The 143516-nt window shown below is 44.4% G+C and overlaps 4 protein-coding genes across 4 annotated transcripts; 3 read left to right on the forward strand and 1 right to left on the reverse strand.

Moving 5' to 3' along the window:
- Positions 1 to 28353: 28353 nt before the first annotated feature.
- TMEM220 (transmembrane protein 220) lies at positions 28354 to 45260 on the forward strand. Its single transcript, XM_058559704.1, has 6 exons — positions 28354 to 28797; positions 29526 to 29555; positions 33654 to 33714; positions 35611 to 35734; positions 37070 to 37129; positions 43987 to 45260. The coding sequence occupies exons 1-6, from the start codon at positions 28492 to 28494 to the stop codon at positions 44120 to 44122; spliced, it is 717 nt and encodes a 238-aa protein (XP_058415687.1). The 5' UTR covers positions 28354 to 28491; the 3' UTR covers positions 44123 to 45260.
- Positions 45261 to 47097: 1837 nt separating this feature from the next.
- On the reverse strand, positions 47098 to 59848 carry ADPRM (ADP-ribose/CDP-alcohol diphosphatase, manganese dependent). The gene is made up of 4 exons (XM_058559705.1): positions 59779 to 59848; positions 51807 to 52433; positions 50808 to 50924; positions 47098 to 47795 (listed from the first exon to the last, which is right to left on the reverse strand). Exons 2-4 carry the CDS (start codon positions 52405 to 52407, stop codon positions 47485 to 47487), a joined length of 1029 nt encoding a protein of 342 aa, XP_058415688.1. The 5' UTR covers positions 52408 to 52433; positions 59779 to 59848; the 3' UTR covers positions 47098 to 47484.
- A 76-nt stretch (positions 59849 to 59924) lies between these two features.
- On the forward strand, positions 59925 to 76013 carry LOC131416911 (protein SCO1 homolog, mitochondrial). Its single transcript, XM_058559706.1, has 6 exons — positions 59925 to 60224; positions 61265 to 61355; positions 64256 to 64453; positions 65251 to 65343; positions 69254 to 69369; positions 74145 to 76013. Exons 1-6 carry the CDS (start codon positions 59940 to 59942, stop codon positions 74277 to 74279), a joined length of 918 nt encoding a protein of 305 aa, XP_058415689.1. The 5' UTR covers positions 59925 to 59939; the 3' UTR covers positions 74280 to 76013.
- A 20289-nt stretch (positions 76014 to 96302) lies between these two features.
- LOC131416912 (myosin-3) lies at positions 96303 to 116435 on the forward strand. Its single transcript, XM_058559707.1, has 39 exons — positions 96303 to 96506; positions 98269 to 98412; positions 98881 to 99037; positions 99552 to 99579; positions 99942 to 100050; positions 100658 to 100750; positions 101488 to 101551; positions 101634 to 101732; positions 102586 to 102689; positions 102775 to 102913; positions 103340 to 103458; positions 103545 to 103694; positions 104428 to 104598; positions 104700 to 105006; positions 105113 to 105183; positions 105744 to 105831; positions 105916 to 106033; positions 106433 to 106556; positions 106646 to 106782; positions 106868 to 107123; positions 107293 to 107535; positions 107625 to 107801; positions 107910 to 108055; positions 108133 to 108223; positions 108647 to 109036; positions 109138 to 109264; positions 110331 to 110449; positions 110623 to 110819; positions 111199 to 111382; positions 112062 to 112227; positions 112516 to 112640; positions 113152 to 113460; positions 113577 to 113780; positions 113855 to 113980; positions 114866 to 115036; positions 115131 to 115235; positions 115405 to 115500; positions 115604 to 115741; positions 116293 to 116435. The coding sequence occupies exons 1-39, from the start codon at positions 96303 to 96305 to the stop codon at positions 116317 to 116319; spliced, it is 5823 nt and encodes a 1940-aa protein (XP_058415690.1). The 3' UTR covers positions 116320 to 116435.
- Positions 116436 to 143516: the final 27081 nt, after the last annotated feature.

A 143516-nucleotide genomic window follows, 5' to 3' on the forward strand; every position in this document is an offset into this window, starting at 1 on the left:
GAATGCATTCCAGGGGCCGGCCCGGTGGCGTAGGGGCTAAGCTCCCGCTTCCGCGGCCTGGGGTTTGCAGGTTCAGATCCCCGGCATGGACCGACGCACCGCTTCTCAAGCCATGCTGTGGTGGCGTCCCATATAAAGTAGAGGAAGTGGGCACAGATGTTAGCCCAGGGCCAGTCTTCCTCAGCAAAACGGGGAGGATTGGCAACAGATGTTAGCTCAGGGCTAATCTTCCTCACAAAAAAAAAAAAATTTTAAAAAAAGAATGCATTCCAGAGCTAAAACAGTCAGTAAAAATTGTAGAATGGCATCATGGCAGAAAGGGCACAGGTTTGGAGGTCAGACAGATTTAGTTATAGTCCTAGTTCTGCCACTAAACTAGCTGTGTGATCTTAGCAAGACACTTGATCCCTCTGTGCCTTGGTTTCCTCATCTGTAAAATTAGAATAATAATGGTTACTATCTTACCATTACTGCTATGAGAATTGATATAATACATGTGAAGTGCACAGAGCTTGGCACATAATAAGCAACAATGAAGGTTAGCTATTATTATTGTTTAAGGAGAGGCAAAAGTGTTCACAGATGCACTGAACAAAGAAGATCATATACAGTATACATATACAGTATAATCATATACATGTCAATGTGTAACTGATCTTGTGTGAGAGAATTATGTCATGTGCTGCATAATGACATTTCAGTCAACGACAGACCTCATATACAATGTTGGTCTCATAAAATTAGCACCATATAGCCTAGGTGTGTAGTAGGCTATATCATCTAGGTTTGTGTAAGTACACTCTAAGATGTTCACTCAGCGATGAAATCGCCTAACACATTTCTCAGAACATATCCCCATTGTTAAGCCATGCATGACTGCATAAATGCTAGCACTGCTGTTTGCTGGGAGGTAGAATTATACGTGGTTTTACGTTATAACATTTTGCTTCCTCTCCCAGAAAGTGTTTTTATATAAGACCCTACATCTCTTTATGTGTAGGAATGGTCATCGGATATTGACTCACATTCCTTTTTATAATGTTCCGACAGTCCAGAAGAGCTAGACTTCACCTTTAGCCTATTTGAGAGGTAGGATTTATATCACCTTCAGCATTCATCTCATCTACTAATGCTGGACATTTAGGGGATGATATATAGGTGTCAAGGTTTGGGGACCATTAAATCCAACCGAGAATTGTCTCATGGGAGCTGATGGAAGGATGCTGTATATCACAGGATGCCAGCATCTCATATGCCCCGAGGACGAGTATCTCTGAAATGGGGCAGGGATGAGAGTGCTGATGTGCCGGCCGTTTCTCCCGTCTCTTTTGATATAAATGCTGCTGCTTATTATGGGATGTCCTTGATATTACGATAGGAGAGGGCAGAACAGCAAAGGGATTTTATAATGGAGAAAGGGCATGGCTTATATAAAACTATCTCAGATTTATCTTTACGAACTGTGCTTGAGGCCATGTTATCTGGCAGCTATCAAGAGGGCAATGAAATGTCCTAAGAATCTTCAAATCAGTCTGACCCCTGTCCTCTCCACCCCAGGAACACCACAGCTATTGATGGGAGTGTTCATGCATGGTTTTGCGAGGGATTAGGGAGTTAAAAGGGTCTAGGACAAAGTGTCCAGGTCTATTGCAGAGCTCTCCAGTAGAACTCTCTGGGAGGGTGGACATGTTCTTTATCTGTGCTGTTCAATATGGTAGCCACTAGCCACATGTAGGTGGTGAACGTTTGAAATGTGGCTCACGGGATGTCGTGGATTTTAATGTTATTTAATATCAACTAATTTATATTTAAATAGCCATGTGTAGCTCGTGGCTACCTTATTGGACAGCTCAGCATAGTGGTTAAGAGCACAGAGTCTGGATTCAGATTGCCTGGCTTTGAATTGTAGCTACTTTCACAGTGACTTCGGACAAGCTATTTAACTTCACTTTACTTATCTGTAAAATGACGTGATGTTGGTACCTGAGCTTCTTCAGAGAACTACATGAGTTGCTATATGTGCTCATAACAGCTCATAGGGAGTGTTCTATAAGCTACTGTGCTGGTTTTCTCTATCTGCCCTTCCTGATCCACTCTCTACTCTTTTCTGCCCCACTCTGTCCTCCAGGAGGTTGGCTTTTATGGACCACATCAATGGCTCCCTTGCCCTCTGGCTTCCAGTTGGGTTCAGTCAACGAGAAGTGCTGACAGGAAGCCAGAGGGCGGAAGGAGAGTCAGTTCAGGGTATTTATCACCATCCTTACCCCACCTCGCCTCCCAGTGTGGTCACTACGTTGTGACCCTCCACTGAAGGCCACGCTCTCATCAGGCAGCAGCCCTCTCCCATAACTACCTTCTCCAGTTCTAGTGTTAGCTCCATCTCCTTGCCCCTCAGGCCTACACAGGTGGAAGGGATTTGCTCACGGCTGTTGTCAATCCCGGTGCTTCACCAACTCTCAACTGGTTTCTGTTAATGCTGCTCACACCTTGGTCAACAGTTCCTTTAATAAGCTCTCCTCAATTGCTCCATTTGATGGGTGCTTTCCATTTCCTGCCAGACCCTGACAGGTAGAGTTGTTGTTATTCCCATTGCTTTCATTTCACCATCCCCCATCATTACCATCACCCCAAGAGCATGGCGGTTTGCAGGTGTCTTCTAAGTTTCACCTGGCTGAATTGGCTTTCTCTTTTTGATGGGCCCATAAGTCTTATTTATTGATCTCAGCTGGTTGGCTTGAGGCCTTTAGAAGTGGGAAGACGATCATCAGTGAAGAGAAAATGTGTTTTCTCCACAAGAATCCCTGCCCACAGAGGAAAATCGGATACACTTGTTAGCAAGCTAAAGCCGGAGAACATTCTAATTGCTCCTTTTCTGTGCTTTGCATGGGAATAGTGAAAGCCTGAATCCATTATCCCTGTTCCGGAGGGAGCAATACTCTCCCCACCCCCACCAGCCTGCCTGCTTGTCACACTTTTAACCGCAGCCATCACTGAGGACAGATGGGGATTAACTCTGTCTCCTTAAGGAAGAAACACGAGCTATGTCTCTGCCAACATCAGGCCTCATTGGCTGGAAAGATGGCCAAGGTCAAGGGTTGGCGGTTGGGTGCTCAGAGTAGGGACCAAGGGTGGACTTGAAAGAGAGAAAGGTGAAAGCTGGAATGACAGCTTCGAGTTTTGGAATGATTGACCCATTGTATCAGCAAACATTTACTATTTGCAAGGTGCTAGTGTGTCTGTGAGGGTTTATACTTGCAAGTGGCAAGAGAAGTCAACTCCAGTGAATTTAAGAAGTCATTAACTGAGAGGACAATGTGTGGGTGCCAGGAGGGCCACAAACAGTGGAGAGCCACATTCTGAAAATGGGCAGCTAAAAGGGAGGCTAAGCCAAAATCATGTCAAAGAGCTATTCACGTGGCTTCTGCCATGCAAATACTGGGTTCTCCTGCTCGCTCCGCTGCACTGTTGCCTGAGGGAACTGGATCTTGCAGGCGCCACCACCCAAATGCATGCTCCCCTGTTCCTGCTTCTTTGGGTCACGAGCTCCTGATTCAAGGACCCAGGCAGGTGAGACTGGCTGAGATTAAGTCACATGCCCATGTCCCCTAAGCCAGGGGCCTGGGAGGGCAGTACCTAGACCTTTCAGCTTCTGTGGGGAAGTGGGTTTTGTCTCCCATCAAGACAATATGGCAGGGAATCTCCCAAACATAGGAAGGGGGTGAGATGCCAGACAGCCATTACCAGAGGGTGTGTATGAATGACTGTAGCTTGGAGGAAGACAGTCTCCAGACCAGTATGTGTCAAACATTAATGTTAATGTGCATAAGAATCAACTGTTGAGTAGTTGAGTAGTTAAGTACTTAAGTAAAAATGCAGATTCCCCGAAACACCTTTAAAGACTCTGACTCAATTGGCCTATGATGGGGTCTGGGAATATTCATGACTCTGAGGCAGGTGGCCCCACACTGGCTTAGACACCTAAGCAGATGCCAGTGCTACGCCCAAGGTGTTCCGAGGGCACCAGGAGGCTCTCACTTAACCCACGGGGATGAGCTGGGTCTCAGGGAATGAGGTGAGGAGGGGGGCAAAGAAGGAGAGGAGGACAGTTGGGGCAGAGGGAGTGGGGTGAGCTATAGCATCAGTGAGGCCAGCATGGGCTGTATAACAACTCAAAGAAGCAGAGACTGACAAGAACTAGAGCAGGGCAAGGGGAAAAGGGGAGGCTTGAGGCATGGGCAGGGCTGGGTTACCAAGGAGCCTTCTATGCCATTCCAAGGGAGCTCCACTTTTCCCTTTCAGCCGATGTTTTTCAAACAGATCATGACTCACTAGTGGATCATGAAATCAGTGTAGTGGGTCCTAATCAGAAGTTTTAAAAAGTGATATTGAATAGAAACTCAGGTAAGTATCAATTCTTGGAAATTTTGCTTCAGTTACATGAATAAGCGTATTGTAAAGTCAATCACAATGCAAAATAAATTTCTTACTGTGGGTCAAGATCACAGAAGTTTGGAAGCCATGGCTGTAGTCAGAAAGGCTCTGTCTGAAGCCTTTTAAGGAGAGGAATGGTATGATCAGATCTGCAATGTACAAAGATCCCTCTGCTGCTGGTTGGATGTGGGCAAGACTGGAGGAGGACACTTCAGGAGAAGGCTGTAGCCATCCAGAGGGAAGATGCTGAGGGCCTGAGCTTCCACAGTGCTCACAGGATGGAGACGAGAGGTCAAGTTGGCACAAATCAGCTAGAGACTTGGAGGAGAAGAGAAGGCTCCCCTCTTCCCACTGTGGGTGACTAGGAGGATGATGGTGCCTGTTACCTGAACCGGGGAACAGGGAGAGATGCGGATTTGGCTGTTGGGGGAAGCAGAACAGGTAGAGAGAATGGGCTGAGGGCTGGACATTGTGAATCAGCGATGCCAGTGGAACCTCAAGGGGGCCTTTGTCCAGCAGGTAGCCTGAGATGGGGGGCACCTGCCCTAAACTAAGCCCATCAGACACTGCCCCTGGGATTGGAGCCTTGAGCAGAGGGACACAGGACTACTCATTCTGTAGGAGTGTCCTGGAAAGAGTGATGTTCCTGCTCCGGCAGATCCTTTCAGAGAATTGGTCCTTAAGTATTTCACTAAATCTGTGAGCTCCCCTATGCCCTTCCTATATCTGTCCTTTTTGATTGAATTAGCCAAAGCCATTTTCTGTTGTTTGCCACTGTCGGGAGAGAGGGAGAATCTCCCTCTGCCCTTTTCCTTAAGGTTCTTATGGCTGGCCAAATAATTAACAAGACAGGTTAGCAGGAGAAAATAATACCAAGTTTAATAATATGTATACATGGGAGAAAGCAGGGACACTGCACTTCTCAACACAATAGCAGAATTCTCGTCTTAAATACCATGTTCAGCCAATGACAAAGGAGGATGTTGGGGGTGGGGGGAGTCAGTTACAGGAGATCACCACTAAAGCACAGTAAACAAGAGTAAGGTTATCATGCAGATTTAAGGCCTCAGCTTCCACATTGATAAGTTTCTATAAATGAGGTCATCCCCCCTCTTCCCAATACAGAGAGGGAGATACCTTTACAAATGGAGATTTCCCTTATAAATGTAAATGTCTGTCTGGCAACTCCTTGTAGGGCCATCCAGAGAATGTGGCCAGAGACAGAACTTCTGATAAGATGGGCTTGTTGGTGCCTTTTCTATTCTAACATCTATTTTACATTATATTACAGCCATCAGATAGAAAATCTGTTCCAGGAAGGAGTTACTATGTCAAATACTTTAGGCAGTTAGTGGAGGAGGTCAAATGTCCTCAGAGAAAACAACCAAGGTAAAGAGATAGATTTCAGGGTGGCCAAATCTTTATCTCCCACACTACCAAAAAGCTCTGACTGATAAATAACACCCTCTCTGCTGACCTCACAACATCTGTGGGGATTAACGAGGTCAAGTTTCAAAGTGTGCTGCAAACTGTTAAGTGCGGGGCCAGCCCCGTGGCTTAGTGGTTAAGTGCACGCGCTCTGCTGCTGGCGGCCCGGGTTCAATCCCAGGCGCGCACCGACGCACCGCTTCTCTGGCCATGCTGAGGCCGCGTCCCACATACAGCAACTAGAAGGATATGCAGCTATGACATACAACTATCTACTGGGGCTTTGGGGGAAAAAATAAATAAATAAATAAATAAAAACTTAAGTGCGGATAGATGTAAAGAACCAGAACTGGACAATACCATCTCCCTTAGCCCTTCGTATCCATTAGCGTTAGGATGCCGTTCATTCCTCTGCTTCTGAAACTCTTGCTGAGAATGTCAGGCGAGGCACGGTGCTAGAGGAGGCTGTAGAGAGTACAGAGACAAATGTGCATGGTCTTGAAACCACCCGCACACAGAACAACTACCCAGAACAACCCATAGTCTTCACTATCTACCACCACCCTTTACAGATGAAGGAGCATCTGTGATGGCCTGGAAAAACTGAGGTGGGATTTGGATCGAGAAGGGCCAGCAGAAAGGAGGAGAGCGACCAGGTGGATGGATCGGCATGAGCAATGTCACGACCTCATCTCTGCTGGCCTACTCAGTTGCTGCAGCAGCCTGGTGTTCTCATGGTTTGTGCAAGAGACCAGGGAGAGGGCCGAGGCCCTCCCTGTGGGGCAGAGGGCTCTGCTCAAGGGAGTACAAAGATCAGGGCACAGATTTGAACTGATTAATAGCCAGAGCACTTAGGAAGGGATCTGGGTGGGTTTAAAAGCTGTCCTGTTACAGGTAGGGGGACAGAGCAGATTCATGGCTCACAAACAGGTACCGGCGTCTTTTCTTGGACCCTCTCTGACCCCGCCCCAGGACTAGGTTAGGTGCCTCTGCTATGTTCTCATCACCCCTGTGCTTCCCCAGGGTAATCATCCCTTCCTTGATTGTCTCCCCAAAACCTGTCAAACTCAAGAGGGCAATGACAGTACGTTCACAGTGCCCTTCCTATGGTGACTAGCACTCAGCAGGGGCTCCACAAATGGCAAGTGAATGAATGAATGAGGGGTCTTTCCTCCTGCCAAGCGGCCCCAATGCCCCTCTTCCCACTGAAGTATCAGACCTGAAGGCTGTGTACACCTCCGCCTTGGCCTGTCGACCCCAGAGTCTGCCATCTTGGTTCCTTCCCTCGGGCTGTGTGCAGAGCTCTTGTTTACCCTAGTTGATAAGCACAGGCCAAGTCTGGTCAAAGGGAGGTGAGCCAAGGTTGGTCATGACCCAGGCAGCAGTGGAAAATCCCCAGCCCGCCCAGCCTCAATGCCTGGCTGGCAGGTGCAGGAAACCCTGGAAGTGGGAGCTCAGTGAGGGAGTCCTCTCCTATCCAGCTGCAGCCTGGGGGACCAGCATGGCAGGCAGTGTTTGCCCAGAAGCCGCTCTTTGCCTCCCATAGTTCCCCTTTAATATTTGGTTGTTGGGGGGAGGGCATAGGCCTGGGTACTTCTACCTCATCATAGTCCCCCAGACCTCTTCAGGGTCTGAACAGGGGTGCGCAACCTCTTTCTGCAAAGGGAGAGATAGTAAATGATTTAGACTTTGCAAACCAGACGGCCTCGGTCACAACTATTCAATTCTGCTATTATAGCAAGAAAGCAGCATGCACAATGCGTCGGTAAACAGGTGGAGCTGAGTTCCAATAAACCCTTATTTATAAAACCAGGTGGTGGGCTAGAAAGTAGGGGAAGTGGACTTGCCAAGCCCCCGGAAGAATCCACCCAACCCTCACTCCCCAGGACAAAGAGTTCTAGAGCAGTGGTTCTCAACCAGGGTGGTGTGCCCCCAGGGGACAGGAGACAATTTTGGTAGCCACAACTGGGGGAGGCATTTGGTGAGTAGAGCCCAGTGATGCTGTTAAACATCCTCCAATGCACAGGACAGCCTTCCCTGTCCTCTAATCCCAACAACAAAGAATTATCCAGCCCAAAATGACAATAGCACTCAGGTTGAGAAACTCTGCTCTAAAGCAGCGGTTCTCAAAGTGTGCTCTTTATCTCCTGGGAAATTATTAGACTTGCCAATTTTCAGCACCCCACCCCCCCTTCACTGAATCCGAAACTGGGGAAGGGACCCTGTGATCTACATTTCAACAAGCCTTCCATTTTCCCCACACCCTCACCAATGCTTGTTTTCTTTTCTCTTTCTGGTGACAGCTATTCTAACATGTGTGGGCTGACATCTCATTGTGGTTTGGATATACGTTTCTCTAATGATCACTGAAGTTGCGCACCTTCTCATATACCTGTCGGCCATTTATGTGTCTTCTTTCAAGAAATGTCTATTCAGATCCTTGGCCCATTTCTTAATCAAGTTTTTTGGGCTTTTTTGTTATTGAGTTGTATGAGCTCCTTACATATTTTGGATATTAACCCCTTATAAATTCTGAAGATCTAATGTACAATAATGTGGCTATAGTTAACAATATTGTATTTCATAGTACTTGAAATTTGCTACCAGGGTAGATCATAAGCATTCTCATCACAAGAAAAAAAACAAAAGAAAATGGTAACTATCGTGAGGTGATGGATCTGTTCATTAGCTTGATTGTGGGGATTATTTCACAATGTAGATGTATATCAAACCAAGCTGTATATCTTAAATACGTAAAATTTTTAATGATCAATTATACCTCATTAACGCTGGGAAAAAACCAACAACAAAAAACAAGCCTTCCGGATGATTCTGACGCACACTAAAGCTTGAGAACCACTGGGGGAAAGAGATCAAGAGGGGCTGGAGAGAGCCAGCCCTGATGGCCTAGCGGTTCAAGTTCGGCACATTCCACTTAAGCGGACCAGGTTTGGTTCCCAGGCGCAGAACCACACCACTTGTCTGTCAGTAACCATGCTGCGGTGGCGGCTCACAGAGAAGAACTAGAAGCACTTACAACTAGGATATACAACCATGCACTGGGGCTTTGGTGAGGAAAAAAAGAGAGAGAGAAGAAGATTAGCAACAGATATTAGGTCAGGGTGAATCTTTCCCAGCAAAAAAAGAAATAAAAAAAAAATGGGGCTGGAGAAAGGGAGGGAAGCAGCATGGGCAGAGCCAGAAGCAGACAGATGCAGAATCTGAGCTAGGGAGGCCACAAATACAGTAAGACCTCGGTCATCACGACCCACAGAGATATGCGGCAAGATGGGCGCCATGGGTGATGAGGGAGGGCATTGACAGTGCCAATCCCAGACAGAGGGTTCAGGAAAGGCTCCTGGGAAGGGACAGGGCTCCAGAGGGAGGCGTAGATGGTGCCCTGAGAATTCTGGGTAGCGAGAACAGGGTGTGCAGAAGCAGAGACCCAAGAGAGGTGCTCCCTCTGGGAAATTGTGAGGTGTCCAGCTCACCTCTAAGAGTAGGGGGAGCTGGGGGAGGTGGTGAAGCTGGATAGGTGACAATAACCAGAACAGAAGGACACTCTTGCTAGCCCAGCACCCCACAGTGGTTCTCAACCTGGATGCAACCCAAGAATCGACTGGGGAGCTTTTAAAAACAGGAATGCCCAGGTCTTATTCAAGACCCACTGAGTTGAAAAGGCTGGGGGATACCCGCAGAGCATCACTCGGTTTTTAAAGCTCCCAGATGATTCTGATGGACAGCCAGGGTTGAGAGAACCTGAGTTAGTGTTGTGACTGGAGGGAAGTGGGAAGATCTTAAAAGGAAGCAATTTACACTCATTATTTCATGTGATTCCCCACCACCCCATTTCACAGATAAGAACATCAAGGCTCAGAGAAACTGAGAGACTTGTGTAAAGTCACAGAGCTAGTTGGTGAAAAGACCCAGATCTCAGAGACTAGGGAGATAAGGCCTCAGGGGCTGGCAGGCAGAGGCCAACGGTGCCCCAGTATCCAGCTGCCCAGGAGCTCAGCGATGTTTCAGCCTTGTCCTGCGGGATGGCGGAGAAAGGAGCAAGAAGGTCCTGGCTTATCTCCAGCCAGGGAGTGGACAGCCAGCTGGGAGAGGGCTGGACTCGATGAGTGCCATCCGGGAGTCCTCTCCCAAGCAGCTGAAAACTGGGCCCTGCCTCCATCCCTTCCCTGTGCCCTCGGGTCTCTGCAGCCTGGACCTGCCCGCTCCCTCTTTTGCTGAGGTTGCTTCAGTTTTGCTCTGACAAATGATGCCCTGAGGGATCACGCCTAAGGGGTGGGTGAAGCCCTTTACAGTTTACACGTGATATCACTCAGCATGAAGGCGACCTCCCATGTGCAGGTTCTGTGCTCAGACCAGGTTGGATGGTGTCAGCCTTCCAGTATGAGAAACAGGAATGACATAAAAACAGCACTGAGAGCCAAGAATGCACCGAGGTGTAACCAACAGGCACAGATAGATCAAGGAGAGGAGCCATCAAGTGTGCACCCAGTCTCAGGAAGCTGCTAGGAGGAAGGGCAGGGCCCCTAGGTGGAAGAGGAGGAGGAAGGAGAAGAAAGGTATCTTGGACAGCCTAACTTACTCCTCACAGCAAGCCTGAAAGGTAGGGTTGACTATCATCTTTGTTTTATGGATGAGGAAACTGAGGCTCAGAGAGGTTAGGTAACTTACCCAAGGTCACACAGCAAGGCAAAGCTGAGGCCCAGCCCTTGGCTGGCAGCATGGAAGTGACTAGAAATCTAGAGGGGGTGAGAAGCCTGACTTTCACCACAAGGGCCTGCAGAAGAAGAGTTGACAGCATCCATTTATGGCAGCAACTATATCTCCAGCATCACACTCTGTTTGGTAGCTTCCTCACCCCCTCCCCAGCTTAATTCCTATAATTTCTCCTTTAGAGCAAGATCAGCCAACTCAGACAAACAATTATTCCAAGTTTCAAATAAACGTAACCCCGGGAGGTAAGAATTCTCTTCTAAGTCCTTTCTCTGAGAGTCTTCTCTTAGCAGGGGAGGCAAAGAAAACCGCTCCTATATTTCTCCCCCACCCCTTCTGTCCTGGCTGGAATTGTAAACTACGAAATACCTCTTACTCGGATATTCTCCTTGGGTAAATTTTCCTCCCTGACATACTTTCTGCTGGATTCCAAGAGTGAACCAGAGATTTTTACGGTTGCGATTTAATTAAAATGTGTTTGCTCAATGGTTAAGAAAGACAAGCTTCACCACTGTTCATACCTCTTCAAATGCCATTTTCCAGCATTTTGAAGGATCTCCTCACTGCCCATGGCTGCCCCACCCAAGCGGGGAGGGGGAGGGGGAACGTGTGCCTTTCCAGAAAGGCAGCTGCCAGAGCCCCCACTGCCTGAATAATGTCAATACAACCTTCCCCCCTTGTTGGGGCCCAAATGAACCGGAAAGGAGGACGGCCTGGGTGCATTAGAAGGGCAAACCGTGCAAATACCATTTGCTCTCTGGGTGGAAAGGCATTGCCGAAGCAGTGGATGGTTTCCTTAATGGGTGGCTTTGAGCTCCCGGGAGAAATCAGTGGAAAGGGTGAGCAGCGACTGTCTCCAAGGCGGCCCTTCCTGGCCAGCCCCTTGGGAGAAAAGCACAGACTCCTGGAAACAGCCGGAGATCAAGAAGACGTATGGTTGCCTATTGCCTAGAACAGAGAGTCAGCAAGGAGGTTACCAGTCAGTGACCGAAAACAGCTCGTTCCTGGATTACTTTCTTTATCCAGAGTGACTCACATACCCTCACCCCGCTGCACCCAGCCCCACCTAGCCACAGACCAGCCAGTCCCTCACTCAGGTGCTTCCCAGGGTGCAGGTGAGATACAGCACATCAAATGGGCTGAACCGTCAGGCCCAAGGCCTAAGTCCTCCCTTCAGACCTGGCACTTAGGAGAGCAAATTGTCTAGAGAAGTGGAGGGGAGATTTCGAGGAGGTGCTGAGGCTGGCCATTCAGACCTGGGTCTGAGAGCATTTGGAGGCAGCCAATAGGGCTGTAACAGAAAAGGGGGACAAATCCTCGACTCGTCAAAGCCCTCTTTGCCTTCCACAGTGGAAATATACGTGGACGCATTCTCCGCTTGTCTGAGCTCCACTTCCCCCATCTGTAAAGCAGGATAGTGACAGTTCTTCACAGGACTGCATGCGTGCTAAGGGTCTCCACACAGGAGCTGGCAATAAAGGTTGCCCCCCTCCACCCTCCTCCATCACAGACTGCCTGGTAATTTCTCCTGCGTGCTTACATTTTATGAGATATTCATATCGTTCTTTAGCTTTCCTATGGTTTTCCCAACCAAAAAAAAAACTCCTGGAGGTCAAGGTCCGTGTTTTAAACGCCATGCTGTGGCACAGCCTATTAGACTCGTGTCTTAACCAACTTGGTATTTCCAGAGACACACACATACTAGCGGCTAGATAAATATAAATAGTAGAGATACAAAATAGTTATTGAATAAGTGAATGAATGAATGAATGAATGAATGAATGAATTTAGCCTCCATGTAGCTCTTCCTGGAGGGCAGACCCAGGACATCTCCTCCCCAGGGTCTTTTCTCAGGGCCCTTGCAGCCCAGAGCTCTGAGTAACGGCCCCACTGGGGAGGGCAGAGACCAGTCTGCTGTCCCTCAGCAAGGAGAGCCCACAGTGGGGCCAGGAGCTCCCTGGGCAAATATTTACACAATGCCCCACAATGAGCTCCCAAGACCCTTTGTTTCCTCTGCCCTTTGTCCACACCCAGTGCTCTCCCAGGGCTGCCACGGGCCTGTGCCGTTGCTAGGAAACCATCTCACTGAGTTTCCAGGGGAAGGAGGACCTGCGGTCAAGGGTGAGAAGCCCGTGCCGGCTCCCAGCTCCAGGTACTCGTGATGGGGCCAGATTAGGCCTCCCCTGGACCAGCACCTATACTGAGAATTTTTTCCTGGACCTGGTCAGGTTATGCATGGGAAAGTTAGATGCCCAGGTCCTCCTGGAAAGGCCTCACTCACCCCTGTGGGGAGTGTTGGAGCTGAGCTGGCCCTCTGGAGTTGTCCTCTGGCGCTGTCCCCGTTGGGTAGATGGAGCCAGGGCTGTATACCTCGGCTCTCATCAGTCACTGATCACAGGTGTCCCCCTGAAGGAGGCATGACCCCAGGTGAGGTGCTTTTTTTTCAGGTGAGGCAAACCTGGGCTGACAACTGAGAGCCACCTCTGGCAGCATTCTGCAGCTGGAGGAATAAGTCCTTCATTCCTGAAGAGGAGTCTGGGGGTGTGTCACAGTGTCCACCCTAGTCACCTCACTCCATAAGGACAGAGCTGGAATTGTGCCCCATATCCCTTTCCCTCACCATCAAGTCTCTATCTGCACACCCTGATTGACGTGGGGGCTGAGGGGCCCAGGAAAAGGACTCCAGTGGCCTCCCTGTTGGAGTTCTAACACATCCTGGAGCCCCAGAGAACCGCAGCGGGGAAGTGGACAGGAGAAGCCTAGTTGAAGGGCTGGGGTGGGGAGGTGCAGCTGCAGGGCCCGGAAAGGAAGAGAACTCGCTCCGGGGCGCAGCATGGACCACACTTTACACCCTCACACCCCATGGCCCTACGTGGCCTCACTTCACTCTCTCGCCCTGCAATTCCTGCTCACCCACGGGCCCCGCCCCACCCCTGCAGGGCCCAGAACCTAGAATGTGAGTAACTCACCTGGGGACACAAAGCACTGGCGGTGGAGGTGGGACTAGAACCCAGGTCTCCCTGGGTCCCTGTTCCTGGTGTCAGGCGCCACGCCACTCTGCTGTGGGCGGGGAGACAGCCCTGCTTTGTCTCCGCTTTGCTCTCCACGTCCAGCCTCCAGGACTTCTCAAACGGCACCCTTCTTTCCTCTGCCTGCAAGGCTCTGCCTCCTCTTTCCCGGTAGCTTCCGTTCATTTGTCAGATCTCCCCTTCCCCAGGAAGCTTTTCCAGACCCCGCAGGCTAGGTCAGTTCCCACCTCACTCCCCTTGCACTCTCTCGTGGGACCCCGTACTCACCCATCACACATTACTACTGGAGTTAAGTAAACCTCTGTGCAACTGCTTATTTGACGTCTGTCTCAACAGAATATAAGCTCCATGACAGTGGGGACCAGAGCACCCCCCAACACCCAGAAGGAATAAACGAATGAGAGTACGTTTAGTGGTGTACTATTCTCCAGTTCTTTCATTCTTAGCACAGTTGTCCTGACTTCTCGGACAAATGCCAAATGCCTCAGGGGCACTTAATGAGGCTTAAGAAGCATCCATCCCCTCCCCCACTCCCACCTCCGGGCACCTAGTCCAGAGCCAAGCACAAGAGTGGACAGTCAACAGCAGTTTGCTGATTGATTGATGCCCACTTGCTGCCTGGGCCTCCAGAACACCCCCGCCAGAAAAAAGAGTGAAGGATTCCTGTGCTTCCCCGAGCCTGAAGGGCAGGTGCCCACACAGCTCTGGACTGGGCCCCCAGGCAGCCAGGAGGGAATTAGCTCAAATCACATTAACATGGTTCTCAGGAAACGCTGCTGAATTAGAGGTTACAGCTACAGCAGCTGCCTCTTTTTAATAGGACACTAATGCTCATTCTGAGCAATTACTCGATTTACAATGGTTTCTTAATGTTCAGCTTCTGGAGCCCTGAGAGGAAAGGGCCTTGTGTTTCCAGTAACCAGCTCTCCAGGGCAAGGCAGAAGAATGAGCTGGGGAAATGCCCTTCCCGGCCGGACCAGGGTGCCCATGCAGCAGACAGCCTGCGGAAGGGGCCGGGGCTGGTTTCCCTGACCAGCTCACACTCCCAGGGCCTTGCAAAGGGTTTACACAGGCAGAGACAGGAGGGTCTCCGTGCTCCAGAGAGCCTCACCAAGCCCTCTCTACTGCTCCCTGTGCAGTCACGCGGCTGCCTCAAGCAGGTCCCTGCTAAGTGCTCCTAAGAGCATCCGGGACCTGTCCCAGCATAACACTTACCATTTGGATTATAATAGCATTTCCCCTCTTGATTATTAGAGTAATTAAAGTTCATTGCAAAATTAAAGCAAAGTGTAGCAGAAGGAAACAGATCTCATGGCACGGCACCCAGATCATAGCTCTCTAACATATTTTTTTCTGTGCATAGGCACACAGAAAGATCTGTAAATACCATTTTTAAAAATGGGGCCCATCATACCATCCACCCTGTTTTTTAACAATAGGATGACCACACTTTATCGTCATTTCCAATGTAATTGTTGCCTTTCCCAATAAGTTTTACCCTGTGTAGGCAGCACCTGACTCCACCATGTGCACAGGTGCCCATTGGGCAAAGAATCCAGCACGTGGCATCACTCCAGAAATGGTGGCTGGAGAGACAGCCTCCCAGTCAGGATTCTTTGGGTTGCAAGTAACCCAATTAAAGCACTCAATTAAATACACAATTAAAACTGGCTAAAGCAAAAAAGGAATGTATTAGCTAAAAAACCTTGGATGTTCAGAAATAGTTCTAGCTTCAAATGAGACTTGATCCAGTAACTCAAACCATGTCACCTAGGACCTAATCAATCTCTGTCCCTACGTCTCTCTTGCTCTCCTGTCTTACGTGGTGTTAGTGTCATCCTTAGGCTCTTTGTGGTGGTCCAGATCCTCCAAGTAGACAAGACCTTATATCCTCACACCACATGGTCCAGGAGAAGAGATAAGGCGCTTCCCATATGTTCTTGGGGATAAGGGTGGGGTGGCGAGGAGGGGATCACTCTCTCATTAGCCTATATTGGGGCTCATGCCTTTCTCTGATCCCATCCCTGTGGCCAAGGGGATGGCTAGAGCTGGGGGTGGGGTCAATCCCACCCAGGACCCATGAGTGAGAATAGAGAATAGATGAATTCAACAAAGGAAAATAGGGGTTGTGTTGAAAGGGAAGGGAAAGGAAAACACAAACACCCAGTAGGAAGGAATGATGGCTAGAGGGACGGACACACGGGCAGACGGAAGAATGAATTCGCTGTTGAAGAAAGCACTGAGGTTCTCGCTCAGAGAGGGTTGTGAGGCAGGCAGAGTTTGTGAGGAGGGCAGGGTCCTATTCCACTTTGTGAAGACGGTAGCGCAGAGCTAGGCCATCATGTCCAGAGGAGGCGCAGCTGCTTCCCAGTCACGGAGCACCTTAGCAGGGCACTGCCTCCCCTTAGGCCCGGGTTTCTCCCTTTGTAGACCAAGCTGGGGGGTGGGAGCTGGCTAGATGATGTCTCTTTCAGTTTTAAAATCCTATAGTTGAATCGTTTCAGACACTATAGTGAAAAAGTTAACTGGCATCAGGGCCCCAGCCCCGCCCACCCTCAGGTCAGCTAACCACTGTGCAAGAGTCAGGGCCAGGGAATGGAAGCTATCACTCCTCCCAGGACCCTGCCCATCACTGGATCACTGGAAACCCGGGTGGTGTAAAAGGAACTTCTAGATGCACCAGTAGTGTGCTTGGGGCCGTACCCCGGAATCCGCTGGAACTTTGGTGGTTTGTGTCTGAAATTAAGGACTTTGGCTTGACTCTGAGTGTGATGAGAAGCCTCTGGAGGGTTTTAGGCAAAGGACTGCAGTGATCTGACTCCTATTTTAAGAGCCCTCCTGCTGCCATGCTGAGAACAGAGGAGGAAGCACCTTGTACTCCAGCACTCTCCTCCTCCTCCTCTCCTAACCCAGCGAGGGGCCCAGAGTTCTGATCTCTCACCGGGGAGTCTAACCATGAGGATGTGAGAGTCGGAACCGGTTCCTCTTCTGGCTTGAGAGCTTGGGAAATATGGGATGTTTTGTTTGTTTGTTTTCCACCAGGGTGAAGAATAAATTAGACTTCACGTCCAAGAGATGATGAAGCAGATTACCTAAAATAAGCGAAACCTTCTCAGTCTGGATTATTGCAATCGCATCTCATCTGTCTCCCTGTATCCATCCTTGCCTAGCTCCCAGTGGGACGGGACGGTCTAGTCTCAACACAGCAGCCAAGTGACTCTTAAAATGGAAGTCACACCATGTCAGTCCCTTTGCCCCAAACCCTCCAACAGTTTCCAGTCAGAGTCAAGCCCAAGTCCTTGCGCTGAGGTCCAGGGCCCTAGTGACCTTCACACACAGATTACTTCTCTGTTTCTCCTTCCACTTTCCCTCTCCCAGGCTGTGCTCCAGCCCCCTGGCCTCCTTGTTTTTCTGAAACACCAGGGGCGTCTGGCGGCTGGGTTTTGCTTGGAAAGCTTTTCCCCTAGACATCCCATGGCTTGCATTCCCCCTCACTCCAGGTCTTGAGTCAAAATATTACCTCTCAAGACACCTTATTTTGTATCTAAAATCGTACCCCCTTCCCACACTCACTCCTCTGCCACTCTCCTACTTTTTCTTCATATCATTTGTCACTAACATACCATCTGTTTTTCTTATTCATCCAGTTTATTGTGTACCTTCCCTTTAGAGTGTGGCCCCCATGAGGGCAGGGTCTTGTCTCTGTTTTCTGCACTACTCTACCCCGTGCCTCACACGCAGGAGATGCTCACAACTGCTTGTCACCACCTGTTGAAGGTAGTCCTCCTCTCCTCCCCTTATTTTGGAGTGAGGGGCAGGTGATGGAGCTTCTGAGGGTTAGCTACAGTCTGAGTCTTGTATTTCCAAGGAGGAAGCAGGAGAAGGCAGAGAGAAGGCAAAGAGGAAACGCAAGAAGCTACAAAATACTTGCCCATCAGATCAACTTTTGGTGACCTAGTTATTTATGGAATTAATTTCTGCAATTTCGTTTACTGTGGGGTCAAATAAACCCCTGTTTGTTTGTTTTTTGCTTTTTGGGTTTTTTTTTTTTCATTCTTTTTCATACTACCCAAACTGAAACATTCAGGAGTAAATAGAAAAAAAATTCTGGTGGTGCTAAATAATTGGGAATTCCTTTTCCTCGGAGATTTGTCTTGGATAACTGGTTTCCTCTATGTCAGGAAAGGAACTGGTGCTCTGCCTCACTGTGCCACGAGAGGTCTGGGTTTGCAAAACTCACCCTCAGGGCTTTTTATTTTCTCCAAAGCACGTGGCTAAAATGAAGTAATGAGGTTGCCCGGTGCCGTAGTCGCAGCAAGAGATTCAAACAGGAGTGATGAACCTGTCCCAGAGGGAGCCCGGCAGGCTTTGCTTGCTTGGTTATGCCGAGTACTAAAGGCAGCTCTGCATCAGGCAGGCCAGTCTCCAGGCCCGCCCTGCTGGGGGCCTAAGGACAAGTGCCCCACCCACAGTCCTGCTGATGGGGTAGCCCTACGGGTGCAAGTTGGGCTCCAGATGACCTCCCACTCCCACCACCACACACTCCCCCAACATCCCAGCTCCGCCAAATTGATTGCACAAGGGTGGTCCAGTGACTCCCGCGCAGCCAATCCTAGGCTGGCAAGCTACCTATGGTGTGACCTGGTATGGTAAGAGGAGCTGGACCAAGCAAATGTTCTCTCTCAGGCACTTGATCGGGATGATGATGCTGTCAACTATGGGAGCAGAGCAGAAAAGGTGGAGAGAATCTATGGGGCTGAGGGATCGGCAGAATGACACAGAAGAGAAGAAACACAGAGCAGTGGGATGAGGAAGCCATCTAGGGGCGTGAGATGAGTGAAGGTTGAAGTAGCTGAGTCATGTTAATGATAGGCCCTTACTGCAAAAACCCAGTTCCTGCTTCTGCTGACCCAGAAGCAGATGTGGATCCCAGATCGATGTTCCATCTCCAGGCTCTGGAAATCACACCATACTGGATCCTGGGTTCAGGAACCCACCCTGTTCCTGTTCTGAGATTTTGTGCGTGTGTGTGAGGAAGATCAGCCCTGAGCTAACATCCATGCTAATCCTCCTCTTTTTGCTGAGGAAGACCGGCTCTGAGCTAACATCTATTGCCAATCCTCCTCCTTTTTTTTTTTCCCCAGAGCCCAGTAGATAGTTGTATGTCATAGTTGCACATCCTTCTAGTTGCTGTACGTGGGACGCGGCCTCAGCATGGCCGGAGAAGCGCTGCGTCGGTGCGCGCCCGGGATCCGAACCCGGGCCGCCAGCAGCGGAGCACGAGCACTTAACTGCTAAGCCACGGTGCCGGCCCCATGTTCTGAGATTTTTGTCTTCTCTTTGCCTGTAGCATTCTTACAATAACCACTCCACTCCTCATCCTATTTTACTTGTTTCTTGAGCTAACCAGTGTTTTGTCTTTCTTCCAACCAAAGGGGCCAACTAAATAAAACGTCTCTATTAATTTGACCAAGCATCAATATTAAAGACTGAAGTTGTTGGGCTGTTAGAACTAGTCATTAAAGAGAATTTTGATTCTTTGCTTGATTAGCAATTAGCAAGAGCTGCTTCATCTAACCTGGGTTTCCCACCTCAGAGTTAAGAGCAGCTACCATTTATTGAGTGTCTACCACAGGATGTGCCATTTCTAAATGCTTTACTTATTTCCATTCATTTAATACTCTCAACACTATGAGGTACTACAGTTTTCATATAGCCATGTTACACAAAAGAAATAAAAATAGTATGAGGTATAGCTTGGATTTGAACTCTTGTGGTCCATCTCCAGAATCTGTGTTCTTAGTTACTACATTTTTCAGTCTTTCAGTGCGGACTGTCCTTTCTAATGTATCCTAAATCTGTAGTCCTTTCAAGCTTCCTTTTTCAGTTAACATATTACACAGATCCACAATATAGGAAACAAACCTGAGTATAGCTGCTCTGATTGAAGATGAGGTGAGTTCCCCCATGTTGCAACCACCTGATCCCCTTCTGTCTCTTTGCAGTGGCCCCTGGGAATCACCAGTCCCATCCTCCCAACAGGGAGCATTGTCTGAAAATCTCCAGTGTATGTGTGGGAATGTGCAGGGGGAGGGAAGCTGAGCTGACTGTAGGCTTCCAGGGGAACTCTGCCCCCAACTCACTCTGATCCAACAAGTCACATCACCTCTCAGATTTTGGGGTAACCACCCGTAACTCGCAAGGGAACCAAGATATCTCTGCCTGTCGTGGGATGCTGCTTGGTAGTTGGGCCAGGATGCTGCCAAAGCCTCCCTGGCAAATTATCTTCTGCCCAGATGGGTTAGAAGCTAATAAAGGAAAATAAAAAGAAGAGAGGAGCAAGCCTTACTCTGCCCATAGCTCCCAGCTCACCAACTAGGTGCAGAAGCAAAATACAGTGACACCCACACCAGTCATCAGCTTGAATCCTTGGGATTACTCTTCCTCCAGTGTGAAGGGTTATTCTCTCTCTCTCTCAATCTCTCTCTCTCTCTCTCTCTCTGCATGAATGTGCATTTCTCAATCTCCTTCCCTGTCTTGCTGCTTTCTATCAGGTATTTGAACTTTATCAAACACAGTTACTATATTATCAACCAAGTAGGCACTCAATATTTGTTGTGGCACTATAGAACTTAAAGTCTCCTTTCTGATAAATGAGTCCTGCTTCTTTCCATAGACTATGATGTCTTAAAACACACACAGAACATGATTATTTTTGAAAGAGCTGTAAAGCCGGTCTCCTCCGGAGATCAAAGGCCCTCTTCCTGCAAGTGGAACAAAGGGCTGTATCTGTTTGTCTGCAGAGACGAGAAGGCCAAAATCTAAGCTGAACTAATTTCAGAGCATGCCCAGCTCACTTCTGATAAACGTCTTTTAACCAATTCTATTGAAATGGGTGATAGCCACCGGAAAGCTCTATGCTCTGGGGTGTTATCACCAGGTGTTGGTAGGTCAGGACCATTTCAAAGAAATGCTCGCCAGGCAGAAATAGGTAATCAGGAGCCTAATGAGGAAGGGTTTTAGGCAGGAGGACAGAACTATTTACCAGGAAGTAGGGGCAGTTAATTTCTGGGTCCTGTGACACTCTAGCTTCCAGATAGCAAAGCAAACTCTGACCATACCCACTAGGAAACTACCCAAGGGATTAAAGTTTTTTCCACCCAGGTCACAACTTTGGGACCAGAATTGGGCTCAGCTCCCCCACCAGTTCTGTTCTTTTTCTCCATAAAGGACTGTCAACAAAAATATCTGGAATACAAGAATTTAGTTAGAAAAGCTTTATTGCTCACACAGTTTGCAAACCGGGGAGGTGACCTTTGGCGGCAAACCTAAAGTATGCTCTGGGAGAACAAAGAAAGAGGGCTGCCTTTCTAGAAGAAGTTCCTGCCCAGGTTCCCACTCGGTCTGCTTATGCAAATGAGGGATGCAAGCCAGGTCAGTCCTGATTGGTTGGCGCAGGTCACAGTTTTATTGGTTAGGTCCAGGTGACTGTTAGGGGCTTTTGTAAAATCAGGAACTTTGGCAGAGTCAAGGCTGAAGAGCGCATTCGGTGCTTTTTCCAAGAACAGGGTATGTGACTGCATCCGGTCCCATCATGGCTGCTTGACTCCATCTTGTCTTTAGGTCCTGGTTAGCCACACAGAGTCCATCTGGTTCTCAGGGGTCTTTTTGATGTCATTTTATCCGGCAGGACCGTCATTATGGTAATGACAATCATTTGTGCGTGCATTTTCTAGGCTAGCACAGAGCTAGGTGTTTGTTTGTTCATTCATCCTACCAGTCTTTATTGGCAAGCTACCATGTGCCAATCAACGTGTGACTAGGAAGATGAGGATCTATTAAAGGAGGCTGAGAAAGAGTAGCCAGGGAGATTAGGAGCAACCTAAGAGAGAGGGGAGCAAGTATTTCAAGGAGGAGGGCCTGATCAGCCGTGTCAAAAGCTGCTGGTAAATGGAGCAACTGGAAACTGAGGCTCGACGTTGGATTTGACGTCAGACGTGGGTGGAGGTGACGGCTGACCTTGATAAGGTCACGGTCCATAATCCTGATATCAACATTGTCAGCCAAATATTATTGCCTCCATTTTACAGATAAGGAAACTCAGGCCAGGAGAGGTTCAGTGACCTACCCAGGGTCACGTACCTAGTGAGTGGCAGAGACAGCGCCGTTCTGCCATTAAAGTTGTCACACCCTGTCCACCCAGGTTCCTCACTCCCTCGGCCCCTGAGAACGCAGGCTTGAATTTACTCCCAAGTGGGTAATGTCAGCATGCATCCTTCTAGAAAAGTAGCTTAATCCAGTTCAAAACATAAGCCTGCCACTTTGTTTTCACTGTTTTTATTCCTAAAACTTACTAGGTTTTCTCTCAACTTAGCTCTTAAGAAAAATGTCATCGTTTCTAACTGGGCCATAGGTTTGAGAGCCAAAACTGGGCCAAGCTTCGAGAGCTAATTCTTCCACGCTTCACATGTAAGGGAGGAGGTGGCTGCCATCTAGGACTCAGTCCCAAATTCTACAACCCTCTAGCCGGAAGAGAAGCCCACCAGATGTCTCCTAGGTCCTGTCAAGATTTACTTTCACCTGGTTCCAACTTTCCTGGCCCCTTCTCTGCATCCTCCTTACCCATCATCCCCTTGAAACTAATGCAAAACACAATGAGTATGTTTCTATTCCCACGTCTTAGGATCGTCTTATTGATCACAAGTAACGTTAACTACTTTTGAAATACTTTTTTCAGCTTACATTTTATTTTTTCAACATTTTTTTATGAAAATTTTCATAGAGCAAAGTTGAAAGTATTGTGCAGTAAACACCCACATATCACCGCCTAGAGTCTACATTTAACATGTTACTGTACTTCCTTTATCACACGTCGATCTGTCTATTCACCCTTCTGTCTGCCATCAATCCATCTTATTTTTTGATGCATTTTGAAGTAAGTTGCAGATGCTAGTACACTTCACCTCTAAACACTTCAGGGTGTATATTATTAAATTAGAGTTCAATATTTGCTTAAGCTTTCTTTTTATGAGAAAAAGTTTGCAAACAGAGAAATTAACAAGTCCCATATGTACATATGCTGAGTTTGGACAAGCACATACACACCAGGGTAACTGAAACCTCTATCAAGATATGAACACTGTCGTCACCCCAGAAAGTTCTCTCTGTCCCACCCCAGTCAGTTCCCACCCCCACCCCAGAGGCGACTGCTGATCTGATGTTTTTCACCATAGCTGGTTTTGCCTGTTCTAGAGTTTCACATAAATAGAATCCTACAGCACGTACTCTGCTGTGTCTGGCTTGTGTCGCTCAGCATGTTTATGCAATCCATCGATGCAACAGCATGTTATTGGTGGTCTGTTTCCCTCTTTTGCTAGTAGTATGCCACTCTGTGACTATATCACAGATTGTTTACCCATTCTCCTGTTGACTGCAATCATTATTTTAATAAAGGAAATTATTCTTTAATGAATTTCTAGTTAGGATGCTTCTGCCTTTCTGTTAGGAATTCTCTCATCATCTAAGGCAAACGGAGTCAGAGGCAGGACTCTTAAGAGCCTAATCTTTGAAATTAGAGAGGTCTGGAGTCCTATTTCACTTCCAGCTGTTACCAACTGGGTGACCTCACTGCACCTTGCTTTTCACATCTGTAAACTGGGAGTAAAAATCTCTTAACAGATGTGAGATGCTTATTAGGATCAGAGTTGTCCTTCATTCCTTTGCTTGTTCACGTAACAATAGTTAACACGCGCCTGCTTTGTTCCCATGTGCTAAGCGCTGGGGAAGCCACGGGAAACAAAACAGGCATAGGCCTCATGGGGCTTTCAGGCTGATGGGCTACATGGAGACCAAACAACTAATTGCACAATTCATTATTTAATCGCCATTGTTATCAGTGCTGCAAAGGAGATGGGACAGCTGCTAAGAGCATGTAACAGGGCTGCTCAGGGAGGCTGAGCATGGAAAGATGAGCTAGAGTTAAGTAGGCAAAGGGGGAGCCTTCCCAGCAGAAGGAGCCTCAGCGCTCCAAAGCCCCCCGGAGGGCAGGAGCGCTGCCCGTGGGAAGAACTGAAGAAGGCTGTGTAACCGAAGGGGGGGTGTCGTGTATGTGAAGTCCTGGGGAAGGAAGGCAAGCAGGGAATAAGCGGAAGCTGACGAGGCTGGGCAGTGCTCGACCATCAAGGCTTTGTAGACCATGTTCAAAATGTGGGTCTTTAACCTCAGAGCCATAGACAGCCAGGGCGCCTGGACTGCAAGCTTCACACGAGACTGTCAGGTGGGCATTGTCTCTTTTATTCCCTGCCGTATCCCTAGTACTCAGACAGTGCCTAGGCCAACCTGTGGAAGGAAGGGAAGGAGAGAGGGTTGATTTTAAGCAGAGGTTTGAGATCTGTGTCTACCACAGATCTGCAATGTGGAGACTGAGTGGGAGGAAGCTCGGAGGGTGTATTACTCTGCTCTGGCCGCCGTAACAAAAGATCACAGGCTGGGTGGCTGAAACAACAGACATTTATTTTCTCACAGTTCTCACATCAGGGCTAGTTTCTGGTGAGATCTCTCTTCCTGGCTTGTAGTTGGCCAACTTTTCGTTGTGTCCTCACATGGCCTTTTCACTGTGTGTGCACGGAGAGATATCTCCAGTATCTCTTCCACTTCTTATAAGGACACCGGTCCTATTAGATTAGGGCCCCACCCTTATGATTTCATTTAACCTTAATTATCTCCCTAAAGGCTCTATCTCCCAATGCAGTCACATTGGGGGTTAGAGTTTCAATATACGCATCGGGGTGGGGCAAGGGCCACAATTCAGTCCCTACCAGAATGGATGCAGGGAAACCAGTTAGGAGGTTAGGGAAGAGGTGCTGGTGGCTTAGATGAGGTGATGGCAGTGAAGATAGAGGGACACTGAGCAGAAAGTCTACCAGAATCAGTGGTGGACTTCATGAGGAAGGAGGAGGAAGGAAGAGGTGTCAAGGACAACTCTTAGGTTTCCACAATAAGTGTAGTGGAGTGAATGGTGGCCCCGAACAGATATGTCCATGTCCTAACCCCTGGAACCTGTGGATGTGAGCTTATTTAGAAAAAGGGTCTTTGCAGATGTTATTAAGTTGAGGATCTCGAGATGAGATCATCCTGGGTTATCTGGGTGGGCCCTAAATCCAATGACAAGTCTCTTTATAAGAGACAGAGGGGAGAAGACACAGACACAAAGAAGGCGATGTGAAGGGACAGAGATTGGAGTGATGTGGTCACAAGGAGCCACCAAAAGCTGGAAGAGGCAAGAAAGGAGTGTCCCCCAGAGCCTTCAGCAGGGAGTGCATCCCTGCTGATACCTTGATTTTGGACTTTTGGTCTCCAGAACTGTGAGAGAATAAATTTCTGCGGTTTTAAGTCACCAATTTTGTGATAATTTGCTAAGGCAGCCCTAGGCAACTAATCCAAAGAGTAACTGAATAGGTGATAGTGCCATTCATGGAGGGAGGAGAACCTGGGGGGTCCAGGTCTCGTGGGAAGGGAGGAAGAGTATGAGTTTAGATTGAGAAATGTAGAATTTGTCGTGACTTGAAGATGTCAAGGAGATGAAAGGGCAGCAGCCGAGCTCACAGTAAATACTCAATAATTGATGGCCATTATCATTATTATTTACTTTTGGAATGTTCCGATATTAGAAGATGCGATTGCTTCTCTTAAGCGTACCTGATTTTCCTGCAGTCTTGGGACAGCAAACAGTTTGAAGTCCTGCCAGCACCACAGCAAAGCTCAACTCTTTTCCTGCAACACCCCTGTTTGGACACAAATATTTCCTGGTACAAAGTTCTGTTTGTACCTCTTCACGTCATGCTAGTGCCAACTCATACCCACCCAGACAGTCTACATCACAGTTTTTCAGGGGGAACCCAGGGAAGCACAGCCAGCCCACTTTTCCCTCCTTCCCTTCTTCCTCCCAAGAGCAACTAAGGGCGCTGACTCCATTGGTAGCAGAAGTCCGCCATCTTGTGGACACCCACAATTCCAACAGCCTAGTCCCAAATCAGAAAGGATTAGAGAGAAAATGGCTTCAAAGTCACTTAACTTGCTTTCCTATCTCCAAATACAGCTCTACCTAATCAGGCTCTGAAATTCAAGGGCACAGGTGGAAAATCTTTCCGGTCTTTAAAATAGCTAAGAGGTGAGTAAAACGGCATCAAAGCAGGCCCTGCAGGACTGCCCGTTCAGCCTCTGGTCTGCAGATGACCCTTAAGCCCTCTCCAGTTTACAGGAGGACAGCAGCTATTTAGCGAAATGCTTCACTCTCGTGGGAGACATAGCTTTGGGCCCGCTCCACCGACTGCTTCATAAACAACATTTCAGTATATCCCCATTCCCTATTGGATACCACTGGAATCCAGGTATGCCAGGTACTGTGGGAGAGAAATAAAAATACCTCCTGCAATTTGCAGGATAGTCCAGGAGCAAGGACAACAAATGTACCCACGTAACAATCAGCGCAAGATAAAAACTAAGAAGTGCTATAAAAGCAACAAAAGCAAAGTGTAAGCAGAAGAGAAGAAGAGGACCCCCGTTCCCATGGGGGAGATAAGAGAAGTCCAACTGAAGCCAAGTCAACTTCTGACAAGCCTTGACCCTCCGGGGAAGCTGTAGGGAGCACAGGCTATGTGGGAGAGGGGTCCCATCGTGGGCAGGGGCCAAGAGGCCTAACCACTTCCTTGATGAGCTCACAAAACTGAAAGGTGGAGAGGTGCCTCCCAGCTTCAGGCGTGGCTCTATCCAGAGGCTCAAGTGATGTCATCAGGTACCTGCCTTCTTTATCTCTGAGCTCTGCTTCCTCTACACTGAGTTCCCCCTCAGGAAGGCTTTCTCCTGGCAGCTCCAGCTTACATGCTACCAGCTCAACACACTCAGCAAAAAGAAAGCTTCCTTTAACAGTCCAGCTAGGGTTACCAGATTTAGCAAATATTTGGGACATACACTAAAAAATTACTCCCTGTTGATCTGAAATTCAAATGTAACTAAGCATCCTGTATTTTATCTGGCAACCCTCAGCCTAGCACAGGTCCTAAGACTGAATCGGGGCAGTCTGGACCACATACCATCCCAGACCCAGGCACTGTGGTCAGGAGAATGGGCTATGCCAGCTGGCAGGCCAGGGTCACCAGCCCGTCCCTGGAGAGAGGGGAACACGGCCAGCCCCCTAGTAGATATGCCCCAACAGTGGGAGATGGGGTCCCTTCCCCCAATAATTGGGATGCTGACCCTAGAAGAGGGGAATGAACCCTGGGCAGGCAAAAAGAACAGATGTCCACACAGTGACCTGGGAAGGTGCCAGACAACAGTGACAATTATGAAACTCCATTTGGTCGTGTGGCACACAATCGTTCACAAAGCATTTTCCCACCTCTCTTTCCTTGCCACCATGCCTCTGTTTGGCTGGCAGAGCAGGTGTTATAATCGCTCCCTGTGTTACTTTGTGAGGACTGCCATCACAAAGTACCCCAGACTGGGGCTTAAACAACAGACATCTGTTTTCTGACTATAATTCTGGAGGCTAGGAGTCCACGGTCAAGGTGTCAGCAGGGTTGGTCTCTCTGATGCCTCTCTCCGTGGCTTGTAGATGGCTGCCTTCTCGCTGTGTCCTCACATGGCCTTCCCTCTGTGTGTGTGTGTGTGTGTGTCCTAATCTCCTCTTCTTATTAGGACAGCAGTCATATTGGATTAGGGCCCACCCTAATGACCTTGTTTTAACTTAATCACCTCTTTAAAGACCTTATCTCCAAATACAGGCCCATTCTGAGGTACTGGAGATTAGGGCTGCAATGTATGAATTGGGGGGTGGGGGGTGGGAGGACATAATCAGCCCATAACACTCTACCCTTTCCTTTTTTTTTCCAGATAAGGAACAGGACAGTGAGGGTGGTGACAACTTGTCCCCACTCCCAAGGCTGATCTAGTGGTGGAACTCAGTGAGGAGCCTTGTCCAACTCTAAGCAGTGGCAACCCCTCTGCCCCGCCTTTATCCCAGTGTGGCCACTGTTTATATGTAGCTCCCTTCCTGAAGAGCACACAGCAAATCCACCTCCGTGGTCCCCGCACCAAGAGTGGAGACAGGCACCCAGCAGACAACGTTCTTGAAATAAGCATTCCTTGAAAGGAATGAAACTGGAAGAAAATTCCTACAGAGTTTTCAGAGATCTAGCTAAAAGAAGAGGACAGGCGCTCATGATTTGAGGTGATAAAGACTCTTTAGAACAGCGAAAATGATGAGGCCTGTGGATGTGTAAATGAGCCTGGGGAAGAACTAATCAGAAGGGCAAATTACAAAACAGCAAAAGACTATAAAACAAGCCAGGGAAGAACAGTGAATATTTCAGTCTTTAGTTCATAAGAAATTCATGAGCAACCCGTGTGGAAATTTTGTTGGTTTTGGTGGTGGGAAAGAATTGTAAATATGTATAATATGTAAATACCTTTTATAAGAAAAGCCCATGAAGATAAATGAGGCTGTCTGCAGAAAAGCTGTGAGCTGTTATAAGATGCTAATATAACCGTCGTCACTCTAAGAAATTACCATAATGCTTACTGGGCTTGGAAAGTTCCTGAGCTTTGGAAAGAAATGCATAAATACTAACCAGAAACCATTCGCGCGCGCACACGCACGTCTCTCTTTTTCCCCTTCTTTCCTCCCTAGCTCCCTTCCTTCCTTCCCTTTAATTGCCTTTTTTTTTTTTTTAAACGTGAGGAAGGGAGCCTTAGTGAAAACAGGCATTGGAGTTGGACCTATAGGGGTTCAAATGCGACTTCTTTCCACCGCCGTCGGGCTGTGCGATCTTGGGCAAGTCACCCGGTGGCTCTGGGACTCACTTTCCCCGTCTGTGAAATGGGGATACTGACACCTACACCTGGCCACGTTTTGGGGAGGAGCCACTGGGAGAACCTAGCGAGGCTCAAGCCAGCCGCTTCCCTGCCTGGCGCGCCCCGGCCACCCGATGACGAGGCCCGGCGGGGGCAGGAGGCCGGGGCGGGGCGGGAGGAAGGAAGAGCCGGCCCGGTGGACTCTCGCCCCGCTCCGCCCCGCGCTGCGGCCGAGCCGATGGCGCCTGCGGCGGGGCGCTGGGCGCCGGCCCTGTGGAGGGCCTGCAACTGGCTCATGGCCGCCTTCTTCGCGCTGGCCGCCGCGGTGCAGGTCAGCGCCCCGGCCCCGGCCCGGGCGGCGGGAGAGGGGCCTGCGGGGCGCCGGGCTCCGAGCTCCGCCCCCAGGCCTGGGGTGCGGGGTGGACTGACGAGCCGGCTGGGTCACAGAGGCAGGCAATTTAGCTGGAGGACGGCAATTGGGGTTTATGCTTTGGGAGCCCCCACCCCCTACCCGCCTAAGACACAGCTATGTTCGTGTGATCGCGCCGCACACCTCTCTTTTGCTCAAATGCTGGAAGGAGCTGGTTCAGCGCGTGTCACTTTGAAAGGGACCTGAGCAGAAGCAGCCCTGGCACCTTAAGTGCAGCCTGTGGATGAGGCGACACAATTCAGGGACTGGGAAGGGCAAGCAGAACAAAAACCCTATACAGCGTGATTATCCTTTCAAGTCCGCTCTGGGGCCCCCTTCATAATAGCTTTCCTCATTCCTTGAGACGGGGGGCCCTTAAAATACCCATTCTAGGTTTAACTCACCCTTTTCAGAGTTCCTGTGCAGACTTTACAAACACGTGTGGCTATATGTTCAAACCGTCTACTGTGGTGGCCAGAAGCCCCTTCACCGTCGTGATCCGCTAGACGATGTCTTATTCCTATTTTGTCTCCTCGCTGCCTGTTGCAGCATCTGGCACTTAAACGACTGAAAGGAATAAAAAGCAGACCAAACATAGGAAGGGAACGTGCCAGCACCTCTGCTAACGCCTTGATGTCTTGGCATTCCAGGTAAATGATCCAGATGCAGAAGTCTGGATGGTGAGTATGAGCTGCTTTCCTCCATTTGAAAGAATTGTGGAACTGCATGTAATATACAATTTTATGTTTGCCCCTCCTCCCTGCTTTGTGTACTTGAAAACTTAGAAATCAAATCCTTTGTAAGTTCTTTTCCCTAAAATATTAGGGGAAAGGGATCAGAGTGATAATGTAATGTGTTTGCCTGTGTGTGTGTGTATGTGTGTGTGCAAATTCAGAATTTTCCAGAGACATAGGGGCCTTTCAGCAGTATTTCGTTTGAATAAAATGGTCCAACTGAAGACACTCATCTGAAGACAGAGTGCAACTCTCAAGGTCAACTCACTTCTCAGGGGTTTCTACCCAGAAACTCCAATGAACCTTTGACCAGAAAATGGCAGGCTTAAGGTTTGTGGTTCTGCTAATTCAGTGAGTTATATTTACAGAAAGTAATTAAAGCCCATAAAACCTACAATATACACGGAACCAACATTCTGATTGAACCATTTGGAGGAGGGGGAGATCGTTCCACACATTTTCGGAAATATCTGATTTTGCCCAGTTTCTTTCAATACAGATGCACAAGACTGTACAGTATCACCAATTAGATTATTTTAGGCTTTGGAATAATGTTGACCATGTACAGATTATCAACAAGTGAAATCATTTGGAATTATGATGTGAAATTCTAGTCAGATTTTTTAGTGTAGTAGAACTGCATTCTGATACTGCTTATTGTCCAAATTCACCTGCCCCCGCATCAAATCAAACTGCCTCTTCCTCAGCACTCTGGTCCATATCCTGAGTTCCAAATACTGTGTCCCTGCAGACAAGTCTCAAATATCCAACTTAATGTGGACTTTCCAAAAGACTGCTAGATCTGTCCATCTGTACATCACACTGGCTCCACAGATATGCCCAAGGTCCCAGCAGCATCTTTCCCTCTGAAACCCACTCCTCCTCTCATTTCTGTTATCAGCAGAATCACTCTTGAGTCATCCTTGCTCAAAACCTCAGTCACCTCTAACATCTCTCTGTTCCTTACCACTGTCTTAGAGATCCCCTCAAAAAACAAAATAAAGAACAAAGCAATCTAACAAAAAACAGTCTAGGTCTAATTGCTTATCTGTACAGTACCTGTACATTTTACTTTTCACTTCATGCTTATACGACATAATATGCATAATGATAAACACCAGGGCCCCACAGATTTCCTCCCTCATCCCCAGTTTAGCCTTCCATTACCTCCCACGTGGACCCTTGTAATAGCTTCCTAAATCTTCTAGCTGCCTCTAATGTCTTCCACTCCTAGAACACTTCTTATATATCTTCCTGCTTCAGAAACTTGTCATTTTCAAAGATGCCTAAGTTGAAACTCTCCAACTTGGAATTCAAGGCCCACCATAGTATGGCTCCAACCCACCTTCCCAGCTTGGTCTTGGAAGCCCAGTCCATCTATAATAGTCACTGTGCCTTGTCCCTAGAAGTCCTGTGTCATAGTCTACTCAAGCTTCAAGGTCTATCTCAAATGCTATCTCATCCAAAAAAATCTCTCTGCCTCTTTCCCATAGGTTCCAACCATCCTTCCTTTGAACATTTATTGTAGCACTAACGCATTCTGCTTTGCATTAGAGTTGGCTCTGTACATGCCAGCTCAGGGGTCAGGGACCAGTTCTTCCTTCTTCTTGGTGGTCCTCAGGCAACCTAACATGGAGCCTTCCTATGGCAGTCCTTTCCATATTGACTGTTGAATGAATGAAAGAATGAATGGATGCACAGATGAACAAGTTTTAGGTTACTGGGTTTTGGGGGCTCATACTCCACCTGATTCATTTCCATGTTCCCTACTTCATCTTGCTCTTGGAGGATACTTCTATCAGGATGCATACAGGAGCAAGTAATAGAAAATCTGAGTAGCATTAGGTTATAAAAATAGAGTACCTCACTTAACAAGAAGTCCAAAGGCAGCTGTTTAATGGTCAACAGCAATCAAGGACCTGGGCTTTCTGTCTTTCTTCTCTGCCATTCTCAATGTGTGGGTGAAATATCCTCATGTTTACAGAATGGCTGCTGCAGCTCCAAGCATCATCCCCAGCCAAGAGCATCCCACGTATGAAGAAACAAGGCAGTTGCAAAATGAGTTTTCCTCTCTTTTATCAAGGAGGAAATGTTTCCCAGGAAGCCCCTCAGACAGGCTGCTATTCAGTTTGTACACACTAGTATGGCTTATGGCCTGGGATCCATTTTGCTTGGTCAGCACCCATGCATGTTGGTTGTTAAATGCTTTGAGTCAGCCTTGCCCCTACAAGACTTCTTACATCTCACTGCTGGAGCATGGTCACCCCTAGCTGCGGAAGAGGCCGGGAAAACAAGTAGGCTTTTTCAGCTTTTATGGCAGCAAGTGGGCAAGGCAGAGTGGTATTAGGAATGACTGCCATGGCACTCAAGGGCTAAATGTTGAATTAAACTAAATATTGTAAATAAGTATTATGATACCCTTCGTTTTTAAAAAAATCCACTAGCAAAAAGATAAAAGACCATTGTAAGCGGGTTCTACTGAGTTCATTATTGCGTATTTGTACTGTGTGCAGTTTTAACTTGTGTACTAGAAACAATTATTTTCAGTCTCTTTGCCCTTAAAACAAATTTTTTTTATCTCATTCAAGACAGAGAAAAACATTTAAATAAGGATTAACAAGCACAATTGCCATGGGAAACCATCACTTAGTTTAAAGTGTTGTTTTGTTCATACGTTTACAATACACTAAAATAAGAAGGCTTTAGACCCCTTCATCTATTAATGACAGATAGCTGATACGTTGGAGTGCACATTTTAATAATCTCTGCCAAACATTTCTTATGGAGAGCGCAGTTAAATATTGTATGTGTGTTTGTGTATGTTCAACTTCTCTTTCTCTTTCTCTTCCTCCCCCACCCCACCACCCTCTCTCTCAGTAGCTAAGTCGTGTAGTTCTTCACAGGGGGAAAGCTAACCCCTTACCCCTCTAAGTGTGGTCCTTGGAACAACAGCAGCAGCAGCCCCTGGGAGCTTGTTAGAGAAGCAGGACCTTGGGCCCTACCCCAGACCTCTAGAATTAAATCTGCATTTAAACAAGATCTCCAGGTGCTTTGCATGCTCATTAAAGTTTGGGAAGCACTGGTCTAACCCTCCGTAGCTTGACTGTCCACCTGTGAGAGATGACCAGACTTGCAAATGCCAATATCAGCTAATATTCCAGTAATCATTTGGGATGGAGTAGGAAAGATGAACACAGAGTATGTAATCCAGATGCTTTCTCTCCCTAGGGTCAAAATAGACGTGTTCTTATAGTGAAAACAAATCACTTAAAATGTACAGCTCTGACAGCTTCCAAATAAACTAAAGCTTTTAAACTAAGCATCAAAATTGACGTGGTTGAGCAGCTACATCCCTGGGAAAGCCCCCATGCTTCTTATAAACCTACCATCCCTTACTTGCTCTCTGTCTGCAACATACACGCTATAGCAAGTTTGGCTAGAGTCTGCTTGCTATGAATGAGGTTTGAAAATAGGGCTTCTTTAGGGCCAGTCTTCCAAACTCCAAAGCAACTTATCAAGTTTCCGAAATGAAGAGCCGATCTTATTGGGCACGTGGGATCTATACATTGTTAGTAAACTTTCTGTGATCTCACTTGCAGAGATGGAATGTTGGGCTGGATGGTCCATGGGCCAGACCCAGCAGGGCCATCTAGCTAATTATGGCTGTTCCTGCCTTACTTTTCAAAGAACATTTTCTTCCATGCAAGTGGGGAATGGCCATTTGAGCATAGATGTTGCTTGGGAGAGACTGGGGGGTCAGCGTGCCTTGAGACCCAAACCTGGTCAATGCTGGAGCTCAAAGATGAATGAACCTTTCCTGGAATAGCCTACAGTTTAGGAGGAAAGCAGATAAAATTACAAACTGACATGGTAAGTGCCATAAAAGCAGGGGTTACCTCTTCCTCAACTTGACTGAAACCTAGAGGTAAATTATGGAACATGACAGCCACTGATGTCATCTTTTTTTACTTCCTAGATACCTCTGAACATCTCCTATACCTGGCATACTTCTTAACCCACATAATTTCCTCTCTTTGCTGACAGGTGGTGTATATGATACCTGCGGTACTGACTCTGCTTGTTGGACTTAACCCCCTTGTCACAGGTAGGAACCTTGGATTCTGAATCGTGATACAGCAAATCAGATTTCCTTATAATAGTGAGAGTCTATCTGCCCAACTCCCAGGAGAAAAGCGGGGCTCTCCAGATCTTTCTTCTCATTTCTGATAATAAGAGGGGGCTAATTCTAATCTAGGTCATCCTCACCCATCTTCAGGAAAACTTCACGAGGACTTGCCACACTTAGAGTCTGTATCAGTTTGGATCCCAAGGTCTCTTATACTATTGTGGAAGGAGTTATGCAGTTCAGCCCACGAGAGAGAAGGGCCGCAGGCACTGCACTGATTTCTTCAGCCACCGAGCTAACGGAAAATCAGCAACTATCAAAGTGCCAGCTTTGTGTCCCCATACTCGCTGGCAATCAATGTCTTATATATTTACTCTTTACAAATTCTTCTCAGACCAATACCACTCCCATTAATGATTTTCTCATCTTGAATTCATTCAACATCTATGTATATGGAACTGCTACGTATCTAGAGAAACTGTTTATAAAGTCTATAGCAAATCTCCAAATTTTTCATTAATACATGTTGCTCTCCCTCATCTCCCTATGTACTGTCATAGTACGTACGGCAATTTATTGCATGCTTTTCTGTATGTTTCCCCTGCTAGGCTGTAAGCCTCTTAAAAGCAGGATCACATCTAAGCCATCTTTGCCCAACCTAACTCAAATATGGCCAGGAGTATGGTTGGTACCTAATGCTTTTGTTGAGTGAATGGATGGCTGTAAAACGGAGGCTTTACCAGGTACTTATTTGTAACCTGCTCCTTGGACTCCTTACATATATATCCCAGCTGAGTATACGTGTCAAACGGTTTCACTTAAAATAGCTGATTTGTGCTGCCCACAGGCTGCCAACCTCAATGCTGGACAAAAGGTAGCTGCTTCGCCTTTTATGGCCCTAAAAACTCAACAAACCTTGAGTTGGACAGTTTTATACTATAAAAGTGTCTTATGACAGAAAAAAATACATTTTACATTGTTTACTAACATTTTCTTATTAATGGGGATGACTAGTCCTGAGAGGTTATTCTTTACTTCCTTTAGAATAGCTTTTGCTAGTGGGGCTTGGAAGTTCTCAAGGCCTTAGAATAAAGACTAATGATCCCTCCTGGGGAGGAAGACTCTCATCCTCCAGATGCACAGACTCCTCGTTTAGGCCTCTAGAACTCTGTCTGCTTCTTTAAGGTGTATCGGTTAGGGCTCCATTAGTTGCAAGCAAGGAAAACCCTCAACTCAAATGGGCTATAAGCTGCAAAGATGTACTGGGATACTTGACTGAAAGGCTGGGGTGGTGCAGGCTTCAGGCACTGGTGGCGGCTCAGAACGGAAACTTCTCTGCACTCTCAGTTCCAACACCCACTGCACTGACTTCGGTCTGGGCTCCACGTGGTCCCCCTGCAGCTCAAAGGTCACCTCTTCCTGATGCTAAGTCCAGCAGAATACAGCCTCCGCTCCCCTGATAGCTCCACTAGGCTCAGAATTGAGTTGTTGGCCCTGATTCATCATCTGTTCATCCTGAGCCACATCACTGAGCGGCTAAGGGGCTGAAGTGTATTGATTGACCTAGCTAAGGTCCAGTTGTCTGGGACACGTGGACTGGGGGTGTGGGAAGGGTGGATCCCCAAAGAAAATAAGGATAGTTGTCATAGAAGAGGGAGATGCTGGACAACCAGAACAATCAATGTCCACTTAAATTTATAATTTCTGCTTCGACCCCTATGATGTCCTTCAAAACAAAACTAAACTAAAAAAAAAAAAAAAAAAAAAAAACCCAGCTTTTTCTGAATGCTTTACCTGAAAGCAGACTATGGCAAAGAGATCATTTTTCTCTGGGATGTGAGCCACAATTAACAGCATCAGGATATCTCTTTTTAGGGAACTTTATTTGGAAGACTGTCTCTACAATGCACATATTCTTCTGTATCTCGTGGGCTGTCGGCTTGGCGTACTACCTCATGCTTCATACACAACAGAACATCATACATGAGGAAGAAGGCAGGTGAGCAGTGACTTTTGCTCTTTGGAAGGAGTAGGGTAAAACTGAGAAATCTTCTGTTCCTTTCCAACACCTTATCTGCACAATGATGACGTAATTCCCCCCAACTACACCATGAGGAGCAGGAAGGGTATTATCTCCTTCATAAGCTAAAGAAACTGAGGAAATGATGGAGCCAGGATTCAAACCTAGCAGCATCTACCACGCTCCATGATCACTACTACGGTAGTCATTATGTATTAGGTTACCAACAGGCAGTTGGACCTTGACCTCCATATAATGAGCAAGGACACTATACAGTAACAGTCCAGTATAATGAGGTGAAAACTCCATCGGCATTCTGATTCAGTTCTGGTTCAAGGCAAAATCTTATCTACAAGCGTGATCAGCCACCTACCTCAGAGGTCAACCTCTGTCAGCCTTGGCCTGGTATGTCTCATGTCATCTTCCTTTGTCACAACCATTCGTTCTTAATTTATCAAGTCTTCTTTTGCTTCCTCCAACCCTTGACTCCCTGGCCTCACTAATAGACCCTTTCCTTTCTTTTCTATCCCATTGCTAACACCTGCTAACAACAAGCTTTAAAGACCCGTAAGTTAAGCATCGCAGGCGAGGTGCTGCTAAATTATAGGCCCTAGTCCTTAGAAAACTGGATCAGGTTGTGTCAGTCGATGAGAATATAAATCAAATGAGTTGAATCACCTCCACCAACTTGAAACCCATGAGTTATGAACTCCACGTGGGGCTTCCAGTGGTACAATGGCCAAATATGATTGTGTTCCACTCTATGTAAAAGATACGTGTTTTTAACACATATTTCTAGAAGCATATACCTACCCCAGAATCATTAGTCTGACTAATACTACAAATCATTCCTCTCCACTAACATGGGATCCAATCTTCTGAATATGTGCTCAAATTATTTATTGATTTGAGCTCAACCTGCCTAACACTGAACCCTCTAGAACAACGTAAAAAGAATCCCTGATCAAATCTGAGATTGTTTTCTTGGTTGTACTATTCCTCCCAGTGACCTGAAGTAAGTGATTTATCTGTGTTTTTGTTTTGTTGTTTTTTTGTTCATTTATAAGTTTGGGAACAGTGATGGAGTTCATCTCTGCCTCATAGAATGAAAATTATTTTCATATAAGGCTTTAAACTGTCTGAAAAAAGTAATTTATGACTCATGGCCAGACTTGAGAATATTCTGTAGATGCTATATATCTTGGGGGAGAGTCATCCAATGATCAGGAGAATCCAGTGGTCATAGAAAGAATGGGATGATATGCCTCTCATTTGTAGCTACTTCAAAAATATGAAATGTATCCTATTTTATAGGGAGCTGTTTGGTCTGGTGATTATTACAGCATGGATGAGCCTATGCCACAGTTCATCAAAGTAAGTTTTCAACTCATTAGTTAAAATCAGACATCTTCAAAGTTGGTCAGATCAGGTAGGTAAAGTGAAAATATTGACACAAATGAAAACAGGAATCTTTTGAAAGAAATCTTTCCTTTTCCTAAAGAAAGCTAATAATAGTTGATTCGGAGTTCCATGATCACTCACTTTCATGAATACCATAGTTTCCTATGTGGTCCTGTGTGATCATAGAGTTGCCAGCCTAAAGGGTGTTCTTCAAGAAGGAAAATGATCTCAGAAGGAAACTTAGAGATTTAGGAAAGAATGAAGAGCAAAGAAAACATGAGTGTAGGTACATATAAATGAATATTAACTTTATAAAACAATAATAATGATGTTTTGTGGGGCTAAAACACATAAAAAATAAAAATACATGACAACAGTAGCATATAAGTTGGAAGGAGATAAATGGAGTTAAAGTGTTCTAAGGTCCTTTAACTGTCTGGGAAGAGGTAAAAGTACTAATTTATATTAGACTTTAATAAGTTGAGGATTCATGTGGTAATCCTTAGGGTAACCACTAAAAGAACAGAAAGTGATTACAGAAGGTGGGAAAAGAGAGGGGAAAAGACAGAACAGAAGGGAAAAAGAGGAAGCAGATGTTAAGATAGAGATTTAAACCCAAATGTATGAGAAATTCTATTAAATATAAATGTTCCAAATATTCCAATTAGGAGTCAAAGATTTTCAAAGTGGATAAAAAGATTAAAAACCCAACTAAACACTGCTTACAAAAGACAACCCTTAAATATACAGATACAGAAAGATTGAAAGTCAAAAGATGGAAAAAATATATTGTACAAATACCAACCAAATGAAAGCCAGTGTAGCAATTTTAATTTTAAAAAGTAGACTTTAAGGCCAGAGAAAAAAGGAGGGCTTTTTTTTAGAGAAAAGTGATTATTTTTTGGTGATTATTTAAAATTTTTTTTTAATTTTCTATTTTGAAAAATTTCAAACATATACAAAAGCAGAGAGATGAATATAATGAATCAGATGTACCTATCACTCAGCTTCAACAATTATCATTCTATGTCCAACCTTGTTTCATTTATATCACTGTCCTCTTCATACCTACAGATTATTTTGAAATAAATCTCAGACATCACATTGTTTTACCTGTAAATATTTCAGTATGTATCTCTAAAGGATAAGCGCTTAGAAAATAACCACTCTACCATCATCACACTTAAAAAATAAGAACAACAATCATTCAGTATTATGAGTTTTCCAGTTAATGTTTACATTTCCCAAGTGCCTTATAAATGCTTATCGCTCTGTGTCCTATATTTCTGATAAGTTGGTGGTTAGATCTAGAGGCTTGGTTAGATTCTAGTATTATTATTATTTATTTTTATTTTTATTATTATTACTAGGCAAGACTACTCCATGGGTGGTGTTATGTACTTCCATCATAATATACATAAGACCTAGCTATTTCTCTGTGATGTTAATGTAAGAGTCTTTGATGGTTATTGCCTAAACCCATTAATTCATTTGAGTTGCAAAATGGTGATATTCCAATTATATCATTATTTGTTTACTAGCTGGAAAAATTCTATCAAGAGAAATTTCCATATATCAATTCTTTGACTGCTCTGAGGTACAGATCCTAAGAGGAAAAGGAAAAGAAAAGGAGTTGATTCTCTCTCTTAATTTACCAGTTTTCAAAATGAGGAGTTGTTTCTTGCCTGGGCATCTTCCAAAAGTAACAAATGAGTTTTGTTTATTTGTTGTTTTAGTAGTACCATTATAAAGTCATGGATTTCAACATATTTTATGTTTGTCAGTCCATGGCAGTTATTATCTTTATTGATGCTCAAATTGTCCCATTTTTTTTTTGACCAGTGGCACTTATTCATGTTGGCTCCTGAATTCTTTTCAACGTAACCCTAGTCATCTTTGATTGCTTCCTTGCTTTCTGTTACGACAAGACGTTCCAAGCTAATGTTGTACATTTTATGCCCCAGACCTAGAATCAACCATTTTCCCAAAAAGCCCTGGTTACTCTTGTTCGGCAATGGTATTTTTGTGTGTGTATGAGGAGGACTAGCCCTGAGCCAACATCCGATGCCAATCCTCCCCTTTTTTCTTGAGGAAGAGTGGCTCTGAGCTAATATCAGTGCCCATCTTCCTCTGTTTTTTATATGGGAGGCCATCACAGCATGGCTTACCAAGCAGTGCATCGGTGCGCACCCGGGATCCGAACCTGCGAACCCCAGGCCACCAAAGCGGAGCGCGTGCACTTAACCGCTTGCGCCACCGGGCCGGCCCTGGGTAATGGTATTTAGAGGTCACAGTCTGGGCACGAGCAGCGCACACTGCTACTGGGTTGGTCATTTGTTCTTTCTAGTGCACAAAGCTAGGAAATTCACATATGTGCATATGTATGTGTATGTATGTATGTGTGTGTGCCATAATATATATGCATATATAAATATATGTGTATGTACATATATAAATATATATTACATATATATTTAAAGATAAAATACCTTATGAGTTCAGACTGATCCTAGCAATTCAAATTCAGGAACACGGGTTTTCGTTTAACCTTATCAGCGATCTTAAATCTACATCTCCTTTTAATCATGTAAAAAACTCTTTAGTCTCAGGGACCTCAACATAGTAACTCATTTGACTTATGCCACAATACAAAGACAATCTCAGAATAACAATATAATTATTGAAAACAGGTTTTTGTTTGTTTGTTGTCGTTGTTAGGGAATATCACACTAAGGGATGTACATTCAAATTGCCTGGAATAGTTCTCTGTGTGCTAATGCCACCAAGTGAATACAAAGTTAAGTTCATTTACTACATTTTACTTTCAATTTCTAGGGATAACTTTATTTAAAATATATTAATTTTATAATTATAAAAAATATCTACATGGTTCCAGTCAAATCTACAAAAAAACGTATTTCGAACAAGTCTGTCTTCTCTGTCCCCGACCCTATATGTTCCCTTTCTCTATAAGTGAAACTTTTTTCAATTTTATGGGTCATCCTTCCATGGTTTCTTAACGGAGCAAATACAGTCATGTATCACTTAACAACGGGGATACATTCTGAGAATTGAGTCGTTAGGTAATTTTGTCATTATGTGAACATCATAGAGTGTACTTACACAAATCTAGATGGTATAGACTACTACACATCTAGGCTATATGGTGCTCATCTTATGGGACCACCATCATACATGTGGTCCATCGTTGACCAAAACGTCATTATGTGGCACATGACTGTATGTGCATTTATTTGTATTCCTGCTTGTCCTAGATAAGTGGTAGCACATTATACACAATTGTATTCCCCTTGATTTTTCCCTTATTACATCCTAGAGATCATTCTGTAATATATAAAGATTTTCCTTATTCTGTTGACAGATCCATAGTTTATTCATCCATTCTTCTACTATTTAGATTGTATCCAATCTTTTCCTATTAAAAATAGTGCCAACAGAATCTCTATCAAAATTTTGAATTTTTACTAATTAGATAGTTGAGAAATGGATATTTTTAATTTGTCTATCTCTTATTAGGAGCAAAGGTGAGCATATTTTCATATGGTTAAGAGGCATTTGCATTTCTTTTTTAATAAAATGTTGGTTCATCACAGAGATATAGCTTCAACCTTTTTCTCTCTAATGTTATTGGTCTTCTCAATTTTGAGAAGCTCTTTATATACTATGGCTATTAACACTTTGTGATAGAAGCTGAAAATTTTTTTTGCAGTTTCTTATTTTCCTTTGCTTATGCAAAGTATACTTTGCCAGGAAAAAGCTTTGTGGTTTTTTTTTTAATGTAACCAAATTTATCGATCCTTTTCCTTATTCCTTCTGGATTTGGAGTCATAGTTAGGAAAACTTTCCTTCCTCTTAGGTTGTAAAGTAACTTACCTAAGTTTTCTTCTAATACATGTATAGTTTCATTTTTACATTTAAATCTTTGATCTATTTAGAATTCATCCTAGTGTAATGTTATACAGAATGGGTCCAATATTATCTCTTCCACTTGGCTATCTGGTTATCTCAACACCACTTATTAAAAAGTGGATTTCAAAAACAGTGTGAAAGACAGACACTTTTTAATGACAAAAGGTTCATTAAGTCAAGAAGATATACTATATAATTCATTAAATCAAGAACATACAATAAATCATTATATCAGAAAGATATAACAATTCTAAATCTGCATATAACTAATAACATAGTCTCAAAATAGATAAAACAAAAATTCACAGAACTAAAAAGAAAACTTGAAAACTCCACAATCATCTTGGGAGACTTGAATACACTTCTCTCAATCACTAATAGAATAAGACAAAAACAGAAATCAATAAAGATATAAAAGATTTGAACCACACAATAAGGAACTTGACCTAGGGGAGAAGAATTCAAGAACCAAGAGTGGCAGAATTCACACTCTTTTCAAGCAGACACTGAATATTTACAAAAAGACTATATATTGGGCCATGAAATAAGTTCCAACAAATTTCAAAGAACTGAAATTCTATGGCATATGTTCTTTGAACACAGTGCAGTTAAACTAGAAATCATTAACAAAAAAGATAGACAATCACTGTATGTTTGGAAATTAGGAAATATGCTTCCAAATAACATTTGGGTAAGAGGAGAAATCACAATGGAAATTAGAAAATATTTTGAACTGAATGATGAGAACACTACATATTAAAATTTGTGGGATGCAGCTAGAAATCATGTTTAGAGGGAAATTATAGCCTTAAATACATATATTTGAAAAACAAAACAAGAAAGGCTGAAAATCGATGAGCTAAGCTTCCAAGAAGTTAGGAATTTTTCCAGGTCAAGAAGTTAGGAAAAGAACAGCAAATTAAACCCAAAGAAATAAGAAGAAAATAAACATAAAAGGAGAAACAAATGAAGTGAAAAATCAACATAAAAAATAGAGGATTAAGAAGGCCAAATATTGATTCTCTAAATCATAACATTGATAAGCCCTGGCAAGACTAAAACAGGAAAATAATAAGAGTGAGAACAAGGAAGAGGAGGCACAAATAACCAATATCAGGAATGAAAAAGAGAACATTACTACATATTAATAGATACTGCAAAAATCATAAGAGGATATTATGAATAACTTTTTGCCCATAAATTTGAAAATGTAGACAAAATGGACAAATTCCTTGAAAAGTACAATTTATTAAAACTGACATAAGAAGAAATACTCAGAACAGTCTGATAACTACTAAAGAAATTGAGTCCATAATTTCAATTTTTCCTAGAAGAAAACTCTAGACCAAATGGCATAACTGGAGAAGTCTACCTAACATTTAAGGAAGAAATAATGGCAACCCTCAACAAACTCTTCCAGAGAACAGAAAAAGAAGAAACACTTTCCAATTCATTTTATGAGGCAGAATAACCCTGACACCAAAACTTGACAAGAACGCTAGAAAAAAAAAAAAGGAAATGACACAGCAATCTCACTCTGTCTACAGATGGAAAAATCCTAAACAAAACATTAGCAAATCAAATCCTACAATATATTACCTAACTGCCAAGTTGGGTTTATTCTAGGAATAGTTAGTTTAACACTCAAAAACCAACCAATGTTTTCCACCACATTAACAGAATAAAAGAAGAAAATAAACTACTCAATCTATACAAAAGAGCATTTGATAAAATTCAACATCCATTCATGATAGAAGCTCTTAGAAAATAGATATAGATGTAGAAGATGATACAGGGTATCTACACCTACACCAAAGCATGATCCTTATGGTGAATGGTTGAAAACTTTTTCTCTGAGATCAGGAATGAGATGAGGTTAGCCACTACTGCCACTTGTACTCCACGTTGTTCTAGCTATAGTCCTAGCCAGTACAATAAGGCAAGAAAAAGAAATAAAAGGCCAAAGGATTGGAAAGGAAAAATTAAATTTTAATGTTTCATGGGCGACATGATTGCATATGTAGAAAATCAAAAAGAATCTAAAAAGTTATTAGAATAAGTGAGTTTAGCATGATTGCTGGATACTAGGTCAATATACTAAAATCAACTGCATTTTTATCAGCAAGTAACAGAAAATGATAAAAACAAAAACTTACCATTGATAATAACATCAAAAAACCAAATCTCTAGGTATAAATCTAGCAGAGATATGCAAAATCTCTATACACAAAAACTGTAAAACACTATGGGAGAAATTAAAGACAATCTGAATAATTGGAGAGAGAAACCAATGCTGGCCAAAAGATGAACAAATGAAACAGAGTAGAAGGTAGAAAGAGATCCATACATATGTAGACCCCTGACTCACGACAGAGGTGGCACTGCAAAGTAACAAAGAAAGGCACTTTTCAATAAATAATGCTGGATCAACTGAATATCCATGTGGAAAAAAGTGAAACAACCCTTACTCACAGCTTTCATAAAAACCAATTCCAGGTGGATTATACATCTAATGTGAAAAGCAAAATGATAAAACTTTTAGAGAAGAAAATATCATCAAGACCTTGGGGAGGGAAAGTTTTCTTGAACAGAACACAAAAATCAATAGGAAAAGATCAATTTTAACACTACTTAATCAATCAGTGACTGCAGTTCCTCAAAAGACATCATTAAGTGACTGGGAGAAGCTATGTGCAACACGTATAAACAAGGATTTGCATTTAGAATAAATAAAGAACTCCTACAAATCAATGAGTTCTATTTCAATTAAAAAAATTAAGGAAAAAAATACAAAAATATAATAATGTGTTTTACCAAATTCAATCATTGTACTTGTTTCCAAAGCAAGGCATAATTTTTACTGGATTTTTATTTATAATAATTTTTGTGTGTCTTTGTAGGAATCCAGTTGGTGGACGAGTTCAGTTGGCTATTGCCGTTGTGATTGCTCTTTTCCCACTTATCTCCTGGATCTACATATATGTACACAAGGAGATGCGATCCTCCTGGCCAACTCACTGCAAGACAGTAATTTAAATGAAGTCAAGAATCCTGTTCTTAAAATGAGTATTTTCAATTTTTTATAAACATGGTTGTAACAAGCCAGTTTCCTAGGAGTTAATTTCAGGTAATTTGAGCTAATACTAGAGATTTTTTTTTTTTAATCCTAAGAACTTTTTAAGGCTGCCTACAATACAACGTAGGATTGGACGAGACTAGTAAGAGACAGGTCTGACATTCTCTTGTGTCAGAGTGTAGTAGAAAAGAACAAAAGTTAAGAAATAGGAATTCCAAATCAGCATATTGCTATCTACGTGACTTGGGCAAATATATAAATCTCCTGGTGGATATTTATTTATCCATAAAATAGAATTAATACCAGATCTCCTACTTACTTATACTGTTGCAAGGATTAAACTAGATAATATGAGAGCACTCCGAAAATATAATGTGCTTACAAAGGGCTGCACGTGATTAAAATAGAGGGAAGCAGGGTCTGGGTAACACGTTAGAAACAGAGGTTCAAGAGCGGGCTGGACCCCTGAACTAATCTCATTATATGGAGCTGGTACAGAGCCAGGAACTGAGGACTCCAGATGAACCAAAGGAGCAAGCATGTCTTGGAAAGGAAAGATGGATAGAATAAAGGAATTTGGGACCAAAAATAATAGGGAATATTAATTATATTGTAAATGAAAAATAAGACCAAAATCTATACATTTTTAAAAATGAATAGCAAAAGTAACCTTGAGGAGGAAACTATTTTAGAGCTGTACTCTCTGAGCTCTAGCTCTAGCTCTAGCCACTAGTCACATGGTGCACTGAGCACTTGAAATGCGGCTAGACTGACAGACGAAGTAGTTTTTTCATTTTTAATTTAAAAACTGATAAACCTTAGAACCTTATTAGAAACTTGTGTTTAGAACACTTGTTTTAAGTGTGTTTTTGTAACAGCTTGGGTATGTGAATCTTCTTCAACTGCAAATTTTATTGTATCTAAATACAGATCAAGTATTTCCAATGAAAAGTTAGTGTCCAAATGAATGGGCTATGAGGATAAAATACACACTAGATTTTGAGGACATAGCATAAAAAGAAAGAATGTAAAAAAATATTTTTATATTGATTACATGTTGAAATAATATTTTACAGATATTAGGTTAAATAAAATATATTAAAATTAATTTTATGTCTCTACTTTTTTAAATGTGACTTGTAGGATATTTTAAATTGCTTACGTAGCTCACATTATATTTCTGTTGGTCAGTGCTGTTTTGAGCATCTGGATGGCAGCTTTTTTACAGATGCTAGCATCAAACTCCATAATTAAGCCACTGTTTCATGAGATTTAGGAAACATTTCATTGGAAAACAATTAGTACCTACCATATGTCAGGAGAGTGAAAAGCTAGTAGTTTGTCTTTTTATTTTTATAGCCTTTAATATGATATTAAGTATTCTATAAATATTTGTTAAAGGAAGGATGCATGTTTTTCGTTTGTTGCATACAACTGCCACTGGACAAATTCTCTATCAAGATGTGGATGAAGGAAAAGGAAAAAAAATCTAGTCGATATTAAAGCAAATAAAGTGAAATTTAATTTAAGGGCCAATAAAATGCAAGGAAAGGATTTGAGTGTTCCAGGTACATTTAGCTTACATATTTATGGCTTTATACCTCTTTTAGTATAACTATTTAAGTCACACAAGAATAAATGGACTTATTTGCAAATTCTATATAGACCTACCCATCCTCCAAGTAATGCTTAATTCTATGCTTAAAAGACAATAATGTCCCAATTTTTTAAAAAGACAGTAATGTTCAAGATATATTTTCATCATATCTCCCTCTCCCTATTAGGGACTATTATCAAAATTTCTGCCTTCCCGCCCCCTTAATCTTTTTTCTTCCCATTGTCACTCTTCTACATCAGCCTCTCATTATCCACTGCCTGGAATGAAACATGAATCTAATCATATATTCCCCAGCTCAGAAACCTGAGGATTCCTCACTGTCTGACAAGTTAAATTCTAACTCCGGGCTCATCATTTAAGGCTCTCCACCACCTTGCCCTAGCCTATCCTCTTCCTGCTTTATTTCTTGCCATACCCCCAAGCACCTTTTAGTGAATTCTCATAGCCATTACTTGCCACTCCCAAACTCAGCATAGCCTGCAGTGCCTCTGCTTATGCTATCCTGTCTGCTTGAAATGCTCTTCCTTAAACCATTTTTCTTCTTCTTCAAGTCATCCCTAATCCCATCAAACAAAATTAAATTGCTCCCCCACATTCCCACAGTCCTTCTGAAATACTTGTACCTATGGATCTGTCTCTCTCACTCATGGTAAGGTCAGTGAATGCAGGGAGCACATTAATGGTCACCTCTGTGGAAGGCTGAACGTGTTACCAAACCAGGTCCGTTTTGCCTGCTGCCCAGAAAGCCAAACACCGAGATGGCGAGATTGCAGCAGAGAGAGGGTTTTTTAATCACAAGGCAGCCAAGTGAGGAAATGGGAGAACGAGTCTCAAATCCACTTCCTCAAAAATAGGGACTCAGGGATATTTATGGAGTAGGGAGCAAGGTGGTCTGAAACGTGGAGATAGATGATTGGAGGTGAGGAGAGGTGAGGTAACTGATGATCTGCGCAAGCGTAGTCAGACTTCATGCCTCTTCATAAGATGCATGTTCACAAAATGGCAGTGTTAGCATGACCCGAGGGTGGAGTTTTTAGTGTCTTGACGTCAAAAGGTCACTTACTGGACATCTGCGCAGGCCCAGGTGATGGGTGGACAAAGGGTTCTAATCTCTTCTTACAGCCTCATGTGGGAGACCATACGTTCACCTATGGGAATGGGAGCGCCATTCATTCACCTGTGAAATAACTGTTGGTATTTTTTGCTTACAAAAGAGGAATACAAGCCTATAAAAGTACAAATATGATGAGTATTCTGAGCAAAAAATGTCCAAAGCTCATTCACATAGAAGAATAATTGGAAAAAGTTTACCTGAGCTTATTTTCTTTCTTTTTTATTATGAATTTTAAGTTACATAGTTAATACATAAATACATTCTCCTTGTAAAAGTAAAGGAATTTCAGGTAAGGCTAAACAATAAAGTCCATTTTGAGGACTATATGTCCCCCCCCCCGCCCACCACCAGTCTCCTCCCTGGTTTATTCATGCCACTTTCATTCATTTTGTTTCTAATTTTCAGCACTGGATATATTATCCAAAAATGCCATTTCAGAATATCTGAGGAGCTACCACACACTGAAGCCATACACACATTTTGTTACGCAAATAACTACTAAACAATGAGACTGAGGATTTGGGGGCCAGGAGGGGAACAAAAACACAAAGCTAAGTCACTCTCTGTCTATAAAGGTAAACAAAATCAAACTACAAATGGAAAGTTCTTTCCTTCTCGTAATTTATAATTCTGTCTGGAACTCTGCCTCTCCCTTTCAACATCATTTTGTCAGGATAGACGTGAACTGTGCCAAAAGCCTGGCTGTCCGGAGCTGTTTCAATAACCCCTTCCAGGTTGACGTGGTGCACACCAAAAGGATCCTTAGAGTAGCCACCATCGTGAGTGTGACCAGCGAAGAAACACACCACACACTGGTGAGACCAAATGATCCCCAGGGCATCTCTGTAATTCCAGGCCAGGCACACACGGTCAGAGGCCTCAGGGTAAATGGGAAGATGGCCTGTTAGTTAAAGAGAAGAAGAGTTATGAATCAATTAAAAAATATCTCTTTCACCAAAATAAATGGCTAAAAACTAGCACTCAGAAAAAAAAAAGTGTATTACTACCTCATTATGGACTGAGATCAGAGAGAATCCACATACATGAAGAACTAGGTAATCTATAGCCACATCTCTGGAGCATAAAGAAGTTGAGACAGTTCACATATAAAGGGAGAGAGGCCACTGCAGAGGCAGAAACCCTAAGGTCCCTACTGCCTACGGAGTTTTAAGATGTGCAAACAGAGGGAGACCAGGGGCATCTGTGCAGGGCGGTCTGCAAAGGCAGCCAGGAATCGAGCAGATGCTGTGCGGAACCCAGTCTCTTCGATTTCCTTTTATGAGTGTTATATACTCAGAAAGATGTACTCCTAAATAGAAGAACAGTCTAGGGATGGGCCATGGATTCTATGTCATTTATATAAACACTCAATGCTGTAGAACTGATTCGTGCCATTTAAACGCCTCCATGAGATCAAGGCAACCATAGCCATCTTATAGATTAGAAAATTGAGTTAAAGCAGGGAATAGTCATGCTAGGACCCACAGGAGATATGTGGATGTAGAGCCAGGAGAATTTCGAACTCCTGATGCCAAGACATATATGAAGCCACGTCATGTATCAGGCCAGTTTCACAGTGAAGTAGAGGAACAACAGTTCACTGGTCTTTGCTTTTTCCTATTAAATCACTTTCCTTTTTTCTCTCTGTTAGTGTTCATTTTTATTTTTATTCTGAATATTTTTATTCTGCTTAATATCTATTAGTTTGCAATACAAATTAAAAGGGGGGGATTAACGACCCCTAAAGCAGGAAAGGCGTCAGAAGAGCTTATGGGTGCGTGTGTGCACACGTGCGCACGCACACACTGATGACCACCCTTCAAGCTGTGATAAAGGCTAAGAGTCCAAAGAGGCTGTGTGCCTTTCCAGATCCAGATGCCACCATGGACTCACCTGTCAAGCCCCTGTGGCATCTGACACAATTAGTCGCTCCCTTCTCCTTGAAATACTTGGCTGCCAGGACACCGCTAGTCATCCTAGTTTTCCTCCAACCTCAGTGGCCGCTGTCACTCTCCTTCGCTGGCTCCTCATTTCCCCATTGTCTTATTAGGACTGCCTGAATGCTTGGTCCTTGGGCTTCACTCATCTACAACTAATGGCTTGGTGATCTCGTAGTAATTTACAGTTTAAATGTCACCTATATTCTTTCAACTTCCACATTTATATATCTAGCCCAAACTTCTATTCTGAATTTCAGACTCACATATCCAAACTGCTTATCAACATCTCCACTGATGTCTAATAGGCATCTGATATCTAACAGGCACCTGAAACTTAATATTTTCAAACTTGAACTCCTGAACTCTCCACCCAAAACCCCCTCCTACTGCAGTGTTCCATGTCTCTGCTAATAGCAATTCTATCCTTCCAACTGCAGGCCAAACTCAAGAAGCAGGCAAAATGACCTCTGAGTAGCCAAAATAAAAGTGAAAAAGCAAACAAAAACAAAAGAAAACTTATTAGTCATTTTAAACTTTGCTAAAGAAAACCTAAGGCACTAAGTCATTAAAGGTTTGTTCACCCAGTTTCTAAGCTTACAGCAAAGTGGAAGACCTTTGAGACTGCTCATGCAGATACGCGCACTGACGTAAGTAAAGAGAAACGGGAAGAATAAAGGACAACATGGGAAAGGAGCCTGGGGTATAAAACGTGGCCTCTGGTCTCTGTCCTGTCAGTAGCTATATGATTTAAGCTATGTAGTTTAATCTCGTTTGGTTCAGCTTCCTTGTGTTTAAAATTAAATGGTCTGGCTATATAATCTCCAGGTCCCTTTTAGCTCCAGTATTCTCTCAAGTAACAGGTACAGCCTGGCAGTGGAAAACTAAAAAGCAGAGACAAGTCAGCAAGTATCCCAGTTTCTGAGACCACTTATTGTAGAGCCAGACAGTGTCACATCATGCCAGTAATCCGAGGGCACCTTATATTTTCCAAGCCTTGAATGACATTTAATATTCCAATGGTAGCAAAAACACCCCTACTCCCTCTACACGTTTTTACATCAGTGAAAGATTAATAAGTAAAAACTACTTTTATAGAAATATAATTTTTATATTATCAACCATCTGAATAGCCTGTCATTTTCAAAGGGTTTTCATGTTCAAAATTTCATTGATACAATATTGAGAAAACTGCAGTTTGTAGGTTCAAGATTTGTCCAGAGTCACACAGCTCATAGAAACAAGAGCCAGAGTGCCATCCCATTCTTGTGATCCTAAGCCCAGTCTTCTCATCCATTGTGCCACATTCATTTTAACCAAGGGATCTAATCTCAGCCCCCAAACCAAGTACACCAGCCATACTGCAAATCCAAAGTCAGTTCTTTGTGTGTGTGTGCGAGCACACACGTGCACACATCTACATCTGAGAGTACTTCAAGCACCTCCAGATTCCTATACGCTCTGATGGCAGGACTTCTGTAAAAAAGTATTTCCTTGCAATTGCATGGTAAACACAGTTACAGAACTGAAGTGCTCACTGCCAGCTGGGTCTCTAACCCCGTCCCCTGCTGATCAGCTTTGCTCTCACCCAGGCAGCAGAGGCCTTGTTCGGTGGCCACTGCACTGATGGGTAGGTCTCCTGAGGCTGAGATTTGGTATGAGGCCTGGACTAAATTTTTCACTTAAATATTACTATACAAATTGATCCCATTTGGGGAAATTCTACTTTGAAACCCAAAAGGCCAACTCACAAGCTCTAATATATGGCAAGATTTTTTTGTTATTTTACAATTCTTTCCTGACTCAACCTTAAATGTTAATCTTATATTCAGATTGTTTCTCAATAAAAAATTTTAAACTAAGCATTCACTTTATAGAAAGAGGATATCGTAACACAAATATTGTTAGCATGCTTTAAAACCTAACTTTTCCTATTCTCTAAAATGCTAGTGTAATCAAATAATTTAAATACTTACTCACAATCACCACTTTTTCTTGGTTTGTGTCAGAGAATGTAAGAACTTCATTCAACCAGTTCAGCTGTTCTTGGCTGAATCCTCCATTAAACTGGACAAACTGGGGCTCAGAAAGTCCTGAAATGATCAGTCAGACCCATCAAATGTCATTTTTTTCCTCATTTGGGCATTTGAACTTAGCTAATATGGGGACACCTGTACTCTTCTTTAGGAATATTTGGCAGCAATTAACTTAAAACGGGAAACCACAAGCTTTCAGAGCAACATACAACTAAACCACACTGTATCTCACTCCTCGTCTTGCCACGCCTCTGCTTACTTCACTAGCTTCCCATTACATTCAAGATAAAACAGAGACTCCTTACTATGTCCGCTGAGCCACAATAAAATCATCTTGCACCCTACTGGCCCTTTCCTGCATTCTTCAGTACCGTCAGGTCCTCTGCTCGGCGCCTCTGCATTTTTCTCTCTCTCTTGAACACTCTGCCCCACCTTGCCCTTCCCAAGAATGACTCCTTCCTGTCATTCAGGTTCAGCTTCGACGTTTTTCTCCTTGGAGAGGCTATCTCTGACCACCTAAACTAAAACAGTACCCCTAGTCCTTTTCTATAATATTATATCTTATTTTTTTGGCGGCATTTATTGCTGTGGAAATAATCTTGTTTGTGTTTCATTTATTTTCTGTCTGCCCAGCTACTTCTCTTGTTCCCTCCACTCCATCCATAAAACAACTGATAATGTCAGTATTGCTTACAGTTCTGAATAACTAGCCCTAAAAAAAGTGCCCAGCCCAGAACAGGCATTCAGAGAGCTGTTAAATAAACGAATCTTAAACCAACTGCAAACAATCCATGTGCCATGAGGCCTGTGAGAAATCCTGACCCTGAACAACAGCGACAATATACTTTTACCTTAATCATCCATCTTCCTGCTGAATAAAAGGTAGCTGAAGAATTTAAAGACAATGTATTAGACTCTCAGTTCAAAGGAATAATTCACCTTGAGGACTATTCAATTCCGTGTTTGGATTGTGCTCCCTCAGTATCTTCAGACACTGCTGGTATTTTGGAGAAGACTGATCCACGCCCAAGACACTCAAGTCATAAGCATCGAGTAAAATGAACCGGAATTTAGGGAATGGCACAAAATGGTAAGCATAGTAATCCTCTGAAGGCATAGTCTCAGGATGATGTACAATTTGGTCTTCTAGAAACTTGGTGTTAAGTTTAGAGCTTGTTAAATAGTCTCTGCTGAAGTTATAGAATTCATGATTTCCCCATGTATGATGAACTGGGACTTTAAGCATTTGGAATGTGTTCATAACAACTTCTAGAGACTTTTCTGATGCTTTACATTGCGCATTATATCCATCGATGATATCTCCAAGCTGAAGTACACAACAGGGTGGGCTGCTTTCTTTATTCCAGTGTTCAATAGCACCCTGTAGGTGAAGAAGACTGTGTCTGTAGTACCTCCGTCTGCTTCCACTGAAATTATAGCCATCTTCTAAGTCAGCATATTGAATATCTGTGATAACTCCAAAGGAGAAGAGAAGTTCTGAACTCTCACTTAGGGTTCCAGGATTGGGCTGATCATCCATAACCTCCAAACAGGTTTCTAAATAAACTAAATAAAGGAAAAAGGATAACTAAGTTATAAACATCCTAACTTTCTAAATAGACTGAAGAAAAAGGTAAAATGAATGTTAAACTTAATAGTTAATCCACTAGGTAGCTTGGTATAGACAAAAGTGCATGGGCTTTAGTCTGATGGTCTTATGTCCAAAGTACCAAGTCCTCAAAATGCTTCACTATTCCCATCTGTAAAATGGAGGATAACCTCTATTCTTTAGAAGAGTACCAATTTATAAAGGGGTATTATCCTATTAATGAATAGGCATTCTAATTCTAGTCAAGTCAAATTCAAATCAGGTATAATTTGCAATTTTTAAGAAATATACACTAGTTTTAAACACACATGCACACACACACACACCTTAATCCACAAACACCAAAATAATTCTATCAAAAGTTCAGGATTTTTTTGGGAGGGAAGTTGTATATTACACTCATTCATTGTACTTTTTACGTTAGATGCCTGCTATGGGTATTTCATGTCTTTTCTCTTTGGTGGTAGTCACCTGAAATAAGTTCCTCATATTTTGTATCATAGAATAACAGAGAGAGGTAATAAAGCTATGAGAGAATTAATTTTAAACAAACAAAAAAATCTGGCACAAAAACTGTGACATTGATGTGACTATTTTCATTTCTGTGAGTAGTGGTTCCTGGCTCTTCAATAGCTGAATTCTAATTTGAACCAGGTTTTTAAAACCTAAATATTAATTCCCCTTCCCTACAGTCAAAACAGGAAATATGTAATCTTTTTTTCTTACACGATTTCTGCCCTGCCTCAGTGGCCAAGAAGTGCAAGAAATTTAGACTTGAAAAAGCTATTATTTTATTAGATTGTTTATAATCTAAATTTATAATCTCTTAAAACAGCCAAGAACTCTAAGGATTAAAATAAAAATCAAAGGCCAAGATCCTAAATTATCAACTATTCTTGTTATAAAGGCTACAGGAGTAAATTGGGCTGTGGTGTCTACGTTTATTAAAACCTAGTTGTTTCTAAAAATTCATTTGGAATTTCTAAAATTACTGTCAGACTCTTGGTCTCCAGTCATTTGCCCCAAGTACCCACTGAGTTCTTTTTAATCCTCTACAGACGTGAAATCCTAACTGTCGGAGTGTTCCTATCAGAGGGGGTGGCAGCAACTCCACAACTGGCAATAAGGGCCAGACTTCAATTTGATTTATTTGAGAATTAGGGGCCTCTGTTCATTCTAAAACTGCTGTCACTAATAGTACACTTTCTATCTGATCCACTCAGTACGAGCTTCAGCTACTTTCCTTTCTTCCTTAATCCAGCTGGGTATAATTGGCTCTAAAACAGGTAAAACAGCACCAGAAAAAGAGATGGAAATCCTGAAAAATGGCTTGTTCTTACACTATTTTTTTTTTTTCATTTGCTCATTTGGTCCTGCAGACCCCACCAGATACCAAGTCAGTTAATATGTATGGGGGTTGGAACAGATGACATATCTGATTTGAAAGGTGAACTCAGATATAATTACAATAAATACAAAACTCATCTAAGTCAGCTGAAAACCTCTAGTCTTATTAGGTTTCAATATTTGCAATTCAAGCACAGATTAATCAAACCAGAAGATAATTTAGCAAATGTATCACTGGAACGTTATTACCGAAGCTTAAGAGAAAACTTTCTGGGAATGCTTTTATCTCCGGCCAAACAAGCTTGTTTGTTTTTATCTTTAAACTCAGAGACATTGGGGTGATAATATGTACTGCGGATCTCCTGGAGGGCATTTAGTCCCAATACATTTGATCTTCTCCAGCAGACAGCTGTTATTTTTGTCTACCCAGCATTCGTTTCCTGTTCTGGTAACAGCACCCCAAAGTCTCTTTAGCCGTCTACCCAATGCCTCATTTTCAGTTTGACCTCTACCCCCTGGCTGAGGAAGGGGAGGGGTAGACACACGACCCAGACCTGGCCTATAAAAGCCTAGTTTCCCTCTGGTCAGTTAGGGGTAGGCATATAAATAAGCTGAGTCAATAAGCATCAGCCCTGGGCTTTTTGCTGGAACTACCAGCAAAACTACTGGAATTACTTCTGCTAAGCTGAGACCTGAGACTGGAGTTGCTGGGGAAAAGTTAACTGAAAAGAAACCCAATCTAGAAGGAAGCAAATCTGAAAGATGGAAAGAAGTCAAGTCTGGAAACATCAGTTGACCACCTGGATCCACCTGTCCCTTCTAGGACTTCTCTTGGTCATTTAGGTATACCAGCCAATAAATCCTGCTTTGAGTAAAGCCAAATTGAATTGGCTTTAAGATTTCTGTCATGTAGCTAATTTTTGACAAAGGTGCTAAGAACATGCAATGGAGAAAGGAAAGTCTCTTCAATAAATGGTGTTGGGGAAACTGGACAGCCACATGCAAAAGAATGAAAGTGGACCATGTGCTATCGCCATTCACAAAAATTAACTCAAAATGGATCAAAGACCTGAAGGTGAGACCTGAAACTATAAAACTCATAGAAGAAAATATAGGCAACACACTATTTGACATTGGTTTTAAAGGAATCTTTTCAGATGACATGCCTACCCAGACTAGGGAAACTAAAGAAAAAATAAACAAGTGGGACTTTATCAGATTAAAGAGCTTTTATAAGACAAGTGAAACCAGAATCAAGATGAACAGACAACCAACCAGCTGGGAGAGAATATTTGCAAAACATACATCTGACAAGGGGTTGATCTCCATAATATATAAAGAACTCACACAACTGAACAACAAAAAAACAAACAACCCGATCAAAAAATGGGCAGAGGAAATGAACAGACACTTCTCCAAGGAAGATATACAGATGGCCAATAGGCACATGAAAAGATGCTCAACATCACTAATCATCAGGGAAATGCAAATCAAAACAACACTAAGATACCACCTCACGCCCCGTTAGAATGGCTATAATCACCAAGACAAAAAACAACAAGTGTTGGAGAGGATGTGGAGAAACAGGAACCCTCATACACAGCTGGTGGGAATGCAAATTGGTGCAGCCTCTATGGAAAACAGTATGGAGATTCCTCAAAGAATTAAAAATAGAGATGCCCTATGATCCAGCCATCCACTACTGGGAATCTATCCAATGCACCTGAAATCAACAATCCAAAGAGGCTTATGCACCCCTATGTTCATTGCAGCATTATTCACCATAGCCAAGAAGTGGAAGCAACCTAAGTGTCCCTCGACTGACGATTGGATTAAGAAAATGTGGTATATATATACAATGGAATACTACTCAGCCATAAAAAAAGACAAAATCGTCCCATTTGCAACAACATGGATGGGCCTGGAGTGTATTATGTTAAGTGAAATAAGCCAGAAAGAGAAAGGCAGACACCATGTGATCTCACTCATATGTGAAATATAAACCAACACATGGACAGAGAAAACTGGACTGTGGTTACCAGGGGCAGTGGGGGTGGGGGGTGGGGGGTGGGCACAAGGGGTGAAGGGAGTCATATATATGGTGATGGACAAACAAAAATGTACAACCCCAAATTTCACAATGTTAGAAACCATTAAAACATCAATTAAAAAAAAAAAAAAGATTTCTGTCATGTGATATGAAAAGTCCTGTCAGATACACCGTCCACTGGAACACAGTTCAGTTTAGGAAAGCTCAAGGGTATACTAAGAAAACAGTAATGTGTTCTGTGGTAGAAAAGACATCCAAAATGCTGAATACACACAGCTTTTAAAAATAAGGTAAGGATAAGGAACATTCAATTTTATTAAATAAAGAAATTATTTTGAAACACAAATTTAATTCATACTGTGATCTGTTAAGGGAAAGATAAGAGGCAAGAGAGGAGGACAAGGCCACATTCAAGGAAAGACAGGATCAGAAGTGAGCAAGGCAGGGCAAAATTAACCAAGTGGACAGGGGATGGACTCTCCTGACTAGTTCCGAGTCTCTTATTGTATGGTTCAGGGAGATGCCAGGGAGCTCAGAGAGGTTGGTCCTGGTGGACAGAGAGAAGAAACACCCAAAGACACCTCCACTGGGGAGACTTAGAATTAATAAACATTTCAATGCCGTAGAACTTTTTTGAAATAGTCGCCATCCTCCACCAAATACACACAAAAAAGTAGATGAGTAGAGGATAATTGTTGAAGCTAGTAATGGGTACCTGAGGTTTATTCTCTCTACTTTTATGCATGTTTTTAAATGTCTACAATATAAAGTTTTAAAAAAGCATTCTAAAGTTTAGAGAAAATAAAAGTCTGGAAGAATTAGAAGACCTAAGGAAATAATCTGCTTTTGAAAAGAAAGGAAAATAGCAAGTTTTTAGCAAACTGTGTTCCGCAAGTTTTGCCTGCACCATTTATAATATACTAAGTTATCTAAGTTTTAGTTAAGAGGTATCATGATGAACTGCTGAAAGCTTTGAAATTGAAGACCTGAAACTGAATTGTAGTCCCAGTTTTTCCTAGAGCAAAATAACCCTCACCAGCTGCTGTGAGATTCAGCTAAGTTATAATGCACAGTAATCTACTTTATAAATCATAAAGCACTATATGCATGTTAAGAAAATTAGATTTTAATTGTATATCTGAAACTACATCTGCCTAGTGAAGCTCAAGATAACTAAAACTACTGCAATTTTTTATAGAACAGAATAATGTAGAAAACTTTACAAGATTTTCTCCCAAAATTCCTACAAAAAGTCATGGTGCAGGATAAGCAGCCAGCTTTTGTGAAAACCACCTTTCATCAATGATTTTTAAGAATAGGAAGACATACCCAGGGATGCTCACTTGCTGAAAACTTGCTACAAGGTGATACTAATAAAACTTCTGTAATAATTAAGACTGGCAGAAGGCTGAAGCTCCTTTCACACTATTGTCAAAGGGAAAAAAAAAGGGGGTGGGAGGAGTGACAAGTCCGGACATTAGTAAGGGGAGACCGTATAAGGGGAACTACTGCAACAGAGAGGCGCTCAAAGCCTCCGCCAGGAGTGTCTTGGGGAAGCGGTGGGTGAGCAAAGTTTTTATATGCAGAGCCCATGGGATAGGTGGCTGTGGAAAGATGAAGAAGACCTTGAAACTTAACTCTGCTAAATACTGCACTAACAGGAGAGGTGAGGCAGGACATGTTTGTGACTCGGCACATGGGGAGGGAGTCTAGACTTGATATGAAGCAAACAAGCAGTGCCGGAGAGGTCACACAAAGTTAGGCCTAGCTGTCCTAGTCAAAACAGCCTCAAGTTATGTCAAGCACAAAATGTGATCAGCCTTGTCACTACTGAGAGAACAAATATTAGATATTATCTATGTCCTGTCTCTTTCAAGAAAAGTATCTAAAGCAAAAGAAAAAAAAACCACATTTGGTGATCTTGGTGGTTTACTAGTAGTAATAAAAGTGATAACGTTTACACTAGATAATGTTTCAGGTATCATTTAACACTAAAGTTTCTTGGGTCCATGAAATCAGGCTCAGAGGTGTTATTAGCAATTCATCCAACGTATAGTTATAAAACCCCTACTTTGAGTCAGGAACTGTTTTAGAAACTAGTATTTTATTTAGTATTATAAATTTAATGAAAAAGTTGTATAAATGCTTTGGTAAACAAATAAATAAAGGGTGAAGCTATTAAAAGAATTACTTTGGCAAATAAAATTTAACAGAACACCTGAAAACAACACTAAGTTCGATTTTAATTTGTATGACATGTGTTTGATCAGTTAACCCACAATTGAGCAAAGAGATGAACAATAATTTTATATGCTCATTGCCTGAATAAGCAAAGTACTTTGGTGCCTTTTTGTCAATTTGAGGAATAACTTCTCCCTGGGCAAACAAATACAGAGAAATAAGAGAGTAAAAAAATCTTACCGACAGGCAACTTAAGACAGAAACATTAGTTTGGATAAGAACGATTTGAAGTGCTGTGGGCAAATACACAGAAATAAGAGACTAAAGAAATCTTAGCCACAGGCAACTTACAACGGAAACAACAGTTTGATTAAGAACAATCTGATGTGCTGAGCAAACATTTACTTTGAGCAAATACTCCAGAAAACTCCAGCTCAACTTCCAATCAAGAAACATGGGGGGCCAGCCCCGTGGCTTAGCGGTTGGGTGTGCACGCTCCGCTACTGGCGGCCCGTGTTCGGATCCCGGGCGCGCACGGATGCACCGCTTCTCCGGCCATGCTGAGGCTGCGTCCCACATACAGCAACTAGAAGGATGTGCAGCTATGACATACAACTATCCACTGGGGCTTTGGGGAAGAAAAAAAGGAGGAGGATTGGCAATAGATGTTAGCTCAGGGCAGGTCTTCCTCAGCAAAAAGAGGAGGATTAGCACGGATGTTAGCTCAGGGCTGATCTCCCTCACCAAAAAAAAAAAAAGAAACGTGGGTAACACTAGACTACAACTTTCCTGTCTTAGAGATCAGCAGCTTGGCTAATGATGCCGGCTCACAGAAAATACCACGCTCTGTTCTCACAATCACAATCATTTCCTTTTTCTGTATTTTGCGAATCCACCACGGAGGTGGGGAGGGTTAAAATTGCAGACATTGAGACAAAAACAAAGGCAAGACAAGTGAATGTGAGTTTAACTTTCACAAGGCATGAAAAATAAACCTACAAATACTCTTAGCCTCACAAATATTGTACGGCTGTATCCAAACAAGATAAGCAGTCCCAGAGGAGGAACTCATCAACAAACTTGACATGACGAAACTCCACGGGGCAGTGGAGTCAGCGGGAGCATTTTAAGAAACTGGAGCCCAGGGAGACGAAGACAAGGGATGGGGTGTGACACCGCATATACTACTTCGTACCGTTATTTATAATTAGATTACATTCTAACCTGGGAACAACTAGAAGCGCCAGGCACTTCAGTCATACTTGTCTAGCCACCCTAATCACTCAAATTATCCTTACTAGCAATTTTTTTAAAAGTCCAAGACTGTATCAAGTGCAATGGATCCGCTTCTATCTTAGGGATACAAAGGTATCAACAACCTTGCACTTCCAGCTGACCGGCCTCCAGACTGGGCTGGACGAGGGCGACAAGGGTGGGGACGGAGGCTGCCCGGCCCCGCCGGGCGGTGCTGTCTCTTTCCCGAGGCTGGGGGTGCCCGGAGGAGCGAGGAGCCGGCTTCGGGCGCCCTAGCCCCGAGCCTCCGAGCAGCGCGGGGCGCCCCCAGCGCTCAGGACCACCGGCCGGGCCGCGCAGCCCGGACCCGGAGGCAGCCCCACCCCCAGGCCCTGCTGTCCACTCCTGCCCGCCCGGCCGGGCAGCTCCCCCCCCCCCCCGCCCGACCCAGTCCGGGCCGGACACGCCTCCAACAGCGGGGAAACACCTACCGCGCGCCGGCTCCTCGGTTAAGGACTCCCTGACTAGCGGCCAGGCAACCGCGCCACCATCGAGTGGAGCGACAAGAGCGGCTCCTTTCGACTTCCGGAGGAAGCGGAAACGGCGCCGGAAGTCGGGGGGCGGGTCAAAGTAGGAGCGGTTCCCTAAGCTCATGGCGGCCCTGTTTGTAGGGCGCGGCTGGATCCTACAGCCTCCGGGCGGCCAAGTGTGGCGTCTCTGGCCCCGCGGACTCGGGGTTTGGGCCCCGGCGGAGGGGACCGCGGGGGGCTTGCTTAGGCAGCTCTGCGCGCGGCCAAGGGAGGCATGGCGGGCCTCGGGGCTCCCTGGCAGCTGCCTGGGAAGCCGGCCCTTCAGCACGGCGAGGCCGCCGCCTCCGGGGTCGTCGGGGCCGGAGCCGGAGGGCCGCAGAGACCCCACGCGCCCCTCGCAACCCGGGGTGAGTGCACACCTGGATCCCTTCCACTGCTCGTGGCCTTCCCGTGCCACTTACTCATAACCTCAGAAACTTCTCGGCCTGGCCGGAAATTGTCCCCAACTCCGCCGGCTTGCCTGGGTCACAGCATCTCTTCCTGTCTCCCTTGGTTTGCCGGTCGTCCCAGCTGTAAATAGATACCCCAGCTTGGATTTTAGTTGGCTGTTGCGCCAAAAAATTAAGTTTCAGGTTTTCTTAGGGGGTCTAAACCTAAAGTTTACCATGACTGAGGAGTCACGGCATCTTTATAATTTCTGAGAATTTCCTTTGAGAGGTTTGGTTTGTATGTTGAAATTGAGCAAAAGGTGGGTCGGAGTTGCGTGGTGGGTGTAGGTTTTTCTTTGGTTTCTCTTGGGTACTAGTTCTGACCCAGAAAGAACTTAAGAGCCACTCCCTTCTAGTGATAGGTGAGAGAAGTGGTTTTTGGAGCTGGGGGAAGGTTAATGAGTTAGGCCTAGGTAGTCGACGTCTTACCTTGGGACGTGAAAAAGAGTACAAAGAAATAACTTGATACAGTTTGCAAGAAGCTCCCCTTTTAGATCTTTTCTACTTTGGCTTTGTTACTTCCAGAAGCCAGAGTTAGGTTAACCTCCCAAATTTTATTTGGTTTATTTATATTCTCAATATCAGCACAAGCAGGTAATTAACTGGTTTTTAAATCAGCAGTTAATTAACTGGTTTTTAAATCAGCAGTTGGGATCAGGGTCACCCCTAGTAACACATAGTAACTTGAGCTTTGGGTCATTTTTTCACCTGAAAAGAAATTGACTTAGGGAACTCTCCCTTGGAAATAAGTGCCTTTGTAGTTGTGTTAGGAGCCCAGATGCATCTGCATCCACAGAAACTTTCAGTATTTTCTCATCCCAAAGTGACATGAAACATTCTGCACAGTTAGCAAGATCAAGGCCTGTGTGTGTATATTAAAAACTACTGTAATAAATTTAGTGTGATTAAATGTTTGCATCTTACTAGAATTTTTATTTTTGAAATCTCTGCACCAGTAGCCTGTTTCCTGGAAATCTTTAGCAGTCACATTTGCTATTGGAGGAGCTTTATTGGCTGGAATGAAGTACTTCAAGAAAGAAAAGACAGAGAGTAAGTGGATATCATCTGATCAGCTTAGAATAAAATTATTCCTGGCTGTGGACTACCATCTTTTTTTGTATGTTTGTTTCTAAGGTTTTTATCTTGAGATAATTTTAGATTTACAGAAGAGTTGTAAAGAGGGCGTAGAGAATTCCCGTATACTTTTCACCTAGCTTCCTCTAATGTTAACATTTTATATAACCATGGCTCATTTGTCAAAACTAAGAAATTAAAATTGTTACTATACTGTTCAGTAAACTGCAAACTTTATTTGGATTTCACCTGTTTTTCCATTGTCTTTTATCTGTTCCAGGATACAATCCAGGATACCACTGTCTAACAGTATGAAAAGGCTTATTGTGGGCAGAGTAGAATGTGGGTAGTATGAAGTCCAGAGAGTACGAAGATGACTAAGATTTAGTCCAGCCACTGAGGTGCACGTGGCAGGGAAACAGACACAGAAGTCAAGGATTTCACTAGATGAGTTTCTGCCAAGCCGGAGAGAAGTTCAGGGTGCTCTGAGGGCCAAAGGCAGGCTCAACCCTTACTGCAAACTACTGACTATCAGCAGAGGGAAAGGCTGGAGGCTGACCATGGATGATGGAGAGGGAGAGCGAGAACCTGGTCGGGAAATGCCAGGAACTGCTCTGGATTAGCACTTGAAGTGTTTAGAAATTGTTTACAAAAACTTTATATTTTAGCGAATATTCCAGGACTTTTAAGATTTGGTTTAGAAGTTTCCAGTAAGTCTTTAAAGTATCACTTAAATCTGTTTTGATTCTTTACTTTAGAGTCTCTTTTGATGCCATTATACGAAAGATAATATTTAAATCTGGGAGTGAGAATTCATAGGCTTTAGAACTTGAGCAATATAAGATCCATATTCATATATGGACATATTTTTTTTTTTTGGTGAGGAAGATCAGCCCTGAGCTAACATCTATTGCCAGTCTTCCTCTATTTTGTGTATGGGATGCCACCAAAGCATGGCTTGGTGAGTGGTGCTTAGGTCTGTGCCCGGGGTCCAAACCTGTGAACCTGAGCCACCAAAGCAGAGCAAACGAACTTAACCACTATGCCACTGGGCCGGCCCTAGACATATTTCTTTTGTATAACAAGTAGTGTTTTATTGATACGATTTTCATATTCTAATAAGCAGTTCCTTTAGTTTCACAATGAAGTAAAACTGGGAGGCTAGCAAAGTAGTGGTGGAGACAGTTCTAGAAAATGCAAGCTTCTTTTGACTTTAGTCTGGAATTTCACCTGCAATTAATAACATTTTGTCTTATGAAAAATGTATTACGAAACAAAAGTGTTTCTAAATCATTTGAGAGTATTTGCTGACATGATGCCTCATCATCTCCAAATTCTTTATTGTGTATTTCTTACGAACAAGGATATTCTCCAACATAACAATACAACCATCAAAATAAGAAAATTACATTGATATGTTTCTACCGTTCATCTTCAGACCTCATTCAAGTCTTTCGACTTGATGCCCTTTATAGCAAAAGGATCCAATTCAGAGCCGCACCTCATACCCAGTTGTCTTTCTAGTCTCCTTCAATCTGTAACAGTTTTCTAGTCTTTACCTGACTTGCATGACCTTGACAACTTTGAATATTATAGGCCAGTTATTTTGTAGAATGTCCCTCCGTTCGGATTTGTCTGATGTTTCCTCATGACTCGATTCAGGTCATGTTCTTTTGGCAGGAATGTTGCCAAAGTGCTGCTGTGTTCTCCTTGCATCTACTCCAGTGCCACGTGATCTCAGTTTGTCCCATTACTGATAATGTTCAGTTTGATCATTTGATTAAGGTGGTTCCTGTCAGGCTTCTCTACCGAAAATGGAGTTAATATCTAGTTTTTGATGTATATTTACATATGTAAATATTTTGTTCCACATCAAACTCTCTATTCTTTTATTTATATCAGTATGGACTCGTGATTTGCTATATATTCAGTGAATTGTAATGCCTTGTTCTCTTTATTTTGATGCTCAAATTGTCCCACGTTGGTCAATGGGAGCCTGTTTGAACAGGCTGCTGTTTCTTTTTGACACGTCTCTGATATTCCTTGAGTTCTGCCTTCATTCTGGCACTACAAGATGTTCCAGGCTCATCTTGTACTTTCTTTGCCCCAACCCTGAAATCAGCCATTTCTCTAAAAAGCCCTGTTTCCTTTTAGTTGGAGGATAATATTTAGAAGTCAGGATGTGAGCTCTTTGCTGTTGGGGAGTGTCTGTCCCTGGGTCCTCTCAGTGGACAGAGCTAGGAAAGAGATGTATGCATTTATTTGTATATCTGTATATATTAACACTATAAGTAAACAGTGCACCTCTAGTTTCTTTCCAACATTGCAAGGTTTATTCTAGTTTTCTCTCTTTCCATCATTCTAACTCCTTTTCTATTTTTAACTCTCTTTATCTTTAATATATTTACTTATTTGATCAATCCCCTGTGTGTAACTAAGGTCTCATCACTGCTGTCCCCTCCCCTGCAGCTGCCCTCCTCAGCACTCTCAGGCCCAGACTCCCAATGCCAGGCCACTCACCCGCCCACTTGGCGTCAGACATTCTGCTCTGCTATGCCCCTTCCCCCACCGCCATCATGGTGACACCTGATGGCCTAGGACTGAATTGTTCTGGAAGAGGAAGAAATATCTTTACCACTTTCTTTTCTTATAGTCCTTAGTACATACCATACCATTTAATTTGGAATTGTTCTGTTGGTTTATGCTTATTTTTAAAAGATTTTTTGAACTTCTTGGAAACTGAGACTACTTCATCCACATTTTGTGCCCTCACAGTCGTTAGTATAGTACAGACCATACGTCAGGCATTTGAGTACCTGTCGTGGTTAGATTGACCTTTTTTATTTTTCTTTTTTTGGTATGTGTGTCTGTTTAAGAGCTGAAGAAGGAACGACAGCGAAGCCTCGGAAAGCCTTTACTTGGGGGCCCATTTTCCCTCACAACTCATACTGGAGAGCCCAAAACTGATAAGGACTACCTGGGTCAGTGGGTATTGATTTATTTTGGGTTCACTCATTGCCCTGATGTCTGTCCAGAAGAACTAGAAAAAATGATTCAAGTTGTGGATGAAATAGGTAAGAGCCATCACTTGACTATAAAAAGTATGTGTTTGTTTAATGTCCTTAATGTTACTATGCTTTTCACATCCTTATATTACTGGTAGGTGGAGAGTTGTAATTATTTGTTTTGTGAGAACGTAAAATTTCAGCATTAGGCTTGTTTGCTGCTTTGATGCCCATGACCTTATTCCCCACCAAAGGAAGCTTGTTTTGATGCTGAATGTTAGATTGCTTCAAAACATTGGTGTGGTCTGGGTTTTCCCTTAACTCTGTTGGTGTCCCTTCCTTTATTGTGGCCTCCCGTCACTGACACTGCCATTGCCTTTTCCCCAGTGATTGGTGGTTAGACGGGGAAATCTGTGGTGTGGTCTATGATGTGCGTGCGGTCAGTGGCGTGTGTTAGTACCAATGAGAAGGCAGGCTACATCCTTCTTAAAATGGGTTCTTCCAGGATATTCAGTCCTTCTTAATAGTTTACCTTGCCCTTGAGATATGGTGGGGGAAAACCTACAAACATTGGATTGGTTTGGAGACATGTGGTGTGATCTGGAAAACAACATGTGTGTGCTGGTGCAGGTGTTCAGTAGGACATACATCTGATTCCACCACATGTAATATATAGATCTGCTCCTCCTGGAGGCCATCCCATCCTCTTCCGTCTCCTCTCCACTGGAATGTTAGATGTCCCCCTGTGTTTCCTTAACACCTTGCTGTAGCACTTACTGCACTCTACTGTAATTGCTGGTTGTCTTTGTCTTTTCCCTTCGAGTCTGAATACTGACTAATGAGATAGTATTCTTTCTTTCTTTCAGATAGTATTCCAACTCTGCCAAATATAACTCCACTTTTCATCACTATTGACCCAGAGAGGGACACAACAGAAGCCATCGCAAATTATGTGAAAGGTGTGTTTTACTAATAATACTTTGTGTCAGTTTAGCTCTTAGAGTTTTTGAAAGATCAGCTCATTTGAACCCTACAATGCCTTATGAAATATCAAGGACAAATGGTATTATCGCCAGTTTTACAGGTGAATAAAAAGATGAGGCTCAGAGTTGTGACTGTGGCTAATAAGTAAATATTTTAAATAAGAAACAAGTTTCTCAGTGCAGGACTCGTACTATTTTGGCACAGGAAGGATTGAACTTGACCTTCCTATATCGACAGAGTTAACGGAGCCTTGAATTGAAAGTGAGGACACGTTCCTTCTAATTCCAGCTCTACATCCTTCTCTCCTTGGTAAAATTAGGACAGACGTACGTTCTGATAGTATTTATATTGGGAGCTTAAAGATGAGTTACTTAATGTAAACACATTTTGAATTTGTAGTACGTATTTTATAAACCCAAAACATTTATTATGACAACCACAGTTATGACTTTTGATAGAAGAATTTCAATTCAAAGATCTCAACATGCTGGCTAAAATTATAAAAAAGTACTTGTAAAGACTAAATTATGGTAAAATTAAGGGTGAGTACTTAGGTTCTTATAAGCTTAGGCAAGTTGAATTCAAGTGTCTTCAGCTGAAAAATGTGATAAGAATAAAAATTGATCAGACAAGTTTTGTTATTATACTACTGCCTGGTACGTGAGTGCTTAAAAACCAGGAATTTAATTTTTAATTATAGTGAAATTGATTTTAAGCTACTGTTCAGAAGGACTAATGAATAGTTTTATATTTATTTTTATTATATGACACATTCTAATGCATATCCTCTAAAACTTTGATGTTATTTAAAAATGTGTTTTGTAAAGGACCTGCTATGTATTTTATTATTTAACAGATTTATTGAGATATAACTGACATACAATGAAGTGTACATATTTAAAAGTGTACAATTTGTTACCTTTTGACGTACATATGCACTTGTGAAGCCATCACAAGCCAGTCAGAAAGTGAACACATCCATCCTCCCTAGCAGCAGTTTCCTCGTGCCTCCCTCCCCTTTGCCCACCTCCTATGTCCAGGCAGCCCCTGATCTGCTTTCTGTCAATGTAGATTAGTTTGCATTTTCTAGAAGTCTGTGTAAATAGAAGTATACACTATGTACTCTTTTTTTTTTTTTTTTTTTTTTCCCTGAGGAAGATTTACCAGAGCTAACATCTGTTATCAATCTTCCTCTTTTCATATATGAGCAGCCACCACAGCATGGCCACTGGGGTGTAGATCTGCACCTGGGAACTGAACCCAGGCTGCCAAAGTGGAGTGCACCAAACTTAACCACCAGGCCGCCGGGGCTGGCCCTGTGCTCTTTTTTTGAGCGTCTTCTTTCAGCGTAGTTATTTTGAGATTCATCCATGTTGTAGCATTATCAGTAGTTCATTCCTTTTTATTGCTGAGTGGTGTTCCATTGATGGACATTGGAATTATTTCCAGGTTGGGGCTATTACAAATAAAGCTGGTAAAAGCATTCATATACAAGTCTTTGTATAGGCACATGCTTTCATTTCCCTTGACCTAGGAGTGGAGTAGCTGGATCATGTGGTAGGTGCATGTTTAACTTGTTAAAGAACTCACAAACTGTTTTCCAAAGTGGTTGTACTTTTTTATATTCCCACTAGCAGTGTATGCGAGTTCCAGCTGCTCCCCATCCTCACCACACTTGTTATGGTCAGTCGTTCTAGTTGTAACCACTTCAGTAGGTGTTTAGTGGTATCTCATGGTGGTTTTGACATGCATTTCTCTAAAAACTGTTGATGTGGGCCGGCCCCATGGCTTAGCGGTTAAGTACACGCACTCCGCTGCTGGCGGCCCGGGTTCGGATCCCGGGCGCACACCGACGCACCGCTTCTCCGGCCATGCTGAGGCCGCGTCCCACATACAGCAACTAGAACGATGTGCAGCTATGACCTACAACTATCTACTGGGGCTTTGGGGGAAAAAATAAATAAATAAATAAAATTATTTTTAAAAAAAATGTTGATGTTAAGCATCTTTTCATGCTCTTATTCGCCATCTGTATGTCGTCTTTGGTGAGGTGTCTCTTCACATCTTTTGCCCATTTTGTGGGGCTGTTTATTTTTATTTATTTGTTTATTGTTTATATTCCTGATATAAGTCTTTTATCAGGTGTATGATTTGCAAATATTTTCCCCCAGTCTATGGCTTGTCATTTCAGTCTCTTAACAATGTGTTTTGTAGATAATTCTTTTGGTTTCATATGTAAGAAATCTTTGGCTAACTCAAAGTTATAAAAGTTTATGTTTTCTCCTTGGAGTTTTAGAATTTTTATTATGTGTTTAAGAAGAATTTATGTCCACGGTTTGCAGCTTTGGGAGAAATGTAAATAGCATAGTTATTTCCTAAAGCAGTAAAAAGCAGGTATAACTCATTGGGTGATAAACGATCTCCAATTTAAATGTGGGTTATATTGGCAGTTACTTTTTACCACATATTAACCAAGTCATAAATATCCCCAAATGACTGGACATCTGAATTCCTGTACCTAACTGAAATACCAAATCCTTATGCTAATATTCCTCAACAGCACATATGTTAGAGTGATTGGTGATGAGATCATTACTAGTTACATTTGGGGGGAATTTAAAAATATTTAAGTTGGTATTTAGAAAATTATTGCAGTTTCAAAAATTTAAATAAAAGATTTGGATGTGCAACTAATTCAGGCTTCATTTCACCTTTCGCTTCATTTATTCATACAGTGGAAAAGAAAGACAAGCCATCTTGCTTTTTCAGTATCTGAATAATTTTTCAGTTTAGAATGAATTAGTCCAAGGAATAAAAATAGGCTTTCTCTACCTTTGGAAGAATGTATTGCTGTTAAACGTTGGACTCTCATCTCAGTAGTCTGATGAATCCAGGTGTTTTAAGTGACTTCCACCAGCTCACTTACATAAATTACAAAAACTTAACAGCAAATATGTGCTTTGAGATTATTTGCTGGAAAATGAGATACAGATGTTTTGACCTGGTATGAATTAATTGTGAAGCAAACTTGTTTCTCGTATGATACAATGGAAAACTGTAGTGCTTGATTCATGATAATAACTTTAAATTTCAGTATGTCTCAGAACCTCTAAGTATTTAAAAACAACTAAATCAATAAAAAATATGATTGAAATAATTAGAATATATTCTCTCCACATCTTTATTAGATATCATGTGAGGATTTTACTTTTATATTACAAAGAACGAGCTTTTGGTTTCGTTGATTTTTCTGTAATAATTTTTTGTTTTCAAGTTCATTGATTTCTGCTCAAATTCTTTTCTTCTGCCCACTGTGGATTTAATTTGCTCTTTTTTTCTAGTTTCCTAAGGGAGAAACTTAGATTATTGATTTTAGATCTTTCTTTTCTATTATAGGCATTCAGTTCTTCAAATTTCCCTCTAAGTACTGCTTTCACTGCATCCCACAAATTTTGATAAGTTGTATTTTCATTTTTATCTAGTTCAAAATATTTTTTAACCTCTCTTGAGAGTTCTTCTTTAATGTTGTTTAGTCTCCATGTGTTTGGGTATTTTCCAGATGTCTTTCTGTTATTGATTTCTAGTTTAATTTCATTGTGGTCTGAGAGTGTACATTGTATGATTTCTATTCTTTTAAATTTGTTAAGGTGTGTATTATGGCCCAGAATGTGGTCTGTCTTGGTGAATGTGACTTATATATTACAAAAGAGAGTTTTCATTTGTTTTGTGTGAATTTCTTTTCCTTTGAACCATGAGGAATTGTTTAGGAACTCACAGGAAGAAACTGGCCACAGGGCTGCTTTATAACTGATACTGGTTTTTGAAGTAGGGATGGTGGTGTTGCTTGCTTCTCATTTTTCACTGTATTTCTCATTTTTTATTTAGAATTTTCTCCCAAACTGATTGGTTTGACTGGCACAAAAGAAGAGATCGATCAAGTGGCCAGGGCATACCGAGTATATTACAGCCCTGGTCCCAAGGATGAAGATGAGGACTACATAGTAAGTAGATGCTCGGGTTTCAGCCCATGGGCCTGTTCCCAGGTCCCAGACGTTCAGATAGCTTTAAGTGACTGCTGGCTTCAGAGAAGAAAGAAAACCTGAGGTTATTGAAAATTTCTTAGGTATTAGGAATGTTTGAAAGGATAGTAGAAGTATAATTTTTTTTAAGGATGCTTGTTTAATTTATATTCACTGTTCTCATAATTTAATTGCCCGTTTTTCTTTTCTAGTGGTACATAAAATTATGGGGCAATATAAAATGAGTGGTATCTTAGACTCGGTAGAGTGTAACACTTGGATACCTTGATGGAAATAAAGATACACGTTGGGGCCAAATAAATTATGTCCCCAGTGAAGAGGTGGGGACATAATACTCCTTTTGAGAAGCAGTATTAGGCCATGAGGTATAGCATGTTTGGGGTGAATGAATAAGAATTCATTCCCTGCTGTAACCAGTTCCCAGTAGCGATGTGCAGGGGGGACATCTCACTGTGGTGCTTTGTCTCTACGGCCCACTGTGATTTCTCCATCACCTTCGAACTTGGAACGCATTATGTGCCCTGTAGCCTACGGCCTAAATTAAAGGCAGGTTTCTGGTCCCTTTGCTTTAAGCCCACACAGTAATCTTATTTTCCAGTTCTGGTGCCTCAGAGACTTAGGGAAACTTGGATTCATGGGAGAAAAAGATGAGAAAAATCAGCATTTTTCCTTAAGCCCTAAGTTTAAGGAAAGTAGGGGGACCCTACTGTGGTTTCCCCTTGTTGCACCAGCAGCGTGAGAAGAAGGAGAGTAGAGAGAGGAGAGGAATGGCCGAGAGAGGAAGCCATGGAAAAAGAAGCACTTTTCAAACTTCTTTACTCTTTCTATAAGAGAGAGTTATATTAACTGGTTTTGAGTTTAACTTATGATAATAGGAGCAGGTGAGCTAATTAGTCTATGACTTCTCGTGTTAAATGAGTTTTGGTAAATTGTATATACGATTATAATCTAGGTAACACTCCTTAGTCTTGTGCTTATAGCTCATAATTCTAAAGTCAAAAAGAAATTTTACAAATAAAACCAAACAATCTATAAAACTCAAGTAAAACATTCAGTTAGTGTAACGTGAAATACTTTGCTGAAACCAAAGCCCTACTCACCACAAGAATGTGGTTTGGGTGGGACTGCTCTCAGATACCCAACTGTACCATCATGTGTACAGCCCCTTGTGTTTTTTTATTTAAAATGTTCTGAAACCTTTGATTGTGTAGTCTACCTTGACTAGTTGGTCTTCATTCAGCAAGCATGTATCGTTTTCTTGTTGTCTGCCTATAACCAATAGTTTACAGCTAGGTGCCAATGAGCTCGTAAACATAAACACAGGTTTGGGCACTGAGATTTGTACTGTTATAAGGTAGTCATGCAGATAATCCAGAATATAGATATTAGTTTCTTTAATCTTAAAAATTAAAATGCAAATATTTAAGTCTTATGAAGACTTCTTGGACCCTCTAGAATACATCCTAGACCGTATTTTGAGAAATACTGGTCTACTGCCATAAGAATTTGATAAGAATCAGTGAGGACTTCATTGCTACATGTTTGCTAAATTAGCCAATAGGGGGAGACACTCCCCAGCTTCTTGGGTTTTCCATTAGTATGACTTCTGTCCCTTGAGGTCACAGATTTCCATCCACAAGATGGTATGGGAAACTTCTGTTAAGATTTAAGGACCTGCAAGGGGTGAGGGAGTGCCTTAAAGGTTGAGATGTAATGGAATGGTTTTCTTAATCTCAAACAACGGCAACAAAAGGTAGGCTTTTGGTTTTTGAGTGCAAGTAGAACCCTCAGACTGATAGTATATGTAAGCTGGGCATGCCAAACCTGGAGGACTCCATTGAAAGCTAAATGTGCACGTCATTGCGATATATATATAATATTACATTATTCTGTAAGTGTTAATTAGAAAACACTTTTAAAAAAGAATGCAAATGGCTTTCAAACCTAAGAAAACTATACTTGTTTTCTCATTTAACAATATATTGGATATTGTTGTTCAGTTTCACTCATAATAAGTGTGAATTATATAACGTGATGTCATTTTTCACCTGTTAGATCAGCAAAGGTCAAAAGTTTGAAATATATTGTCAAAATGTAATTTGGGAAAAGAGGAAATACACTGTTGGAATGAACTGGAACACCGGGCGTGTTCATGCATTGTTGATAGGAGCTAAACTGATACACCCTCTTCAGAGGGCAGATTGTCAGTATCTTATCAACACTTAAAGTGGAATACTTTTTAGATTAGAGACTCCACGTTTTGGAATTTGTCCTATAGATATACCCTATGGCATTGTTTGTAAAAAGACTGAAAACCAAGCAGTTTTTAAGGCATTACTGTATATGTACTGATACAGCACGAGATCCAATCGATTGTTAAATGAGAAAACAAGTACAGTATATGTTACTTTTGTATAAAAGAAATAGGTGGTAGGGGCCGGCCTGGTGGCGCAAGCGGTTAAGTGCGCGCGCTCCGCTGCGGCGGCCCGGGGTTCGCTGGTTCGGATCCCGGGCGCGCACCGAAGTACTGCTTGGTAAGCCATGCTGTGGCGGCGTCCCATATAAAGTGGAGGAAGATGGGCACCGATGTTAGCCCAGGGCCGTCTTCCTCAGCAAAAAAAGAGGAGGATTGGCGGATGTTAGCTCAGGGCTGATCTCCTCACAAAAAAAAAAAAAAAAAAAAAAAAAAAAAAAAAAGAAATAGGTGGTAGGTGGTAAAGGAAATGGGTAGATATACACACATACTGATAAATGCAGAGAGTTTCTCTGGAAGAATACAGAAGGAACTGGTGGCAGTGGGTCCCTCTGAGGGACTCTGGGAGTCTGGAAGGAGAGGAGGACTTTGACTGTATGAGTTTACTGCATATTCTTTTGTTCTTTTTTTTGTGTGCATTTATTACCATTTCAAAAAATAATTTTATATATATATGTCTGTATGTACATATATATAAACTTGTGCATTGGAAAAACGGTTGTTCTCCAGTAGAATTCCAATAGAGATGATGGCAACGTGGTGATATGTCAAGATTGTGGACTTTGAAGTTGGACAGATCTAGGTTCTAAGCTTAGGTTGATACTTCCTGATTCTGTAAGTCACCTCTGTGTAACTCAGCCTGTTTAGTCATTTGTGGAGGAGTGTGATACCCATCTCCCGGGCTAAGGGGACGCGTGGAAGAGCTTGTCAGTAAATGCTAGTGTTCCTTTTCCATACTGGAAGCTACGAGAACCGTAAAGCACTCTGTGTTAGAAACAGATGGCGGTTTGCTCGGCCCGCAACCCAAGTGAACATTGAGACGTGACCACTGACAAGTTTGACAGATATGGATAGAACAATAGTTTAGTATGTATTAGGAAGTAATTTATATTAAGAACACTCATAAAGTAAGTCCAACACTGGGATTCTGTTTTTTAAGGGAGAGATAGAATAGAGAAGAGAAAGAATCAAAAAAAGGAAGAAATAGGGAGGGAGAAAGAGAGGTATAAGCTACAGGGTATGGTTTGAAGAGCCAGCTGGAGACCTGATTCTGACTTGTGTATCAAATGTGTAGAGAGACATAGATCTCCTGTCCAACTCCTGCAGTAAATTACACCAAGATGCGCGAAATCACCAGCTGTTTGAGCTCTCTTGGTGTACATTCTTTCCTTATGTGAGTAGGCAAGTGTCTCTTTCCACTTGCTATCTCTTTATGAATGTGTGTATATAAAGAAATAACCTCACAGACATATAATGTGTGTTTGGGTATATTTAGGGGGTGTCTCCTGTTAGGTATGTGTGATCACATTCGTGTCTTTTTGTCTTGTCAAATAGCAATTAAGTCTGCAATAAATTCTAAGAACTCTAAGTGCTAAGTCTTCTGCTCATTCAAAATTGGATTTTTGGAAGCATATAACTGAAAAAATTTGATGACTAAACTTAAGTTAGAGCTAGGAGTGCTTTAAGATCTTTCCCAGGAAAATGGATAATGGATTTAAGATTAGTCCTGGGAGGTGTAGCATTTATGACCCCTGAGGAGTTTCCAGGTGATTTCCTTCAGGTAGTATTGTTCAGTGTAGTGTAAAAATTTCCTAGGGGAGAAAAACACTTGTATTCTTTTGTGTTTCTGTTTGAATCACTAATATCGGGAGTAAATACTGTGGTAAAATTTATAAATTATATATTTAGTGGTTAGTTTTCTGATTTCTTCTCATAAAACATAGTAAGCAGAATTTAGGCAGTAATGAATGATAACGGGTTCTTCCTAAAACACAAAGGAATACACCCAAGAATTTATTAAAGTAATTTCTCACCAACATTTTTAATTCCATGTGACATCTCTCTATAATATGGTTGAGGTTAGATGAAATATTTTGCTCATAAACGTAAGCTCTTGCCAAGCAAACATTGTTGTTCCACAAGCACTGACTGTTTCATGGAGGCCGGCAGCAGCCATTCCTTAGAAGTGGCTTCTTTTCTCAGAGATTGTGTAGATGAGTGTGTTAAGGAGTGAACCAAAAGAATTCCAAGCTCTAGCTGATGTGTCAAGCAATAGTCAGTGCAAATTCCTGGAACACAAAAGATTTTAGATGATTTGTCACTGTGAATTACAGGCTTAGGCCTGTTCCATAAATAACAGATGCCACAAAGGTTATTTAACCATTGATGTGACGTTCTCTTGTTCTGCAGCATTTATTCAGTAAAAGAAGCAGCTTATTTTGATAATCTTTTGTCATCTCCACCCCACCCCTCTTCTCTGCAGGTGGATCACACAATAATAATGTACTTGATTGGACCAGATGGTGAGTTTCTAGATTATTTTGGCCAGAACAAGAAGAATGCGGAAATAGCTGGTTCAATTGCTGCACACATGAGGGAACACAGGAAAAAGAGCTAGCCAAGGCAGCCTTGCCGGCTGCGGTATTCTCCTGCTGAAGAGCAAGGAAGCTTTGTCTCCCACAGTAACTGATATATATATGTATATATAAATGTGTAACCTGCAGAATGGCCTTCATACATGAGAACATCTATATTTTGGACATGTTACTCTTGGCTTGACCCAAGATAGATTCTTGGAACTGTAAAGATTACAATCAAAATTCTTCTGAATGGTTGTCTTGAGACCAGTGGACCAAGTCAATCTGAAGCCAGTGGAGTGGACCTCAGGGAAGGACACAGCCGGGAGAGGCCAGTGCATTTCCACACATGAACAGCACCCTCTGATGAGTGTTGCTGCCTCTGCAGGGTGTTGGACCCTTGTTCATACAGGTTGTGGGACTGAATTTCCAGGAAGAGTGTAATTTCCGTAGTGCCTTTGCTTTCCTCTTCGAGTTCTTGGTAGCTGATTACAGTCACATTAGGCTCTCTGGCATTCGTAGTTAATCTTTATACTTGAAAGCATAGGTATAGTCTTCCTTGTTAGTGACTATCGCTGTCAGGTTTGCATGGTGTGCCCCTGTCAGCAGGTGCAGATCTTACTAATGAAGAGGAAATCTATTGTTTGGGGAAAACCATTAGATCAGTTTCTCTGGGATCTTTTATGTGATTTTTATCTAAATTATGTGCCAGGTTTTCAGTGACATACCAAATGGATATAAGAGGATATTGGTCATGAGTGTGATGCAGAGTACTTTTCTGCCTCTGCTAGACTGCACTGTGTGTGAAATAAAGATGTATGCAGTTTCGCAACTTGGGCAATCATGATCCTTCTCGTGGGTGAAGAGTGGGTGCATGGATGGCAGCACACAGCTCTCAGAGCAAGACCCACAGACTCCAGGGGGCAAGTAGGTGGGTGCTTGTTGAAGTGCAGGTTCCCGGGCCCAGAGCTGGATTCACTGAGTCTGAGGTAGGATGCAGAGACCTGCATTCATAGCAGACGTCCCAGGTGCCTCAGATGCTGGTGTCCTGAGGACATGCCTTGAGAAACTGTTTTGTAGGGAAACAAAGTTTTGATCTGGATGAGTGAAGACTTGACCCATCTTTTGGTGCGTCAGTTAACAAAGTGCTGTGCACATAGTGAGGCCTTCAGGAAAACGATTGTCGAGTGATGGAGTGAATCTTGGCTTTTGTTCCTGAAGTTCACTTCCCTCTGTTCCTGGGCTTGACTTACCTTTTCCACCTGAAGCTGCTGCTGAGGGCAGAGTTCTCTAAAAGTTTGCCGGTAGAGCCTAACGCACAGGTGTAGTGCCTAGGGAGACAGCAGATTCTCTGCACATCAGTTATGTTTTACATGCACAAGTTATAGGCCTCTTTTGATTTTTAAATTCTCTTCCCAATACTTAGGTTAAACCTACTATAAATACTTATGTCAAAGTATGTGAAAAAGAAAAATCATAAACTATAGCGGTTATGGGCTGAATCAGGTCTCCCGAAGTTCTTATGTTGAAGTCCTAACCCCTGATACCTAAAAATGTGACTGTATATGGAGATAGGGTCTTTAAAGAGGTAATTAAGGTAAAATGACGCCATGAGAGTGGGCTGTAATCCCAATATGACTAGTGTTCTTAGAAGAGGAGGAGATTGGGACACAGACACAGAGAAGACAGCGTGAAGACATGGAGAGAGGCCTCCAGAAGAAACCAACCCTGCTGACCCTTGCTGTGAGAAAATAAATGTCTGTTGTTTTAAGCCATCCAGTCTGTAGTATTTTGTTACAGCCGCCCCAGCAAATTGATACAGTAGCCATGCTCCTTTCTTAGGGTAGGTTCTTTAATAAACAACTACAAGGTTTAGTGTATATAAAACTTCAACTCAAGACATAGTTGGTTTGGAATGACCTTCCTAGGAACCTTGCCAAGAGGGTGAGGAATTTACTAAAAGACTAATCTCTTATAACAAAGAAGATACTAAGTATCTAAAATGGCAGACATTAAAAAACATGGTCTGTTTTAAGCCACAGAACATTTGTGTGGATCACTTTGCCGTAAGCTGGCTCTGGATAAAATTTAGCCTTCATTCTCAGCTGTTGCAGGTTAAAGCTGTGTAATAATCCAGAAAGGGAACAGCAGCTTTTGAAGAAACTTTTTATTTGCTCTTCATTCCAGTGTCAAGTTTAAAGGCTTAGGATCAGGATGTTAGAAGCAGGGAAAGGGGCCTCAGAGATGACGTCGAAATCTCTTTTTAAGCGTGAGGAGAGAATCCCAGAAATTAAGATGTCCTTACTTCTGAATCTAGAATTTAGGTCCCAACTTCTAGTCAAGCCTCTGCTTGTGGGGGACTTATGGTGACCTTGTGAGTCCAACCAAAATTGGGGCTGCTGCTTTCCGGTGGGGCAACCTTTCAGTTGTGAATCTTGGGAAATCAAAATCAGGGCTGCCTTTCAACATAGTATCACTTGTAGACGTTTAGCTGGTAAGTTCCAGTGTTTTTGCTGGACTCTTCAATGGAATTAATATTTTAAGAAATGCCATTTATTTGAAAATAATAAGAATCCTGCCTGTGCAGTAGGCATGGAAGTACTTAATGCGTCCGGTTGTCCATGAGGCAGCCTGCACCCTAGTTGTAAGAGCTGAGATTCACTGGATACCAGTAAAACACCCATCTGAACCCAGTAAAGTGATTTGAAATTGTAAATGTATCTGCATAAGATATTTTAAAATATCTTTCATTGTTTTTCATTATAAGGGTAAAAGAAATGAAATTTTTCAAATCACCTATAATACCCCCAAATAACTTTTCTTTTTCTCCATACAGCACAGTTTGAGTGTGTTACCTTTAAAAGAGCAGTCACCCACGCAAGGATTTTTCATCCATTTAGCTTATATTTTTTACTCGTAGTTCCGAGTTACTCTAACTATATGGGTGGTTATTCCTGTTTATTAATGAGGTGCAATTAATAACCTTCTGCCATGTGTTCCTTAATAATACCTTAAGAACTTAGGAGATAGTTATTTTCTATTAATTTTAAAAATGTATTTTAAAGTTTATTGGGTCTTCCATAATTATATCATATCTTTAGTAGAGAAAATTTGGAGTATACAGAAAAGTCAAAGGAAGAAATTCTAAAATCACCATTGTTCCACTACCAGGAAGCAATATTTGGATGTATTTCCTTTCAATCTTCAACATTTAAAAATTTTTTGTTATACCAGAAATTCACAAATGTATTTCTTTAAAAAAATTAGAAATGACAGATCAAGCCCAGTTGTCTTTTGCCACCACCTCCCCACCATCCTCATGGTGCTGTGTTTCCAGCTCAAGTTAGGAATAGTAAGTTTAAAGTGTCATTACCATGACTAGCACAGATACTGCTCAGTTTTTATGCGACTGTTATTTTTGTTATATTTTTGCATATTTGTTATATTGTTGAATTTGGTAAATATTGAAGGTAGCCCAGAACAGCTCCCCCTTCTCCCTTGCCAGGGTTTGGTAGTGGAGTAACTAGAGAACAAGTCAGTTTGCAGGGTAGACTTCAGTTGTCTCCTCACCCTCACCACACACGCACGCACACCCCTGTTACTGAATGACGGCGTCGTTTGGAGCATGTTGGATAAACATGCTTCTCTGAGAAGGGCGATATGGAGCCGAGCCACACGGTAATCCTCAGGGTTGGCAGGACATGGCTTCTCCCCGGCAGATGTTGGTCGGTGTGCAGCTGGCACACGGCCTGCGCTCTCAACCAGGGTGCTGTTGTCCTCAGGAATTCATTGCACTGAGACCAGCATGGTTGAATCCTGACCATGCTGCCTAAGTTAACCTCTCAAAGCCTCAGTTTTCTTACCCGTAACCTAGGAATCCTAGTAGTACTGTTGTCACAGGTCAGTTTGATGTGAGGGTTGAATGAAGTCATGTAGAAGAAGAACAGCACGTGCTCAGGAAGTGATGGCTGCCATTATTTTTGGTCCCGGTGAGGGTGATGACTTGGGGCTTGCTCGAGAGAGGCTGTGGGAACAAGTGGGTTTGGTTATCAGTGTTTTCTACCCTCCCTCCATCACCGTTCCACTTCAGCCTACCTTGAAGTATGCTGACTTCTGATGTCTCCCACATTTTCTGCATCCCCACCCCGTTATACATGTCTAAGCCCGGAACTGATGGCCATCTTGCCTTAATGAACTGTTCAAACCTTTAAGATTTAGAGAAGAGTTCTCTTGAAAAAATGTAAAGTTCAAACCAGAAACTTGGGGCTTTTGGTCTCAACACAAGAACACCAGAGGAAGATTCTATGGTAAGAGCAGGCAGCTTGACGGGATTCTTCTCAGGAGCCTGGTAGGCACAGGGGCCTCAAAGCTGGTTGGTTTTCAAGCGACTTAAGTCTTGAGGAGGAGGGTAATCCTCCAAGTCCTGGAATGTAATGCTCAGGACAGCAGATTGGAGGGCTGTTGCTCTATCCGATCGTGATCATTTCTGTCAAGGATTTCTGGCTTTAACCGTGAAGCTTCTCTCCCACTTTAACATAAGGGACCAGTGGCGTCTCTTTCTGCTCAGATTTCTGTGGGGCCTCATTTCTGCTGCTCTGGACATGGTTGGTTTCATTCTGTAGCCACTTCTGCCTGTACTCGTTGGCTCACAAGGAACAGGTCATGAGCACGAGTTTTTCCTCCCTGGTCCCCAGGTCAGCCAGCCTGGAGACCAGCTTTGCTCTGCAGCCTACATGTCTGTTCATTCAACGAGTGTTTCTTGCATATCTGCTGTGTGTTTGGGGATACAGGAGTGAACTGAACATAGTCCCTGCCCTCATGGAGCTTACCGTCAGTGAGGTAGACAGACTATAACCGGATAAATGTGTTTGGTGTCAGCTAGTACTAAGTGCTATGAAGAGTAACAGAAGGAGAGGGTTTGGAGCGTGACGGGGAGGATGGGCATTAGTGTGACTGGTCGTGGGAGGACTCCTTCAGGAGGTGACCCTTTGAAAGTTGGGAAGGAGCCACGTGAGTACTGGGGGGAGCTTTCCAGCACCGGGCCCTGGCCCTGGAATGTGCTTGGGATGCTCAAGAACGGGAAGGAGCCCAGCAGGACAGCAGTTCGGTGAGGCAGGTAGGACGGTAGGGAGAGAGGCCAGGGAAGGCCAAGAGCCACATTCCGTTCAGAGCAGGGACTCGGCCTCTGTTGTGAGTGTCCTCAGCCCTGCGAAGGCCGAGAGCAAGAACCTGACCTGATCCATCCGCCTGGAGCGCCCACTGTGATCGTTGCTTTGATTTACATAGGAGTAAGCATGCTAATGTTGCCCCTCCTAGGGGGTCAGAAATTACTCACCCTGTGTACTATTTCAGGAGAACATCTCCATGGATATTTAACTGAAAGAAAACTTGAGTTTTCTTTTTTCTTTTTATTGTGGAAATTTTAAGGCATATTCAAAGAGTAGAATATTTTAATGAACTTGATATGCCCGTCACCAAGCTTCGATAACTATCAACATATAGCTGATCTGGTTTCATCTACACCTCTGCCCACTCCCACCCCCCGGGTCCTGCATGTGTATGTATCTCTAAAAGAAACCAATTCTATCTTTTAAAAACATAACCACAATCCCGTTATCACAGCAGAAAAATTTATTTTTTGCTTAATATCATCAAATATCCAGTCAGTGAAAAATCAAGTTTATAAGTGGGTCTTGCGCTTTCAAGAAGTCACGACACCGTTCATTGTGGAGGTGTGTGCTGTCCACATCGCACCTGTGACTCCGTGTCCACGTTTGCCCCAGTTCAAGGAGGACGTGTGGCGTGTAGAGGGAGACAGCCCCTGCACGCCTCCCCACCATTCCCGCTCACAGACGCACAGGTTGAACCAGGTTAGAAAGACCAACCCACTGGTCTTGGTTTCTTATTTGTAAAACAGTGGTAACTGTGAGGATGAAATGAGATGCTGTGAGAACAGAAAACAATCTATGGCCACTGTCAGAATAGCGCTTCCCTCTGGCGGGAGTTAGGTGGTCATTAATTGAAAAGCTCAAGGGAACTTCCGGAGCCGTGGAAATGTACTACAACTTGATCTGGGTGATGACTTAGCTATCTAAAAATGTATCGAGCTATAAACTTAAGATTTATGCATTTTATTGTATGTCGTCTATAACTCAAAAAAAGGGAGGAAGAGAAGAAGAGTTCCTGGGAAAGGCAGGGTGAAAGGACACAGCGTGTGCTGTGGGGAAGACATCAGGCCATCACTCAGTAGCTCACACCGGCTGGACAGGCGACACAAGCTGATAGCTAACGTTCTCATCGCCGTTCAGACGTGCGGGGAATAAGGAGCTCCGATGACCCCCAGAGTTGGCAGAGAGGCAGAGAAGTTTGCTCAGAGGCTTTTGGAGGCTTTCTGGGACCCAGGACACTGAGCAGAGAACCAACTGTAGGAGACAGTAGGCACGTTCCTCGCTGGCTGCTGCAGTGAGCAGCAGCTGGGCGTTCTCAGTCAAGCTATGGGGCCGCTCTGATGATTCTTGTGCTGGTTGAGTCCCTTTTTATGGGGTAAGCAGGGACACTGCCCTTACCCTTGAGCCATCTGAAGTATTCTTGGGCGGGTCCACAGTTGGCAGCCCATTATCCAATTTTCATTCAAGATGATGCAAAGGTGTGGGGCCAAGCTGAGCTTTGTAGATGTGGGTGAGAGCCTCCAGTCTCAAGAGGTCGCCCTAAGAGCCTTGGGCTCTGCATCTGCTGCATCTCTGTGATGGCCTTGAGCTGTTTTTCTATCACAGTATCAGATGTGACAGAGGCCATCTAGTATGTCCTCATGATGTAGGAGAGGAAGGGCCTACCCAGGTGCTTGTCTGAAAGTTTGTATCAAAGCTGATACTAGACCTCCCTCTACAGCCTTGCTACCCAAGTGTGGTCCCTGGACCAGCAGTGTCATGTCACCTGGGAGCTTACTAGACATGCGGAATCTCAGGCTCCACTCCAGATCTCCTGAATCAGAATTTGTGTAACAAGATCTCCAAGTGAGTCATAGGCACGTGAAGGTTTGAGAACCACTGCTCTACAGCACATTGACCTTTGCCCCCTCTATACCACAGGGCCTACTAATTTTTCCACAACAGGGAAGGGGAAAATAAAAGAATAATAAAGTAATTCATCTTTCCCCACCAGGAAGCTCTTTAATTAATTGTGCTTCCATGAAACACATAATTCGAAAGAGTTTCTCAAGTAAACAAATTCCATTTCTGATAATCATTTGAACACCTTATTTCTAAAATTTTAATCAAAGACATAAGCATTTCCTGCCAGAACTTCTGTTCAGCATATGATACCAAGGATTTCTCCATTGAGTTGATACAATTTCAGCAAAAATCAAGGAGATCCGCTATTTGGTTAGCCAATGAGGCCTGGCCAGGGCTAAATGCAGTGTTTCCATTTGGGCATTTTGAAATTTGAATGGAAACCGGATGGAGGACCATGTGACCTCCAGTTGGCCCTAGTGCAGTCAGGTGATGAGGACGGCTGGGGTAACTAAGGGAAACCGGGGAGGCTGAATCTGCCTGTCTCCTGGGCAGCTCAGGCTCTGGTAAGGCTCTTAGCTACGGACAAAAGTGGGGCCTTGGAGCTCCGCAAGGATCAGCCTTTACTCCACAGGGACAGGCCTTTGGATGGGATGCTTTTCCCCTGCGCTTTTCTCTCTGCCGCCTCAGGTGGGTCTCCCCTGACCCCTGGGCCCTGCCCCTGCAAGCGCAGAAGGCACCACCCCGCAGCCATGCGGGAAGCCCTGGAACAGGAGGGATCGCAGCACTAGGGCAGCCATTCATTGATGCGTTGATTAATCCCACGTCTTCTGAACACCGAAGTACAAGGGACAGATATATAGAGATATAGACAGAGATAGAGACGCAATCCTTGGAGGGTGCTTCTGGGATGCAAATACCCCCACAAGAGATAAACAAAGAATAGGACAGTTTTAGGTCATTCTGCCCCAACCAGTTTGCCAACCAGTACGTCTAAAATTGTACCCCTTTGAGTGTTTTATGTATCTAATCACTGTCCAGTTATTTATAAATATGCAACAATCAATAAATTTACTCTGTATCATAATAGCCATAGAGGAAATATAATGAAAAGATTATTAAATTCACAATAATCACACAATTTGTAATAAACAGAATAAATGCAATAATGATTCAGGATCCATAAGAGGAAAATTATAAAATTTTGGAAAACAATTTTGAAATATTAATGAATAAAGAGGCACAGTTTGCCCCTTGATCAGAAGACTCTGTGATGTACATATGTGCATTTTTTCCTCCTCAAATCTTGAACATGGTTTCGGTAACATTACAAAGGCCAGTGGTCGCGGAGGCCCGAGGGAACTGTGGGGGGTGATGGAAAAGCTCACCGTCTTGATAGGAGTGGTGGCTGCACAACTGCACACATTTGTCAAAACGCATCCAACTGCATTCTTAAAAAGGGTAAATTTTGGGGCCGGCCCTGTGGCACAAGCGGTTAAGTGCACATGCTCTGCTGCGGCGGCCCAGGGTTTGCCAGTTCAGATCCCAGGCATGCACCAACGCACTGCTTGTCAAGCCATGCAGCGGCAGCTTCCCATATAAAGTAGAGGAAGATGGGCATGGATGTTAACCCAGGGCCAGTCTTCCTCAGCAAAAAAAAAGAGGAGGATTGGCAGATATTAGCTCAGGGCCCATCTTCCTCACACACACACAAAAAAGGTGAATTTTGATGTATAGACTTCAATAAACCTTATTTTAAAAGTCACAACGGCATTTTTCAGGAGCTCAACAAAAAGATTCTGAAATTAATCTGGAAAAATAAATGTGAAAAACAGTTACAGGAAAATAAAAGAAGGTAGTGAAATAAAAGCAAGGAGGAAGGAATTGCCTTCCCAATATTAAAATATATTACTAAACCATAACAGATTTTTTTAAGTGTAGTGCTTACACAGCATTTAACAGATCAAATCAGAAATAAAAGTACGGAAATATCCATGTTAACTTTACTGTATAACAGTATTGGTGTATTGGTGAAGATTACTAAAAATTAGTACTGGAACAATGATTAATGAAACGAAAAAAGTTAGATTCTTATTCTATATCCTCTAGTAAAATAAATTTAGATAGATTAAGAATTTAAGTATAAAAAATAACAATAAAAGCACGCAGGAAATACAGGTGCCCAGTTACCCTATTTGCGGTAGGTTTCCCCGAGGCGAGGCCTCACGGTGCACGCCCCGCCCACGTGTCTAAGCGCTGCTCCCTCACGCCCACCGCTGACCGGCAGTGGTGGTCTGCTGTACCACGTGATCGCACCTCCGCAGCCGGAGCTGGCCAGTTCATAGGCTGGACCAATCCGATCCTCTCTCTGGAATATGAACAGGGGAAGGCTGTGCTGATCAGCAATGGGAGTGGAAGAAGACGGTCATGATGAAGAGGGGCGAGAGCCAGGCCAGAGGTGGCCGCCACGAGCCACGTGCCAACTGAGACGATGAGCGCAAATCAGCAAGCAGAGAAAGCCTGTGGGTAGAGAGGGAGCAGGTAGACGGAGGTAAGCTTCCTGCAATACAGCGCTAAGGAGAATTATGAAGCTGTGACCGGGCGCAGATGGTGTGTGCTATGATCCACTAGTAATGTCTGCAGGGATCATGGGAAGAGGTAATAGCTTCCTTGATCTAGAATTCTTCAGCTGTGACACAGAAATGCTGGAGTTTCTGTGCCTTGTGCTTTCAACTGGGGAGAGACATGGCTAGACTCAAGCTCCTGGTTCCAGCCTGGGGAAGTCTAGGAAGGAGATGCTCTTGGTACCACACTGTCATGGACATTCACCCTGCACTCCATACATGGACCAAGACAAGCCAGCTGCCTCCTGCACCCTTCGTATGTGCTTTGAGGATAAAAGCAGTGCTTTCATCCAAGTGGCTCTCTCTTGTGCCTGAAATCAGAGAATCAGAAGACAGTAGAGCTGAAGAGGATGTAGGAGATCATTTGGTTCAACTCCATTCTCTTACAGAAGAGAAAACTGAGGCTCAAATATTTAAGACATTTTAATTTGTATAGGGGAAAAGTTATTTCCCCCATAATCCTAAAGGATGCCATGAGGGCCCTGTTGGAGCAGTGGGACAGCTTGATGCAGCACACTCAGAGCAAGGAAACCAAGGTCTTGGCACGGCCCTCTTACCATCGGCCAACATTCCTCACTGAGTCATAGTCTCTACTTAATTAAGTGGAGATAATTCCACCTGCTCTGCGCCCCCCCCCCCCCCGATTGTTGTGAGGCTCAAATGAGATAAGGAACAAATGGAGAAAACATTTGCAATATACACAAGAGATTACTAAAATCTTTGATATATGAAAGTTCTTAAAATAGAAAACTATTAACATCTCAGGAGAAGAAGGACAAAGGATACAGAGACTCTTCATAGAAGATCCACAAATGACCAGCAGCATATACGATGAGGTTCAACCTCACTCATAATAGAAGAAAAGTAAATTAAAGTTATCTTGTTGACCTTTAAAACTGTTAAATTAGAGCGATGATACCCAGAGTTGGCAAAGATGTGGGCAAATAAACCCTTACACAGCAGGGGCAGGAGGACTGTAAATGGATACATCTTTCAGGCAACTGATATGGTTACATGTACCAAAGGCACTAGACTTAGTGTTCCTACATCTAGAAATGTATCCTTAGGAAACAATTGGATAAATGCTCAAAGAGACAAGGATGCTCTTCGCTATGTTTGTGTTTTGTTTTTTTTTTTTTTTGGTGAGGAAGATTGTCCCTGAGCTAACATCTGTGCCCATCTTCCTCTATTTTGTATGTAGGATGCCACCACAGCATGGCTTGTGGAGCAGTGTGTAGGTCCACGCCTGGGATCCAAACCCGTGAACCCCAGGCCACTGAAGCAGAGTGAGGGAACTTAACGACTATGCCACTGGGCTGGCCCTGCATAAAAATTGATATTTTTAAAAGTGGGATTTATTAAATTAAGTACGGTACATAATGGAATTATGTGGTGCCATTAAAAATGATGGTGTAAAGTTAAAGTCGCTGACATGGAAGGATATCCACAATACATCAAGTAAGAACAAAGTTGGTTACAAATACATTTTTGCATGATATGATTTTATTTTTACAGTGAGCATGTGTTGCCTTAATAAAAAGTATGTAGGGGCCAGCCTGGTGGCGTAGTGGTTAAGTTCATGAGCTCTCTTCAGTGGCCCAGGGTTAGCAGGTTCGGATCCCAGGTGCGGACTTACACACCACTTATCAAGCCATGCTGTGGCAGGTGTCCCATATATAGTAGAGGAAGATGGGCACAGACGTTAGCCCAGGGCCAATCTTCCTCCACAAAAAGAGGAGGATTGGCAACAGATGTTAGCTCAGGGGCTAATCTTCCTCACCAAAAAAAAAAGTAAATATCTCCCCTTTTTATTTTGAAAAGACAAACACGAATAGCATATAAAAACATTTAGAAGTAATATATTAGTGGTTGTTAGCTCTGAGTGAGGAGATTATGCTTTACCTTCATTATCTTATATTTTCCTATAATTTAAATTTTATATGAAGATTAATTTGATGATCAGAAACACCTTGGGAAAGGGAACATTTTCCCACAAATTCTGGTTGCTAAATCATTTTTGAACTGACTTTTCAGTGACTGTCATTCCCAGTTTTCTGAAGAACCCATAATTTGCTTTTCTAGAAATGACTATTCTGCTGGAGGGATGATCCCTGACCTGGACTCACGTTTTTGGCCAGAGCCTCCCTCCCCAGCCCATCCCAGTGTTGGGAAAAGCCATGGTGCTGTCACGGTGGGAAGAGGAATGCAGTAGTGGAGTGAGAGGGACGTTGTACTCCACCTGAGCACAAGAAATGGTAACTGTGGGCTTTCTATGTTAGGGGAATGTGAAGTCAGTGTGTAGGAACCAGCGAGGTCACTGACAAACCAACAAATGATATGGTGGTGGGAGGGTCATGGCAGGCGAGAGGTGACATCATACAGGCCCCTTAGTGCCATTTGCTGCCAGACGGCAGGGTCGTGGCCCTGACAGTTCTGCCTAGAGTGTAAGGGACAGGTTGGGCAGGGAGGCGAGAGTGCGGAAAAGGAGAGAATGCTATTGTGGGAGGCGTCTGGTGTGAGGCTGTCTCAGTTTCCTTGTGAGGAAACACCTCACTAACCCTACCTGGGTTAGAATCTAGGCCCTGGGGTGGGCTTGCATCCAGCCTTGAGGTAATGAGAAGGCTACTTGGCATGGGCAGGAGAAGAGTATTTTAAGCTCTTGGTTGGAGGGTAGTGAGTGGGATCTGGAAGGCTGGGGGGTGGGGGAGCGGCTGGGGGTAACATGGAGAAAGGCGAGGTGTCCCCGCCTTCCCCTCGCATCTGTACTAAGCTTCACACAAACCATAAGATGCTCAGTGCGACTGGATTTCTGGTGGAAGCAAGGAAGGACTGGAGTTCTGCGCCGGAGCTGATGTGCGGGTAAACAAAAGTAGCACTGAGGTACCAGGGGCAGGGAGGCCGCCTGGCCTCATCTGGGTTCCTCTCTGAGCTCCCTGCATTTCCTCTTTGTAGTACGAATCACAAAGGTATGTGATTCATCAATTAATTGCACAACTTGTGTTTCACGTCAGTCCCGTTCATCATTGGCTCCCATTGTCTGGCACAAGCCTGAGCACAGCTGTGGGGGCCTCTACTTCAGGAGGGAGGGGCAGTGTGTCAACTGACCTGGAGTCTGGAGGCCACGGTAACTGGACCAGCGGGGTCAGGTCCACTTCTCAGCAGAGACCGCCACGGGGAGAGGACAAATGTAGGCCAGAGGCCCCTCCTCCCGTCTGCCAAGACGAAACATAAGGCATCCCCCTCTCTGAATGTAGAGCAGGTTTGGGGAGGCAGCGAGGAGAAGGGGCAACAGGCAGCACCCTGAATTTCATGTTTATCAGAAGATACTGAAAAAATTCTGGAAGCAACTCGGTAACCTTGAAGTGGCAAAATTTAGTTTTCTCCTCTCTTGAGGAAGCAGAGGTTTGGAAACGAAGATAAAATTGATTCAAGAGAAATAATGACAGTTACATCTTTGCCCATTCCTGTGGTCTGGGAAATTGATACCTGTGTCACAAGGGTGGTCTTACAGGGGGACAGCATTGGCCAAGGCATCTCACGAAGTGGGATGTGCCTGGCAACCAGACCCCCTCCCACCCACATTACTGTGGTGGTAGGATGAATATCATGACACGTCGCAGCCCAGCTCATCCTTTTTCGGGCATGCTGGCCCACCCTCCTGATGAGAATCAGAAAATCAGAAAAAGCAGGTACCAGAGGGGACCTAGGAGATCAGAGAGACCCACTTCTCAGATGAGGAGACTGAGGCCTGGTGAAGGGAAAAGATGAGCTGAAGCCTCGGGTCAAGGCAGCCCTGGGCCGAGTGGGGCCTGGCTCGCTTTCTCTCACCTTCCCTTCCCTTGGAGAGGATAGGTGCTTTCTCTGGGCCTGGAGCTCAGATGTTTTGCAGAAACTGCTTGTGCTCTTTTTTTGCAAGCTGTACCTCCCTACTCCCCTCCCTACCCATTTTAGACATGTTAGAATACAGACACAACGTTGGGGACCCCATTGGAGGACAACCTTACCACATGCTTTCTTTCCAAGGCCTCTGGGTTCCAGTCGGTGTCATACCTCCTAAAGAAAGGCGTAGGGCAGTTAGGGGCAAGGCTGCCCCCGGCCCTCCTAGATTTGGAAATAAGGTATGTAAGCGTGGAGTCACAGAGCGTCCGAGTCGGAAGGACCTGAAGAGATCAGCTGTCAGTAGTTCCTAACGAGGAGTCTTCCTCAAAACGACTGGAGAGTCTTTTGAAACCCACCCACCCAAGTCTAAACCCCAGAGATTCAGGTTCAGTGGGATTTGGGTGAAGCCTGGACATCCAAACCTTTCCCAGGGGATCCTAAACCTGTTTAAGAGGCCCAAACCTGGTTAAGAAACCCTCCTCTAGTTCAACTAGTTTAATTCACAAAAGAAGGATTAGATTATCCCCCGCCCCGTAACTTCAGCTTCAGTCACTGCTATTTGAGACTGCGCGTGCGCGCACACACACGTGCTCAAGTCTGGGGCCTCTTCTTGCCCATTTCAGTCACCATTTGGGGGAGCATCTGTATGATTTCAATCTATCTTTCCACTTCAGAATTCTATCATTCTAAGCTTTGACTCTCCCCTCCTCTCCTCTCAATCCCAGCCAACACCACCCCCTGCCACGCCCAGCCCCCAGGAACTCTGACTGGTTAGTTCTCAGCTGGGCCGTACATTAGAATCCAGGGTGCACTCCAGAAGGGGAGCTTGACACACCGTGCCCGAGCCCTGCCTAGAGATGCGGATGCCATTGGTCTGGGGGCAGGGGCCGGGCTAGGGGTGTTTTGTTGGTTTCATTTTTGTCTTTTCCCCTCAACTTTTTATTTGAACATTTTCAAACCTATGGAACACATATTAACCCTTCCCCTAGAGTCATCTATTGTTAAGTTTTTGCCATATTTGCTTTATCTGTGTATATACATTATTTTTTTTTTGGCTGAACCATTTGGAGTTTGTTGTATAAGTTATGATATCTCCCTAAATATCTCAGTATGAAACTCATAGAAATAAGATCATTCTTCTACATAACTGCATTCCCATTTTCACACCTAAGAAAATTAACAATAATTCCGTATCATCTAATATCCCATTTATATTCAAATTTCCTCAATTTGTCCCCAAAATGCCTTTTCAGATTGTTCTTTCTTCCCTCTCTCCCTCCCTTCCTTTCTTTTTTTCACTCTAGGATCTAACCAAGGTTCATGTATTGCATTTGGTTCTATCCCTGCGGTCTCTTTTAACTAAAACAGATTTTTTGCAATAACATTGACTCACTTTGAACTATCTGGGCCAGTTTTCTCATAGGATGCCCCATATTCTGACTTTGACTGATCGTTTCTTCCTGGCCTTACTCACCTGTTCTCTCTCTTCTTTCTGAAAGCACGAAGTTGTGTCCAGAGGCGTGAAAAGATTCAGATTAAACATTTGCAAGACTGTTTCATAGGGGCTATTGTGTGGTCTATCCTGTGATGTGAATTGCAAATATTTTCTCCCAATTTGTCATTTGTCTTTTGCTCTGCTTTTTTTTTGCCATAAAGTTTTTAAAATTGTTATGATGTTGAATTTACCTTTTTTTCTTTTTTTACTGCTCTGAATTTTTGCCATAGTAGGCCTTCCCCACTCCCAGATTGTAAAGGAATTCACCCAGGATTTCTTTTAGTACTTGTCTCATTTCTTTACACTTGGATCTGGTACATTTGTTATTTAATCTGGTGTGTGGTATGAAGGATGGATCCAAATTTATCTTTTTCCAGATGGCCATACAGTTGTTCCTCCACTACTTATTAGAGTCTATCTTTGCTCCACTGACTTGAGAGGCCTCCTTCATCCTAAATCAAATTTCCATATGCATTTAGGCCTTTTTCTGGCCTTTCTACTGTGTTCCTCTGGTCAGTCTGTCTCTTCATGCACTGGTAGGACACTCTTCATTACACAGACTTGAGAGTGTGTGTGTTACTATCTGGTGGACTGTCCTGCCAGTGACTTCTTTTTTCAGGGTTTTCTTTACTCTGTATGCATGAAATTTAGAATCAACTCTCTAGCTCCAGGAAAAAAAAAAAAAAAAAAAAATTGGTATTTTTATTGGGATTGCATGAAATTTACATATTAACTTAGGTATAATTGGCATCTTTATGATGTTGATCGTCTTATCCAATAGCAAGGAAAATCTACTTTTGTGTCTTTCAGTATTACTTTAAGGTTTTGCACATATCTTGATAGGTTTATTCTTTAGCATCTTATCTTATTTGTTTCTATGGAGTCTTTTCTTCCGTATGAGGTCATATCTTCCAATTGGTTATGCAAAGCTGTTTTCTCTTTAACAGCTCCTCAGATGATTTTAAGGTATAGCCAAATTTGAAAGCCACAACTTTAAATGAAAATTCAGTGTTATCCTTCAACTTAAAGGTTACGGCATGAATCTTAATCAATCACCACCCCCAAATTGGCCACCTGTCTTCCAGATTCTCCTTTTCCCCCCATTGGTAACCTCCTGGCGATCTTTGATCTTTCCCTTCCACACCCTATGTGCAGCTCTTGCACTAGTTTCCTTGCTTCCTTCTCTACGGCATTGTTCAGACTCATGCATTACTTTTCATTCCTATCCCCAAATCCCCTGGCAAGGCCCTGGGCCATGGCTGTCTCTTTACAACCTCCTTTCCCTTGGAATGACCGTCTTCTCCTGTCCCGCTCAAAGCATTCTTCCCTGCTTCAGTCATGTTGCTCCATGCTTCTGGCCACAAGGGCCCATCAATCATCTGGATCAAACAGGCTCGTGACAGCTGCCCCACTTCGGTATGGGATGCATCTCCTCTTTGCCGGCTGCCTGTCTCAGACCTTCTCTCACTCATCTTTAGTCCCCTCCTTAGGTTTTTCAGGGTCTGTGGAACCATCTCCTTACCTGGTCACCTTTTAGCACCAGCTCTCCCTATCACTTATAGATTCTAAGGTTTGACATTTTCAAGAAGTTTGCTCAGATCAACTTCGCAAACTTCTGGCTCATGTTGTAATTCCTGAGCCATCCGTTCCCTGAACTCCTCTCGTAGAAATAGTGAGGTGGTTCACAGTGTGGCTTTGGCATCAACCCAGCAGCATTATAATCCTGGGTGTTCGTTTACTATGATTTGTACTATCTGTACATTTGAAATTTTTTATAATAGAAAGTTGGGGAAAGTGGGCATTTGTTGAATTGAATTAGAGGAGAGTTATGGGCTCTCTCATCTTGAATTTCTACCTGGCGCCCTGGGCATTGGCTCAGGACCCCCAGCCCTCACTCCAGTGCCAGGGAATGGTCTTGGCTCTGAATAACGGAGCTTCTCGCTTCCAGCAACATCTAACCCCCCTCACAGTGGGACACGGAGAAGGCACTTGATCCAGGAGGCATCTGCTCCCCTCAGCTGACTTCATGCTCTGGCAGAAAGGGTCCTGAGGGTGCTGCTGAGTAGCTGGGAGCCCTGTGTCAGCATGTGGAGCAGACATCAAACAGACGCAGAGGAAACAGCTTGGGAGAAAGCCGCCAGGCTCCGGGAAGGGGAGCAAAGCGGCTCTTCATTTATTGCCTCTTGAGCCAGCAAGCATTCTTGAGACATAGTACTTTATTTTTCCAGCTTATCCAGGAATAAATGCAGCTCTCTGCTCTGGCTGTGGGGATTAGCTTTGCTCAGAGATGGCTGAAAGAAAAAGGGCTCCTCCTGTTCCCAAAAAGCCGGCTAATAATATACTGATAAGTCATGTGTCCCCGTTGATCAGAAGAGGAATTCCACCCCAGGAGAGCATCCAGCTAGCCCCTGGAAGCTACCTCTTTAAGCAACAAGAGGTTCTCTTCTTTAAGACTCCTCTCTCTTTGGATGGAAATCTTTTTTTTTTAATACATGTCCCTTTCCCCTCCTCATCTCAATTAAAATAAATATTCAGTATAATCTACTCAGTGTCAAGTAAACAAATCATACCGTGCTGTCACACATGGGAACCTTCAGATGGAGAAGAAAATTTAAACCTCTACAATGTGCCAAACACAGCCCAGGCAACCTTTTGTCTGGTATTTAATATCCTACTGAATGCACATCACTAGTCTGTGAGGCAGCTGTGTCTTCCCCATTTCACAGATGAGAAAACAGAGGCTCAGAGAAGTTAGGCACAATGCCTGCCAGTACACAGCTTACAAGAGGACAAGCTGGGGGACTCACACCCAGGCCCCTCTGACTCCAGATGTCCTTGCTCCTTCGGCTACAACCTGCGGCTGCCACTCATACGTGTAGTTCTTCCCTTTTCTGTAGATAATTTTCCAAATGCCCAGACTTTTTGGTCCTGATATCTAATTTTTAAGCTGTTTTCTATGTTGCCAGTTGTTGTCTCCTCTACGTTCTTCAAGGTTTCTTCTAGAAAGCTGAGTTCCTTCCCTAACTCGGATCATCTTCTTTATGGCATTGGCCAAGCTTCCTACCCCTCCTGCCTCCCATAGTCTCACATGCAAAAGGAGGTTGTTTAGCAAATGATCTCTACGATCTTCCAGCCGAACACTCCATGATTCTACAAGGAAGAAGTTGGATGGAGAGAAGGAAGGAAGGGTGGGTAATTTTGGAAAGCTGGGGTGGGAGGCCATCAGCATTTTAGAGCCTGTATTGGGCTCAAGAATGTGGCACGGTGCTCTTCTACAAGGAACTGAAAGAAATCCTGTGGGAATACATCCTTCCAGTTTCTGGAGGTGCATATGGATGTGGTTCTACAGAGATATGGGTAAACTGGTGACTACAGTGAGAAAAATCCAAAGGACCCATGTTCGTTTCCCACAAAGTCCCTCCCAACAACAACTCCAGGGCTTTAAGAAGGATCTGCAAGCAGCCATCCTCCTCCCATGGCCTGCCCTGCATGTGTCTCTGCCTGCGATGGAGCCAGGGCCCCTTGAACTGTCCCCTGGCCCCACAGGGCTTGTTAACACCTCTGCTCCCACAGGTGACACTTATCTGTCCCGTGGCTGTCCTGACCAGGCCTCCCCATCGCACAAAGCCTTGGACTCATGTGTCAGTGGGCCAGCGGGACAGAGCCTCAAGGGGACCACTCCCTTTCAGGACATGGTTGGAGATGTTAGGAGTGTCGGTGCTCTCTCCTGGGGTGAGGAGGGGCTCCAAGGATGGGACTTTCAGTCCAAACGGGAAGAGAAGGGGTAGTGACAGACAGCAGTCCCATACGGGCCGGTGGGGCAGGCAGGTGGGTTGGCAGTCCCTCGTGACTTTCTAACCTGGTGGCCACTTACCTGGTACCTGGCCTTCACAGAACAGACAATAAGTGTGTTGCTTTGATCTGAAATCTCCTAAATCTACAAAACAATTGATTCATCATTTATAACATAAACAATTAAGGACGAAGGCTGCATCTTCCATTTCTTTTGTATCGTCTTGAAGTGCTCTGTCTAGGGGCCAGCATACAATGGGTGTTTAATTAATGTCCCGTCATCATGGGGACTGCAATCCTGCTTCCCCTTCCCCACCCCACACCTCTTGAGTAGCCTCATATCTGGGTTCAGTCTGGGAGGTTGGGAGAGGGCAGTTTTTATTCTCGGGGCAACTGTTGACACCCAGTTCTCTTTAGAATTAACAACCATAGGACGCCCACCTGGCCACCCTCCCAAAGATTTGGTCAGGAAAAAACAAAGAAAAAAGTAGGATGGGAATGGGAAAAGCTTCAACTCTGCCCCATTCTTCTCATGAGGCTTTATTTTTCCAATCCTGATTTAGAAACAGCCACATTTTTTCAACACCCCTGGCCCTCCCTTTCTCTGCAGGCCGCCACCAATCCCCCTTTTCCCCATCCAGGCCAGCAGCTGGTCTTTCCTAATTGGTGATGTATCTTCATAACAACAGGGCCCGAAGCAGCTGTTGCTGTGAAGACTGGCTGGCGGCATAGCTCCCCGTCATGAATTCACTTGTTGGTCCTCCCGGTGCTTAAAGAAGGTTTAAGTTAATAATGACACTGATGAGACAGAAAGATACATAGTAAAAGGAGAAGACAAAGAAGAAGAGGAGGAAAGGAATTTATTATTATTATTGTTATTATTATTACTGGTGGTGGTGGTGTTGTCATTGTTCTTGGCACAAGTTTTACAATCACACAGCCCTGTGACAACTCTATGTTGTGACAAAAGTCTTGCTCAAAATTCTAAGAGGATTTGACCTTTTCCATCCTCAGTTTCCTCCACTTCCCCATATGATGAGATTTCTAAGGAAATCGCTGACTGAATGTGCTCTGACCCGAGGCCGGAGCTCACCCTGATTTCAAGCGCAGGAGCCGCTGCAGAAGAGAGCTGGCAGGCCCTCTGCAGGAGACTGTCCATCACGTCCAGTGAAGAAGCGCCAGCCCCAAGTTCAGAGAAAGGCATCTCAAACTCCCAACTTCCTACAGCTGGAAAATGGTTATGGATTCTGCTCATTTCTATATATACCTTTCGCTTGGCAACGGCAAAAAAACGTGAGGAAGGAGCTGGTTCTCAGCTTGTGGTGTCCGTCATTCTCTTTCCAAATATAGAGAAGGAATGAGCCCCGGGGGTGAGCGGGGCCTATAAAAGCCCAGCGGGCAGCAGCCCCTCTGCAGCTCCTCTCTCTGGTGGTGGAGGTAAGTCGCAGCACCCCTCTGGCTGGCTCCCATCAGTCCCTGCAGCTCAAATGGGCCACCCAGGTGCAGCCGGGCGCCCCGAGCCAGGCCCTGCCCGGCTTTGGTCAGAATTAGTTAGATGTGGAGCCAGATCTCCCTAGGCCCAAATGCCCACCCACCCTCTGCCTCCAGCACCCCACGGAAGCAGGGGTCCTTGAGGCCTCCTTCCTCCTCCCCACTATCCCCTTGAGCTCGTCTTCGAGTGTCTCTTGGGCAGGATCTTCTGGACACGCCATCGACCTCGGCCTGTCCGCCATGGCCTGACGGCCTCCCTTGCCTTGCTGATTCATGCAGAGGGCCAAGGGGACTTCGTGCCATCCCCTGCCCTCACCGTCCCCCCTGCGCTGTATGCCTGTCGGTTGTCCCGTCCTCTCATGGCCACGCGGGCTGTGGCTAGCAGGTGTCAACTAGCCAATCTCAGAGACTTCTCCCTGTTCACAGAAGACAAGGAGACCGGACCCTGGCCTGGAACCACCAGCTTTTTAAACAGGGATTCTGTCCTTTCTGTCCAATTCTAAATGGGAGGCCCTGTAGACTGGAGAAGGTCCCATAGCAGGCTGGTAGGAGCCAGCTTTGGGGGCCGTAGGGGGCTTTTACACCTTAAGGGCTTACCTGTGGGTCATGGCCCCTGCTCCTCCCCTCGCCTCTAGGGTAAGGCTCTTTTTAAGTCATTAGTCCTTTATCTTTATTCAGTTAATTCATCAAGAGCTGATTCAGAACCGAACCAGACACACTCACGGATCCTGAGTTTTCTTTTTGTGTATTTATTGCAGGTCTGATTTTCCACGGCTGCTGTTGTCTTCTGCTGTCCCCCTGTGGGTGTGACTCTCAGGTGAGAATTATGGCCATGTCCCTTGGCTGTTGGAAGCCTCCAGGTTCAAGGTTACCAGTTCTTCCCACCTCCCCATGGCCTGAAGGACGCAGAGAGTCCACTAGAACTCAGACAGGACAGGTCAGGCTAGAGAGGGACAGAGAGGAGGTAGCACTGTGGGAGACTTTCCAAACAGATGCTGATGTCAGATGAGGCTTCTATTCTTAAGAAATAAGGAAGCAAAAGCTGGCTTCCTTGTGTGAGGAGGTAGTCACCTTGATTCAAAATGGTTAAAAAATTCCCTAGCAGGCCGGCCCTGTGGAGTAGTGGTTAAGTTCGTGCATTCCCCTTCGGCGGCCCAGGGTTCACAGGTTTGGATCCCAGGTACGGACCCACACACCACTCATCAAGCCATGCTGTGGTGGTGTCCCACATGCAAAGTAGAGGAAGATGGGCACAGATGTTAGTTCAGGGACAATCTTCCTCAGCAAAAAGAGGGGGATTGGCAATGGATGTTAGCTCAAGGCTAATCTTCCTCACCAAAAAAAAAAAAAAAAATTCCCTAGCTATTTGCCATTTAGCACACTCTCTTTAAAGAACAGCATTTATTTTTTATGCTGTTATTTTTAAATCTTCTCTCAGCAACACCTGGGTTTTACAGAAGAGGAAGGTGTGGTCCTGAGGGCTGTACTCACCTCCAGGTCCCTTCACCAGTCCGAGCCTCTGACACTCGAAGAGCTTGGATTACATGTGCTCTGTGCCCTTTGCACAGATAGCCACTCCATAACTATGTGCCCATTTGATTTTCCCAGCACTTAATTCCTGTGAGTGGAGCTCCTAGGATGAAGGACAGACTTGCTCCTGGGGCTCTGCTTTAGGGGCCTCCTGCGGTGGCAGGGCAGATGTGGGGACAGGCCTGGAGCCTGGCTCAGCGGGCAGCTTGGCTCACCTGGGGGGTTTGCCTTCCAGCTGACACCATGAGTAGCGACACGGAAATGGAAGTGTTCGGCATAGCTGCTCCTTTCCTCCGGAAGTCAGAAAAGGAGAGGATTGAGGCTCAGAACCAGCCTTTTGATGCCAAAACCTACTGCTTTGTGGTTGATTCAAAGGAAGACTATGCCAAGGCGAAAATTAAGAGTACCCAGGATGGGAAGGTCACGGTGGAAACCGAAGACAACCGGGTAAGCCTCATCTACGCCCTCTGCAGGCTGACTGGCCCTCTGTCTGCTCCTCCCGGTTGGCCAGTCTGTGCATCCGCCCCACCTCCCACCACTTCCTGATGTGGCTCTGGCACCGTAATGCCTCATACAGCGTCACCGTCTTAGCTTTCCCAGGGGTCCTCGGAGGTAGCAGAGGGAACAAGGGGCCTCAGGTTGCAGGGTGCAGAAGAAACTGGCTGTGGCTGATCAAAGCAATTAGTGTTCAGGTGCTTTTGTCAGTGTTCACTCCCCTCTAGGTCAGAGGGGACCGGCTGTGCATCCCGAAGGTGTGGAGTTGGGAGTCCAACACTAGGAAGACCTCTTTTAGAATACTCTCCTTTGACAGCCTAGGTTTGCTCCTAATTCTTCTAGCAGTAGCCATCTAACTGAGGACATAAGGAAAATGGGTAAAGGACCCAGATGGACCACAAGCTTGATGTGAAATAGCAGCCTCCCTGTATCAGGAAGGCCATGAGCAGTGTAGCCACTACACTCCGGCCCAGGCCATGGCGGGGGTGCTGGGAGGAGTTCTGGACTTCACTACTTTCTGGAACCCAGACCAGAAGAATCAAAAATGTTCCAAGAAAAGTTAAAAAAAACTAAGAAGAGAGAGGAAAAAGAAAACCCGAAAGAGAAGAGTAAAGGAAATAGCGTCATTGGGCTAGGCTAAAGGGAAAAGGCATTGAAAACTGCCCTTCAGTGCTACCAAGCATGGAAGCCCCCAGAGGGTGGCTGTCTGTACATTTCAGATGACAGAGCTGAGAGTGAGCTTACATAGCAGCAGGGAATTCAGAAGCTAGACATAATGAATGACGACTAAGATGATCTAGGAGACCATTCCCAAGGAGGGCTGGCTGCACGGGTGGTTTAAGTGAATCTCTGCTTGGAGGCCGGAAGAGGCAGGTTTCCCACCCACCTTGCCCAACCAGGAAAATGATCATCTTCAAAGGAGGTCTCAGAGAGAAAGGAGGTGAGGGCAGGGCAGGGGAGAGGAAGACGAGCTCACCCACTGTGCCTGGGGTCCTGCAGCCCGGGGGGCCGGAGGGTATTGAGGCAGGGGCTTCTCCTCCCGAGGGAAGTGCAAACACACCTGCCGGTGCTAGAACCACTGCTCTGCCTCATGTCCCTCACCCGGCTTGTGACACTCTGACCCCAGAAAGGCGGGAGGGGTGAGGGAGGCTAGCTTCTCTTTCATAAGCACAGGTGGGGAGGGTGGTGCAGCGAGCAAGACACGGGCTGGGAGGCTGGACAGCTGAGAGCTCAGAACATGGACTAACTCTGGGCGCCAGCCTGCTGAGCCAGTGCCGCCTCCCTCCTTCTCTCCTGTCCCCACCTCAGCGACACCAGTGGACGTGCCGTGTCCCCTGAGCAGACAGAACAAGCCCTTCAGCTGCTGGAGCTGGGTTGGGTCCAGCTAGCGTTACTGAGCTAAAGGTGCCCGCTGGCTCCGTCCCTGCATCATCCCCGCAGCCGTGCACAGAGACCCTCTCTTCTCAGTTCTGTCATCCTTCCCTCACCTCTCGCCCACTGGACAGGGAACAAAAACAAAAGCCCTGAGTAACAGAAACAAATCACATGCTCTCACCGTCACCACGAGCTGCCCCACAAACCTATCTTCCCTCACTGCCAAGTGGGCGTTTTCTCTAGTGCTTGCTCCCCAAAGTCTCTTCGTGGGTGACAGACATCTATAGCAGGCAAAATGCACAGAGAAGACTGGGTAAGCACTGTACTTCTCCCCTCGCAGACCCTGGTGGTCAAACCAGAGGATGTGTATGCAATGAATCCCCCCAAGTTTGACCGGATCGAGGACATGGCCATGCTGACGCACCTGAACGAGCCGGCCGTGCTGTACAACCTCAAGGACCGCTACACCTCCTGGATGATCTATGTGGGTGCCCAGGAGGCTTCCCAGGACATCCGATGGGGGTGGGGGTGGGGATGCTTGCGGGGGCGATGGAATTTTAGAAGATTAGTGTTCCACTAAGCTGTTGAACAAAAGACAGGAAATGGGGAAAAAAGCAGAGGAAAAGGGGAAGAGAAAGACAGAAGATGAGGGAGGGAGAGATGGATGGGCTGGGAAGGAGAGAGGCTGGAAGGGGGCGGGAGAGAAGAGGAGGAACCAGCAGGAAGGAGGGACAGCAGGAAAGACAGGGCCAATGGCATTGTCACTTACTAGCGGTGGGAGGTCCGGCCACGCCCCTCTTGGAGTTTCAGTTGCCTTACCTATAAAGAGAAATCGTTTCTTCCCTCCTTTACAACTTTATCATAAAGAAAAGTGAAATAATGATAAAGGCAAAAGGTTTGAAATATACATACACATGCACATAAATATATACATATTTTTTTACTGCCACAGACCTATTCGGGCCTCTTCTGTGTCACCGTCAACCCCTACAAGTGGCTGCCGGTGTACAACCCCGAGGTGGTGGACGGCTACCGAGGCAAAAAGCGCCAGGAGGCCCCGCCCCACATCTTCTCCATCTCTGACAACGCCTATCAGTTCATGCTGACTGGTAGGTTTCCAAGGAGGAAGGCTGGAGTGGTGGAGCGGGCATTAGACAGGGCTTAGGGGAGCTGCCCTGTGGTCTTGGGCCTGCCCTGTCTGGTGTGAGACCTCCAGCACAGAGGAGAGGAGGGTAGAGGTGGTTAAAGAGGCAGAAAGAGGCCAGAGCATTTAGGGCCTTGCAGAGCCTGGTGAGGAGTTTGCATTAATGCAAGTATTGGTTATACCATATGAAACTGACATTTTTGTGGGCCAAAAACAAAAATTGACAATTTCATATGGTTCCACCTAATATGATGAGAAGCCACTGACTGGTGAGAAGCCACTGGCTGATTTTAAGCAGGGACTTAACCTCCCTGAGTCTCATTCTCAAGAAGGAGGCTCTGAAAGCTCCCAGCTAGGACTAAACAAAATACTAGAGGGAAGAGAAATCGTGCAGTTGAACTCTGACTGCTTGACAAATGGAGAATTAGGAAGCTCTTTTTATATTGCCATCGACTCTATTTTATCTTTTTCTTTGGCAGATCGTGAAAACCAGTCCATTCTGATCACGTGAGTATCAGAAACCATAGAAAGCTTTCATAGCTGTGGCTCTTTGTCCCCAGTGCAGAAGGTAAAGGTGCCACTTGCTCTATTCTGTTCATTAGAACGTATTTAGAACAAAGTCTGTGATGAAAAAATAGATTTTGGGGCTGGGCAATAAGGTATGTGTAAGGCCTTAGAAAACTGGAATCACAGTCAACAGAGCTGTGATGAGTCTTCCCTTGGGCCTCTGCGTCTCTCACATTTGTTTAAGGGCGTGTGTCTGATGTGGCTCAGAGTATGTCCAGGCCTCTCTGTGACATCTCGGAGAGTTTATTTATATGAACAGGACTTGTTTCGTTCTCCCTCTCTCTTCTGATCACTCCCAATAGCGGAGAATCCGGGGCAGGGAAGACTGTGAACACCAAAAGGGTCATCCAGTACTTTGCAACAATTGCAGCTACTGGAGACCTCGCCAAGAAGAAGGACTCCAAAATGAAGGTATGCGGAGGAGGAAGGCTTGCTCTGCTTCTACTTCTAACCTTCGTCTTCACTTCAGAATGTGGGGGCAAAGGGAGGCACACTCCCTGCTCTTCAAGGAAAGGAGAGCAGGCAGGATTTAAAATCTCAAAGGGCAGCCAGTTGTGTGGTTGATCTTACAGGACCAGATCCTGGAATTTTTCTGGAAAATGAGGCTCTAAGGCTTAACCAAGAAAGGGGTCGATTAGGGAGCCGCTCAGAGAGCTTTTTCTTTTATGGCAGAATCACATATACCAACTTGAGGGAACTGTAGCCTAGACCTGCCTTTTGAAACGAATGTATTACTACAGTTTGAAGTGAATACAGACAACCTAACTGACTGTAGCATGAAGGAACTGAAGCATTACACGAATTTTAGGTCAAGACACCCAATTACGGCCAAATATAACAAAATGGCAAAGTGTTTTGAGTGAGATGTGCTGACGATTTGGTTGATCCTCAAACTGGAAAGTCAGAGAGGGAGAGACCAGCTTCCCCAGAGACTGCAGGCAGCAAGGGCAGGCGGGAGAGACAGGGCTGGGGAGAACTGTCATTTTTGCCTTCTTCCTCCCCTGATTTCTTGCATTAGGGGACTCTGGAAGATCAAATCATCAGCGCCAACCCGTTGCTGGAGGCCTTCGGGAACGCCAAGACCGTGAGGAACGACAACTCCTCCCGTTTTGTGAGTCCGAGTTGGGCTAAGCTGGGATTTTCTCTGTGGCCCACGAGATAGGCAAGATTCCTGTCCTCACCGAGGTTACAATCCAGTGGGGACAGACAATGAAAGAACGAAACACATCCAGACAGTTTCAGATAATGATACCTCCGTGTAAGTTAGATGAACAGGCTGTGGGATGGAGCAGCTAGGGCTCCTTTAGACAGGGTTGGCAGGGAAGACCTCCAGTGGGGCTGGCCTGTGAACCCCGAGATCTGCAGGATGAGGAGGGAGAAAGGGAAAAGCAAGTGCACACCCTCTGAGGCAGGGAAGGGCCTGGTGTAGTCAGGGGACCTCAAGAGGGTCCGCGTGGCTGCAGCGAGGTGGGCAAGGAGGCACACCCCATGAGGTGCGGGAAGAGGTAGAAAAAGACCTGGGCACGCAGGAGCGTGTAGGTCGTGGGAAGGGATTTGGATTTCATTCAGGAAACTACTGAAAGATTCTGTGAGCAGGGAAATGATATGGTTTGATGTGCATCTAGAAAAAATCGCTCTATTACTTTGTTGACTGGATAGGGTGGGGCGGTTTGGAGGTAATGTGGAACAAAGGGGATGGAGAAAAGGGAGGCACAGCAAACTGGAAAGAGAAGAAGGACATACTGAATTTCAATTTATAGGGGAATAAAGCTCCTATTCGCATTACCCAGGAGACGAGTACGAACACTCGGAGTCCTGGTAGACGTTGGTCTCCCTTTCCCTACACAGGGCAAGTTCATCCGAATCCATTTTGGTACCACTGGGAAGCTGGCCTCTGCAGATATTGAAACTTGTAAGTGGATTACACGGGGTCAGATGATGTCTCAGGGTAGTGGGGAGCAGTTTGGAAAACAGTCCTGTGTTTGTGTTCCTAGATCTGCTGGAAAAATCAAGAGTGACCTTCCAGCTGAAGGCTGAGAGAAGCTACCACATCTTCTACCAGATTCTTTCAAACAAGAAGCCTGAGCTCATAGGTGAGGAAGTCCCCAGTGGGGTTGGTCTTTCAGGCATTTCGGTTCTTACTGGACCAAGAGAGCTACACCTAAACATAGGTGGCTCGATAGCCAATAGGGGAAGTTTGTTTTAGAAATGAGATGTGGCTATTTTGACAGTAACATGCCAATTTGAAAAAACCTAATCCAATGGATGGCAACAAGATTAGACTACTGCTGAATTCAGCGCTGGTTTATAGAAACCTGAACAACAAAGCAGTTAATTGTCGTTGGGCGCCCCCTTGTGTTCCAGCACAGAAACCAACCTTTCACCAAATGCTGTGAGGCTAGTGCGGTATCAGATGACAATCCAGCCCTGAGGATGCTCACCCTGCCCTTTGTTCCACACCTAACAGAGGCCTCTGTGCACACGGTCTTCTTTGCTCTTTTGCTGTGTTTGCTCAGCCTTCTGGTCCCAAGCCTGGAAACAGGCTGTAGCTTTTCAACAAGTTTTGTAAAAGGCTATGATTGTACTGAACAACCTGTGCTTCCCTCAACCTGGGCTCATGTCCTGACCCACACTCAGCCAGTTTTCCCTCTTAATTTTTCCCAACCTACATTGATATGCACATTCACGTGCAAAGCACGGGAATTTAAATATTCTTTCCCCGGTTCTTAATCTACACCGCGTGGGCGGGCAGCAAAGTCTTCCCCGGCTTTTACATTCAGCCACAGCCTGAGAATTGCGAGGCTGTTTAAAAGCGATTTCTAACTCTAAATTAGCTTGGGCTACAGCAGTAAAAGTCTCATCCCGGAATACAGGAGCTCAAATCCACGGGGGGGGGGATGTTTTCTTGGCTTCTATGTGACCTCCTCTAACTATTCATGATTTCAGAGCTGCTGCTGATTACAACCAACCCTTACGACTACCCATTCATCAGCCAGGGTGAAATCCTGGTAGCCAGTATCGACGATGCCGAGGAGCTGTTGGCTACAGATGTAAGTAGAGCTGAGAGAAAGGTGTGGGGTACTCCTCCATCACTGGGGTCAGCCGACTGACTTGCTGCTGTTCTTTCAATGCCAGAGTGCCATTGACATCCTGGGCTTCACCCCAGAAGAGAAATCTGGACTCTACAAGCTGACGGGCGCTGTGATGCATTATGGGAACATGAAGTTCAAGCAGAAGCAGCGAGAGGAGCAGGCGGAGCCAGACGGCACAGAAGGTACCAAATCACCCCAACAGGCCGTAAACCAGAGTTGGGTGGTTGTTCAGCAGATTATCTGGTGCCTCTTTTGAAAGTGATTAATCCTTCTTCCACCTGGAGAGGTGGACCTCTCTGGGGCTCAAATGCCCGTAGGCACTGTTACCACCTCCATTTGCTGAATCACTAGCGTGGTCTTGTTTCAGATGCAGTGAAAGTGACCAGGGCTTTCTGGAACACAATCCTGCCTTTCCACAAAATCTACCATATTCTGAGTGACTTAGCTTCCATTGGTCAAATGTAAGCCGTTTAGATATACGGAATGTAAAACACACCAAGATGAACTTAGCCAAGCTTTGAAACACCTGGATGATTTCCCAAGTGGTTCTTCTACTTTGCCAAGCATCAGGGGTTTCCCTTTGTAATCATCTTTCTTTTCTCACCCAGTGGCTGACAAGACAGCCTATCTGATGGGCCTGAACTCTTCGGACCTCCTGAAAGCGTTGTGCTTCCCCAGAGTGAAAGTTGGAAATGAGTATGTGACCAAAGGTCAAACTGTGGATCAGGTAAGGGACTGCTTCAGGGCCAGGAAGGGAGGTAGGTACCCAACAGCCTCTGCCTTCAGACTCACCAGCTGATCTTTCCCTAACAGGTTCACCATGCTGTGAACGCCCTTTCCAAATCTGTTTATGAAAAGCTGTTCCTATGGATGGTGACGCGCATCAACCAGCAGCTGGACACGAAGCTCCCAAGACAACACTTCATTGGGGTTTTGGACATCGCAGGCTTTGAGATCTTTGAGGTTTGTGTCACTTATATTCATGTTTTCATGTGGCTTTGTAGAGGAGGACTGGTTTTCATGATCCTATAGGGAAGATAGCAAGGTGGCCAATAGGTCATACCGTCACATCTTGTGGGGAGATCAGACAGAGCATGGTCAAGTAGAAGAGAATATGGGGAGGGCTTGTGTTATTTTAAGAGAGGGGAAGACCTGTGTCAAGTGGAATTTTAAAGGACATTGTCCAATGGATTAAAAGAAAATCAAATGCAATTACTGACTTAGGAAGAGCTGGGCATATAAAGAATTTGATAATAAGCCAATCAGGCAGTATTTTACATAAATATCCTACTGGTTCTGGGTAAGAAGCAAATAGCCATTCATCAAAGTGTGTATTTGGTGTCTATCAGATACAAGACACGCAGGTGAATAAAAGATGAGCTCGGAGTCTACAGAGGAAAATGAGAAGTAGATCAGGCACGCTGGAGAGTAACTGCAAAATAAGGCAGATTGTGGTCAGTGCACAGGAGAGGCCCAGCCCACAGGAATTCAGGAGAGGGAGAAACACCTTCTAGTTGGCAGTTGAGGGAAGGCTCCAAGGAGGAGATGTGATGTGAGCTGGGCCTTGAGGAATGTGAGCACACCTGAAAGCATAAACGAGATGGCGAGAGCCTGAGGCAAAGAGGAGGAAGGATGATGGGTCTCTGATTTTGAAAGAAGTCTAACTTTTCATGTGAACGTTATATTTTGGTGTTAGTATAACAGCCTGGAGCAGCTGTGCATCAACTTCACCAATGAGAAACTGCAACAGTTTTTCAACCATCACATGTTCGTGCTGGAGCAGGAGGAGTACAAGAAGGAAGGCATCGAGTGGACGTTCATCGACTTCGGGATGGACCTGGCTGCCTGCATTGAGCTCATTGAGAAGGTATCCTAATCTATCCACTCAGTCACCTCTTCTCATATACTCTGCTGCTCATCACTGCAGCTCTAGTTACCCTACACGCATTTTGCCTTGCCTTAATCTAGCCTATGGGCATCTTCTCCATCCTGGAAGAGGAGTGCATGTTCCCCAAGGCCACAGACACCTCCTTCAAGAACAAGCTGTATGACCAGCACCTGGGCAAGTCCAGCAACTTCCAGAAGCCCAAGGTGGTCAAGGGCAGAGCCGAGGCCCACTTCTCACTGATCCACTACGCTGGCACCGTGGACTACAGCGTCTCGGGCTGGCTGGAGAAGAACAAGGACCCCCTGAACGAGACTGTGGTTGGGCTGTACCAGAAGTCCTCCAACAGGCTCCTGGCGCACCTCTACGCCACCTTTGCTACAGCGGACGGTAACAGAGCACCCGGAGTGCCTTGTGCTTTCTCCCTCCATTCAATCCACAGACTGAAAAATCTATAGATCCACTAACAGCACACACTATCTTTTATTTCTTTCAGCTGACAGTGGAAAGAAGAAAGTTGCCAAAAAAAAGGGTTCTTCCTTCCAAACTGTCTCTGCCCTTTTCAGGGTAAGAAAAATATGTTTATTTGCTTGTGATTGGTTTAAGTCATCTCAAAATGAGCAATGTAGAGATTCTAAACTTGGTTATTCAAGAATAGTAATGTGGCCTTCATCTGATTACTGTCACTTAGTGAGGTTGAGTGGCAGTGTGATAATATGTAAATGAGGTCTAACACATGTGGGACCAGAATTTAATTATCATTTGGTACTAGAACTAGTTGGGTTGGCTCGCCTAGGAGGTGAGTCCTCAGTGCAAACTTTCCGACTTGCTGGAAGGACACAGGCAGTCGCATCTCACGCTCCCGGTGGAGACAGCTACGTCTCTTGAGTTGATTCCAGAGAACATTTTGTACTTGGTTAGTCTCTGGCTCACTGTGAAGCAAAACACTACTATAACAGTTATTGCCTACACCTCTTGCCATAAGACTATTAAAAGAAAGAATGAAACAATTTCGTTATTCTTTAGAATTCATAAGTTTAAAACATATATCTTATTTTTCATTACAATACATCTCTGTCTTTGTAAAAGCCTACAGTAGGCTATCGAATTTAATCTTTTTCCTTCAGGAAAACCTGAACAAGCTGATGTCAAATTTAAGAACTACTCACCCTCACTTTGTGCGCTGTATAATTCCCAACGAAACCAAAACCCCAGGTGAGACACCTGCTGGCTCTGTAGATGGTACTCAGTTTTTAAGAAATTCTGTGTGAAGCTGATGTTTCTTGCTTCTCTTCTCAGGGGCTATGGAACATAGCCTCGTCCTCCATCAGCTGCGGTGTAATGGTGTCCTGGAAGGCATCCGCATTTGCAGGAAGGGATTCCCCAATAGGATTCTCTATGGGGATTTTAAACAAAGGTGTGTAATAAAAATGCTCTATATGTTTCTTGATGAGATGTGGAAATGCTGGAATTTGAGAGGGAGAAACGCTGTATGAAAAGTCTTGTTTCAACAGAACAGTTATGGACTTCCATGTAAAATGATTAACCTACCACTCAGCCAAGGTATACATAATTCTTCCTTCTGCATTTTCTCAGGAGCTTGTCTGATCTACAACAGGGCAAAGAAAAGACCTGGCCTAAGAGTTGGGAGGCCTGGATTCCAGGTCACTCTTTAGCAGGGCGACTATGGGCAAGTTTCTTTCCCTCTCTGGACCTTGGCCCTCTGGCCTGTTAGAAGAGAGGCCTCAACTAGCTGGTCTCCAAGGTTTACGTCTTTGCTAATAGTCTATAATTGTTTCTGTGTCTACAATGGCAGATATCGAGTGCTGAATGCCAGTGCAATCCCTGAGGGGCAATTCATCGACAGCAAGAAAGCTTGTGAAAAGCTGTTGGCATCCATTGATATTGACCACACTCAGTACAAATTTGGACATACCAAGGTAATGCATCAATTCTGACAAATGCTGGCCTGCAGTCCCTTTTAGACTTCTCCAGCACACTGACTCATGTCATCCTTCTTCCTTCGAAGGTGTTCTTCAAAGCTGGCTTGCTGGGAACTCTAGAAGAAATGCGGGATGACCGCCTGGCCAAACTGATCACCCGGACACAAGCTGTGTGCAGAGGGTTTCTCATGCGCGTGGAATTCCAGAAGATGGTGCAGAGAAGGTCAAGCAGGGCCTTTGTTCAAATATGAGCTCTTTGGGGGGAGTTGGGGCATCTCTCTTAGAAATAACCCATCTTTTGTTTTTAGAGAGTCCATCTTCTGCATCCAGTACAACATTCGCTCATTCATGAACGTCAAGCACTGGCCCTGGATGAAACTCTTCTTCAAGATCAAGCCCCTCCTCAAGAGTGCGGAGACTGAGAAGGAGATGGCCACCATGAAGGAAGAGTTTCAGAAAACCAAAGATGAACTCGCCAAGTCAGAGGCAAAAAGGAAGGAACTGGAGGAAAAATTGGTGACTCTAGTACAAGAGAAGAATGACCTGCAGCTCCAAGTACAAGCTGTATGTGTTTAGGAATATTTTTTTTTAACTTTTCCTTCTAGATTTATTTAGGAAACTTGGATGTTTGCTTTTTAGTTGGGATGCTTCATAAAGGACTTCACATATAACAAAATACTGGAATGTCAAAAACCTTATCTCATTAAAGGAAATAATGATTCTTTTCTTAAAGGAAAGCGAAAACTTACTGGACGCTGAGGAAAGATGTGATCAACTGATCAAAGCCAAGTTCCAGCTGGAGGCCAAAATCAAGGAGGTGACTGAGAGAGCTGAGGAAGAGGAAGAGATCAACGCTGAGCTGACGGCCAAGAAGAGGAAACTGGAGGACGAATGTTCAGAGCTCAAAAAAGACATAGATGACCTTGAGCTGACACTGGCCAAGGTCGAAAAGGAAAAGCATGCCACAGAGAACAAGGTACTTTCTTCGTGGGTTTTTCCAGCTTGATGTAGCCATGGCAAACCAAACTTTTTTTCTTCTTACAATTGCTTGTGGCTTCTTCTTAGGTTAAAAACCTTACTGAGGAACTCGCCGGGTTGGATGAAACAATTGCAAAGTTAACCAGGGAGAAGAAAGCCCTCCAAGAGGCCCACCAGCAGACCCTGGATGACCTCCAAGCTGAAGAAGACAAAGTCAATTCTTTGAGCAAAATCAAGAGCAAACTGGAACAGCAAGTTGATGATGTAAATAAATACTGCTAACTGGGAGTCCTAGATTCGGGGCTGGAAGAGCCCTCAAGAATCCTCTGGTGCAAAGCATTTGTTCTCAAAAGGAAATGGTGTCTTTTTCAGCTTGAAAGCTCCCTGGAACAAGAAAAGAAGCTGCGTGTAGAGCTGGAAAGGAACAAAAGGAAGCTTGAGGGAGACTTGAAGCTCGCCCAAGAGTCCATATTAGATCTGGAGAATGATAAGCAACAGCTGGATGAAAGGCTCAAGAAGTACGCCCTAAGACCACTGATTTCAGCCCATGTTACTGGGTATTTTGTCTTCACATGTTCTGCATTTCCCTTCACAGGAAGGATTTTGAATATAGTCAACTGCAAAGCAAAGTGGAAGATGAGCAGACACTGGGCCTCCAGTTTCAGAAGAAAATCAAAGAGCTACAGGTAGGAGGAGTTTCTGACTTTTCTTTCCCTTGCGGGTTGCTCACAGTGTGCTGGGTGCTGTCTGCTGTAAGCCATTTAAAGCAAGGGGGCAGGACCATGGTCTGCCTGCCTCACTGGTTTCCTTTTTGCTAGGCTGATGCAGCACTGATGAACAATTTTTCCATAATTTTAAATAAAATACATAATTAAAGTATTTTGGGTCAACATTTAGTTGACTAGACAATATCCTGGGTTGGTCACTGCAGAAGTAATGACCATGTTGGAGCAAGAAAAATTCATATTAAAGGAAATTAGCAACATTCATATTTCTCCAGGAGAAATCCAAGAATGGTTTGTCTAATAGGAATGGAAACTAGTCTGTTCTTGACATTCAGAGTCACTCTGGGGACTGACTGCTCATGGGTGAGTGGCTGCCTTCCACAGGCTCGAATTGAGGAGCTGGAAGAAGAGATTGAGGCAGAGAGGGCGACCCGCGCAAAGACAGAGAAACAGCGCAGCGACTATGCCCGAGAACTGGAGGAGCTGAGCGACAGGCTGGAGGAGGCGGGAGGCGTCACCTCCACCCAGATAGAACTGAACAAGAAGCGGGAGGCCGAGTTCCTGAAACTGCGCAGGGACCTGGAGGAGGCCACTCTGCAGCACGAAGCCATGGTGGCTGCTCTTCGCAAGAAGCACGCGGACAGCACGGCCGAGCTTGGGGAGCAGATAGACAACCTGCAGAGGGTCAAGCAGAAACTGGAGAAGGAGAAGAGCGAGTTCAAGCTGGAGATCGACGACCTCTCCAGCAACATGGAGAGTGTGTCGAAATCTAAGGTGCTTGGGCAGGATGGGGCCCAGTGCTTTTGATAAGAGACCTCTGGGGTCACTCAAATCTGACTACTGACTTAATGTTCTCCCCCTTCTCAATCCTTTAGGCAAATCTGGAAAAAATATGCCGAACTCTGGAGGATCAGTTAAGTGAGGCCAGGGGCAAGAATGAGGAAATTCAGAGGAGCATGAGTGAGCTGACCACACAGAAGTCTCGTCTTCAGACCGAGGCTGGTGAGCCATGGGAAATGGGGAGGGGCAACACCTCAGGGGCACCTCAGAGGGGGCACCCGGCCAAAACTCAAGGGCAGTAATTGTTTGGGGGAGAATTTCTAGGAAAGCATATTTTCAGAAGAGAAGCAATTGAAATAACCCACAAAAAGGGCCATTCAAAATATCCTGAAAGAGGAGAACATTGAGAGTTCAGTAAAAACAAGAGAGAGAGAAGTAGACCAGAATGAGAAGGGACTCAAATATCACCTGGTTCCAACTCCTTTGAAATTATTCTAACCTTGCATCGAAAAGAATCTAAATGGCAGCAACGGGACTAGAAACAAAGTCCCATGGCCTTCCTACTTCTCGCTGCACGTTAATTCAGATTGTTCGCGATCAAGTGTTTTAGACAATAAAGAAAGAAACATGGCCAATTTGTATAGGCCCTTGGGGTGTGATAAAAATACAGGGGACCATTATTTGGGGCTTTCACCCAGAAAATGTGGCCCCACCCAGCACTGGTCCTGCAGGCCATCATCATGGGTGAGTCAGTCTCCACTAGCAGACACAACCAAGACAATGAAGAAAAGAAGTTCAGTTGTCTACCATAATCTTGGGAATTCACCTCTGGAGTCACAAGGCCTCTCCCCTCCATCTTTTTTCCCTCTTACCTATATGTACGCATTTAAACCAGAACTTACCATATTCACCCTAGAGTCTAACTTCGAATTACCAGATATAAAGTCCTAAGGAAGGCAGTTTTTCTCTTAATGACAAATCAACAAAGAGCTGGAAACACCAGCCACTGGAAGGTTTGATGGGAGTTTTCAGGTGGTAATGTTTAAATTTACTATTGTTCTGAACGTGTTGTATTGAGAAAAGTCACTCCAAGCTTCTCATACTTTGTAACAATATCTAATCAGGTTGTGCTTTCAGGTTCCTTTTCATGGACACATCCCTTCTCCCCCAAGAAAGGACCACATCTTATTATTTACTCTTTCTCAGATCTTAGCACAGTGCCTTACACACAGTAGGAATTGGTGAATGAATGAATGAATAAAATGAAAATATTTCCTTCTGGACATAGGCGAGCTGAGTCGTCAACTGGAAGAAAAGGAAAGCATAGTATCCCAACTTTCCAGGAGCAAGCAAGCATTTACCCAACAAATAGAAGAGCTCAAGAGGCAGCTGGAGGAAGAGAGCAAGGTACGTCATCTGAGGGAGTGCTTCCTTGATCTAATTTTCAAATACCACTTGCAGAAAAAAAAGGTAACTTTATTCAGTAGGAGATGATGGCAGGAACATACTTGGGTTGTATCATGAACATGGCAGTAAAATATTGATCCACTGGGGGCTCTCCTCTTTCTTGACTTGTGCAGGCCAAGAACGCCCTGGCCCATGCCCTGCAGTCCTCCCGCCACGACTGTGACCTGCTGCGGGAACAGTATGAGGAGGAGCAGGAAGGCAAAGCCGAGCTGCAGAGGGCGCTGTCCAAGGCCAACAGCGAGGTTGCCCAGTGGAGGACCAAGTACGAGACGGACGCCATCCAGCGCACAGAGGAGCTGGAGGAGGCTAAGTACGCAACTCTACTGACCTTTCAAAGAACTAGAACTCCTAAAGGATCACATGATGGAGGGCGCTGACTTTAGAACCACTTGGGAATGAATTTGTTTTGTCACTGGATGTTTCCCCGCCTCATCTGTCTTGTAATGCAATCCTGTGCCATGAGAGGGACCTGGTGTTAGCATATTTCATTAAGACAAACAACTTTGATCTTGGTTAGAGACAAGGCAGGTTATTGATCACTGAGTTTTAGCAGTCAGGAAATTCTGCCGGGCTCATGAAAGCAAATAGCTATTTGAATCACGTAGATTAGTGATTCTAACTTGATGAATAGTGATGTTCAAGAGGATGGAAACTTAAATAGCATCTGCTTCTCTTTCATATTCTTTAAGGAAAAAACTTGCTCAGCGTCTTCAAGATTCTGAGGAACAGGTTGAGGCAGTGAATGCTAAGTGTGCCTCCTTGGAGAAGACCAAGCAGAGGCTGCAAGGGGAGGTCGAGGACCTGATGGTTGATGTTGAAAGAGCCAACTCTCTTGCCGCCGCTCTGGACAAGAAGCAGAGGAACTTTGACAAGGTGTGGGGTCGGCTCTCTGCAGGCTGAACACCCCTAGTAGTCACGAAAGGAGGAGACTGGTCCCAGTCTTGACTCTGCCCCACTAGTAGTGTGACCTTGGGCCAGTCTCTGAACTTCACTGGGCTGTAGTTTCCTCATCTGTAAAATGAAATGGGAGTGGGATGGGGATAGAGGTCCCTTTCAAACATTGTCAACCAATTTCTACCACGTTGTTCAGCCCCAAGCATTTTTCTTCTCCTATCCTGCTGGTCTGTCTGGGTGGCTGACATGTGGGTCTAACTCAGGTCCCATTGAGAGGCTTTCTGGAAGCCCCCCTTTCAGTATGACAGATAAGGTTAGTTTGAACCAAAGTTTTAATGAAATATTTAGAAGTGCAGGGCCATTTCATATCAGGAAAAGGGCAATTATGCCCAGCTAATTCCTTCTCAAAGGGTCTATTTGCTTTTCGGAGATGGCAATTGTTACTGATCAATTATAGATGTTGAGTAAATTTATGGACCGAAATCTTGGTTAGTCCAATAATCGAGAACAAAGAGTGAAGCAAGAAACACTGCCTAGTGTAGCCCTAATTCTAAGAGTATTTATTAATACTCATTAATGTTATATTAACGTTATATTTAGTTAGAAGGTTGGGGGAGAAGAGCTAATAAAGGGAGACACCTTCATCCCGGTGTTCCAGGTGCTTGCTGAATGGAAAACAAAGTGTGAGGAGAGCCAGGCAGAGCTGGAGGCATCTCTGAAGGAATCCCGCTCTCTGAGCACCGAGCTCTTCAAACTGAAAAATGCCTACGAAGAAGCCTTAGATCAACTTGAAACGGTGAAACGAGAAAATAAGAATTTAGAGCGTAAGCAGTTTGAAAGTCTGCAATCTCCCTTCACACTTCTGCCAGAGCGTGTGCTGGGGTGGGCGTGACTTCAGGACTCAAACCTCCATGCGCGTCCATCTGTTAATGCACGCACAGATGGTGTTCATCATCTGAGGGGTTATTTTGAGTCCCTCTCTATACAATATCTTATCTCTAGGAAACAGCGTCCTTAGAATTACAATAAACTAGGTAAAAAGCATTTAGCTTACCATGCCTGGAAACCTGTGCAGAGGTGTTCAAATGTAATCAAAACTTATTTCTTTGCAGAGGAGATAGCAGATCTCACAGAACAAATTGCTGAAAATGGTAAAACCATCCATGAACTGGAGAAATCAAGAAAGCAGATCGAGCTGGAAAAGGCTGATATCCAGCTGGCTCTTGAGGAAGCAGAGGTGAGCAGGATGCTGGGAGGTGGCCACAGGGGCAGAGCAAGAGCTCGGGTTTGGGAGGCTGGCTGACTCCACCCTGTGTCTTCATTTTTGTCTCTGTAGAGTCACAGTCCTAATGCCTGCTCCTTTCCTATCGAAAAGCATGAAATAATACCTGTGAATTATCTTGAATTTATTAGAGAAACTCATTACATTAAAATAAGTCTAAAAATGAGATTTTATAAAATCTTAGATGAATTTAAAATATCTCTAAGGTGCTCCTAAGAAATGTGATGATTTAAATGTTACTATTGTTTTGTATAACCCAAAACTAATAGCAGTGAAACAGATCTTATTTTGGCACTGAAGATAAATTAGGGATATCTTTTTAAAAGACAGTTTTGGATATTGTAGAGCCAGAGTTACAAATATTCCATTGAAGCTTTTTTACCCTAAAGAGTAGTGTAGCAGGATCCGTCCCATCACTACCGTATCACTAATGGTACTATTTCCATTTTGTTTTTGTTCTTTAAAGGCCGCCCTTGAGCATGAAGAGGCCAAGATCCTCCGAATCCAGCTGGAATTGACACAAGTGAAATCAGAAATCGACAGAAAGATTGTGGAGAAAGACGAAGAGATCGAGCAGCTGAAGAGGAACTACCAGCGGACGGTAGAAACGATGCAGACTGCCCTGGACGCCGAAGTGCGGAGCAGGAACGAGGCCATCAGGATCAAGAAGAAGATGGAGGGGGATCTGAATGAAATTGAGATCCAGCTGAGCCACGCCAACCGCCAGGCTGCAGAGACCCTCAAACACCTCAGGAGTGTCCAGGGACAGCTGAAGGTCTGCGGGGTCCCTGGTGGGAACCTCTCCTGTCCTCAAACTCTCAAAGGTGTAGTCCAGGCTCATGGTCTTAATGCCTCAGCTGCAACTAGACTTTTCCTTTGTTCTCTGGCTAGGACACCCAGCTCCACCTGGATGACGCCCTCCGGGGCCAGGAGGACCTGAAGGAGCAGCTGGCCATCGTGGAGCGCAGAGCCAACCTGCTGCAGGCCGAGGTGGAGGAGCTGCGGGCCTCTCTTGAGCAGACGGAGAGGGCCCGGAAACTGGCCGAACAGGAGCTCCTGGACTCCAACGAGAGAGTGCAGCTACTGCACACCCAGGTGAGCGAAGGGGATGCAGAGGGGAGAGAGTCTGCCTCAGACACGCTGGGTAACACCCGCTCCTCCTGCCCTAGAACACCAGCCTCATCCACACCAAGAAGAAGCTGGAGACAGACCTCACGCAGCTCCAGAGTGAGGTAGAAGATGCCAGCAGGGATGCAAGGAACGCCGAAGAGAAAGCAAAGAAGGCCATCACAGATGTAAGGCTCTTCCTTCCTGCTCCTGTGCGGCTGCCAAGACTGTAATTCACTAAAGGCTCCTCCCCTCCCCCAGCCCTGAGATAGGTTGGGGCCTCCCCTGGGGCACACGTGGTGTGCATTCTGCTCCAAAACTGCTCCCCACCTCCCCTCGAACTCAGCACGTCCCCTCCCGCACATTTAAAAGGTGGACATGAGAAATAATGGAGCATAGAAAAAAAGACCAGAAGGGATTATATTCGGATTCTTATGCCCATGGAGTGTATGCTCTTCTTTCCCTCAACATCTGACTCATTCCAAATATGAAAATGCAACCCTCAGATGTCAATATCCCACCAAATTTCACCTCGCATGAAGCTGGCTTCCCTCCCACCAGCGCCTAACCTCCCGGGGTCTCAGAGGCCTTCTCCCTGCGGCCATGGCTCCCACAGCGCCATGTGCTGCGCTGTGGAGAACATTACCACGCACCTATTTTGCTGTCCCGCATGTTGTGCACACCTCAATTCTCTTGAGGCCTTCCCTTACTCTCACTCTCCCCAAACCTGGGGTATAGGTATCAACTCAATCTTGTCTAAGTCTCAGCTTCCTTTGAAAATATATATTGGTGGTAATGAAAGAAAGAATTTCCTTGGTGTGGTGAAGATCCCAAGGAGGCCAGTGTAAGAAAGGGAAGAAACCATTTCCCATCCAGTCCTTGGAGGTTTCATTTCTCAGGTTCTTTTCTACACCTGCTCTTCCCGTACTCCATTGTGAAAGGGTGGGCTCAGTCATCACCTTACCCTTTGTCCTTTATTTTCAGCACGACTCTGGTCCTCTGTGCCCAGATTCGGACAGTTCCAAGGCACTAGATCTTTGCCTGCATTTTAGTGGGTATGAACTGCTTTTCAGGCCGCCATGATGGCTGAGGAGCTGAAGAAGGAGCAGGACACCAGCGCCCACCTGGAGCGGATGAAGAAGAACCTGGAGCAGACGGTGAAGGACCTGCAGCACCGTCTGGACGAGGCTGAGCAGCTGGCCCTGAAGGGCGGGAAGAAGCAGATCCAGAAACTGGAGACGCGGGTACTTGTGGGACGAACTCCAGCACTGGCAGAGCTTTCCGGCCTCTCCCGTTCGTGCCACAGCCCCAGACTAATTTCCCAACTGTTTCCCCCAGATCCGAGAGCTGGAGTTTGAGCTAGAAGGGGAGCAGAAGAAGAACACTGAGTCTGTCAAGGGCCTGAGGAAATATGAGCGGCGGGTCAAGGAGTTAACTTACCAGGTCAGTGGAAAGAAAGCCCGAGCGATGGGCATGTTCTCTGTAAAGTGCAAACACCACCCTGGTTCTCTCTCCAGCATACAGGAAGGAACCCTTTAGATCCAGAAAACTGGCCTGACCTCGTGCCACTCTGCCGCCTCCTCTAGTTATATTCCCATGTTCTCACTTGTAGAGTGAAGAGGACAGGAAAAACGTGCTGAGACTACAGGACCTGGTGGATAAACTGCAAGTGAAAGTCAAGTCCTACAAGAGGCAGGCCGAGGAGGCTGTAAGTCAAACACGTTTGTGATTTTAGAACAGCAGCCTGTCTGTTCTCACAGAGCTCTAAGAGCGGCACGCTGACCTTACCTCCCTGGGCTCTTTGGTTTTAGGATGAACAAGCCAATGCTCATCTCACCAAATTCCGGAAAGCTCAGCATGAGCTGGAGGAGGCCGAAGAACGTGCCGATATTGCAGAATCTCAAGTCAACAAGCTTCGTGCTAAGACCCGAGACTTCACCTCCAGCAGGGTAGGTGGTTCCCCTCGGTGCTAGACGGAGAGCAGCAGGTGTGTGTAGAGTTGCAGCTCCCGGGGCAACCTGAGAAGAACTCACAAGGAGGTAGAAATTTTTGAGCTGGAAGGAACCTTAGAGAACTCTTTACTTTAGAACTGGTCCATCTCGGGCGCAGGAAGGGAAAGGATTTGCCTAAAGTCATTAGCTGAGAAGAGCCCTGCTGAAACCCAGGTCTGTATGTCACCACAAAACAAACACCATCCTGAAAAGGAACGAGCATTTTTCCACTGAGGCCTTTTAAGCCCCCTCTGCTGGCACCAGTCTTCAGTTACTCCACCTGTAGGGAAACACCTGAAGGAAGCTCCAGCTATGGGGCTTGTTCTTTCTGAGGGCCAGTTGCACGCTGTGGGGTGACTTCCTCCATGTGTGCAGTCATGTGTTCTCCTGAGGTCCAAAACATATCCTGTGTGTGACTGAAATATTTCCCTGAGGCTCGCTGGGAGAGGGAGCGGGGGAAATGTGTCTCTGCCATCTGATGTAACTAAAAATGCCCACTTTCTTTCCAGATGGTGGTCCATGAGAGTGAAGAGTGAGCTATCCTCTTGGACAGGAAAGAAAATATGCACAATGTATATTTTCATGGTTCCTGACCATTATACTTAATTTCCATGTGACCTCTTTCACATGCAATAAACTTTGCTTTGTTTTCAACTTGGGGCCTGTTTCATTGTATTTGTTTTCCCTTCCCCATGTGGAAATGGTTCGTTGTTTGGTGATTTTTAATGCCTAATGTTGAAATCTCAGTGAGCAGATGGCTTGATTAAGATAATTGGTGTGTGTATGTGGGGACAGGGTGAGATTCTTTTGGTTTAAATTTGAGATTAGATCAGAAAGAAAAAATACTCCCAGGTTAACCACTGCTTTGGCAGGGGGTGGGGGGAGGGGAGTTTGTCAAAAGAGTCCTCCCTCCATATGATATGAGGGAAACACTAAGTTGTGGTTCAGGAAACCCCGTCTCAAGTTGAACAGGATTATAAGGCAAGGGATAGACCCCCCCACCTCCACGTTCTATCAGGGAACTGCTCTGGAGTCTAGTAAACGTGTCGGGCAGCAGTCCATGCAAGCGCTCTGCTCACTATTAGCAATACACAAATGAGTAAATAGCATCTGGTCCCCTCAAGAGCTCAGTTTAAATCTATCACTGAGTAGATTTGGCTTGGTCTGCAGTATTTCAAAGACACACAACAGAAAATCTCACCCCTTACCAAGGGTAATCCTGTCTTTACTTTAAGAGAGAAAATACAGCAGGAAGTCAGAATATCTGGCTGACCTGCTACTAGAAATAGCATTTTCTAACCTGGAATCATTTGTTTGTTGTCACAGTTAAATTTATCAGAAGTAGTTTTCAAGTTCCTTTCTTCATCCGATTCTAGAAGATTAGGAGATGACCCAGTTAGACAGTGGGAATTAAAGACCCAGGGGAGTTCCCTTCAGCACCCAACACCGAGTTAGCACCTCCTGGGACCCAACACCGAGTTAGCACCTCCTGGGATGTGTCATCATATAGAGAGGAGGCCACTAGCGATGTCAGATTTGGCCTCTCACTGATTTCAGATAATTGTGTCTCAAAGACCACATCTCTTTGACTTGCTTTCAATACTTCATGTCAACACTGTGACTAAAAGGTGGCCTGTCCTTCCCGGGGGCTAGCTGTCACTGAGAGGAAGTCATGCAATGAGAACAAGTCTGATCTACGCCCAGGCCTGAGGCTGGAGCAAAGGGCTCCAGTCCCCCAGAGCCTCTCAGAATCTACAGGAACTGCTCACGGAAAGGGGTGACAGAGAAAAGCAAATGGAGTTTCTTGTTACAGAGATATTCAAACTGATAAATAAAGAAGGAATGAAAACACTGGAATATCACCATTCTGATATGAATTATGAACCCCAAGTGAATCACAACTACTAGTTTCACAAAAATATACACAACCAGACAGGATGTGCCTCCTGATAGGAAGGCACCACTGCCTGTGAAGGATTCCTGCCCACAATCTAACTTGGGTGTGATCAAGCCTCCGAATGTGACCACCAACTTATAGGAAATGCAGGGGACAGAGACCCAAGATACAACCAACAAACTTCAGCGTGTGGGGAACTCAACTGAAAAAAAAATCTAGTTTTTTCAATAAATGAATTACAGGGAAAAAGAATATAGAAGTGGCAGGGGGAAGTATAGATTAAGAGACTTAACAGACCCAACCACCAATTGCACTGAATGGACGTTGTTGGGACACACACACACTCACACACACACACTCCCCCCAGTGGGTGAGATGTGAATATTGACTAGATATTTGATGGTTATGTTTCCAGAATTATAATTCATTTTTAAGATATAATGTGATATTGTGATTATGTTTTCTAAAATAGTCCTTTTCTTTTAAAAATGCACACTAAAATACAGATAAGAAAGGAAGAGAGAAAGAAGCAAAGAAAGAAGAAAGGAAGGAGGGAAGTCCATCTTTGAAGTAAACTTGTTTTATAAAATTTCAGCCTTAAAGAATTGATAAAAGAGGCCCCTGATGCATTTTATGCAGAACTGGGCCACAAACTTGAAATCCTCTGAGGCTGTAGGACCGGATATGTCCACTTATCAGCAAAATGCGATATTTCACACAAAGGAGAAGGTGAGGAGTTGGGTTCTGGAAGCTATCCACAACTACCTCTATTAGGCTCTGACTTTGTGAAGGAAATAAATGGAAAAATTTACTTTCTGTGAGTTAATATTATGACCAACTTTGCCAGTGTTCATTTATTCCATAAAGCAAAGGATGCCCAGGACTATGGAAAATACAAGCCCTGTTATTACGAAGAGAAAAATGAAGGCATGAATCTCATTCCAAATAGGGACCTGCTGAGCCTCACAGCAGGAGAGGGGAAGCCTGGTCTGAGAACCGAGAGGAGGAGGATGACATCAGGAACTATTTACCGAGCACTTACCACAGGCTCTCAGCATGCACACCTGACGTCATCCTCCTAACCACTCAGCGATGACGAGATGGGCTCATCACTCCTGCTTTACAGACAAAGGAAAAACTGAAACACAGAGTAACTTGCTCCAGGTCACACCAGCAGAGCTGGGATTCTCTCTAGCTCCCAAGGCTCCTCTACACTACAAAGCGCTGTCTACCTGGGGAGCTGGTGAAGCGGACATGAGCGTGCCCCAGGAGGCGGGGCACGGGGCCAAGGTGTGCTAGAACGGGGCTGGTGGGACCCAAAGCAGACTTGATCTTTTCATTTGACTGTCGACTCTTTCTGTTAACTTCCCCCAGGGGCTCCACTATAACCCTTCTCTGGCCCACCCTGTCTTCCGAGTCTCTCCTCCGATAGGCCATTTGACTATGCAACAGGAATTGGGTCATCTTTGGCTCATTTGCGATCTCTACTGGTTCTTTTGCACATGAGCCCCAAAACAGGAGGACCAAAAAGGGTGAAGGGTCCCTCCTCTTCCAGCTAACTTCTTTGGGTGATATTCCACTACCTCCAAATTAAGGGCCATTTCAAACTACTTTCCCTCTTTCTAAATAGCCTCACTTTTCTCTTCTATTATGTTTTCATATTTGGGCATAGAACCTATTGATTTTTTCCCCTGTAATTCTTATACTCTTCAGAAACCTCTGACTTTCTGAATTCTTTACTGAGCCTTAGCAGTACATTTCTATTTTTTATTACCTTTTATAATTTTTTAATTACACAAGAAATACATGCTCAAGCAGAGGATTAAAAAAAAATATCTGTCAACTATAAAGGGACCGTCAGCTGGGATGGTAGACTCCCTCTTTATTTGGAACAGGTGAGATCTTGATTTATGATTGGCAGATGGCCCCCTTCTTAAGGACGTGTAAGGGACACAGCTTCTAATAAGAGTAACATGTCCTTATGGGGGGCAATCTGGTTGCAGTTTGCAGCCTGCCACCAGCTGGTGAGGACAGCCCTTCCTTTCTCCACGCCTGGATCACCACAACAGCTGAGAGCTTTAATAAAGCAAACTGTGCCTAGGAATGTGGGGTGAGGAAGTCGCCCAGAACACAGAGGTCTATTTCCACTCCTACCAGTAATCCCACTGCTAAAAACGGCTGAGGCCAAGAGGCTCTGAGGCTGCTTGCTGGAGCTGAGCTGAGATCCGGTTACCCTGAGCAATGCTGAGACATTCTGGAGGCTCTCATGCCTCCCCAGCCACAGCAGGCCACCAGGAGTCAGGGGCCCAGGATGGCACCGATTATTTTTATCTAAGATGTTTCATGCTTTCCATGACAGTGAGGAGCAAGAAGCCCCAATGCCTGGGCATCTGTGCGCCTTCTCCATGTTCTCTCAAATGAGACGTGGCCTTCATTCAGGAACCCTGAGGAGACCTCGGGGAGCAGGTGACAGACTCCCTTAGGCCACCTTCATCAAGAGCCCTGACACCAGTTTGCTGAGAGAAGGGGCAGCTTAGATAAATAAAATGGACCTTTGTCATCCACATAGGGTTGCCCGGTGACCCAGGGATACAAAAATAAATGAGACAGAACCTCGAACCTCAAAGACAGTAAGGGAAATATAAGTAATCCAATAATAATGATGACAAACAAAACACAGAGGTAATGGGAAACTGAGGAAGCCACAGTGTCACATGCTTTTATAGTCAGAGACCAAAATGAGCACTGTGCTCTATACACAGCAGGTGCTCAATGCACATGTTGAACTGAATTCCTGGTAGGAAAAGTAAAGTCGTGGGGGAATCTGTGTGCCCCTGGGGAAAATAAGCTCTTTCTATATGACTTTCTGCCTCCACAGATCAGTAATGAAGAGACAGTAATAACCCAGAAGCAGTGTCTTACAAATTTGTGAGCAATTCTAACCACAAACTTCATTTTCTCAGCATTTGGAAACAATGGGTGTGGGCACAGCTGTCTGCAGTCCACACTGGCTCATAACCCTGAAGAGAGATTCCAGTATCGGAGAGGAGGCCCTTGGGGGTGAGGTGCTGCCCTGTGAAGACAGGAGACCGTCGGCTCACACGCCCCAGCGCCAGAGGCACCATCTCCCCAGGCTTTGCTGCTAGAAGTTTCAGGTCTGTGTTTCTTTATACATTTATTCATTCATCTGTCATTTACCAACTCCCTACCACATGCCCAGGAACAGGGAAAGGGTGAAGCAGAAGTCCCCAAGAAAGGATGACCAGGAAAAGGGAGGCAGACTCCTGTCTTGAGGTCCCAAGGCTCAGAGTGGGGAGGGCAGGGGGTGGGTGGAGGGACACACATCTCCAAATATGGCTCAGCCTCAGCCCTGGGCCAGATTAGCACCCACAGCAGCTGCGCCTATTTTGGGCCTGGGGTCTCCGCCCCGTGGGCAGCAGGTGTTGAGATCTGAAGATCAAGGCATAATACTTGGTGCTTATTTTGAGGGTATCCTGGCATCATTCCCAGGGGCAAAAGCCAGCGTTTCAAATAATGGTCCTTGGCCAGGAACATAAAATTTCCTCCTTTTTTTTGTTTCCACTGTGGGCCCACCACCCACAAGCCTGCTGGGGTGACTTGCAGGTTTGGAGAAGGGGGCAGGTTTGGGATGTGCGCCCCTCTCTGGGCTGTAGAGGGCAGGGTACCCGTCCCACTCACCATTCACATCCTGCTCCTGGGGAAGCCCGTAGAGCAGAGTCAAGTCAGGGAGGCAGAGAGAAACGGCCCCTTTCTCGTCACCCACCCCAAGGCTTAGCGTCCTGGCGGCGCCTGACTGTGACAATGAAGGAATGACAACAGGAGCCAGTTAGCAGAGCTGCGTGCTGCCAGACACTGTTTTGGGCCCTCTTGTAATGTACACTATGTGGCATCATTTCTACCACCATCCCACGAGGCAGCAAAGGCCGTAAGCCTTCAGCCATGATGATCCCTAGTTGGAAAGTAGATTAAAAGGACACGAGTTTTTACCTTAGCAGTGACTTACTTTCACTTCCACAGTAAATCCAGACCCCGACAGGGTCTTACGTGTGGTGTAATGAGTGATCAATAAATACACCTGATTAAATTTGATGTGGCCACAGTTAATCTCCCACAGCCAAAGGCATGCAGCCCCGTGGGGCTCATTCTCGCCTTTTGAGTGGGTCCAGGGGACACGGCAGAATAAGGGCCATTCCCTTTGGGAAGATCAGCACTTCAGCCACGACCTCAGCAGGTCCTGTTGCAATCCGAGGGAGCCTGAAATAGTGCCTCCTGCCACCTGTTTCTCCCCCTTTCTCGTGTCCCCTTAGGGAAGGTCAGAGTGGCAGCACCAGCTGGCTGCCCCCAAGCCTGGAATCAGTGCTGTCAGCACTGAGGGGCCCCCAAACTTCTGAACCCCAAACAGCTCCACAAGCTGGGATGCGAATTCCTGATTGTGCTTCCAGGGACACTTCTGCTGCTCGGTGTCAAGCGTTGAGCGCGTAGTTAACCCTCACTCGCCCTGGGTTCCCGCCCACCTTTCTTCCTTTACATTCTGTCTTGCCTTGTAATCCTGAGCCATGTATCGCCTTTGTTTCATTGCCTGAAACATGGGGTTGAAGACGAACGTGGGCTTTTTTGTGGGTCTAGCCATCTCTGTAAGGAAATATTAATAGCAGTTCTATGTTTTAAATCAACCTGAGTTTCTGAGATAAAAAGGCAGTTTGAATATTAATCATTATTCTACAGCAAAAGGAAGAAGCAATTTTGACAGGTCTCTTCCTGCCGTTCATGGTTCCATTTCAAGGCTGGTGATACGAAGGTGTGGTGGTCTGAGCTACATGAGGTTCACCAGCTGTTTGGCAAGAGGGTGTATAGGGTTCGAGGTAACCAGCGTCACAGCTGAGTCCATTCAAATCAGCTGACACAGCTGAGTCCTCTTAGTTAGGCCTACTGGAAACACAACCCTGATCTAGCGCTGCTCCGCCAGACACCATCAATGGCTCCGGCTGCCTACACACGCACTCACACACCCACAAACACGGCTCTCCTTTGCTTCTCCTACCCAGCCACCTCCACTTGTTGAAATCCTAACCCATCCCGAACCCTCCCGGTCCTCCCCATCCACCAGTGGTCGTGCCCTGACTGTCTGTACCCATTTCAGGGGGCACGTCTTTATTCTCTCTACTCCCTGAGTGGGAGTTGTGACTTATTGTCTTACTTATCTTTGTGTCACAGTTCCTACGCCAATACCTTGTATTTTCAAATTAGTCATTGAAAGCACCCTGAACCAGGAATGAGAAAATCTGGGTTCCAGTCTGAACTTTGCTTCCAGTTTCCTTCATAACCTTGAGTGGCTCACTCTCCGTGTTTCAGCTCCTTACCCGAAAAATACGAGATCTGAACTGTCCAAAGGGTTCCTGAACCTAGCGGGCATCAGAACAGCCTGGGCACTTTTTAAAAAAATACAGAATTTAGGGCTCTACCCCAGAGAGTCTGATTCACTGGGCAGGGGGCGGGGGGAAAAAAAAAAAGTTTGAAGCCTGGGAATCTGCATTTAAAGGCTCCCCTGGTGAGTCTAATGATCTCCCAAGAGATACACTCTTAGAGCAGCTGTTTTCACAGGCAGATTCCTGGGCTCTGAGCCAGATCTACTAAGTGGGAATTTCCACATGATTTTTATCATCAAGCCAGTCTGGGAAACAGAGGCCTAGATCCCTGCAACACAGAGTGCTCCAAGGACCAGCAGTGTCATCGTCACCTGGGAGCTTGTTAGAAACGCAGAAACTCAGGTCCTCCCCAGACGACTGCATAAGAGTCTGCATTCTAACAAGATCCCTGGGCCACTGGCAGGCACACGAGAGCTTGAGAACTGTGGCTCTAGAGAAGGGGTTCTCAAATTTTAACATGCCTCAGACTCCTCGGGAGGGGTTGTTAAAACTCACATGACTGGGCCTCCTTCCCATTTTCTGATTCTTAGGCCTGGGGGTGCCTGAGACCTAACATTCCTAACAAGTTCCCAGGTGATGCTGATTCTGCTGGTCCAGGGACCCCACTTTGAGGATCACTGCCCTGGATGAGTTCGCTGAATTCTTCTAGTTCTGAGCCTGTTTTTGTTGATTAAATTCTCTGAGTGAAACCTCTGATTTTTTTTCTTGTCAATCTACTTAGGCACTCACAAACTCCTATTCACCCACCCTGTGTGTCTAAGATTCTATGAATTAATTATCAGTTTAACTATTTAAATTCTAAATTGTTTGGCATAGACTGTTATAAAAGTTTCAAGAACGAGCCATATCCCTGAGGCTGGGCAGTCATCCGTATGGAGAAATTCTTTCCTCCTCCCTTCCCCTCGACTTGGGGACACGCCTGGTGGTACTGTGCTGGAGAAGTCGTCTGGAGTTCCTGACAGGAGTATGTTTTGTTTCTCCCAGAGCTGGTTTTCTCACACTAGTCCCTGAACTAGAGACTTGAGCACAGGATGGTGAGGAGTACAGGAGCCACAGAGACGGTCCACGCCGACCTTCTGATTTCCCAGATGAGGACAGAGAGGATAAGTGACTGCTTCGAGGTCACCCCACCTGCCCTCGGCAGTGCTAAGACCATAATGGAGTTTCCGGCCCCAGGTGTTCCCACCCTACGGGAATAACAGGGACACTACCTCACCCTTCCCTACCTCCTGGCCCATCTGCTCACACAGTCCCCAGCTGCCCCACCTCAACTGTGTCCCACGAGAATGACAACTCCTCTCTCCTGGCCAGCTCCAGGGCATCCCTTTCGCTCTGCCCGGCATCACCTTTCACTCCTTGGCGCTGGAGTCTCCCACTAGGTGGCACCACTGCTCTGCTAGCCGCCATGGTGCCCAGCCAGGGACTAAAGTACTGAAGTTCTCTAGGTGCCAAAGCTGATGGTGGCTCTGGTGAAGTGCAAGTGGAAAGTGGGAGAAGACCACCCCCCCCGCCCTTTGCCTGCGCTTTGGAGGAGCAGCCCAGAGCAGCTCCAGGCCATACTGGAGCCGGGGCAAAAGGAAAACCCACAAATACCAATCCTGTCAATTTAAAGTATTGATGTTTTGTTCATCATGGATATTGTGCATTACTTTTGATTGAAAAAATATTGCATTGAAATATTCTTAATCTTATTAATTATCCAGCTTTTTGTTGCCCCCTTAAATTCTACACTCGCTTGCCTCACCCAAGTCCTAGCCTGGGCCAGAGCAGCATGGTTTGTGCCCCAGGGTCATAAGCCTCACGGAAATAGCTGTTCCTGCTGTTACTGATGGCCCCTTCTCTCTGTGAGGGCAGGACAGATCTGAGGGCAGCCACCATGCCTGGGGACGGACGCTGTGGGCTCCGTGGTCACTGTCACTGACAAGAGCCCAGGTGCTCTCAGGGTAAGTTCTGCCTCCAGAGGCCCCTCATTCTCCGTGTGAATCCACCTCTGCCAGCCCACGCACCCAGGTCCCCAAAGAGTCCTGAATCCCAACTGCCACTGCCTGGCCACAAGCCAAAGCCCCTGCTATTGGAGGGGACGGGTCTCCAGCCCCCCAGCCCAGTGTGTCACTCTGCCCTCTAGAGCATTCCCCTGCCCTCTGCACAGCTTGATGTAATTCATTTCCTGAGAGAATCAAATGCCTACCACTCCTTCGTGTGCACTGTTTGGGCCCCCGTTTCTTCTCTCCCTCTTGTTTCGGAAGAGACCTTCTTATTTTCTCTCCCTGAATGAGCTGGTATTCTTCATAGCTTCTAGTGACATCTCTTTTGATGCTCCTGGATTCTTTCTGTGGGCCCACCTCCCCTGCAGAGTTCAGTGAAAGAAAAGAAAGGGATATAAGCTGCCACTAAACAAACAGAAATGGCAGAGTCAAAGAACTCAGGCATCAGCAGTCTGTAAACCCCTGCAGGTGGAAAGATACAAGGCCAATGGTGAGAACCCAGGTCCAAAGAGGCTTGGGCCCCTACTGAGCCAAGGCTGCCACCTACAGGCTAGAGCAGGTACTGCTGCCCGCTGGTAGGATCACAGACTGGGGGACAGATGGACATCAGAGGCTTTAAGGACTCGAAACCTATCTTCTCCCCACCAATGACTCTACTGTATGAACTTCCTAGTGACCTCAAGTCTAAGCCCTTCCAACAATGTCCCATCTCCACATGTCACCATTTTCACTAGTGGGGCAGCCCCTACCAATTAGCAAAATGCTTTGACATGCAGCTAAAATCTGCCTGAGAAATCCACTCCCCTGGCCCTGGGTCTGCATACTGGAGACACACACAGGATAAACCTACTCTTCTGGCTCTTCAGGGTCATAAAGCAGCTACCACATTGCCATGAAACCATGCCTCTCGCGGTGAAAGAGCCCAGCTCCTGCTCCCTGCTCCTCCTTCCAGGTTGTCCTCTTCTGTATGCTTGACTGGCCATATCCCTTCGTCACATGTGACACCCAGAATTTAGTTTAAATTTTAAAATATATGTAGAAGTAATATATATTCATTATTAAAATATATTTGTAAAACATAAGATAAAATAGAAGTGCCCCTCCCCTCCCATTCCCACTCTCTGGGGTACCATTGGTAACAGGTTGGTGGCACCCAGAACTGAATGTCACATTCTTGCAGCAAGAGTGAAACGTCCTCTCTGAGCCTCAGTGTCTTCATCTGTAACATGTGAATAATCACAGCACATTTCCTAGAGGTTAATAGTATGACATAAATAAAGGGCCTAGCACAGTGCCTGTCGCATATGAAGTGTTTACTGAGTGGTAGTTCTTAAATGCTAACTGAATTGGAGGAACCAGACAGAGGCAGGAAAGACATTATTCTTCCTGCCTATTAGGCTCACATCACAGCAGGATTGGGTCATGTAGATTAGTAAAATTAGTCCCAAGGCCCACATTCTGAGGGCATCTGCTGAGAAGCTGTAAATAAAAGAGGCTCCCAAAGGAATCCTTTTAGCCATGTGCATTTGATGGGTTTACACCAGAGGGCAGTGCTGGGTCACTTATGGAGGGATTGCTTCCTGCTCGGTCAAATGCAGGCCCACTAAGCGTAGCTGTGGAGGCTGCCTCCATTCTGGTTACCTCGGGTTGAGCCTGGGGGCATCCTGTCTGCTAGTCTGCCCAGGTCTTTGCTCAGCAGAGTCCCCCGGTGTCAGGTCATCCAGGGCTGGATGCACCCCCACTCTTCTCTGGTGCCCATCTGCAAGTTAGGGCCACCTCAATGTCTTCAAGCTCAGATTCTGTTCTCACATTCCACGATAGGACTTATATGCACATTGTGCTTCTCTCCACTTGCTTACCTGCACCGGCAGCAGATCAGTCCTAAATTACAGCATTTCCCACAGAGCCTGGCCTGAGGACATTTCTCAGCATCTCATGCCAGACGTTCACTACCAACTGCTCAGCCTCGACACCAGGGGTTCGGTCACTCAGCAGATCCTCACTGAGTGTCTGGTATGTGCCAGATGCTCTTCTCTTTGCCATCCTTTATGTGCCCAATTTGGGCCCAAGGAAACCCCTCCTTTCCTGGCCCAAGTCGGAAACCAATGTTGGTTTCTCTGAGACAGACTGAGTTTTCTTGGGTCTCCACGCTCACAACAATGCAGAGCTACTCTCAGCAAGGTTGTCCCAAACTTCTGGGCTTATCCTGACAACGAGCATAAGAGGAAAAGCCCAGAAATCTCACATTCCCACGACATACTCCTGCCATGCTCCTCTAGCCAAATTCAGAATGGTGACAACTCCCTCTCTGCCAACCTGACTCAAATCTCAAACAACCCCTGTCAGAGTCTGACCCAGACCTGAGGCAGTGCCCCTTCATCTCATTCCTACCAAAAGGTAAAGAAGATACTTCCAGAGATTATCCTACTTTCTAGGACAGTTCAGATGTCAAATACCCTCTCTCTCTGCCAAACATGCAAATGCTCCTGGACTTGGCAGACGTGTGTCCTGTTGATTTAAGGGGCTGCCCTGCCCCACCCTGCCTAGAGGTTTGCATTCGAGAATGTTTTGATTATCCGTGCTTTTTAAGGGAAATAAGGCAAAGTGTTCTGTTACAATTCTGCAATTTTAGAGAAAGGGAAGTCAATAAAGTTCTTGACACGAGAGCTACAGACTATTTTAAGAAAGGGGAGATGAGGGATACAAGGAATCAAAGAGTTTAACACCGCTTAAACCAGAGAGATCATAAAATACTTGAGGGGGATTTATCTCTACGATGGAATCTAGCTGACTGAATGATACAAGATGTTCAAGATAGCAATAAAAGAAGGGAGGATTTCAGCCTGTTTACTCCAGGAGAAGGAGAGAAACACACCAAAGAGGTTCACAGTTGAGTTACATTATGAACCTGGGTCAAAAGAAGACATGGGACCTCAGGCCTGATCTAGTTTATATACTAATGGTCCAATTTTGCACAAATGGGAGGACCAGAAAAGAAACGATGGTTAGAACGAGAGTTAAAGGTCATAAGACAAGGTATTCAGGAAGTCGCCCCATGGCCTGAGCCACAGAGCCCTGACAAGGTCACGTACATCTTAACGGGCCATGGAATCTAGAGACAAACAGCCTCCCTGCCTCAATGTATCTTGAGGTCATCATGAGCATCCTATCAATAATAATAAGCCTAAATTAATAAAGAAACAGTAAGATACTATTAACTCTACTCTGTTTAAGAGGCTATGAACAAAAGATCACATATTATATGATTCCATTTACGTGAAATGTCCGGAATAGGCAAATCCATAGAGACAGAAATAGATTGTGGGAGTGACTGCTTAATGGGATGGAGTTTCTTTTTGGGGGATTGAAATGTTCTAACATTAGATTGTGGTGACATTTGCACATCTCTGTGGTATACTAAATACCATTGAACTTCTAGTAGGTGAATGTTACGGTATGTGAAATATATCTCAATAAAGCTGTAAAAAAAAAAAGAGGATAGAGAGGTATGTAATACAACTTATAAATATTCCATTAGAAATTATTCCAAACTTCAGCAACATAAAGGGATTACATTCATTTACCTGGGGAATTCACAGCATGGAAAATTTCATTCTCAGACAATACTGGAAAAATGAAGTGTCTCTATATAACCAACAGAGTTGAATTGAGTAGAGATTAGAGAAAGAAAGTACAAAATATACCCTCAATTCAAGAGAATTATACACTCTTAGAGAGGGACTCAGAAGATCATATGATCATTCAAGTATAATCTCTTTTTTAATGAGTGAAGAAGCAATCTAAAATAGCATAAAAGGTTTTAAAATAGAAAATAATGTCTCTTTCCTACCCCAGTTCATCAGTTCCCTCCCCTAAAGTAATCACTGTTTTTAGTTTCTTGTATATCCTTCCACAAATGTTCTATTTGTGTGCAAGTACCTACACACACATACGTGTGCACACACACTTCCCCTATGGTCCAATTAGACTAAAAGCATAGGAGGAAAAATGTAAATTAACTTTAAGGAAGAGCTTCCTTAATATAAGAGCAAGTCCTCAGAGTTCGTCTAACATTTTTATATAGTGGAAGCACTTCCTTTTATCTAAGCACATTAAGAAACAGGAGGCAGCAATGGTGGGGCCTAACAAACTTATGCCTGAAATCAGGATTGGCAGCCTCTTGGCACATGAGTGACTCTGAGTGACACTCCCATAGCTCACTGAGTCAATGGCACACAAAGATGTAGCAACATACTCACAGTTCAGTTTGGCCCTGCAGCATCACATTCTATACTCTTCTTTAGACAAATAGCAGCACCTGCGCAACACAAATACATCTCTGTTCCTCTGATCTGAGGTTTAGGTGGAAGCTCATAATTATCCTGTTGGGGGTGGAGACGGAGGTGCATGCAGGAGGCTTATGGCTGACACACGTGGATGGAAGCTTTCATCCGCCTGAGAAAGACGAAGCGTTGGTGTGATGCACAGGGAAGGTGGCTAATTCCATATATTGAGGTTAAGTGCTGATGGTATTAGGAAAATCACAGGCAGCATGATTATTGGGTACATTGGCAGGGAAAAGGCAGCATAATCACAGGGCTCTGCAGAAAGCTTGGCTTCTAATCAACCATCACATGAAATATTGGTCTATCAGGTAATAGGCGGCTTAGCACAGTAACAAGGCTATTGTCTTGAAATATGGTACCAAAATATGAGCAATATGGCCCAGGTTGCAAGGTCCCCTTGAAGATTCTTTACCCTCCAAAGTATTTTTAGTTGTGGTAACTGTAGATGGTGGACAGAGCACTACAGCCCTCAAAATAAGATGGCTCCCAAAACATAAGGTCAGCAGATGCCATCTCTGTAAGGCAAACCCGCAAGAAGGAGGGGATTAGCTGTCTACACGGCAGCCTTCCAGAAGTAACCCATCTTGCAGAGTGATTTGGAATGACCTGCTGAGGAGCTTAAAGTGCCTGTCCTGAGTATGTCATTAGCAAGCCGCCTAACTCAGTGCCAAACAACCCCACACTTAGGGAGCTGTGTTGTGGTAACGAGCGTAAACGGCAGGGTGGTGGTCTGCACGCATATTTAAAAAGGAGAGCTGGAAAATAAAAATCTATCGGTGTGTCACCAGGTCCAGCAGGCACTCTGGTTCTGAATGATTGGTCCCGCTCCTTTACATAAAAATAGCCTTCAAGAAATGGAGGCCAGGCCATCGGACCATCAAAACTTGATAGGAATAGCATATAAGAAGACACAACTTTTGTTCTGTGCTCACCTAGTAACCTTCACATCCCATACACCAGGAAGAGACTGCATTGGGACAAAGACTGTTTCCACTTCTTGGACACAGAAGAGCTCCCTTTAGAAGCGAATAAACTGGAATTCAGGTATAAAAATCAGTCTCTTGTGAGTTTGGTTACTAATTTCTGACCATGTGGTTAATCTTAGATGCCCTGATAAGTCATGCTCCTGAACTTCAATCTATCATTCTTCTATCACATTTCTTTGAGCACCTCCTCTACACCAAGCACTGTGGTAGGAACTGGTAAAACCCAGATAGAGGACAGAGTCCCTGCCCTCAGGGAGCTTCCAGACCAGTGTTGACCCAAGCCTGGACAGTGGTTAAATATCATACTTGTTATGGCTGGGTCTGAGGGGACACTCAGCCTCCTCCACCCTTACTGAATCAGTACTCACCTCACATTTATAGTTTATCCATGGGATCAGAAAATCAATTCATCTTAGACCTGAGAGGAACCTGAGACATCATCATATCTAGTGGTTCTCAATTTTGCCTGCGCACAATCACCTGCAGAAGTTTTTAAAAAATACTGATGCCTGGGCCTGCCCGAGGGCACAGTGGTTAAGTTTGCGTGCTCCACTTTGGCTGCCCAGGGTTTGCAGGTTCGAATCCCAGGTGCGGACCTATGCACCACTCATCAAGTTATGCTGTTGCAGCATCCCACATACAAAACAGAGGAAGATGGGCATAGATGTTAGCTCAGGGCTAATCTTCCTCAGCAAAACGAGGAAGATTGGCAACAGATGTTAGCTCAGGGCCAACCTTCCTCACCAGAAAAAAAAAAAAAAATATATATATATATATATATATATATATATATATATATATAGATGCCTGGCCCAACCCCCAGAGATGTTCATCGAGTTGGTCTGGGGTGGATGCCAGGCATCAGTATTTTAAAAATTTGCCCAGGTGATTCAAAAGTGCAAAGGTGCAGGGCTTAGAATCACTGATCTGGACCAACCCTGGTATTTCCCCGAGGGGTGAACTGAGAATCAAGGCACTGAAGGGACGGGCCTGAAGTAACACTTACATATGTGTAATGCTCATGTAAGTTCAGAGACTTACAGCACATTAACCCAGACTATGCTTTGGCTCAGGTGACGTCTCCTACATCTCGTCATCTGCATATGACCCTCATTATATTTGTCGTGGACATATGCAACTTTTCTTTAAAACTAATGATTTTTTTTTATTTAAATGCTATTTTAGCCTTATCCTCAGCAATAAAATTTATTAAATACACCTAAAAATTAATAACTGTTAAGATGCAACAGATTTAACAGTAGGCCACCTTAGTTCATGTTGCGTATCACGACTAGTACACGGAGCACACTTTGGGACACACAGGACGGAGGTGTTGGTGGCACTGGCAAGGCTGGGGAAGGTCTGGGGCAGGTGTTGTACATCTTTGCAGCGTGTGCTCACCTGTGGGGCTGAAGAAAGTTGAGGTGAGCACAGGTACCAGGTAGCAGCTGATACTCATGGAGTCTGTCAGTCTTTGGTGGCACTCAGATTGGAAGGACTGATTGATGACAGGGGTGGAGTGAGGAAGGAGGGGGCAATGACAGGAGGATTTATTTTACCTCTTCTGGAAAGGCCACAGGTCACTCCATGCCAACAGACCATTAAAATGAAACCACCTATCCATCACCTGGAATCTGCTGATGCAAACATGCTGAAATTGATCTAGGAAGAGGGAAAAAATACCATTACAGGATGCTCATCAAGTAACAGCACAGGGACATCCTTCAGTCTGAGTTCACAAAGATTCAGGATTTTTAATTTATCATTCTACTTACCAAGAAATTTTCTCTCTTAAATAAGCTCATTCCTCTTGATATCTTCTAAATTGATATGCAATACTCTGAGAGAAACGAGGGAAAATAATGCATTCACCAGTTTTCCCTTCAGTTCCACTTCAGGATGAGTTAGTTCTTTGAGTTCTGTCCAACAAATTTTTCATAATCAGGGCTTTGACTAAGAGGTTTCCCGGTTTTTAAATTTGGGAGAAAAGTGGGGAAAAGAAGGGAAGAGTTCATCCCCCGGTGAAATGAGATGAACCAGAATCCTTATTAAAACTAACCCTCCAACCTAAGACTTTGTACGTTTCTCTTTCTCTTTCACTCTTAAATTTCAGAAGGTGTTCCAATGACTCAGTGGTTCCACTACTAGGACAATCCCTGGGGGTTGGGCTCTGATTCAAGTGCACAAGAAGACACAGACGAGGATGTTCAATGCAGCGTTTTTTACAATAGGGAAAAATTAGAAGTGCCTTGAATGCCCATCAATAAGAGAACAGATAAATAAACTGCAGTGGAGTTATGCTATGGAATGATACACAGCAATAAAAACGAATGAACCAGAGCTACATGTATCAGCTTGGACAAATCTCAAAAAAAAGTTGATGAAAAACAACAAAAAGTAATTGTGTATGCAACATCATACTATGTTGGTATAATTTTAAAATATAAAATAATAGTACATATTGTTTATGGATACACACATAAAAGTATAAAACATTGGACAGGAAGATGCATACCCCCTTCAGGGAACTAGGTGCTGCTGGGATGAAGGCGGGAGATAGATAACTGTAGTATTTTATTATTATTATTATTTATTATTGCAATTATTTTTAAGAATCTGAAGCAAATATGGAAAAATAACATTTGTTAAATCTAGATGGTGGCTCACGGATATCTTTTAAACTATTTTCAAACTTTTCTGTCAGCCTGAAACTTCATAGTTGAAAAAAAGTTTTTTATGCTATTGAAGCTCTGAATTAAACGCACATACATGAATTCATTTAGTAAAAACATTTGCCTGTGACCGAAAGTCCTGTATGGTGCGTATTGAGGGACAAATGCAAAACTCAACTTTTGTCAGGTAGGATGACACACGTAAAATTGGCAGAAAGGATTTGCTAAAGACTTAAGAAACTAACATTCAATTAACAAAATTTTACACAATTAAAAAAATAGCAAACTGAAAGTGTTTCACTTAATGACACAGCTTTGCTTTTTAACACACAGCAAAAACATTTTAAATTTTTCTTTCTTTCTTAAATTTACTTTAAAAATGACAAAAGTAATACACACTCATTTTAACTAATCAAGCAATATAGAGACAGCTAAAAAAATTGACAAGCTCCCATCTCTTGTTCTACTTCCACTTCCATCCCTCAAGTTAACCAAGGTTAACAATTTTATATGCATCCCTTCACTTCTTTCTCTATAAAATTTTTAAAAACTGTTTTCTGAAGTTTTTCAAGCCAATTCAATTTTTATAATTGAAAATAATTTATTTTTATCATTGCCAACGCAATCCATATTCATTTCAGAAAAATACCGAAAATGCAAATGAGCAAAACCGAGGTAAAATAAAAACGTTTACGTGGGCGTGCATTTTAATACACTGTTTGAAAAAACTTAATGCATATTTAAATCCTGAATCAAAGGTTTAGGACAAAGTGCACTGGCCAGCTCACGCATGGCTAGCTTCCTTTACAGCAGCGGCTTGCCCTGAGAAGACCTCAATGGTCTCGGGGGAGTCAGCCAGAATGGTTTCCACCTCAGCCAGGCTGTAGTTTGGGTTGGTAAATCACCAGTCAGACCCTGAGGCTCAAGGTGGGACACGACCCTTGTCCCCCAAAGTACAGCAGGGGGTACGGACAGGGAGAGGATGCTGCCCTCCCTTCCGCCATGCTGCTTGACAGCTGTGGCTGGTCATGCCCGGCTCCACTCCTTCCGCGCCCCCACCTCTTGTCCCTGCCCCTCTCCCTCCTCTCCTTCTCTCCATCCCCCCCGCCCCCGCCCCTTCCCTTTCTCCAGCTGGCAGAGTGTCCATGCCACTCACTTCTGGGGTAACTGGAGCCCGTCAGCTGTTTGGGTCCCTGTGTGGAAGGACATCTCAGCGCGGCCCAGGGCTCCTGGGGCAGCCAGCTTCCCACAAGGCTTCATCGGTCAAAGCAGGAGGCTGACTTAGATCTCCTTATAAGCACTTTGCAAGAGCAATTAAAATAAGTTATCTTAGGTGCTGAAAAAAATCTCTTCAGAATCGCTCCAGTCCCTTTCTGAGACCTCCATTTCGAAATAAAACTTCCCCCTATCACAGTTTGGGGGCCCCACCATGCAGCCCTGGAGGATGTGTGGGAAAAAAGCTACAAACAAAAGACTCAAAGGCAGGGTTACCTCTCCAGGAAAAGTAAGGCCCGAGACAGGTGCAGAATGGCAGAAGCAGATTTAGGAAACAGGAGAAAAGTAGGGACATCTTAGGCAAGAACTATCACTACCCTCTACCTGTGAAGAGCTTCAGAGATTGGGTGTGGGACGTGCCTGGGTGAGCAGATGGTCCTTTCTCTTCTCTCTTTCCTTCCTTTGTTCATGACTTTTTCTTTCTTTTGTGCTTCTACTCAATCTTAAACACTCTTCTCCAAAACGAGTTGTTTGGAAACAGGTTAGAATCACCAGTCTTGCCCCAAATTATTTAGATAGGCTTTCCTGGGACAACTGCTGGTGTAAAAAGTCAATAACTCCCATAGAAGGTACAACACCAAGAGTGAACCCTAATGTAAACTACAGAATTTGGGTGATGATGATGTGTCAATGTAGGTTCATCGGCTGTAACAAATGTGCCACTCTGGTGGGGGATGTTGAGAGTTGGGGAGGCTGTGCGTGTGCAGAGGGCAGGAAGTATATGGGAACTATCTGTACTTTCTGCTCAACTTTGCTGTGAACCTAAAACCGCTCTAAAGATATTGTCTAGGGCCGGCCCCATGGCTTAGCAGTTAAGTGCGCGTGCTCTGCTACTGGCGACCTGGGTTCGGATCCCAGGCGTGCACCGACGCACTGCTTCTCTGGCCATGCTGAGGCCACGTCCCACATACAGCAACTAGAAGGATGTGCAACTATGACATACAACTATCTACTGGGGCTTTGGAGAAAAAAAGGAGGAGGATTGGCAATAGATGTTAGCTCAGAGCCAGTCTTCCTCAGCAAAAAGAGGAGGATTAGCATGGATGTGAGCTCAGGGCTGATCTTCCTCACAAAAAAAAAAAATGGTCTATTTAAAAAAATTTTTTAAAGGCTACAACCACTGCCAGGAGGTAGAAATACACCCTGTACCCACCTGTACAACACAGCTGTTAAACACACAAAGAGAAAAGGGGAAAGAAACAAAGACTTTAAAGACAGTCCACAGGGTCTAATATCAGCAGGCACCTAGTAATCGTGTGAGGACAAGGAGCCTAGGATGGGGGACATATTGCCTTGCTTGGTGCCAGGAACCCTTGGCATTATCATTTTACACAGGGAGATGCAAGAATGTCTTCATAATCCAAGGCTTGAGCTCCTCCTCCTTGATCCCCATGGGGAAGGAAATCTGAGGACATTACAAATCTGGCCAAGACATGGGGCCAAAGCTGTAAATCCCGCTGGGGCTGTTCTCAGAAACCAAGTGATGGAGTCATCTGACCTCAGTTGATCTACTTGACCCTGGGCTTCTCTAATGACCCTGACCAAGGAAATGTTATTATCAATCATATGTTGTTCACTAGATATTATTATTAATTATGTATTATTATGAACTCAACATTTATTGAGTATTTACTGTGTGCCAGTCAACTTTTGTTAAGTGTGTCACATACATTCTCTTACTTGTTCCTTATGTTCCTAGTTAAGAAGAGGGTGCTACTCTTATCCCAATTTTACAGATAATGAAACTGAGGTTTAGAGAGAGTTAATAATTTTCTAAAGCCACAATTATAGTAAGTTTCGGAGCCAAGGAGAAACTCAAGTCTGTCACACACAAAAGCCCACACTCTTACCTCCTAAATCCTGCGCTCCGGGTCTCAGTAATATTACAGGTGTAAGGATGAGCAGAAGAGCCTTTGGGTTTTACTAGTGGTTCCATCTGTTTCCTAGTGTCCAGAACTGGACTAAGAAGACCTTTTGTCTCCCACCTCTACATGGCTTTCCATATTCTTCTGTGCTCACTCTCCCTGCCACACCCCATGCAACAGCCACCATGGACAATTTACTTTTCTCCTGACTTATCAAGCTTTCCTGTATCTCCATGTGGTATATGTTGCTCATGTGGTTCTACCTGCTGGGAATGTGTTGTCTCTATTTTCTGTCTGGCAAAGCGCCCTTTCAAGAATAAATTCCAATGTTGTCCCCTCCTTGGGGACAACTTTCCTAGTCTTGCAACAATTACTTTTCCTCTCCCCACTGGGTTCTCACCACGTTGTGTTAGACCCTCAAGTCTAGCCCCTAGCATATTCCTCTTTATTTTTGTGTTCATGTCTGTCCTTCCCACTGGACTCTGTAGAGGCAACAGTTTATCTCTTGCCTTATCTTACTCATCTGTATAGAGAATAAGTACCAGAACTATTGTACTAAATGCATATTGGGTGTCCTTTATAGAGAATAAGTATAGTACTATTGTACCAAATGCATAGTGGCTGCTCAGATTATCTGTTGTATGAGCAAATGCATAAAGCGGGTTTAATTGGAAAATATAATTAGGACTTTGGAGATTATTATTTTGCATTTGCGGACTCTAAGGCTCACAATTATTGGCTCAGAGTCATGTTACCCAAGTCACAAAAGAATTAAAGGCAAAAGCTAAATCAGAACCAGTGTGAGTTCACTGAGGAAACCCTCAATCTTAGCTTGTAACCTCGTAGTTATGAATTTTGTTTTTAGTCCAAGATGGAAAGTATGTCCTGAAAACTGGATTTATTTGATGACACATAAGGGTCTAATGGGAAGAGTTTTATTCAGAAGGATTCAAGGAGACTTTCCTCATCTATTGACTTCTAAGAGTCAAACATTCCTTCCTGGGAGCTCTCAAGAAAGAGAAGAAATTGCTTCTTCCAGAAATAAGTAGAAACCAACTAGAAATAAGTTTTATTATAACTGTGTGGCAAATAATAGTCCTTCATGAAGTGCCCTCATGCTGCTAAGAGGCCCTTTCCAGTTCATTCCAGACTGGGTTCTACATCAATCAGAGAGACCACAGAGAGTGCTTACACCATGGCACATTGGTTGCCTGGCCCAGAGCCATCTGGATTATGGGTCCTGGGAGGTTAGAGGCCTTCTGATGTTAGAAGCTGGACAGTGCTTTGGAGATGTGACTAGTGCACAGGGAATACTTAGAGAATTCAGCTGCCCAACTGACCCCAATTCAAACGGCAAGAGGATGTGTCAAATGATTAGGTACAATATGTGTCTGTGTCTACACTCAAACTATATGCCTGGCATTGCCCTGTCAGAGAGTAATTGTGAGGTATTAAACAGGGGCTAAGCCAGGAGGCATGGACCCTGCCATTTCATCCTCTCTCTTTTCCTCCCACCCTCATCAGTTATATTTTATTGTTATACACACAATATTAAACTCTGGCCACTCCACCAGGGCATTGTTGGACTTGATGTTTCAACTTAACTGGTAAAAACATCTAGGTTGTGTGGTACGAAATACTCAGCTCAGGTTGTATGTTGCTGTGCAAAAATAGAGCTTAGCTATGAGTTTAGCTTGGCTCATGAATCACACGACATATGGGTGTTCTCTGTGCATGTATTCAGGTCCGGATGCCATCACTAGTGGTAATAGCAGCAGAGTGGGTTGGGAAATAAGTGTGGGCTGAGAATTCTTTCTAGGAAATATCACTTCTAAAGCACCTACTTTTTACTGTTTGGAAAAAATTTAACCCCTTGGTAGGGTGAACTGGTATGTCTTGGTTTCACTGGAAGAAGAGCACAAGAGTGCTTCAACCACTTCCCTATTTGAACAAGTAGCCACTACCTCTACTATTTTATAATCCTAACTAGTAATAGTGGCAAGAAGTATAACCCTGGAAGAATAAATTATACTTCGCATTTCAAAGGTGTTTAGAGTAGTTTATGCTTCCTATACTTCCACTGAAGCTGAAGTAGGCCTGTAGTTTCAACTACTGTTGTCGTTGGAGAAGGGGAGGTCTCATAGAGGTTCATTATTTTACCAAATCTTTTAATTATACTCTTTATTAGACTCGATGCTCTTGAAAACTGATCTTACTCCATTATTGCTTCTATGAATGGACAGGCTCCTCAATAGGCTAAAAACACTACTCCACTAGGGATTACTCTGAATGACTGTACACAGGCTTCTCCATGAAAGAATGCAAGTGGAGGGCCAGACGGGAGCCCTGGGATTACTACAACAATAAACTCAGCAGCAGGGAAGGTAGAACAGTGCCCCGCTAACAGGATGGAATGCTTTATCCCATTCCAAAAGCTTAAAGGAGGTGCCAGCTTTGGAATCCTATAGTGGTGAAGGCAGGGACTGGCCACACTGCATTCCCACTGCTGCTTGGGGAAAATGTAACAGACAATGACTTCTGGCATCCCACCTGCTAAGCCACATTGTAGGAATTGCCTGAATTTATTGAGCAGCTTCCAAAAGTTCCAAACATTTTGTACGTGAGATCTCACTCACGTGTACAATGTTCCTCCAAAAAGGAAGTGCCCTGTTCTTACTTCATTGAATGAATGGTAACAGAGATTTGAAGGGAGCTGGCTTAGCACAGACTAACATTTAGGAAATGAAGGAGTTCGCTTATCCATTCTGGCTCTGCTGCAAAACTGCTATCAGACCAGAGATAAGTCGTTCAATTACTCAGTAAGGATCCATCTATTCATTCATCAATTTGAGTGTCGAGTATGTGCCGATCACCGTACTAGTCATGGAAAGCAAGATAGGCATGTAATCTATCCTCATGGATTTGACAATCTAGCAGCTGATTGCCTTATTATGTGCTAGATGCTGTAGCGAAAATACAGTCATCTTTTAAAAATCTTTCTTTTTAAGGAAACCTATGATCACCCACATGCCAAGCTCTTTCCTGCCTCGGGGCCTTTGCATTTGCTGTTTCTTCTGCTTAATGCTCTTTTTCTGATTTTTGCATGACTGGTACTTTCTATCATACAGATTTCAACTCAAATGCTTTCTCCTCACCTTCCCTGAGCATCTTATCTAATGTTATCCCTCTCTCCTCCTCAGTCACTTTATCACATCACCTTGTTTCATTTACTTCACTCTTTGAAATTATTGCATTTATCTGTGTACTTGTTCATTCTGTTTCACACACTTGAATATAAGTTCTGTGGGAACAGAATCTTGTTTGTATCTCCTGGTATGGGGTAAAGAATGCCTGGTATGTAGTAAGCACCCACCCACATTTGTTGAGGGCAGGTCCAATACAACACATCACAGAGAAGTACCTTATGAGTAGAAGAGATAAAGTTTTGTAAACACTCAAAGGAGAATGAGTATGGTCAACTGGGTGGATCAGCAAATGCTCTATGGAAAATTTAGACTGGGATCTGGATCATGATGAATAAAGAAAAGATGAACATGGCTGGGGCCATATGAGGGTGGGTCAGAAAGGCAGGAGCGAAAGACTCAGAAGCAGAAAGGAGTTTTTAGAGTGGCTGGACCCAAGAGTTCATGGAAGCAAGCAGTGAGCCTGAAAAGACAGGTTGGACTAGCCCATGGAGAGGCTTCAAGCCAGCTGTGGGAAATATTCTCCAAGAGGATTCAAGAACATTCCATTGCATCCCTACTGAATAAAGCCCATAGTTGTTCGTTGTTGTTTTAAAAGAATGACCATCCACATTTCTGAGAAAATCCCATACGGTATGTAGACCTCTCGTTTCCTGTTTAGAATGTGAGTAGACAAATGGGAAGCTAGAGAAAGGATAAATAAATCCATTCATAGCCAACTTCTCCAGGGCTCTCCTAAACCTGCCATGGTGTGAAGAGCAATGGGGCCTGAGGTGGGCACAGAGAGAAGGTCGAAGGCTTCCCCAGGGACCTGTGTGGGAGGCATTCAGGGCAAAGGTATGCACAGCACATTAGGATCAGACTCGGTACATAAGGACTATGAATCTACTGGCAGCTCAGGGACTTAATAAGAAGTGGTTACCAAGGAGCTTCACATTATGAGGACTGACTTTGCCATTTAAGACAGTTCAAAGTAGACTGAAAAGGACAAATAAAAACCTTCCTTCCGTAACCATTTTGGAATAGCAGAAGAAAAATTGATTAAAATTTTAGGAGTGAAAAGACATCCCTTTTTGCCCCTTTCTTCTTTAAAAACATAAAAGCAAAAAAAAAAAAAAAAATCTACTTTTGCAGCCAAGGGAAAATACCGAAGAAGGGCCTGTGTGCATGTGAAGGGGGAATGACACTGCAGAACTTAAAAAAGAACCTGCTAATGTCTAACAGCAAATGCCCAACACTTGAAACTTGCTTGACACAGATCAGCTTCTGTTTGCAGCTCAGCAAACCATATGCTATATTCACTCACTCCTCAAGGATCATGCGCTCCCAAGTATTAAGACGTCAGCGAAAATCTACCTTCTGGGGAAATTGAATCTGCTGGAGAAGAGCTGCTGACGCTCGTAAAGATAGCTGTCAGACTTTATGACTCCTCTGGGACATGTACGATGAAGAGGGGTCACGAAGCCCAGAGGAGAAAAGCAAAGGAGGGTCCTCAAAGATCAGGCAGGTCAGAAACTCCCAGCCCGGTTCCAGAAGCCCTGGGGGTCTATGGGAGGGCTTCAGAGTATCCAGAAATTCCCTGAATTTGAGCAAAAACTTTCATGCCCTTATGGAATTTTTTTGGAGAAACCTTTCATCAAATTCTCAGAAGTCATGACCAAAAAATGATTAAGAACCATCAAATTAGTATATTATTTTCATAGATATCTTTTTCACTCGCAAAATTATTTTTCATTGCTCAAGAAATACTTGAATACATAAATCTTATAAGAAATTTAAAAACTATAGATAAGTCTGAAGTTTCATTCACACTTCCATTTCAGATCTGTTCCCCTTACTTTTGCCTCCTACAGAGGTAATAGTTGTTCTGTCTATATATTTTCATAATTACGCACTCACCGGGAAATCAGGTGGCCAGTAATAAGTGACAGGGAATTCTAAAGGATTTCCAGCAAGGAACAGAGGAAGATCTCCCTGAGTGGAGTGGTCAGGAAAATCTTCAAAGACTTTGAAGGAAAAGCAGAGTGTTGCTAGGTAGAAGGGAGAGAAGTGTTTCTGCAGAGAAATGTGGAGTAAGCAACAGCAAAGTCATTGCAGTCCTGAGTAATTTGCAGGAGCAATGAGTAGATCAGATGGATGAACTGAATCGTCCACAAAGAGGGTGGTGAGAAGCAGAGCCGAGAAGGCAGAGCATGGGCACAGCTTGTGCAGGGCCTTGAAGACCAGGGAGGAAGTTTGGGTGTCATTTGATAGATTGGATTTTTAGTAGGAGTTGCTTTGCTACCCTTAAATTGAAGAGAAATATGATTAAACTGTATTTTTTTTCATTTTACTATTTGCCTTTGTTTTAATTAAAATTTAATTTTTAATGGGTACAACTTCATGGCACAAAACACAAAAGGTATTGTAGTAAAAAGTCTCCCCCACCCGGGTCCCCCAGCTGCCCAGCTTTGCCCCTGGAGCAATCAGTGCTACCAGTTCTTTGTACATCATTCAACTGAGCGCCCACAGATACACAGTTGATTTCTCGCTATTCTCCGTAGTTATGACCATAGAGTTGCTGCTGTGAACACTAGATTAGTGAACACTGAGTGATTGCTCCTAGGAGAAACACAGGTTTCGACTCCTGCGAGCCTCTGATCTCAACATTTTCATCAATTGATCACTACATAACCTTGTTTCATGTGTGTTTATGTTTAAAGACACCTTATTTAATATATATTGTTGATTCGTTGACATTGAACTCACGGCCAACAGCACTATAATTCATGCCTGAAAGAAGCTTATCCGACACACGCGTTTTCTCCATAAGGCACATCACAGCCTTCTTGTGCTTTGGAATACTAAGCAGAATGTTATCATTATGCTTGGGGGACATTTTATACAGCAAAATCACCAACAAAAAGTACAAAAATGCAAAAAAAATGTGGCACCAAATAGACAAGGAAAAGGACACTGGTTTACAGCATGAGAGCTGAAACAAGAAGGCAGAGCGTCGCCTTGTTTTCCCTCAGCTGAGAATGTGCAAGTTTGACTCCAATTTTTCACCACCCTGAGCATGTCCATGAACAACCACAAAAGCTCATGAGTGCTGATTTGGGGGTTACAAATAAATGTTAGCAACTAGGTAAATTAGCAAGTATGGAATCATCAAATAATGAGGATCGGCTGTACATACCAGCCATTAGAGAGAGAGAATTTATCACTATTTTCATGCAAACAATGAAAGCCACGACTAAGAAAGATGTATGATAAGCGTGGTGAGGGTGAAGAGATGTGATTAGGAGCAGTCCCCACCTGCGAGGCACAGAGTTCTGGGAAGGACAATGACATCAGTGTTCACGGTTGGATCACCAGGAGGCTCAACTGTACTACCAGGATGGGAGGATGGGGCAGTGGTGGGCACCGTCTCCTTCCATACAAGTAGCTTGGGAAGGAGAGGGAGTGGGGTCTCAAAAGGAGAGCAGTAGGACAAATGAAAACCAAGATGGGTCCCAGGCAGATGGCAGGCAAGGAGCGGAAGCAGCAGGAAGGAAAATGAAGTAGGGCATAGCTGTGGACTTGGAAGAATTAGAGGGGTCTGTGGTGGAGCAAAGGGACTAGAGGGATGATCTTGGTGATCCAGCCCATGTCTAAGAAAACTTGAAGTTTAGACATTATCTCTCACTCCAAAATCGTTCAAAGCCTGGGCTGGTGAGAAGACCACAGAAGAAACTGTCTCTGAGCCCATGCTTAAGTGAACTCCAGTGGCCACAGTAGCCTGTTTTAAGGGGGGCAAAGTTCCCAGGGGCCATTTTAGGGGCTGTTGCTATTATCAGTCATCCCTACAGTGCTGTGGGAGAGAGGATATTTGGATTGGAAGTAGCATCTTCGAGTCAGGGAGGATTTTAGAATAATGGTTGGATTCAATTCTAATCCAACACTGTCCTCTTCCTGTAGCATCCCTGACAGGAGGGCTTTGCTGAAAAACAGCTGGGAAGAAGGAGTTGGCTTTCTGACTCTATCTCCCTGTATAGACTAAATGTTTGTGTCCCCCCAAAATTCTTATGTTGAAACC

This window comes from Diceros bicornis, chromosome 18, assembly GCF_020826845.1.
Source record: "Diceros bicornis minor isolate mBicDic1 chromosome 18, mDicBic1.mat.cur, whole genome shotgun sequence".
NCBI lineage: Eukaryota > Metazoa > Chordata > Mammalia > Perissodactyla > Rhinocerotidae > Diceros > Diceros bicornis.

Coding starts and splice junctions, on each gene's coding strand:
- ADPRM (XM_058559705.1), bottom strand. CDS start 52,407: ATGGATGATCAGCCCAATCCTGGAACCCTAAGTGAGAGTTCAGAACTT. Junction 50,925..51,806: donor GGAATTGAATAGTCCTCAAG/GTGAATTATTCC, acceptor TGATCATTTCAG/GACTTTCTGAGCCCCAGTTT. Junction 47,796..50,807: donor AGAAAAAGTGGTGATTGTGA/GTAAGTATTTAA, acceptor TTTAACTAACAG/GCCATCTTCCCATTTACCCT.
- TMEM220 (XM_058559704.1), top strand. CDS start 28,492: ATGGGGATACTGACACCTACACCTGGCCACGTTTTGGGGAGGAGCCAC. Junction 29,556..33,653: donor CAGATGCAGAAGTCTGGATG/GTGAGTATGAGC, acceptor CTTTGCTGACAG/GTGGTGTATATGATACCTGC. Junction 37,130..43,986: donor CTATGCCACAGTTCATCAAA/GTAAGTTTTCAA, acceptor GTGTCTTTGTAG/GAATCCAGTTGGTGGACGAG.
- LOC131416912 (XM_058559707.1), top strand. CDS start 96,303: ATGAGTAGCGACACGGAAATGGAAGTGTTCGGCATAGCTGCTCCTTTC. Junction 102,914..103,339: donor GGAGCCAGACGGCACAGAAG/GTACCAAATCAC, acceptor TTTCTCACCCAG/TGGCTGACAAGACAGCCTAT. Junction 107,124..107,292: donor TGCAGCTCCAAGTACAAGCT/GTATGTGTTTAG, acceptor CTTTTCTTAAAG/GAAAGCGAAAACTTACTGGA.
- LOC131416911 (XM_058559706.1), top strand. CDS start 59,940: ATGGCGGCCCTGTTTGTAGGGCGCGGCTGGATCCTACAGCCTCCGGGC. Junction 61,356..64,255: donor CAAGAAAGAAAAGACAGAGA/GTAAGTGGATAT, acceptor TGTCTGTTTAAG/AGCTGAAGAAGGAACGACAG. Junction 69,370..74,144: donor ATGAAGATGAGGACTACATA/GTAAGTAGATGC, acceptor TCTTCTCTGCAG/GTGGATCACACAATAATAAT.